We start from the raw sequence: 144,179 nt of genomic DNA, 5'->3' as shown, positions 1-144,179 counted from the left end.
AGGAAAGAAGCTTTCCTCCTTTTTCCTCTCGGTCCTCAGTCTGTCCTGGCCATCTGGCTGCATGCTGCATGTCTTTTAGCCTCAGACAGAGGGCGAGACAAAGGAGCTATTCTTCAGCGCAGATCGCAAGCCTATACAAAAGCAGTTAGATAAGCATCTCTGCCTCCCTCCTCCTTAAGGCCGGGGCAGTAATTTAGCACACGTGCCCCCTGCAGAGCTGGCATTGTCTGCTGCTTCTCTGCTCACCCTGCTGTGGGGATTCTTGGTTTCTTGCACATACACGCATTATTTGTCCCAGCTGCAAGGTGCCTCCTTTCCAGTCATCATTCACTCCCGTGCTTGGCAAGCTGCTTCTCTTTCTCCCAACTGCAGCTTTTGCCACTCGTGTTCAGGAGGAAATGGAGCCCACAGCAGGAAGGTGCTACTCCACCAAGGCAGGAGCTCTGGCTGTCTCCCCTACTTCCTGGTGAGACCTCACTGTCCTTGACCCTACTGGATATTCCCTTGCCATACAAGCAACCTGTTTTTCTGAACGAAATCCTGTTGCCTTGCCCAAGCATCCAACAAGTTCATGATGCACTTTATTTTGCTTATTTCTGAGCTCTCCATGAGCTTCTCATTAAGATATAGCTATATTGCTTTTCCCAACGATCTTAATCTTTTACTGCAGGAAAAGAGTATAGGTCACACTTGCATTACCTTTGATGATACTTCTCGTTCTGTTATGTTTTTCTACAACCACAGTTACAGGGATTGCTACATCAGAGAGACTCTTGGCAGATAATCTGTGACTATGCCTGGAAATTCCCAGGTAGAAGTACAAGTAAGTCTGTGATGCAAGGTTGATGGAAAAGCAGCTAATGCTTTTAGAATTTGCTTTATGTGTGCTGGGCCTGCCAGGCCTACTGCTCCCTGATGAGCTTTAAAGCCCATACACAGCAGATTTGCCATATCTCAGGTCAGAGCTGTTGGGCCAACCCAGCTACATGGTGTCATGACAAAAATAATTGGATAAAAAACCTCCCAGCAGGAGCTGAGGGAACGTGCTGTGAGCAGGACAGGGCGTTTCTTCCAGACCTGATGGGAAACCAACAAACCTGGAAAGGAAGGACCTGCTCAAGTGTTTGTACTGGTGTCTCTTGAACAACCTTGGTGAAGGAGGTTTGTTCCAGGGAGCAGGGTCCATGAGAGATTTTTTAACAGCTGTGAACCTGCTTATTGTGTGCATTGGGCCACTCCTTCTTTTTGCTATTGTTTCACTTTTCCGGCTCTGTTCCTTTCAACTTCTCCATCTGATCAGGCTCCACAGAAATTAATACTACTGTAAACAACCACTTAAGACTGTTCCATATGCTTTAGAAATAATATCAGTGTTTTCCAGTTTAGAACAATTGTGTTGGATGAAACATGCACTGATTGTGCTCTTGGTCTTCAGCAGAACTTTGTGACCTTCTAGAAGATTCATGGTTTGTGTCAGTTACTCTGTCCCAGTCAGTCTTTGCATACAGTAAAGCAGAGGATTTCTTTTACAGGATTTCCGTTCTGGTGCTGATGCTTGCTTTCTGGGCAAATTACATTTACTGCAACATGTATCAATGAAAATAGTTTAACACACCAAGAGCGAGCATAAAATAGAACTTACATGCCCACACAGGTACGTTGTGCATTGTGACTAGTCAGCATGTGCTAGATACAGCTACATCCAATCTACTTAAGTATTATTATGGATCAGTCATCCAGCTCCAGCAGGAAGTTGCTAATTTGTTTTCTATTGAAATATCTACTATCCTACTCCACGAGTTCATTAATTTGGGAATAAGGCTGCATAAAATTCTGCCCTCCATCAGTGCTTTCCTTTTCCTGTTTGAAATCCCACCTCTCACTAAGAGATCTCCTATCTAATTTGTATTTTCCCTGAGTTATAGTTATACCTGCCCCAAAGAACCAGCTGCAAACAATCTGCAGTTCATTGCATGATAATCCTGCAGGAAAGCCCTGGTTAGCTTGCTGCATCCTTCAGCTGCTGTCCTTGCTCTTCACAGTTCAAACTGCATTTTTGTAGTGTGATGATTTTCTTTGCTTTCCACTGTCTGCAGTCAAACATCCACATATCTGTCTGTACACGGAGCTAACAATATCTTCATAAGAAATGCAGTGAAATTGCTATTTCTGACAGTTTATAGATTTGCAAAGGCTGCCTTGTCCTGTGCTGGCCCACAACATCAGAGGCAGATACTGGTGATATCGGAATAGAAGCTGAACCTTCCCCACCAATATTCCATAACATTTTGTTGCTGTGTGGCAGCAGAGGGGCACTCTGGCGAAATGACACCTGACATGGAAGAGCAGATGAAGCAAAGGTGTGTAAATGAATGCCTCCATGCAGAAAAGACTGCACCCATTGATGTCACCCCTGGGACTTGGGTGTCTGCTCCCTGCTCCTGCCAGTGGACATGCCGTGCCACAGGTACTGACAATGCTAAAGCCCAGCTTGAAATTAGGCTGGCTACTGCTGTAAAGGAGAACAGGAAACCCTTTTGCAAATATATTAACAGCAGGAGAAAAACTAAGGAAAATTTCCCTCCTTTACTCAACGAGGCAGGCAATATAACCACAGATGATAAGGAAAAGGCTGAGGTTCTCAATGCCTTCTTCACATCTGTCTTTAATAGACAGGGCAGTTATCCAAATGGTACTTGCCCTGACCTGGAAGTCTGGGACGGGGTGCATAATGCACCCCCTGTGATTCAAGCAGAGACGGTCAGAGATCTTCTCCTCCATCTGAACTCCCACAAGTCTATGGGGCCAGATGGGATCCACCCAAGGGTGCTGAGGGAGCTAGCAGAGGTGATTGCCGAGCCACTTTCTGCCATCTATCAGCATTCCTGGTTATCTGGAGAGGTCCCACAAGATTGGAGGCTTGCTGATGTGACTCCCATCTTCAAGAAAGGCCGTAAGGAAGACCCGGGGAACTACAGGCCTGTCAGCCTGACCTCGGTATCAGGGAAAGTTATGGAACAGATGTTATTGAGGGAGATCACACGACACGTGCATGGCAATAAAGGGATCAGACCCAGCCAGCACGGGTTCACCAGGGGCAGGTCGTGCTTGTCCAACCTCATCTCCTTCTATGACTGGGTGACCAGACAGGTAGATGAGGGAAAGGCTGTTGATGTAGTCTACCTGGACTTCAGCAAGGCCTTTGACACGGTCTCCCACAGTATTCTCCTAAGGAAACTGGCAGCCCGTGGTGTGGACAGGTTCACTCTTCTCTGGGTGGAGAACTGGCTGGAGGGCCGTGCCCAGAGGGTAGTGGTTAATGGAGTTAAGTCCAGCTGGCGTCCTGTAACGAGTGGTGTCCCCCAAGGGTCAGTTTTGGGGCCCATCTTGTTTAATATCTTTATTGATGACCTAGATGAGGGAATTGAGTGTACCCTCAGTAAGTTTGCAGATGACACAAAGCTGGGAGGATGTGTCAAACTGCCTGAGGGTAGGGAGGCCCTTCAGAGGGATTTGGATAGGCTGAACAGCTGGGCTGAGCAAAATGGGATGAGGTTCAATAAGACCAAGTGCCGGGTCCTGCACTTTGGCCACAATAACCCCATGCAATGCTATAGGCTTGGGGCAGAATGGCTTGAAGAATGTAGAGAGGAAAAGGACCTGGGGGTGTTGGTTGATGCTCGGCTCAACATGAGCCGGCAGTGTGCCCAGGTGGCCAAGAAGGCCAACAGCATCCTGGCCTGTATTAGAAATAGTGTAGCCAGCAGGAGCAGGGAGGTGATCATCCCCCTGTACTCAGCTCTGGTACGGCCGCACCTCGAGTACTGTGTTCAGTTTTGGGCCCCTTACTACAAGAAGGACATTGAGGCCCTGGAGCGTGTTCAGAGAAGGGCAACAAAACTGGTGAGGGGCCTGGAGCACAAGTCTTATGAGGAGCGGCTGAGGGAGCTGGGATTGTTTAGTCTGGAGAAGAGGAGGCTCAGAGGAGACCTTATTGCACTCTACCACTTCCTGAAGGGGGGTTGTGGTGAGGAGGGGGTAGGCCTCTTCTCCCTGATAAGTAATGACAGGACGAGAGGGAATGGCCACAAGTTGCGCCAGGGAAGATTTAGATTAGACCTCAGGAAGCATTTCTTTTCTGAAAGAGTGGTCAGGCACTGGAATGGCCTGCCTAGGGAGGTGGTTGAGGCACCATCCCTAGCGCTGTTCAAGAAGCGTTTAGATGAGGTGCTAAAGGACTTAATTTAGTAGTTGGGTAGAGATAGTGATAGGAGGATGGTTGGACTAGATGATCTTATAGGTCCTTTCCAACCTTATGAACTTATGAACTTATGAACTTATGAGCTCCACACAGGGAACCAGCATGTGCCAGCCTCCTTCGCTCCGTCTGTGATCCAAATCATTACTCTGTTCTGTCTTCTCCCATAAAAATCAGTAGGAAATCTCATTTCCAGGAGAATGCCCCAAACGTTTGTTAAAGGGCACGAGCTCTTTATGGACTATAAACCACCTGTGTGCTCCTGAGTTTAAAACCTTTTACAGCTTCTGTGATTTACACTGAGCACTTTTCGTCTTTCTGTACTTCATTATCTGCGGTCTTTCTGCAGTCAGTCTGTTCCTATGTGGAAGGCTATTATCAGTAACTTCTCATGAAACATCACTGTAAAATTAATATATTTGAAATTCAGATTCTACTAAAGAGAGTTGTATAAAGTCCATTAACAAGCACATTAAAATATTTTCCTTCTTAAATTTGGCTACCAGCTTAGGACACAGACTCCAAACTCCATTAGTACTGCTGACTCCTCTTTATATTAAACTAAAAGCTGAGATAACATGCTCATAGCAAGTGAATGATGCAAGATGATGGTGTGCCAATAGTGCTGTGCTGGAGATACGAAGTTGGATCTCAACCGCTGGCAAATTTATGCATGCTTTCCAGAGGAGAGCTGCAAGGCAGCGTGCTACCACCCTCCTTGTCCCAGTGTGTATGTCATTAGCACTGGAAAGAATGGGAGCACCACAGAGTTATTTATACAGGAAGCATTGTTTGGTTTAAGGCACAATTTCTGATGTGAAAAACAGGCTCCAATGGCTTAAAAACTTACTTTCAACTAAAATAAACATGTAAGATCTCGTATGCCAAACAAAGAAGTAGTGGACTTCATAAAGACTTCAAAGTCTTTATGATGTCATTTGTTGCAACAACTCCACGATGAGGCTGTTAAACGAGGAAACTCTTTAGTAAATATTTTGCTGCCCTCCACTGGACCAGTAACAGAAAATCTCCTGCTAATGCATGTGCCGCTGAGAAGTGAGATCCTTTTACTAGAAACGTGGTTGAGGCACTGTGTTTTACCTGAAGTTAACATTAGATTGTTTTGGTTTCAAATGTCAAAGCTTTGCCTAGTAGAACAGCAACATAGCCACTTCTTGGGATGGTGCAAACCTGAAGGCTATCCAGGTTTGGTCTCTGGAGGGCTTTTACATCTTGTATCACAAACAGAAGAGCAATACTGAAGTGGGTTTTGCTTTACACACAGACGTCAGAAAATAGGTAGGTTTTTCTCCTTTTTCCTTTTGAAACATTTCAATTTGCTTTCTCTCAGTGTGTATAACTTTTGTGTTTTGTACCGAGAAAGTCATGTTGACTTTGCCATTTATCCATTAGCAACTTCATACCAAATTTATTCCTCAGTAGAAGGCTAATACCAGCATTTTGACTAGAAACATTTTTTATTAAAGTACTACCAAGTTTGAGTAATGTTTGAGGGGACTGTCTTGAATAACCTCTTGCTGTTGACAATGCAGCATTGTGGGAAGCCACTCTTAGGGTTGAAGGGGAAAAATTCAATGAGAAGTGAAGAAAGAACAGCTGTTGAAGGGGTGCATGATGCAAAGAAGAAAAAGAAGTAGCAGCTAAGGTGCAGACTAGCAAACAGAATTTCTGAGGACCAGGCTGTTAAGAAACTCAGAAGAGATATTCACTGCATACTTATTTCTGTAGTTTCTCCAGATCTTAATGGCCTTGAAGTTGATTCACAAATGTGCAGAGGACTTATTTGGAAACCTTAGTGCTTTAAAGCTGTTGGACTTCCAACCTTATCTGTGTAGAACACCAATACAGAATCACAGAATTGTAGAAGTTGGAAGGGACCTCTAGAGATCATCTAGTCCAACCCCCTAGCCAGAAACACAAGGGGCAGTTGTTGGGTTTGGCTCTGAGTATTTGCACTGACTTTGTTCTGAAGTTTTGGTGTGAAAACTGGATGTGGAAGCAAGATTGAGTAACATCGACTTTAAGCCAAAGAAGGGAGGGATGGTTCTTATCAGACAACAAAAACTGACCACGTGCCAGTCAAAGCTGAAAGAACCTGAAACTTGGTAATAGTTATTCATGTGCGGATGGGCCGTGCATTTTTCAATTGTTCATGTATTTTGCATTTGTTATCTTGGTATCACAACTACCGAACAAGTTTCAGCTGAAGTCTTAGTTTGAGGGCTACTCAATAGCTCCTGTGCTGGATTTTATTTATCCCAGCTGACAGTTGGACCAAGGCATGCTGATAGTCTCCTGATTAAATTTTTACTTCATTACTTCTCCAAAAGTTTGCTAAATTTTCACAAGGACTTCTCCCTGAGTTAACAAGTAATCTATTAAAAATGCATTGTACTCACTCATGTAATCAACGTTTCATTAAATCTAAAGTGAATTTAGATTTGCAGACTTAAGCTAAACTCTTTACTGATAATTTTAGGAGGAATTGAACTATATCTCTTCATTAAAGGGGTTCAGGAGATAAAATAACAGTCTCCGTGCTACAGGAAAAAAAAGATAATTGCAATGATTTAAGTCTAGAGATTACTGAAAATTACATTGTAAGTTTTATAACTACTGAGTTTGCAACATGAATCAAGCACTCAATTAAAGCTTGTAAATCAGAAGTATCAGTGAGGTTATTATTAAGTGTAATAATTCTGTTTTCTTTCATGCTTTGATGTGTATGTTATAAAATAGAAGTTCATTAATGCTAAATTTGGGTAAGGTAAGAAGGAGATTTCCTTTCTGGATGAGAGAATGGGGAGCTTCTAATGAATCACAGGGGCATGTTTTTTGCTCATGGGAATAGTGGGCAGTTGCTCCACAGAGCGCAGGCTTGGATGTCACATGCGGAAGTACCTGGTCAACCAGAAAGTGGTATGGATTAGAAGGAAATTTTCAACATTTTAAGTCTTGTTGAAAGCTGATAGTAATTACTATCACATGAATTCCCTGAAAATGATGACAGTACTGAGTGAGGAAATACAGTCGGGTACTGCTGGCAGTTACCTGTTCTATAGTTAAGTTACACAGTCAGATACAATACAACCCAGGGAACACTGAAAAATCTTGTGGGGTGTCTGGGACACCAAGAAGTGTACAAATGGCCTATTTGGGAGTTCTTTCTGTTGTTGATCTCACATTCCTATGTTCTAATGTCCAGGATAGCCTAAGGAGAACATCACTTGTCACAAGAATACTAGGCTTTTTTTTTTTTTTTTACCTAAAGCTATAAAATACTAAATGTGCAGACTTTCTTTTAATGTAATTGTGTGTATAATTTAATGAAGATGACTTTTTAGTAGCTATGAAGGGATGCAATAAGCGCCTCATTGTATTAAATATATAGACATATAGAAGTAAGTGAATATTCCAAGAGAACATCGAAAGCAAAGTTTTGAAAGATGGAATTTGAGACTCAGTACTTTGATCCTTGTTTAAGGAAGTGATATATATGGCTGCACTGATGTTACTTGTTTGAATATTGGTATTTATAGCACTATGCTCCAAATGCATATTATTATTGCTGTTGCAACATCCTAATAACATATTAATACTATTGTCCTTGTTTTGATAAGTGTTTGTGTATGTCAGTACACATAGATCCCTTAACTCTGCATTGTTTTGGTTTTTTTTTTATTTAATATCTGTGGCCAGGCTGATGGGGAAGATGATAATGTAAGTTGGCTGCTACAAAACCCAGCATTTGTGGGTGTGATGCTAAACAGGTTACAGCTGTGCTCAAGAGCAGTTTGCACCATCCAGCTTGGAAGCACTCCAACATACCTCAGTATTAGGAGAAGGATCTCATTCTGTCTTCAGAATTTGGAGTGGGCTGGAAAAAGTAATTTATCAGTCTCCTCTTCAAGAGGTATGTCCATACATAAATGTTATGCACATATATACAAGTGGTAGCCCTTTGTGGTGAGGATCAGAAAAACAACACTGCAAGTCTGTTGATGGACAGATGCAGATTGTCACTAACAGAGTTCAGAACTGGAAAGAATAAGAATAATTGATCAGGGATTGTAGGGGAATTTATTGAATTAGGGAATTTGAGTTTGTTTCGCTCATTGAACCTCATGTTCTTGACAGAGGTCTGATCCCTACTCCCCTACTGACCTATAGGAAGCAAAAGTTTATTTTGAAGGTAGCAGGCCCAGGTGGGCAGGTTTAACAAACTGAGATTTGTTTTGCTCTGGGTAATTTTGAGACTTGTATTTTGAAAATGAGGTGAAAAGCAAAAATCTGACAATAGTAGCTTTCAGGCTGGATGTTACAGTGAGAACGGTAAGGACAAAATCTATTTAATGCCTTTCTAAGTAAACTTATGATTGATATTTGCATAATTAAATTCGGAATACTACAAAGAGAAAACCATCAAGAAATAAAAATAAATAAATGGCTGCATTAATCATCTAGTAATGGTCTCCAGAAAAGGAGAAATCTGAATTTTTAGAACAGATTTTCACAGTAAACTCTAAATGGCCCATTCAGTATTTAACTTCTCAGCATAAGAATCGTGCTACTTTTATGTCTGGAATGTTCTAAAAGTACAAGTTACTTGAAATTCTGTTATTTTTCTAACATAGATAAACAGTTTAGCAACATTAAAAATCCAGCTATGGAAGATGTTATTTGATGCTTTCTTATTGTGAATGATTCTTCGACACAATTTCCAATAGAATTACTGAGTATATTTCTAGGACAATAATTTACATAGTCAAGGGATATTTACATTCTCAGCACTTATGTATTTTATACTCAGTGTAGAAGCAGAGCATTTTTACGTCAAAATTCAGAGAACATTAAATTAGAGCACCTACAAGGATCTCAGCTTTTTTTTTTTTAATGTTCACACATGTGTTTCTTTTGGTGTAAAAATCACTACAAGTCTAATTCTTTAGAGACTGTTATTAATGGACTATCATTATCAGAAAACAGAATTAACTATTAAAGGTTTATTTTATTGACCTATATTACTGAAGTTCATGCAACACAATTTCAGGTAGTTCCAGTCCTCTTAGTGGTACTCTTCAATACTTAATTGTGGCTGTATTTAACCAACAGTACATTAACACATGAATGTGCTTTCTCTGAACCCTTTCCTCCTCATAGCTATTAAATTCCAATTTGGCATTGATCGAAAAGACTTTTTTTTTTTTTGGTTATACAGTTATGTTACAATGAGAAAAATCTTCATAATTTATCCATGATGTTTTAAAATGGAAATACTATGACAGATTGTATTAATAACATTAAAGGGCAGTGTTCTAATGTTATTATCTCTTTGGAGGGAAATGATCTTGTGTTTCATGGAGTTAAAGCTCATCTCTATTTCTATTATAATAGGTCTTTCTGTTTTTTAAGGTACAAACATATTTCTTTGTATTACATTTCTGCAACTACAGAAATATGAATTCAGTTTAATATTTAGCTTCAACTGCTTTTTGTCTTGTATTCTTAAATATTAACTCTCCTCTAGTTGGTAGAATGTATTGGATATCAGGACAGAAACGCATATACCAAGAAATGAGCTGTCTTATACAGATTCAGTGCTGTCACAGTTGTAGTCTGAAAGCTGACAGTGGTGAGGTACTTAGGCTAAGCTTACAAAACTGGATCCTACTTGTAAAGTAACCAAGTGGATGCAATTGTGTTTCTCATAGCTGCATAGGAAATACATTTCCTGACAGAAACATTCACTTTCTACTTCTAATTACCAATTAAATAAACAATTGTGAAGAGTGGATATTTTTTTCCCTGGGGAAAGAAGTCATTGTTTAATCTGAGGAAGGAAATGTATAATTCCTTCCACCTTCTTTTTCATTTTGAAAGTGTGTTTACTGTAGAATGCCTCATGTAGCCAAAACAAGGAAATTAACACAAATCACATTGAGCTTTTTCAAAGGAGAAATCAAGCGCGATTTAGATGCAGCTTCATAGTTTGTGGGGAGCTGTGATTGTCTTCTCCATTCCAAACCAACAGAAACTCCCAGGTTTAGCAGGTGACCAGGAAACATGTCGATAATTGTGCCTTTGTTTTACTTCCTCTGGTGCAGCTGACAGCACTTCAGGCATCACCTGCACCGAAGCTATGAATGCCCTTGGTATCCAGGCTTGATCTGTAAGAAGGGCAGCATCTTCCCTCCTTTGAATTGCCAAACTCTTTGGTTTTAAGATATGAGCTTGGAAATAAGCACATCAAATACGTTTTCTGTTGGCAGTATTTCAAGATAGCAGCTACCTCTGAAGACCAATTCAGCCGCTGAGGTCAAACAAATGGGCTGAAGTTTGTAATAAGGGCTAATTTTTGTGGATCCATATCAAACAAATGAAAGTAATAGTAATGTTTCCAAATTGCAATGTTTGAGCTTCTTCAGGAAATCAGATAGTCTGAAGGAAATGAGATAAACATAGCTGAAAAACTAAACTCACGATCATTAGTCTATCCCACAAGTCCTACTCTACAGCACAGGAGATCTGGGTAAGTCATAAATTAAGATTGTCTTTTTTGTTTTGATTTTTAAGAGTATGAAACACTACCAAATAAATCCCTGTTAAAAGAAGAATTAAATAGTATTGGTATTAATCAAAGTCTTGGTAGACTGTTGTATAGTGCTAAGATCTTTTCACAGCTTGACTCGCTGAGTTGTTAATTACAGTCAATTACACATATAAGCACCCTAAGATCACTTCCTTTGGTTGTACTGGAAGGCAACCCACTTCAAAGGGTCCAGGAGATGTACAACTTGCACCCGTGGTGTTTTCAGCAGAAGTTTGCCTGAGATAAAAATGCAGATAGGGACCTTTTACTCTTTGAATTCCCCAGACACATGGCTAAATAATATCAGGAAGCCTCATGAAGTCAAATCCCTTAAATACTAATCTTAAAATGTATTCCTCAGCATCTCTTGATGTGGGTCTCTCTGCTGCATTACAGTGCCATTAAAATAGCTATGTGGAAATCATTAGGAATGTGATTTACTGAATGGATCATTTCTGTGTTTGCTGGCAGCAGGCTCTAACAGGCCTTGCATGTATTTTCTTACGATGTGGCTTATCCAAGTGGCTTTTCATCAGAGTACTTCATCACTGCGACTTTTGTGGTTGTGAATGACAGTCCACAAATTTATGGCAAGTTAGTGATTCTTGACAGCAAAAACCACATCATCCTTCGTGTCCTGACATACAGGCAGCTTCTATGTTTCTTCTATATCACTCCAGATAAAACTGTCATGCTCAGTTCAATGTGAGCAATGATTTTGATGGTTCTTGGCACGAGACAGCTTGAAAGAAACTAATGCAGAGTTATCGCTTGTTTGCCAGGATGTCAGTCCTATCTCAATAAATAATGAGACCAATGCTTGGCATACGTTTTGCCACTGAACCCAACCAGTTTGCTTCCTCCTGGTGTCCAATGTTAGGTAACGCTAACTGGTCTGACTGGCGGGATACTTTTTTTGAGTGTTTACCCTGCTTTTCTGTAAGCTAGCTTTTTTTACAATTGCAGATTTTCCTGTCACCCCTGGTGTTTATCTCTTAAAGCATGCACTCTTTTTCATTATGGTCAGTGTCTTGTTTTTCGTCTGTGTCAAAAGCAGTCTTTAACATTTATGCTTTTTTCGTTTGCTCTCCAGACAGATTCTTTTTTTCCTTTTTTTTGTTCTTACAGAAATAATATTTAAAAATATATTAAATGCATTTGCATTTTATTAAAAAAATTATTCCTACATACATATTTTTTGCTGATGGCATCAAACAGTATTATTTAATCAACATCTCCCTCTAGTGGTAACCACTGGGCTCAAACTGGAGCGGTTGCTGCTTGAATGCTGTACAGTAACAGGTCACAGAGCTCTGTGCAGTGCTGGCAGCCTTTCTTACTGCTCCTACATGTGGTACTGTGGCTATTAACCAAGCCCAGCATTTGTGAAGCAGTTTGCCATATTAATTATAACATATTTTTCCATCCCAAGAAGGATGAAATTAAGAGGGAGAGAAACCTGTTAGATGAAAATCGGGTGGTGGATTTCTAACACACAGTGTTGTCCCTGACAAAGCAGTGAATAGTGTGTGTTTGACTTAAAAAATCTCAGCTGCATAAGAAAATTGATTTATACCTGAAAAAAATGACATAAGCAGAGACATAATTGCCTTACGTTCAGTACTTTATTGGAGGATTTTGAAACTTCTCCACAGGAGCTGAAATATGGCACGAATGGGATCAGAACAGGGTTAGCAGCTGCTTTGTGAGTTTGCTTGATTCCTGTATTTGTTTATAAATTAGTCCCATGCTGTGCCTGATTAGAAGTAATTATTTTATGAGTCTCTCCAGATACTCCAAGAGCAGCTTGAAACATACTGTACTGCACCACACAAAAAGCCTGCTTGGGATTATCCTGTGTGCTTCCCTGCACTGCATGCCTGTGCTCTTCCCGGCACTGTGATTACTTTCCCTAATAATTACTTGATATTAGCCTTCCGGTTCTCCTTAATTATCTGCCGTGTCTGTGAACATGCAGTTTCCTTATCTGAACAGCTGAAATGAGATTACACAGAGCAAGAACGAGATCCAGGCTCCACTCACACAGCATCTGAGGGGTCGTCATATGGAAACGAGAAAGTTTTGTGCCAGTGAGGAAACCATTGTTGAATGTGTGTGCTGTTTGTGGGAAGGGTTTGGAGGAGATCACTATGGCCTTGAGGTCACCTGCCAGGGTCTGTGGGGGGCCCAGTTGATGGTAAGGAGGTCCCCCCTGGTGTTTGCAAAAAGCCAACTCTGCCATATGACTTTCCAGCCTTTCTGACACACTCTGAGGAAAACGAAAAAGAAACTTTACTGTTCCTCACATAGCAAAACCAAAATCAAAACCAGTCTGCTGTCAGCTCCTGGACCCGCTGGCTGCCTGTGTTGGTGCAGTGGGTTTTGCTCCCCTCCCCAGCCATGCCTCCTCCCACCGGCCTGGCCTTCCTCCTGGAGAACTTCCCAGACGCTGGGGAGCAAGGACCTGCCAGCTCGCTGCCACTGCCCCCTCTCCTGCCTCCAGACTTGTTGAAAGTCATTTGCCAGCAAAGGTCTGCCTTTGGATTTCCCTTTAATGACTCAGAAAACAAATAATTTGTCTGTGATCACCCAGGAGGAAGTTCTGGGCTCAGTGTCACTGGAAACCCATTGTGTGAGTGTGCTGGTGGGACTATAGGGTGGAGATGCAGTGAGGCCACCTGTGGAAAATACAGCTTTCTGTCCATGAGGAGCTTTTCATGGAAGTGCTGCTGATTCCCCTCCAAAAACCATTTTCCTCATAATAAAGCTAGCAAGGGCAGAAAGAACAGTCTGAAAGAGTTAGAAGTATTACAGCCATATGCTTTAATTCTGATACTATGCTAAGATATTATCACTCATGCTGTCTAGCTCTCTGTTACCATGCTAGCTCTGAGGTGTGTGCTGTGGGCAGAAGAGCAGTAACCCTTTGGCTTCAGGTCCTCCTGCCATCTGTGCTGGGCTTGAGGAACGGTGCTGTTAAGAGTGGAGCTCCCTTTAAGAGTGAAAATCTGTCAGTCAGCACAATTTTTGGACTGCCTGCACACTGTGATCCCATGTCAAACTGCAAACAGCTTCCCACGCCTCTCCCTCTGGCTGTGGAAAGCACCTGGGCTCTAGGAACTTGGCCCTGGTTTGGACTTGCTTGGCTCCTCTTGGGGAGGAAGCAAGGGCCGTGGTCCATTGAGGACAACTCTCATGGGATTTGAGATTTTTACTATTCATTAAAAAAATCAATATATGCTTATATTTTCTGGAAAAAAAACAACACAAAGCAATAAACAACAAACAAATCCCAAACTAAAAACTTTCCCAGTATCACTGTGAGCAAGCTGTCATCCCAGCAGGCAAATCAAGAAGTACATGAAGGAAGCAGAAAGGTTTTAATCATTGCTGTCACAGCAAGCTCTGCCTTGTTACCTGTTTTATTCTGTGCTGTACCGCTGCATTTTGCACATGTGTGATGGGAAGATTTCTCATGCTTATCTATCAGACTTATCAGATTCTGCAGCCTGAGTCCTATTAGCTTTTATATATGCTATTGCAGAGTTCAAAGCACAGCCACTGCCCTTCTTTCTGTTTGCACAGCCCCAAACATCCTCCAGGACCACAATGATCAGCAGAGCAAACCTGGAAGGTGTTCTGCCTCCAATGCAATTAGAAGGTGTCTGGAAAGCACTGCATTCGAGGGCAGCCATTGAAAAACATTCAGCAGTAATAATTTCACTTAAAGTGAAGCAGTACAATTAGGTGATTCAGAAGAGTGAGGAAATGCTAGAGTCCTGGCACAACTGTACAATTCTAATATATTTTTATTTTCAACTTAAAAAATGATTTCCTTCATAAAGACAATATATTTTCTTCAGAGAAAATTTGGTGTTAAAGGTGAGGAAGGTTTGAGAGGGCTGCCTGATGAATGGAGTGGATTTTGTGTATTTTAAAGATCTGAGACATGGGAAAATCATACAAGCTAAGTGTTCTTTTTAAAGTTAGCATTAAAATGTAAAAAGAGAAAATGAGTGCCTTGAGTAGCAGCGATGTCACTGTTTCATCTAAATCTTTATGAGGACATTTTATGTGTAACTGGTAAATACAAGAGCATGAGGGAGGAGAATGAACTTCTACTAATAAGATAAAGCTACATCCTTAGACACTTTCCATGCACTTCCACACAACTATATATAAACACACCTTAGTAAAAGGAAATTGGTGCTTATGACTTCTTTATGGCTTGAAGTCAATTGTCTGGAAAACAATATAAAATCAGTAAAATAAAACATGGCAATTTAGCTGACAGGCTGATTAATGTTGCAGCATTTTCTGCATTATGAATATGTCTCTCTTTCAAAGGGATTCAGCTCTTTGACTGTCATAAGTTCACCCAGCAGTATCTTTGTTTGTCTCCTGTAGTTTAAGTGCATTATTAGAGTACAGAGTTGAAATGTGTGTAACATAATGTCATCATCTTCAGTTACAACAGAGCCGTAATATTATTATCAATGAAAGCAGCTGTTAATAGAAATTACTTTTTCCCTATTAAAGAGTATCTGGAATACTTGGAAACAGAGGACAACCTGAAGCAAATGGAGTGAAGCTGGATTTTACACCTGGTCTCCTATGTACATCTTTAGCATCACTTTTGCTGTCATCTTTCCACATCCAATTGGCCAATTCCAACAATGGGTGAAAAGTACTACACATATCAGAGTTAACAAGTTCTTACAAGCTTTGTGAAATGTGATGGCTAAATACAGAGAAACACTGGAGTTTGCAATCCCTGTTTTGAGAAAGACAATGAGAATTCAGCGTCTGTTCTGTTGTTTGGGCAGCAGACATTTAGTATGTCAGATCAGGGCTGGACCAGCTGTGCTTGGGCTGCCTTTTCCCGTGAGCCAAACTATGGAAATGTTGATAGAAGACAAGGAAAGAAGATTTGGGCCAGATAGTTCCTGATGGTGGGGATAAGTTAGGATCAGAGGTCACAAGGCACAATGAACCACTCCTCCATTATTTTGCAGCTTGTTTGTAGTTGAACTGTTAGAAAGTAAAATGCAACTCTCTTGGCCAATGCAGAGATCACTTTGTGATTTTAAAACTGAGAATGAATTTCAGCACGGTATTACTATGGTTGGAAAAGCTGCAGTACACAAGCGGTGATACCAATGAAACAGACAGCTCTCCTCTTGTTAATACTGAGTCAGTATTATGGAATTTGCAGAGTTATACCCACTGGCTGATGCCCTTTTCCCGATGACTTTCAGAGAACTCTTTCTTGTTAGCTGGTTTATTTAAATTTATTAACTTTATTATCTTCTGTTTCTCTGTCCCAAGTGGAGCTTGAATTACTTTATTCTGACCATTTTTTTTTTCTCTTCCTTTAGGTATTGAAGTATTTTTCATTCCTTCCCCAAAGCTGCAGTACTGCACTGGTGGTTCATTCCAACCATGGCTGTATTTTTTGCACATGTTATGAATCTACGAACATTGGACAGACAGCATAGAAGGTGATGTAGGAAGATACATGAATTGCACTGAGCTCTTTACAGTGCTGTGCTACATTACTGGTGCAGATTTCTAAGTAGGTTAACACATCTGTGTCTAATATTGATAGCCGTTATTCAATCTGTTAGAGAGATCAAGGTGAATTTGTGTTTATGGGAGTTTGGGGATTCCAAGCTATAAAGGTATTAAAACTTTATACCAAAATGTATAATGTTCACTACAGAGCCATAAGGTATAGTAAAAGTTGATGGCATCCTTCCGGCAGTACTCTGAGTATTTTAATGTGTATTATAGGTATCATTAAATCCATATGCAAAGAATAACTCCCAATTTGAGCAAATAATATCCAGGTTCATCCAGACATGTCTTTTTTTTTCAACACCACTTTTAGAGAAGTCAGAATTAAAAGACTTTTGAAAAACATTCTGGGATTTTTGGGCACCTGCAGTCCAGTCAAAGCACCTACAAAGTCACAGCATCTCCCCTAGAGTGAGCTCTGATTACTTGATCACTGTGCACGTACCAGATGTGAAAGACATCAGAACTGGAGTGCATGAGCAGACCAGGCACAGACTTGAGTCTGTTTGCTAGCAGATTTATGCTGCCCACAAGTACAGGCAGCATACATTATGTGCATCTCATTTCTTTGTGCATACATATATATACACATGTATATTTATGTACACATACATATATACATATGCAAGTGTGTTTTTGTCAGGAAAATTCAAGACAGAAATAGGGCAGCTCAAAATCCAGTTTACTATCAACTCATCTGTTTGCTAATATATGATCATTGTTCACAGCAGTGAAATGAGCTATCACAATCAGAGCACTGAGGGAATGCAGAGTGTAGATGTAGCTCTGGAGCAGCACAGAGCTATCTGAAGATCATTCATGTTAATTCTGAAATTAAGAGTGATAGGTGAACTGGCTGCACTCAGGCTGGCTGATGGATCTGTGGGCAAAAGCATACGTTGGCTCAGAGGCAGCACTGCACAACACAGATCTTCTCGTGTGAATTGGAGCTGTTACATCTACACAGGACAGCAGCACTGTGCCAAGTAGATTTACAAGCTTTGATCTATGCTTTTCAAGAGCTTTTGACCCAAAATACATAGTGCGGTTTTCCATTGCAAAGGACCATGATAGATGGAGTAGGGAGTTAAAGACCAGGGTCTGAGCTTTTGTCTTCTCTGAGTATCAATATGCAGTATGTGCGAGTTGTTGATGATTGTTTTTTGCCTCTGTTGCAGTCTCACATGCTGAGTATCTAATTGCAGTTATATTTACTGTAGTTGGTCAAAGCGTGATGTACTTAATTCTGTTTATATCTCTAGGGAATCCATGTTTTCAATGCCTGCCTGACACAAAGTCAGCTTCCTCCAAGAGGCAGAGGGGCTGGGAAAGGCGGAGAGGAAGGCAGGAGGGCAACACAGCCCAACATTGTTAATCAGATGATTACAGGATATTTAGGTGTCATTTTGTAGGATTTTCTATTAATCAAAGTGTTTCTTTAACTATTTCTACTTTATTTTCCTAATGTTTCTAATTGTCTTTAACTACAGGGACTACTTTCCCAGCAACTAACGCAATACAAATGTGTAAGAGAATGTAATCAGAACAAATCTCAACTTCTGCACACCCAATGAGGAAGAAACATGCAAATATAAGCCTCCCCTATGGAAAAATGCCCACAGGTTTTCCAGGTCATCAGGGTATTCCTTGATACCCTGGGCAAGAGGTAACTGTAGTGGGAAAGAAAACTAGGCCCATTTTTGCCAATCCAAGTGTACCTTTGATATAATGCTATACTTGATTTTTTTTCCTCACTGAACTAAATCCAAAGTTTGTTTTCATATGACTTCAATAGGAACTAGGGGAATTTATTTTCCTGGAGAGAAAAGAAATGCAGAATAATTATGTAAGAAATTAGAAGGCTGCAAAACAAAATAAAATAACCAAACCAAGAACTTGAGAACATTATTTTAGTAAGTTTAGCTTAGAGAAAGATGCAGTTATGGCAAAAGATTAGACAGATCCATTTTAATACTATTACAAGATCTACAATAATGTAATAAACGTCTTCTGAAAAAACTATCTCAAAATGATATGAAACAGTTTTAAAAATTCTAACTCTATCACTGTTTTCAACAATTCTGAAGGCAAACTGTGACTCATAACCACAGTATTCATCTCCCACTGCTCTAAAAGGTCTTTAGGGACCATAATTTGCCTTTTCCTTACTTGAGGGACCTGTGAGAGATCACAGTTTCATGTATAGTTGATTGGTATTTTCAAGTTCCTACAGCAAAGAATACTAGAGTAAGTTCCAAAGCAATTCTTTTATTGGAGTTATGTTTGTTACTGTGCTGCAGCCAAAACCTTATTGCATCATCTACAAGAAGACAAAGGGTTTTAAAAGTCATCAGCAAAAGCGTCTGTGCTGTTTCTTCTTGCTTTCACAGTTCTTTGTACATCTTTGTTACTCTGCTGCTGTCCACTGTCTGCCATGTCATGAACTGCAGACAAAAAAAAAACATTTATTTTCCAAACCAGGAGTTAAATACCACAGCTGTGATTAGGTATTTTTAGTGATGCTTTCCAAAGAGAGATAAGATACTTTTCTAAATGTAGAACAAAAAGGTAAGAGATTGCATGCCGGATTTGGAGAATGTGCAAAAATAAGCTTGTTTTGCATCACAAATTTTAGATTACCACTTCATAAACATACACTGCCTCATATAAAAATTGACACGTTAATAATCGTACTCCATTAAGAGTAATTTACTAAGACTTGAAGTACTCATCTACCTTGAACTCTTTTTTCCCCCTTGCTTGCACTCCCACCAACACACTTCAGTATTTGCAGACCACAGTGCCAAAATGAAAGTACACAGTGCTATCTCAGGTTTCTTGCCATACGGTAAAACATCTGGGGTTTTGTTACTGTTTGTTGGATTTTATTGGTTTTTTTTCCCTTGTAAACGAAAGTTGAATGGGTTTGTTTTGTGCTATTTCCTTGCTCTAAACAGTCTTTGCCTTCTTAATCCCTTCATTATTCCTTAGCTGTTTTTAGCATTCCTCTCTACCTTCTGCTGCTGTGCATTTTCTGCTTCTTCCTCCATAGGGAGAACTCTCTCTATGTATTTCCACTCCTTCCTAGCTTCTCTTTTGGTCACAAGTAGAGCAATCAATCCCTCCCAACTTCCCTACTGTCTTCACATATTCTCTGCTCAAAAATAACACTGTTACATATAATTTCATCACAGGCAAGGTGAGAGTGGGCACAAATCACTGTTGCCTGTGGGACTGTGGGAGCTGCCCTCATCCACAACTCAATAAGTCATGATGGGGTTTTTATAAACCAACTCTCAGCTGATAGGATCTAAGCACTGTTCCTTTTACAGTAGGCATCTGTTCATGGGCTTTGGTCCTTGCTCTCAAATGATCATTAACCGTAGTAAATATTCTTGTCTCTTCCAGGTATATGGAACCACACTAGAAGTTTCCTTGTAAAGTTCTGTAGGTCTGTGAGGTGAGGAATGTGGACCAGAATGGTTCAAAGTTGATTATAGAGATCCTGGAAAACAGAGATTATTTTGCTTGCTTGCTTGTAGTATTTATTTTCATGGGACTATATAGGAGACTGGTGCCAAGTGCTGCTTATGTTGCTTGCCATGCTCCACACATGGCCCAGAGAAACTCCAGGAGACAGCTCTGCAACAGGCATATGCTAGCTCGTATAGTAATATAATCTCTTGAGGCTCTGGTTGTATTTGTTTGCTGGAACATATATTTCCTATAAAAATGTATTTTCTCTCTAATGTAGCAGCCAAACAAATAGCTTGTGCAATGGATTGGAGCATTTTAGATGAGGATATACGAACCATTAATTCTACAGGTTATATAGTGCAGTTTTTGTACTCTTGTACCCTCAAAGAAAGCAGTTTAGTGTATGCAGCTCTGTTCAGTTTTCAGTTCTCCAAAGCAGCTGTCAGCCCCCAGCTCCTCCTGCAAATCCTGGGAATAGTCATGTTCACAGGACCCAATCCCCAGCAGCCTCTCCTGTGAGTACATAATCAGGAGAGAAACAAAGTACATACTGGGATAGGAAGGAGATATTTGGGGGAAGATTAATAACCTAAAATGTAGGACTAGAAAGCAGATGATCTGCTAACATTCCTGATCATTATTTACCAGATATCATACAGCAAATTACAAATCTAGCTAAGTTGTTACCAGTTCTTGTTCTCCATTTTTATTTTATAAAATGATTTTTTTTTGTTACATTCCTAGAGATCTTCACAGGAAAAAGAATATAAAAATGTGTAATCGTTGATTCCTAGAGATCTTCTGTAATCTTTTTTCTCTAAGTTACAGCTCTAAAGAAAGTACATATATTCATATACACTTTAACACTTATACTTCTCAAAAAGCACCACTGTCTTCACTTTGTATTCATTGGTAGAGTTCCTTCGTACTGGAATTATCTTTTCTTTCACCCTCTCCCTTTTTTTTTTTTTTTTTGCTGATTTCTGCTGATAAAATATCAAAGCAGCTCTTCCTGCTGGTCTTTGAAAACATGTGCAGACTGACTGTGGTCATGCTATGGGACAAAAGAGCAAACAAAAGAAAAGGTAATTCCATCATTGCAAGGTTCAGTGGATTTTCTTCTCTCCACAGAATGTCCTGAAGCAGAACAAAACACACTTTCAGATTGCTAATGATACGCAGATAAATCAGATTGCTAACAACACATGGATAGATTTGGAAAAACAGGACCATGGGGTACACAGGCAACAGGAATCTCATATACCTTGGAGTCTACTCGATAAAACAGAATAATAGGGTATTCTCTTCTATGGGAAGGGTCCTACAAAAACCACTGAGTCTATCTCCTGGCTCCACACGGGTATATCTGAGAGCACTGTACAAATAAGGCCCCACTGCCTTGGGCAGCCCGTTCCATGCAGGTGCATGGTCTGGTGCAGACCCTGTCCCTGACCCCCAGCTGCCCCTCCCCTGACACAACTCCATGCCGTTCCCTCGGGCCCTGTCTCTGTCACAGAGAGCAGAGCTCAGCACTGCTCCTTCACTCCCTGTGAGAGCTGCAGCCGCCACGTGGCCTCCCTTCAGCTCCTCCACTCTGGGCTGAGCACACCAAGGGTCCTCAGTCACTACTCACACATCGTGCCCTTAAGAGCCTTCACCATCTTTTCAGCCCTCCTTTGGATGCTCTCTAACAGTTCTATGTCTTTCTTACGTTGTGGCAGCCAAACGTGCACACAGTGCTGGAGGTGAGGCTACACAGAGCAGAGTAGACAACCCCTCCCCTTGCCCAGTGATAGTTCTGGGCTTGGGGCTCCCCAAGGTGCATTGGCCCTTTGGGCTGCCAGGGCACGCTGCTGGCTCATGTCCAACTTGCCATCAGCCAGAGCCACAGAGCCCTTTCCGTGGGGCTGCTTTCCAGCCTCTTTTTGCAATTTTGTCTGCCAGATGTTGCTGTGAAATGAGACATTTAATTTTTTGGATCTATCTCCCATCCTGAGTTAAGGTTTTCCCAGGTGAACCATAAACTTGCAGTTACTGGACAAAGGGAAATGGGGTTTTAATCCCTCTAGCTGCTAGCATACATCCCTCTGTTCTGGTCTTACTAATATCCCACTCCTCTGAGAGGGTCTAGGGAGGGAGGAAGCTGGGTGTAACAACCATGCCCAAACCTCCCTGAGGTCTGCAATGCAAATCAGAGACACGTTTCTACAAGTGATATGATATTGAGTTATGAGGACAGGAGCAAACAGGCAGGAAGAATCATCTGGTTCAGGGAGTTATGGGTGGGGTCACACTGCAGGTGTTTTAAGGCTGCTTTAACAAGACAGGCTTTTTTATTTATTTTTATTTTTATTTTTATTTCAACAGATTAACTGATGAACACCTAGAGAAACTGAAGTTGCAATACTTTGGATACTGGTGTAATAAATAAGAATAATTTGTCTTTTATCATGCTGGAAGTGTAAGAGAAAGCTTCAGTAAGAATTGCCATCTGTTCTGTTTCTCTGCTGTGAGGAAGTCTTAGTGTGAGTTCAGAGACAGTAGGTTTACAACTCTTAATATTTATTTCCAGAGTAAGTATGTGACTGCTGGCAGTGGTTTTTGGTGTTGAGCTTCTTGTTGGAAATTTCCCTGTAAGGCATTCTATAGGTGAAATTTGTCCTTGCCTCTTAATCAGTTTTTCAGTCAGGTTTCTTAGAAGATGAGTGCTAAAATATCCATGAGAGGTTGTGCGTTCTTTGTGGTTCAGCTTTTGTAGGAACATGAATGCATTATATGCAGCACAATAAGAGCTTTATCAATGTTTTCTCCTATAAAAGCTGTAATCTATTAATATTTCAAGGAAAGCAGAATGGCAGGGGCAGGTATTCATACTTTAGTTTAACAGTAGTCTTAACATCTCCAGTTTCTCTAAATGAGTGAGAAAAAGTTCATCTCATAGTTTGGTCCCTATCCCTGTGTAAAGGGTTGATATTTGAGAGACTTGTAATGAACTCTCTTATGTCTTACTCCTGCAAACACTATATTGTGTGCACAACTGTTACAACTAGTCACTGACGAAGAATTCTGGAGTTAGGTGATTATGTCTGAGCCTGATCTTGTTCAGAGTCTTCTGTGAAGCTTTCCCTTCTTTTTTTTTTTTTGGTGGAAGATAACACAAAGGCAAGGATTCTTTTATTGTTTTCATTTATGTGAGTTTCAGTCTGTTTTAAAGGAGCCTTTTAGATGGGAGATGAATTTAATTTCTATTTTACACTAAAATTTCTTTCAAACAAGTATTTTCCATCTTGGAATATCAAATTTTCCAATGTTAGAAGTTCAGCTCAAGCCTGCTTATATTTCTTATAACACAGTTTTGCTGCAGTTGACTGCTAAGAGCACAGAATAGATGATAGTCCCTTAGGAACAGCTTTTCAATCTTCTGCTGACTTCAATAGGTGGGTCTTGGTGATCTTAATTTGTGATATTTGAGCTGCTGCTAGAAAAAGAATCACTTAGCTACTGAAGGGCTGTCTTCATGATGCTGTTGGAGTATTTTCTGTTTCATAAAAGTTACTGAGTTTGATTTGACAATACATTGTATGGCAAAGGAATGTTTTCGTGTATCCTTCATAGAAACTGAGGAATAGAGACTGTGGTGAGGAAAATAAATAAGACACACACACAAAAGAAACAAAAACTCTAAAATAATCTGGTACTTAAATGTCAGAGTACTTAGCTTTATATAATCCATTCCCCCTGTTCTGCTGACCAGCATTCAATCTGCTGCCCACTCTAGAAAGTTCATGTTAAGAGGATGCTCACTGAAGTCTTGGCATTAGATACCTGCCAAGAATCACACAAAGAAACTAATTTTCTAGGACATCTTTTGAAATAAACCCTAAAAGAGATTTTTCATATGAATGATCCACTGGGTGGCAGAAGTACATCAGGAAAAAAAAATCTTAATCAAATATAAAAATATAGAAACATATGGACCTATAATTCTAGGCTTCTAGCCATCATTTAATCTATTTGGTAACATGCATACATGAATCTTCCACCTGAGCTGGATGCGTTTGAAAATAACGTATCTCAAGAGACAATAAATTACTATTTTTTGCAATTTTCTTCTTTCCATATGTAAGCAGAGGTAAGCTGCATACTTACATTCATGTCACTTTTGTCTTTTTATTCTCAACAATTCCAGGAGAACGTTTTCAGAGGAGAAAAAGACCTGGGCTGCTTGCTATCTCATCCCACACCTCTTGGAGAAAGAATGCTGCTGCTAAAGTTGGAGACTTTTCTGTAACCTCTGCCCCGGGTGCTCTTTCCCCATTTTGCTGTAGCTAAAAAATGCGGTCAGTACTGAGGATATGCAGATATTTTTCTAAGGTTTGTGTTCCCACATGATCCATGTCCCTAGGCTGGTTGCTCTTGTCAGAAACTAACCTTTCTTCTTGCCTGGGTCTGTAACTTGGAGTGGTTTTACTAGCTTAATGGCAGAGTTGGAATGGGTGCATAGTAAAGAGACTTAAAGGGGAGGTGATAATTTTCATGATTAAATCCCCACAGTATGGTTAGCCCCCATAACTTTATTCCTTATATTTTATTTAAGCATATTGAAAACAGGAAAAAGGGACAGAGTCCACAAGCATTGGCATTTGGTCCACTGGCTTTGAAGGCAACTGAGACCCATGAGGTAAGTTTTCTTCATCACATTTTTCCTGCTAGACATACTTCCCAAACACAGTCCATATGATTCCCTGTGTATTTCTGTGAGAAGTAGATCAGCCTAATAAAAGATTGTGATCCAGTACATTTCCCATATGTTGGCACACTTCCTGTAAATAAAAATTCCTTTTTGGAAAATTATTTGGAATAAATATTCTGTCTACTGTAAATCCCAGAACTCTTGATCCAAGAGATTGAGAGTTTAAAACATAAAATTTAGGTTCATTTCTTGTTTTTTTTTTACAAGAAAGCAATATGTAGGTCACTCCAAAAATAATGTCTCCTATTTATTTCCATGGAAACTACAACACATACGAACAGCACAATGACACTACTTGATAGAGCAAATTCCCAGTTCAAAAACACTAGTTTTCAACAATATCACCACCATTAGCTGATTTGTACAGATGAGCTGATCGAGGCACTTTTCCTTTTGTGGTGTGACAGCTGTATACGGCTGTTTGGAAAATAGCTTGTCTTTCATGTCGCTGTCACCACTGCTGAAAAACACCACACACTGCCTCATTGTTCTCACATCCACTCTTTGGTCTCCTTAAACATTCAGCATGCATCGATGTATGTCAATGGGTGCAATTTTTCCCTCATGGAGGAATTCAGTTCCACACCTTTGCTTCATTCATGCTTTCACATCAGATGCCATCATGTGTGACTGCCCCTCTGCTGCCATCTGTCACAGGGCAACAAAATGTCACAATATTGGTAAAAAGGTACTGCCAGACCACCAACATTCACTTCTGATGTCATGGGCTAATATAATAAATTGGGAGACATTACTTTTGTTGGAGCAGATCTTGTATAACTTGTGTTGCCAAAATTAGTCCTTTTCATCTGCCTGTTCTGCTGTCTGAATAGCTCTGCTTCTGCCCTCTGCCCCATCTCTACTCTTTCAGTGGCTTCTTCCACTGCCTGGGCAGGAGTAAGATGCAGTAACCAGTCTGGTTGCTCCCCACATTTTTTTGACATATTAAACTCAGTGCCTGAGAACTTCTTATTACTTTGTTTATTATTCTGTGTCTGGGAGGTTTGTGGCCCTTTGACAGAAGAACCACCTTGGAGGTGGGATGAGTATGTGTTAGAATGGGTTTATGCTCATCATCTGAAGGGTTACATCTAAATACCTGTGGTGTGCTTGATCTGAAATGCTTTTAATTTACACTTTTAAGGATGTAAAGATAGTTCCAAAAAGTGTATTTCTAGAATTCTTTCTTTAGAGAACAACGAATGCCAAATCATAATAACTACAATGAGGTCATCTATATCAGGCCCAAGCTATTCCTCAGCGCATTTTGAAATTTCTGCAGTGAACTGGAAGAAAGAAATAAGCTGTTAAATTGTGCTCTGGCATGACTCTTATTCCCTTTTTAAAGCTAATCATTATTCCACTTGGAATGCCCCTGATAGATATACATATCATTCTGAGAACGTGTTTTTTTTCTGAACCACATTTCTATATATGTATTTTTAATCAAAACAGCTTGTAGCTATATTTTATGTAAACTTTGAGTCAAAATCTAAAGGTATGATACTGTTAAATTTGCATGGAGGAATATGCAACATGATTGATCTGTATTTGTAGAACAGTAGAAGTTGGTAAATAAAGTTAAGCTCTCTAAAACTCTTTACAAAGCTCTCTATGAAACAGTGGAAGGGTTTTGATATCTGCAAGCAGTGATTTTCATTTATTTGTTTAACTGAACAGTAATAGTCCTAGTACTAAGAGATGAGAACAGTATGGATTAAAAATGCTTTCCAATAATGTATATATTGTCGTGTGATATGCCGAATAAGAGAGGTTTAAAGGCACACTCCCTAGGGACTTGCACATTAATCAGATCTCAAAGTACTGTGAGGAGCAGATCTCCCAGTTTGCCTGAGTTCTGTGCTGGTGGCACAGGGGGACCACAGCACTGGCCAGCCCTATTTAAAATACCATCCCACAGGCTGTGTTTCTCAGTGTGTATTTTTGCTTCAGTCTTCATCCAAACCACCATCTCTACTGGATCTGGAATTTGTATTTTTTTTAACAGGGAAAATCTAAGCAGGTAAATGATAATACTTGAACAATAATCGAGTTCAGGACAGAAAGCAAATTTCCAAATCTGAGATTGAGGAAGAAGAAATGAATAAATACAAAACGCTGTATGTGTTCACATGGAATTTGGATTCCTCAGCTGCAGAAAAGACACTACAATGGCATGTGTTTGTCAGCTGTGTTTCCTCACCTTGCCTCTTTGAGGGCACACAAAGAATCCAGAAAACAAAGGTTTTCTAGGGGAAGTGAAGAGCACAGACTTATGAGATTGATGTTAGTTTCATTTTACTGAATATGTGATTTCTTTAGAATTTGCTCTGAATACGCATTTCATATTTCCTTGAGCTCTGCACTGGTCAGAATTTTGGTCAGAATTTTTGAACTCTGGTATACTGCACAATGTCTTTTGGGTTTTATTATTCTTTCCCCCTTTTTATGAAGCTATCAACATTTTAATTGTCTGATTTTTCTCTCAAAAGAAAACAAAGCTCGGTATCTTTGTTCATGCCTTATTGGATTACTTAGTTGCTGGTATTGTTGTTCCTTTGCTTGTTGAAAAAAACAACAAATGACAGAAAGTTTAATCTGGACCATGATTAATTTATACAAAAAGTGTGCACTGTACTTGTGGGAGGTGTTCATTATACACTGTACTTGCAGTACAACTTGTGGCCTTCGTGACTCTGTATGAAGCTGACATGGATGTTGGAAATGCAGTGGTTTACAAAACTGCTTCTGTCCACTTAAGCATATATATTTTCCAATGAAATAGTCCAGATTTCCAATAGAAAATGTCGAGTGGAAGGACGTGCTGGAACTGAAGAAAAAAGCTGGAGTGGGGAAAATGTTAACTCACAGAGCAATTGACTAATTCTGGTTGGTCCCTGTCCCGTTCCCCACTGACCTTTCAGAAAATGAACTCTGGAATGACTCATTCTGCAGTCCCACCTCACCACCTCGTCTTTCCTCCCCTCCTTTGGGGCTGCTGAGAGGTTGTAATGGAAGTTATCTTCATTTGGCTCATCTGCAGCAGCATTTTATGTTTTATATATTCTGTAGTATTTCATGTTTAATTCTTCTTGTTTCCTTTTCCTATTTCTCTTTTCCATCTTCCTTCTCTTTCTCCTTTTTTTCTTCCTAGCTCATATGCAAAACCATCCCTTCACTCTTCATGACTTTAAGTAAAATTCAGTATATTGCAATGTAAAATTATACCTGTAGGAAAAGAAGCTTATTCTCACTTCCTCTCCAAAGTTCATCTTAGCAATTTTTTTCAACTGAATTTTGACTTCTCAGTCATTATTGCTTTTTATTATTTGATTCCAGTTTACCACGATGCATGCACTACCAAGAGAAACCAGCTCAGTGCCACACAAAACAATTTGTCATCTTTTTCCTCTGTGCTGAAGGGCTGTACCCCACAATAAGGAGAATGGTAATATATGTAGAACTTCAAATAAATTATTATTGTCATTTCACTTGCTAAATTTCCAGAAATCAAGTCCCCAGAGACACTGGATCAGCTTTTATGCCCGAGTCACAATTTTATTGCAGCAGTTTATTGCCTAACATTGAGTAATAACAGGATGGACTTGATTATACTTAGAGCAGTAGCACTTAAAATTACAGAATTGGAAAGAAAATCTGTGCCTGTTCTCTGGGCTACCCAGGGCCCAGAAGACTTGAAAAGGAGTCAGAAAATCATTGAGACATCACAGCACACCACTGGGGAGCCAGAGAAGTCTTGCAGCCTCTGAGTCAGCATGTCATTTCAGGAGTGTGGGTTTCCTCAAATGCAATTCAATTTTATTATTATTTTTTTCCCTGATTTTTTTCCTACCTCTTCCTCATGTTTTACTTGTTTTCCTGGCTGTGTGTTCATATTTTATCTCTTGAAAGACAACTGGGGGAATGAGCCATTAACTTTGTGGGATTTTGTGTGTGTTAGGAAGACTACAAGGGAAAAATTTCTGGAGCCTGAAACCATGGAATTGTTTCAAGCATCTGTGTTGAAAGTACCCACTGAATCTTAGACTCCCCTTGAATATTTTTGATTAACTTAGATACAACAGCCTGAGACAAAAAATCATCCTTATCTAATTTCTGGAATGATGTTATCATCAGCTGTTTCATGACCAGTAAATAAAGTCAGTAAATGGTTGACAAATTGTTAGGAATAGAAGCCTTCAGTATAAATGTAACTTACAGTGGCTACTTCCTGGAGCTGGCAAAGGAACCATAGTAAAATCTGGATGCTAAATATGCAGTGTTAGAATAATTAAATAAAAAGAAAAAGCTTGTCTTAACTATAAAATATTCTACAAGGAAGCATAGCTGAGCATGAAAAATTCTCACTGCTGTCATCTATTATACTGGAAGTAGCATAATTTAAATTATTTTGTATATATATGTGTGGCTATAAATAGATTTTTTTTTTTTTTAGAAAATATATAATGTCTTGAACAATCTGATGAGTAGTACAATATAATGGGAGAGCTTTTCATAAACATCTGTTATACTTTTGTAAATATAATACTTCTGTATAGAAGTCCAGAATGTAAACTAAGAATTTACCTGTCAATTTAATGCTCCTTAACATTATAACATTCTATACCCTTTCAATTAAAACTTGTAAATTAAAAAAATAAAATAAAAAAGGCAAAGTCAGGAAACGTAAGAAGAGGGACCTCCTGGGTGGGAAAAGAAATAAAAAAAGAAAGTGGAAGATGGCCCTATGTTTAAAGCAAGTAGTTGATGGGGAAATATATCTGTGGCCTTAAGGCAGGCAATGGTGATTCTGCCACAGATTTTCAACAGTGCCAGATTTCAGTCATGTGAGTTCTTGCTGTAGATTGATTCTGTTTACAGAATTATCTAGAAATACTCCAGAGATACTGTGTTTTACAATATCTGACTTGGTATTCAAACTGGCTTCTGTAGCTTTAAGTGACACATAAGTTATGATAAGACATAAATATAACTCAACATAAAAAGTATACTGTTCTTAAAGTGATAACAAGGACTATTTGTGAAGCCATGCAATAAATGGGGCTACTTTATTGCTCTTTACATTGGGAAATTAAGAAAGAAAAAAATCTGGTCCTTAAATCCAAAGTGGATGAAATAAGAGGCATAACATGCAGTATAAAAAATTAATGCCAGTTAAGAAGAAAAGCTTTTAATGATACTGGCAAACAGCATGGGTATGAAGCTGCCAAGGCAAAGTGGGAATTCTTTATTGTTGGGCATCTGTAAGAATAAATTTGGCAATCACCTTGTGGAAATTACTTATGGTGGGGAGTATGATTTCCTGATGTTCCTGATAGCACCCTTTTTTTTCCCTGTTTTTGTTTCATTAGCTTACATACCCTTAGCTTGCCTCAAGCTATCCTTTTACGAAATAATAGTAATTAATGTCTTTTCACCGACTTTCCGTAATTATTTTAATAACTGGCAAACTTTTCAAACGTTTTTTCCCCCTCTATCCCATAGGAATCTATGTAAGTTGCTCCAAAAGTAATGCCACCTATTTACGAGGTCTGCTCTGAAAGTAATTTCTCCTATTTTATGATATTTTCTACCTCTACTGCCATACCACCATAATCTGCCTCTGATGTTGTGGGCCAACACAACAAAATAGGAGGCATTATTTTCAGAGCAGCCCTTGTACACAGGCTGTCAGCTGACATGAGCAGCCATGTTCACCTGGTAAGTTCAGTATTTGATTATAGGTTTTGTTTGTAGCTGGACTGAGATTGCTGTGATCTAGCTTGAAATTCTTGAATGTTTCTATTTGTTTTGCAGATGTTTCCCTAAGAAACCATCTAAAGGAAACAGTATAACTGCTCAGGTACCCTTCTCTTGTGCTGCTGAAAAGCCACTTTGCAAAGTAGCTTTATAAAGTCCTTAGAAGTCATCTCAAGTTCAGAGATGTCAGAGATCTCAAGTTCAGAGAGACTTTATTCTCGCTAGGGTTGCAGGTGAACATATAAATACATACTATTTGCACTGCAGCATTGTGGTGTTATTTGAATGCATATTTAGGCAAGTTTTGAATTTACAGACATCCTAACATTCACTGCAAGAATCTGAGGTCCACATCAGTTCTGTATCCAGTAAGTAACCACAACAAAAATGGAGAATCTCCATAGTAAGTGAAGAAATGAACTTTCCTGGCTTTCTTTAATTTTAATATATTTTTTTTTGCTTTGATAATTTCTGTTCCGTGCACACTGAACTCAGTCTTTTTTTATTATTGTTATTCTCTTCTTCTTTGAATACAGATTTAACAGAAAATGTTATCACAGGTTTATGGCAAGTAGTTGGAATTGCTTTGGCACAGCATAATTCAGAAGTCCCTCTCTCCTTCAGAATTAAACTCTTGACTGTTTCTCAGTCCAAAAGAGTAGCTTGTATTTTCTGCTCTGTAGAAATTTCATGTGAACCTCCTATAGACTTCTCTGCACCCTCCTCACATAGGAACTTTCCATTATTTTACTCTCCCATATTACTGGACACAAGACTCCAGTCCACCATTACTGACTTTTGTACCAGGAAAACCGTATGATCCTTTGTAAATAAGCATTATTTCTTACAGATTTAAATCCTGGCTCTGTAAAAAGTTTTGGAGTACTTTTCAATTCTCCCAGATGTTCCACCCATGTTTTATGGGAACAGATGAAGTCATTTAAGGATGTGAGGATGTTTTTTGATCCTTAGAACTTGAGTTACACTTTTTACAAACATCTGAAATGTCCCCAGTGTATTTAAGATTCTAAAAGGCAGACAGTATCACTGAAGCAATCCATAGGTTAACCTAACAGCTGTTTTAACCCCCCACCTCTGAATGGTATCCAATTTGAAGAATATCTGTATTGGGCAAATGAAAACTATGAATATATTTTGCCCCTTATCTATTGTTCAGAGTGTCTCTTGTGTAATAATGTGAGTGATCTCTCTCTATCTCTTTGTAAATTATGATTTTTATAGACTGAAATCTTTGTGCCCTTCCATGCCCATACCAGCTGTTCAATACAACTGCAAATATGGAAGATTGTGATGAATGCTGCTACAAACCATCCTCCATCAGGAAATTTAATTTCCTTGTAACTACTATGTGATATGCTAGAAAATCCAATGGAGATTTATTCACTTCTATGCACTACTATTACTTGTCATAGCCACTCAGCTCTTCCTTATGATTGGAGAAGACAAGGTACAAAGAAATTGTACATTTCTGTTGGGTCTCTTCCTAGACTTTTTTTACTCCTGGGTATCTTCACTGCTTTGGAGTTCTGTTCTAGAGGTTCTCAACCACTAGCTCTGTTGTATACTTTTCCTGTGAATGTATGTTTTTTAGCTGTGCTTTCTTAGAATGGCTTGGAATGGAAGGGACCTCAAAGATTATCTAGTTCTAACTCCCCTGCTGTGGGCAGGGTTGCCATCCACTACACCAGGCTGCCCAGGGCCCATCCAACCTGGTCTTTTAACACCTGCAGAGATGGTGTACCAACAGCTTCTCTGTGCAACCTGTTCCAGTGCCTCACCACCCTCTGAGTAAAGAATTTCTTCCTAACATGTAGCCTAAATCTTCCCACTTTTAGCTTTAAACCATTCTGCCTTGTTCTACCACTATCCAACCATGGAAAAAGTCAAATTCCCCTGTTTATAAGCCCCCCATTAAATACTGGAAGGTCACATCAAAGTCTCCCTGGAGCCTTCTCTTCTTCAGTCTTAACAAGCCCAGCTTCCTCAGCCTTTTGTCAGAGAGGTGCTCTAGCCCTGTGATCATCTCTGTGGACTCCTCAGGACCTGTTCCAGCAACTCCATGTCCTTCTTATGCTGGGAGCCCCAGACCTGGGCATAGCAATCCAGATGATAGAACCTCACTTCATTCTCTCATATCAACTGTACCACTCAGCTTTGTCATTTACAAACTTGCAGAGGATACACTTGACTGCACTACAACACTGATAAAGATGTTGAAGAGCACTGGTCACAAGATGGAGCCCAGGGGGATACAGCTTGCCTCTGAACTCCAATATAGATTTGAAGAGTGGACTATATGGTGGCTAAAAAGCTGAGTGGGTGGCCTCAGCCAAAGTTACAGTCAGTGGCTCTATCTCCACATGAAAAACATGCCATCCAAAGGGACCTGGACAAAGGACAGTGAATCTAATGAGATTCAACAGGACTAAATGTAAGGTGCTGCACCTGAGTCAGGGTAATCCCAGAGACGTGCACAGGGTGGGGGAAGAACTTATTAAAAGCAGACCTGCAGAGAAGCTCCTGGGGGTTCTGGTGGATGAAAAGCTTGACACAAGCCAGGAGTGAGCACATACAGCCCAGAAGGCCAACTGTATCCTGGGCTACATCAAAAGAGGGATGGCCAGCAGGGAGAAGGAGGTGATTATCCCCCTCTACTCAGCTCTTGTGAGGCTACATGACAAATCAGAGTGACAGAACATTATAAGTATCTCAACTATATAAAAATCTTTCATACACAGGACCAGTTTCTGATATATTTTTTATTATTTTTTGATAAGTTGAAGTATTTAAAATTTCTGTAAATTCTGCCAAGGCCTTAAGGGCAAAGATTTCTTTTTTTCTAAGTTCAAAAGTTTATGTGCATTTTAAATACTCATATTTTGTGTTAATGACTACAGTTACTAAAAATCAAACTTTTTTTTTTTTTAAAAAAAAGATCTATTTAGTCCCTAAGGGTTATTCACCTTGCATAATTTCATCTCAGATTTGTAGAAGTGTTGAAGGATAAAGGCTTAATGTAAACGTTCTTTCCCATGCCTTGGACAAGTCTCCTTCTCCAGTGTTTTTGCAGAGAGCCACGGCTCCTAAAGCAGAAACCAAATGTAAGTATTTGTATCTACTGCTCACATTGTCTGCATTATCATCATTAAACTGTGCAGGGCTATCACTTTAACTATGGAAATATAATTTTCCAAACATCAAGCTTTTTAAAGCAATGGTTTAAATGACGGGGATTGTGGAAACTTCTGTTTTGAAAATCCTGGCATCCAACTACTATTTTCCAGTTGTTTATTCTCATGCTTTAGCTCTAGTTTCTTTTTTTTTCCCAGCCCTAGTCCTTCTTCTCATCATGATAATGCAGACTTCATTTCAGAATCTTGATTGTGCCAGTATGGTAAACCGAAGTATATTTATTGGAGAGATAATGCAAAATTGCAGGCTGGTATGCAATCCAGTCATCAAACTTCTGTCCCTTGTAAAATAATCTGATCTTGCAGAGATGATTTAAAGACTGTGGTGTGGTTGTGGACAGCAGAATGTAATGAATGTCTTGCATTGCTGCTTTTCTATAGCATAAACTCTAAGTGGTGTGATTTCTACAGCTCCTGTATTTAGCAGGATTTCATTTACTACTTAAAATTCTATGTGTCTTGAATGCAGTGGACATCATTAGCGTGCAAGTGTGATCCTGTGAAGCCTGAACTCTTATTAAATATTGCAATTCATAAACAAGCATATGTGTATGAGAAATCTAAGTATTCCCTATTCATTCAGTATCTGCTGAAGTCAGCAGAAGTACTGGTCCACTGAAAACAGTCTATAATATGTAAGTGTAAATTCAGCTGGCCCAGCATCGACACTTATCTCCGAGCCTACTGGTTCCTGGCTGGCCTCCTACTATTTATTGGCTGGTTGTGAGGCTGTCCAAAAGTAAAGAAATCATCGACACACAGAGTTTAGTCTGGAAAAAGCTGAAAACTAGAAATTGAGTTCAAAACTAGTAGAAAATATCCTACAGCTTGAAATTTCAGTACAAGTGATACCAGACCAGTCTGTGATATAATGAAATGTTGCTCTTTTACATGTGCTTACCAGTAACAAATGCAGAAGTTGATGTAAATCTCTCAAATTACGTGACTTGAGCACAGCATTACTTTGGAAATAGTCTTAAATAGGTACATTTCTTTTTGACTAATGCATAGGACAGTGGATGAATTTTAAAGGATGCTACTTATTTCATGAAACCAGCCTTTCATGCCCCACCACATCACTCATCCAGTTTGTCCCACACCAAAGGGCATGGGAGAGGGCCCTGCATTGCTGACCTGAGAAAAGGAAAAGGAAATTTTGTGGCTGGTGAAATGGGTCTTGGGAGAACTGACCTTCGTGAGATTTCTACATGGATGAGTCATGCTACCCCCATTACTCACATCCTCAGGACTTTTCCCTGCAATCACTAACATGCGCACCGATACACCGTGTCATTTCTTTGAGCACAGCTACTGGTGAGCAAGTAGTTACAGAAGTACACAATAAAGAACTGTACATTATGGTACATTTCATCTCTTCCAGAGACTTTGGTTAGAAAAGCAAAACTCTGTTTCTCTTGCAATATCCTATCCTTTAAAACTTCAATACGACTTTGTTAAAAATAGCAAAATTCAAGTTTTGCCTCAGTTAAGGAAGAATAAGGGTTATAGAATGAGGTTCCTTTTTTCTGGAGGAGAAATGTAAACATGGAAAAATATGTTTTGAAATGTAGTAATCTTAATTTCAGTCACTAAAAGATGAATCTTAGATATAATTAAGTAACATGGGTCTAGGTCGATCTAATTCTTGATAATTTCCACATTTTTCTGTTGACACAGACTTGGCTACAGTACCGTATTTGTAGAATAACCAGAAACTGAATCTGAAACCACAGAATCCTGACACAAAGAAAGACATGGAGAACTTTCACAGTGTGGGAGAAGGATGATACAATTTCTGATTGCCTGAAGCAAGACGGGAATGTAGCAGAGACCTCAAAATGACTAATTTGTACACAATTCATGCTTAGGTTTCAGCCTGGATTTTATTTCATTGCAATTTCATGTGGCCCCATTGGGCACCACATCTTTTCAGAGCTTTACATTAGAATGTGTTTTTTTTTTTCCTCTCTTCAAACTCAGCATCTAGGCAAAAAATATCAAATATTATTGATGAATTATCAGCCAAAAATCACCATTTTCATCATTTAATGCTAGGAGACTCTTAATGGTTGAAGAAACAGCACAGTGGCAAAACTGTCATCTACTGGGAGCTATGTTGACATCCACTTTCATGTAAAATTTTCCTTCCTATACCATTTCATTGATTTAAGAGAAAATGTCAGTGAGGACTGGGTTATCATCAATGTATTTCAGACCTATGATAGCTAATTGTTATTGAGACTGCTGCTTCCCTTCAGGCTTCATTGTAAGTTCTGTTAAAGGCAAAATTTATGCATTACAACACTGCTAAATAGATTCCCAGGAAACAGGTTTGTTTAACAGCATATCATAACCATTTGCAGATGATTTATGTTTAAGGACTCATGCCTTGAGGGCAAGGTGGAAAACGTTCCTCATGTTACTAGAAATGTTCTCTTCACATGAGCAATGGCCCAGAGATGCTACATATTGAAGAATATTGATTCAATTAGATTTAAGCCCCCTTAGAACTGGTATTTGCTATTATGTTCTCTATCCATGGTATAGTTGTTAGTTTTCTTTTCTTTTTCAACATTTTTTTTTTAAATCTAAAATAGATATTGCTTTCACCATGATGGTTCACATACAGAAACCCTTTATCATCTGTCTTCCAAGGGCTCTTATTTAAAATAAGAAAAAATATATACACAAAATCCATATGTGTTTCATTATGTGGGTATACATATATAAATACATACATATATATGAATAAGTTCTGAGACAGCAATCAAACCACATCATCACAAATGGAGACAAATGAGGGCTGCTCTGAAAGTACTTTCTCCCATTTTATTACATTAGCCCACAACTTCAGAAGTGGATGTTGGTGGTATGGCAGAAGAGGCTGAGCCTTTTTCCAGTATTCCGTTACATTTTGTTGGCGTGCGACAGCTGGCAGCAAAGCAGCGGTCTGTATGATGCAGTGGTGTGGAACTGCATTCCTCCATGTAAAGAAGTGGCACCCATTGACATTCATTGATGAACACTGAACATTTATGGAGACCAAATAGTGGATGTGAGCACAGTGAGGTGGCGGGTGGTGTGTTTCAGCGTGGGCAACAGCTACAGTAATTCGCCTCCACTGGTGCCAATTTCTACAAGTGTGGCATGCAGGCTTAGTCCATTGCTAAAAATCCACATCTAATGGTGGTGACTGTTGAAAAATAGCGCTTAGTAGCTGAGAATTTGCTCCCTCAAACAGTTATTGTGCTCTTTGTCGCAGTTTCCACAGAAATAAATAAGAGGCGTTGCTTTTGTAGTGATACATACATTGCTTTATTATTGAGCCAATCAATTTTCTGAATATGTGGTCAGTGGGAATGTGAAGCATCAAAGAAATGCCTTCCACATGTGCCTAAATAGTGTTTTTCTGGGATAAGGTTTAGAACAAAAAACATGTTTAGTTCCTTTGTTGTGTTTGGATAGACAAACATCAGCAGTGTTGATATATATATATATACATATAGGTGTACATACACATTTCTTTTCTGTTTGTCCTTAACAGGAAGGTGATAGCTCTATCAAATGTGAAGATGTTTGCCTGAACCTGTCTTTATGTATCAGAGATCTAACATGGACATACAGCAGGAGAAGGGGAAATGGTTTTAAGTTGAGGGAGGGGAGATTTAGGTTGGATGTCAGGGGGTGTTCAAGGCCAGACTGGATGGGGCCCTGGGCAACCCGGTGTAGTATGAAATGAGGAGGTTGGTGGCCCTGCCTGTGGCAGGAGGTTGGAGATGCATGAGACCCCTTCCAACCCGGGCCACTCTGTGATTCTGTGACACTCAGTGCCTCATTAATTCATAAAAAATCTGCTGCTGTTCAGCACTCCTCAGAAAAAGCTTCTTGTTGGAGAACACCTGAGGTTTCATTTGAACATAGATCTGTCTCCTGGCTCAACTGTATGAACATATATGTACACGGGTGCAGGCCTGAAACACCTGTGGGGATGAGCATGAAATGGAACACAGGAGGTTGTGTCTAAACAGCAGGAAGCACTTCTGTGGTGACATAGGACAGGATGCTATGGATGGAGTCTTCTCCTTGGAGACCTTCAGAAGCCGCCTGGATGTGGTCCTGGGCACCCAGCTTTGAGCTACTGAGGTGTGGTTAGATGAGATGGCCCCTGCCAAGCTCAGCCATTCTCGTGACTCTGAGTGGTCCAAACAGCAAGCTGCATGATGAGTAACACGCACCAACGCTTTGGAAAGAACAGAAAGTTTCTCATCAGGGCTCTGTTACGGGTGGTGGTACCGCAGGCAGCGTGCTGATCCCTCGGGGTCAGCGAGACAGCTTCCCCGCAGAAAACCTGAAACCACGCGAGCACCACGAGCGCTGAGTTGCACGGCCACGCAGCCAGCTCCTCAGCCCACGTATCCGCAACGCACGGTGCCACCGCCGTGTTACCTCCCGGTGCCCACCCCCCCCTCACGCCCCGCGAGCCCCACGCACCACCCCGAGCCGCGCGGCACCAGCTGCGGGGGGCGGGCGGGAGGCGGCGCTGCGGGCGGGGCGGGCGGGCCGGCCGCGCGGAGCCCGCGTTGCCGCCGAGCTGGCGTGGGGCAGAGCCGCGCCGCAGCGAGCGGACCCGCCGCAGGTGGGGGAGCGCGGCCGGCCGAGGGCGCGCGGGGCTGCGGGTCAGCGGGTCAGCGGGTCAGCGGGGCGGGTCCTTGCGGGCGGGACGGACGCGTTGCACCCCGCGCTCGGAGCCGCGCCGGAGTCTGGGGGCGGCGGGGACGGGACGGGAGCGGGGCTGCACCGTCGGGGTGGCAGGTGCAGCCTTCGGGGCGGCCCCGGGATGGGGACGTGAGTCCGAGGTGATGACATTTGTGCCTTCTTTTTAACAGGGAGATGTGAAAGCAGTGTGTCACAGATGTGTTGGGTTTCCTTGTTGCTATTATTATTATTTTTTTCCTTTTGCAATACAGTTGCAAAGCAGCGGGTAGATCGTGCTGTCTTGAAGTTCTAGCTCGTTTTGTTGGCACGAGATGAAGTCGTTTATGTTATATCCTTCTGCGTGATATAGAAATCCGCATTATTCAGGCGTACGAGTGAAATGAATTGCTGACTTTATGTATCTGTGCTTAAACTAGGTTGTGGCATGGGAGTTCAGACGTTACAGCAGAGTAGAAGAGGTTGCTATCACTGCAATTATCCTTGTTTCTGTACCTGGAAGGAAAAGCCTGCTTGGGAGGCCTCTTCCAACGGCTCCTGTTCATTGCTTAGTGCTGAGATACTCAGTGTGCTGGGAGGATTTGGTCTCTGTCTCCAGGATTTCACAGGCTGGGAAACCAGTCCTCCGGTTGATTTGGAAGGTCTTCCAGCTCTCAGGCACCTGAGGAAGCATTGCAGGTTTATTAAACTTACATAATTAAAGTAAGGTTTGGAATTTTCCCTCTAACCTTACCGACTGCGGTGTTGCTCAGTGTACTTTTAATATCTATGCAAGCATATAGTGCTAACTAAAAAATGAGTGCAGAACGTTTATTTGAAGTGCCATGAAAATTGTGTTTTCATTAACAAATGTAGTCTTCAACTGTGAAGAGCCTGTTGGGATAAGGCATGTTATGTGTATGTGCAAAACGTGAAGGCAAAGTGGACTGGCGAAGTGGAGGTTCTCCTCAGTCAGTTCTGCTGAGCAGAACTGCGTATTTGTTCGTATTTAAAAGAATAAGAATCAAGACTAACGTTATCCTGGAATGATGGAGTGTCCCAGGCATGTAATGTCAACTTGTGGTAGTTAAGACTTCGGTACATGTGTCAGTATCTTCACTGCTTACAGTACTGTATGTGATTTTGGACACCATAGTTCCAGGAGGCAGTTAGTCAGAAGAGTAATAAAGGTGATCTAAAATCTAGAAGATATAACCTATGAGAAAGAAGTGAAAGAACTGCATTTTTATGGTGTAGAGAAACAAAGACTGATGAAAGACATGATAACAATCTTCAGATGTGTAATTGGTTGTTGCAGAGTGGAGAGAAACGGGCTGTTCTTCACATCCAGTGGAGGTGCAACAAGAACCAGCTTGCTAAACTGTAGCAGCTGAGTTTAGGTTACATGGCAGGGGAAGTCCTCTCTAACTGTACAAGTAATTGAGCATTGGATTGTTCAGGTAGAGCGTGGAATTTCTTTCACTGGCGCTTTTTAAGATCACATCTAACCTGTCTTAACAACGTATTTACCAGAAATGCTGAAAGCAAGGGTGACCATGGCAAGGGCTGTATGTTAGGAAAGATTTCTTAGGAGTGGTGAGGCGCTGTGGCAGAGTCACTCTCTGGAGGTTTTCAAGAAGAGTGTAAATGTGGCACTGAAGGACATGGTCTAGGGCAGTCACAGTCATGGTTTAATGGTTGGACTAGAGGATCTTAGTGGTATTTCTAACCGTAATGACTCTGATACTATGAAACATCTCATCTCCTCAGGTTCCTACCAGGCATCTGGGTGGCAGAGGCTGCCAGGAGGTCAGCTTGTGAACTGGCACTGTTGGTGGCAATTATACAGTTATAAGCAGCTTTGTAAGCTAAACACTGCTCAATAATCCACTTACTATACATCGCCCATATGCCTAATTGTTATAGTAGATTTTATGATCCTTTTTCCTTCTGCTCAAACCACATTTACAGCTGTGGTCTAAAAACAGTGGTGGATGATTGCTAAAGAACATCTTGGTCTGGCACCATCTTAATAAGCAGATTAGCTTATTGGTGAATGTTAGAAATTTCAACTCAATTCCAGAGCACAGTTCTATATCACATTGCTCCCTTCAGGTCCCTGGTAACACAAATATGTTTCTGGCGAGTCTATAAAGTAAAAATTGTACTTCAGTTTAATTTGCCTCATTCTAGGCTATGATCATAATCTTGAAAATTACTTGCACTATAATTCAGTTATCACATGTAGCTGGAGAGTGTAGTTTGTCCTACTGGATACAGCAAGTTTTTTTCCCAGTTTGGTTACCAGCTCAACTGCAACAGAAATAGATAGCTGAAATGGACCTTCTCTTGGTGTTTTTCTTCCCTTACCTCCAATATATTACTTTGTTTTTTTTCCATTTTGCTCAAGTTTTACTCTTTCGTGGTTAATCTTTGTGTTATTACCAGTTTACATTTTAGTTACTGTTAAAGTTCTACTAGGTTCTTTGCTTCCAGTGTTGGCCTATGAAATGAAAAAGGAAAACCATTTTTTTTAATATCTCCATTTTGTAAAAGAAGAGGCATACATAAATCCTAACATAATCCTAATTCAAGAGGGAATGGCCACAAGTTGTGCTGGGAAGATTTAGATTAGACCTGAGGAAACATTTTTTCTCTGCAAGAGTGGTCAGGCACTGGAATGGCCTGCCTAGGGAAGTGGTTGAGGCACCGTCCCTAGCGCTGTTCAAGAAGCGTTTAGATGAGGTGCTAAGGGATTTGATTTAGTAGTTGGGTAGGGATAGTGATAGGATGGTTGGACTAGATGGTCTTGTAGGTCCTTTCCAACCTAATGTATCTATGAATCTATAACTTTTCTTTCAAGGTTTTTCATTGCTTTGTGTCCTGTTGTTTTGCCCTCAGTGCTGTAGGGAGGCATTGAATAGATCAGATCTAATCTTTGTAGTGTCTTTTTAATACGATAGGCCTTTTTTTTAATGCTCTTAGTCATCTGTATTATCAAGATGTCTTTGTTTCTGCTTTTTCGTCTTCTTTGGGCTGGCATAACTGAAGCTGAATCTGGCAATCCCATTGAAGACCCACTGTTTACCGTTTCTTGTTTTGCTGCTCTGTTTGCTTTCCATCATATCTACACATCTACACTGAGGGAGCAGCCTTTGGTGCTGGGTAGCATTAGTTTAGAATACTCTAGGAGGTCAAAATACAGCTTACAAAATGCACTGCCTTGCTTTTAGCTTTACTGATTTCAGTTTGTTGTCAGTGTGCTGTCTGATTTGCTTTGTATTATCTCAAAGCACACATCAGGGCCAGGAGCAGAGGGGGCACCTTGGGGGTGTCAGAGCAGGGCCTGGCATTAGGGACCATCCCACTGCCCCTCCAAGAGTAGGGCAACTGGGGCCAGACCCAGCTCTACCCATTTGACACCTACTTGGGGGCCAAATCATGGGCCTGCAGCTGGGTCCAGCAGGACAGCATGATGAGGAGCTGGAGACCAGCCCTGGTTTGGCCCTACTTGGGGCAGGGGCTGTGAACCCCATGACTGGCATAGGGCCCTGGGTATTAAGCTTGTGAGCGCCCTGAGGGCCATGAAAAAATTTCAGAGCTTCACTGATCTGATTTTTGTGTTGAAAATATGCGATATCTACCCATTAGCACAATATCCAAAGGTAGGGACTTTAGGGAGCTGACAGACTGGGAGGTAATGTTACATTCCATCCTAGTGTGACAGCTGCAAGGAAAATGCTTGAGCACTTATCTCTGCCCATTAAACAAAACCCCTAGAAAAAAATTATGCAATATTAAGCTGTGGTTCAGCAAAGCCCTGGCATATGATGTTCCCTGTGTATCCACTTCCAAGGAGGACTCAGTGCACCTCCTTGAGCAATTGTAGTGCACCTCCTTGAGCACTGTAGCCTTTGAGTGGCCAACTCTGCCACTCACAGAATCACAGAATTGTAGGGGCTGGAAAGGACCTCTAGAGATCATTGAGTCCAACCCCCCTGCTAAAGCAGCTCCCTAGCCCAGGTTGCACAGGTAGGCATCCAGGTGGGTTGCTCACCAGTGCTATTTAGGGATAAGCAGAAAATTAAGGAGATTGATATGTTGTGACCATATGTACCGCTTTGTTAAATAAAAATAAATAAAGAAATAAGGAAATTGAGGCTTGACATTTCTTCCCTGCCCATGAGTGGGAAAATACGCTGAGCCTTACTCCATGTTACTTCATTTAGAAGTGGACTGGCCATGGAAAAAAGCAGTATATGGTAGCAGAAAACTTAACCAGTGCTGGCATAGACAATATGACTTAAACGTCCTTTTTCCTCTCTAGTTTCCATGGTACTGGAGTACTGTGAAATTTATAAAAGAAACTTAATTCTATGTTGCCTGTAATCTGCTCAGACATTGTCTTACAGCAGGGCTGATTGATTTAGCTTATCAGGGGAGATGTCAGTCGCATTAGTTGTGATTCACTGCAGATAGAAACCTGGGAGTTGAGCAGTGTTGATGCGCTGAATAATATTATGAATGAAAATAGGAGTACAAAGTAAATACATGTCAGCCTTTTGGAATTCTATGTGATTTATATTGTTTCCATGTTGGATTGAGTAATTGGTCTTTTTATCAGTGTGCTTTATGCTTTAATAAAATAGAATTTAAGCTGTGAGAAGTTAATATCTGCTCTAAGTAAAACACACAGGCATGGAAATGAGATGCATTCTTTCTAGCAAAGAACATGCACAAATTGCAGGGAAGTTTGTTTGCACTTGGTGTGATGAAAAATTAAACTACCTTTCATGCCAGTGAGAGTTTTCCATTTCTTCTTGAGTTCTCTGTCAGTTCAAAGTAAGCCTTTAAAGAGCGCTGCATTAGTGCATAGGTAATCTAAATTTCCTCCTTGTATATTAGTACTTTAAAGCCTGTTCATAATTCAGACTTCTGTATTTCAAGATTTTCTCCCTCCCATGATCAGTTTCAGTGTAGCTTGGTCTGAAGCTTTGGTTTGAGGCATGAGGCACTGTACTAATAACAAAGAGAAGCTGGAGGTTTGTCAGTGATGTCAATGGACATAATGGGGCAAAATGAATGGGTTCTGGAAATTGTAGGGGGAGGTGAAGTAGAAGCTGGGAGAAACTGCCACTCTTTGGGGCAGGAGGGGTTGAAAAGCAGCTGAGGGGCCACGTGGCTTTGGAGGTGGGACTGGGAGCAGGAATCTTCTGGGAATAGACATGGGAGCAGGTGTGAGGAGGGCTTGGAGGACTTTTAGAAGGGTTTTGGGAAGGTTTCGGCGTTTCCTCACATTTTTCATCCAGACATGCCTTTTTCATTGTTTTCTACTGAACCGCCTCTTGTTCTGGGTGCTTCTCGTTGCTTTTGTAAACATGCATGGAATAGGTAAAAAGTGCCAATTGTAGTGGACTATTCACTAATACATATGCAGATTTGTTCAGTACCATGAAAGACTGAACAAAAAAGTGAGTGTTGTGCTTTTGTATGCTTTAATTAAGGAGTCATTATGGTTCTGATTGTGTCTATCTGAACATGGATCACTGATGGCTGGAACACTTGTAGGTTACTGCATATTTGCTGCTGTAACAAAACTCAGAGGAGTTTAGAAAAGATTTTATCTCTGGAGCACACTAGAAATGCATATTTACCCAAGCTCTCTTTTAGAGGGAGAAATTGAGTTGCTGGTATAAAGAGCGTTCCAATTACTGTGGCTGGAGTGCACATAAACAGTGAAATTTGTTACCTTGGAACATTTTTGTACATTTTAAAAAACATTTAAAATAACCCAAGCTCAACCTTTTCAGTGTTCAGTCCAATTTATCAAATTTACAATACTGAGTTGCATTATTCAAGCTGTTTTTATTTTTTCCCCCTTTCTCTCGTGTAAATCTTTGGACCCATGGTAATGATAAAGTGTGTTTTAACTTGCCTGAGCTCATTTATATCCTACATCAACAGAAAATTGAAAAAAAAAACACAACAAAACAACCAAGCTCCAATTTGAGAGTAAGCCAATAATTTTTTAAAGCCAGCTTGTATTTTCCACATTATTTTATAAAAGTCTGTACTTTCTTCATTAAGTGGAGTTAATGATTTCCAAAAGTTTTATTTTTAGTCAAAGCAGTTGCAGCATTTTTATTTTGTGTTTGCTGAGCCCACTTAAGATAATTTAAAGACACGTAAGAGAAGAGTGCTGCAGTTTCTGTAGTAGCAGGAGTACCTATAAGTTCAGCCTTTGTCAAAGACTTGCCAACTCTGTTACCAAGAATCCCTTGTGCTTATTTATTTTCATCCCACTAACTGAGATTTTCATTGCTTTATGAGTATTAGTTCCCTCATTCCACAACAGCCCATGATATCTTATGTGGTGAGGCTGAGATAATGCTACATAATTGTAAAAACAGTAGGATCTGTTAAAATATGAGACTATTGAGCTTGGTGTAAAATCTTGTGGTATAACCTGTTTCACTAAAGTGCACAGAACTATGTGAACTTTTGCCAAGCTATCTGGGGAACCACAAGGAGAGTGGACTGTGTGATGCCATCACGAGCCTTCTGGACTATGAGAGTAATGTGTACATTTGAGGGAAGATGTATAAAGTGGTACTTTAATTCTTTTTCTGATGCCAAACACTTATCATGTTCATACTGTTGGTGCAATTAGAGAAGTACATATTGCCTTTGGTGTCCCTGAGTGTAGTATTTCCTCTTTTCTTAGTCTTTTAACCACCTGGGTGGCTCTCTTGGAGCTCTGGCACAGTTAGACTCCATTAGGCAGCAATCTCCACATGTTAAAATGAATGTCTCATCCTTTAATTGCAACTTTCTTTGACCAGTTCAGCATGTTCCTACCTCACACACTTGGGACCTGACCCTGGTTTTCTTTCATTTCCTCTCTCCTCACTGCAAGTAAAGAAGACAGAATCAGATTCCCAGTAAAAAATTAAAATAAAATAATAAAAAAAATAAACACTGTCAGTGTAACTACAGTGTCATTGTAGAGGAGACGAGGAAGGCACATCTGTGCAATAATTTAAAGAGTGAGTGATTTCTGCAAAATATGACTTGAAGTTGGAAGAAATGAGTGTGGACCACTGCTGCATTGTTAGGGTCATGGATTCATTCCTTTCTCAGCTGCGAAGTGTTTCAAAACAAAAAAAGCTCTCTGTGGGAAGTTGATCTCTGAGATTAGAATTCATGTGCAAGTAAAAAACCCAGTGGAAAGTTATAATACTTCATTTCCATTTAATTGGGGCATTGGTTGTTTATGGGAGATGTGAGTCTCCAGTTCTTAAAATCTTAGCCTTGATAGCATGTGATTACAAGATAAAATAGATCACTCTTGATAGAATATAAATGGAACTGAAGTGAATGACAGTATCTTTGGAAAACAGAACTCCTTACCAAGTGGAACAGTTTCTGCAAAGTTATCAAATTTTGTTTAAAGGCTTCCATTTGGAGAGAAAAGACCAGGGCAGGCAAAAGTGAGGGGAAGTTTTGAGATGCACCATATGAGGTTTATCTTATGAGGTAGAACTATGTGGAAAAGCACAGTCGAGAAAATTGGAGCTATATGAAGAATGGAGTCCCTCATTTCATAGCAAGATAAAACAGGAAACTTAAGGTGGAAATAAAAAAAATAAAATGGTGTTATATGTCAAAGGAGTTATGTATCTTACTGAAAGGAAGTAAAAACTTTCACCTTCTAAAAAGGAGTCTATTTTATACTTCAGAAACTGTCACATACTGAGAAAGCAACGATTAAGTGGCAGCTCTAAACAAACCAACAAAATACACAAAATGACATTTTATAGAGCTCTGGCTGGAAGTTGACAGAAAAAGAAGAATGAGGGATTAATGGCAGTTGGAGACTTGGAGGAGATTCTTCTTATCCCTGAGAAGTAAAATTGAGAATCCTCCAGGTAGAATTGCATCAATCATGGAGAAACTGCTGATAATAAAAAGTATTGAAATGCTGGCAGATTATTAAACTGAAAGATACGCTTCTGAAATATAGTGGAAGATAAAATGATAATGGAATGTTTTGCTTTTTTTCTTCTGTGAAAAAGAATGAAGGGGTGGGGAAGGAGAGGAAGATTTGCGGAATAGGAATAACATTTTTTTTTAAGGTCCTAGACAATAGAGTTTTATGTTTGTTACTCCCTGATGAATTTGCAATGAAGAGAAAGGAATGTAATTGTATGCCCCTGTGATTAAGTCCATTTGCTGTGCAAAGAGGCCCACATGGTCATGATGTGCTTCTGACTCAGCTGAAATGAACACTGACAGCTTTTGCCAAAAAGTAGAGGGAAGCTAGGATGCAGAGGATTTCATTAAGGAGCTCAAAAGAGAGGACAGCTGTACCTAATTTTCAGAAGCACATAGTTGTCTCTGAGGAAGCCAAGCGGTACCAAGAAGAAGGCTTAATTTTGATTTCCTAAAGAGCAAAGGAATTCCATTTATTTGATCTCCTCTGTTATTTTCAGATCTGGATTTAAATAAGGTATCTGCTCTCAAAAGTGATACTTCTATCCAAAGGGAATTTTATTTTTGCATATGCCTAGGTAATTTATGCTAAGTAATTTCTGATGTTAATAAGTAGTTTGTCCTTTTATGCTATCTGGTAGTAGCAAGAAAAAGGCTCCAACAAGGCTGCTGTGGGAGCTGTCCATTCCTAAGCCTTTTCCTTATGGAAGTTTGGTTGCTTTGCAGAGACATGAATCTCTCTTTCTCCCCAAGACTTGACCTCATGTACTTCTGAGTTTGTCTCTTGTTCTGTTTGATAGGATTTTTAGATAGAACTGTAGTAATATGTCTTCTATTTTTCCAGGAGTTAGGTAGTCCAGGAGGTAGGTTATCTTTGAAAAGTTGCCTCAAAGGCATCTGCATACAAAGAAATCTTACTCAAAAATCAGAATTTCAGAAATGCAGTTTTATGGTTATTTTGCCCATGTAACACCAGGCTGTGTAGTGCAGCTGACACACTGGAAGGAAGGGGTGCTGTCTAGAGGGACCGTGACAGTTCATGGCTGTGGACCTGTGAGAAGCTCAGGCAGTTGAACAAGGCCAAGTGGATTACAGCAATCCTAATGATGTATGATAAATTTAGCTTCTTTGTTTTGAAGTACAGAATTTATTGCAGAACGTTTGCATTCTGCATTACTGTTACGTTCTGGTTTACTTAAAATAGGCTGCCCTCGGGTACAGAAATAAATCTTGATTGTATGATTTCCTTAAGACCTAAGGACTTAGATGTGTAACTACAGCCGAGGTTTACCATTTAAGTGCTAGAGGGATTCTTGTTTCTACTTAACCACAGAGGTAACCAAATTCATTATGCTGAAGTTTATGGCAGTAAAAATTCCTGCACACCTACATGTCTGATGGAGGCATGCCTAGACTGTGCAGCATGGTAGGTACTTAACAATTGCCCAATTCCTAGAAAGATTTACATGACAGAAATTCCTCTGTCTCACCTATGAACATTGATCTAGCAGGAATTCTTAGGACATGTTGTTTGTTTTGTTCATTCTTTATACTATGTGGTTAGAGCATTAGCCAAGATGAAGAAGACCTGGATTTAGTTTCCTTCTTCACTCTGAAACATTTTGAACCATTTACCTCGTTACTGGTAAATGCTTAAATGGTGAGCTTCTGATTAGAGGTGGCATGGAAGAGGAGAATGGTGAGGGTTGGTGTAATTATGGGTGGTGTTCTGTGTTTCAAGACTTTTTTTTTTTTTGCCAGCAGTGCATAGAGCCATAGGTTCAGTGTTTTCAGTTTCCAAAGTGGTCCTTGGGTGCATAACTGACACGCACCAACACCTAAGAAGTGAGAGGCCTCTTAAAGCAAGGCATGTCACTTAGTAAGAATTTGCTGTTTACACTTGACCAAAATAAACTGTACCTATGTATGGTAGAGATAATGCTTCTTAGTAGACAAAGATGAAAGCTAAGTTAAGTGTGATTTATTCCATTAAAGATAATAGCAAATGTGAGGTGGGGGGTTGCTGTGTTGGGAACAAACTTGCAAAAGCGAAAACACGTGAATACATTGCTCATGCTGCTTCACATAGTAGTGATAGTAGAACACTCAGTAGCTTCCTTCGTATTTTCCTGTCCAAGATAGCTCTTTACACAAGTGTAGAAATGTCTCTCTGGTACGCAGTCGGTGAAGCTCTGTGGCATGGCTGGACAGCAAAGGCTGTGCTTGATTTTGCACTGCCTTTCACAACCAGGAGGTTGTGTTCTGCAGAGTGTTTCAACACCTATTAATAGTGCCCTCCTAATATTGTGAGAGTATTAGAGCAGTGTAATGTAGAAATAAAGTTTTAATATATTTTTAAACTGTCATTTTAATTCATGTTAACTCCACTAAAACTTTGTCCATGAATTGAATTGCATATACCATGGAGTATGTTTAAAAATTCTTTACCTGGGTCTGTTTTGATCTCTGTTGGTGTATGTTGGTTAACATAAATTATTTATTGGTTAACATAATTATTTATTGCTATCTCTTGGATAAGTTGGGTATAAAACATTCTCTTTTTGCTTCTTTATTGTATTCTGTATTTGTTTAATGCTTGCTGATGACGCTGAATTACGGTAGTTGTAACAGTTTATGAATTCAACAATTTAAAAGCTAGTAGATATTTTCTAATACCGATATAGAAATAATTATAAATCTTGCGCACCTTAGAGAGTAAAAACAGGACAAGTAATGTTTTTGTTAGTGTTGGACAACATCAAAACAGGCATTGAACTCTGAATCTTGAAGTTTTGTTTTGTACCATGAAAGGCACTAGCACCACCTCCTCTTGTAACTACTTGCTAGTAATGCATTTAAAGCATGACTTTCCATTTACTGTAAGAAATACAAATTGGAGCCTGCATCTAATGGATGAATTTATCTCCACAGGTCTTCTTTATATGAAGTCACTGAGGCTGCATGCTCAGTAGTCTTGTCCAGCCGTATAATGCTTAGTTTCAAGTGCCAGGATCAACCCTGGTAACTTTGCTTTGTAACACTGTAAGTGATGAAAGTGATGAGTTTGTGTTCTTGGAGAGCAGCGAGAACACAAAATATTAGAATTCTCCTTTGTATATACATTCAGCATTATGTGTTTTTTGTTTTTGCTTTTTTAGATGCAGTAGTCTGACATTTAACAAAAAGTAAGAAGTCCTTCCAAACTTGAAAAAAAAAAACACCTTAGGAATATGTCTGAAAATGTATCTGGCATCTTTAGAAATGTCAAATTTCTGGCATGCTGAATAACATTGTATTTCTTTCCCTTTTTTTTTTTTTTTTTGGAAACCCATATATTAGAATTCATAAAATAAAACACCTGCTTTCTTAACTTGTGAGCTTTCTCTGAAGTAATGATAGTACAAGAGAACATGATCTGTAATTTGTTCATACCTACCCAAAAGCATTGTTGTACTGTGTAAGCAACTTACCACAGGTCCTACCAAATGGGCCATGTTCTTTTTCTTTTGGAACCTACTTCGGTGGCATGGTCTCTGCAGAAAATATACTACATGTATTTTCTATGTTTTGAGATGTGCGACTGATTAGTAAATTAAAAAAAAATAATTTGCAGCGGAATGTTTTTTAAAATATATTGAGCTCTAGAGTGCTGGTGGTAGGTGGATGGTTGCACTGGATGATGTTGGAGGTCTATTCTAACCTTGGTGATTCAGTGAAGAGTGAGGCATGCTATTCTTTCCTCTTTCTTTCTTAGGGGAGATAGTTGGACATCAGTGCACATGACTGTGTGTATAAAAGTGTAGCATTAAAAGAAGCACAGCCAGCAGGTTGAGGGAAGTGATTCACCCTCTCTTCTCCATCCTTAAGAGGTCCTGCATTCAGGACTGGGACCTCGAGCATAAACAAAGAATATGGAGTGTTAGAGTGGGTCCAGGGGAGTGCCATAAAGGTAATCAAAGGGCTGAAGCATTTCTCTCTTCAATGAAGACAGGCTGAGAGAATTGGGGTTGTTCAGCCTGGAAAAGATAATATCCAGGGGAGTATTATACCAGCATTCCAGTACTTAAAAGGGGCCTACAAGAAAGCTGTAGAGAGACCCCTTATCAAGGTTTGTAGTAACAAGACAAACTGGAAGAAGGTAGATTAGATTAAGATATATCTGTAAAGGAAGAAATTCTTCACTCTGACTGTGGTAAGGCACTGGATGGGGCTTTGGGCAGCTTGATGTTGTGGGAGGTGTCCCTGCCCATTGCAGGGGTCGGAACTTAGGTGATCTTTGAAAGTCCTTCCTAACCAAAACCATTTGTTGATTCTGTATTTGTACTTTGAAGCACCATCTTGTTTAGCCAGGTTTAGTGTGTGATCAGCAGTATGGTATGAACGCGGCATTGTTTGAAGGTGGATGGCAGGGATCAAGACTAATTTCTGAGTCTTGAAAACACAATCAGAGTACTATGCTGTTCTTGTAGTACTTACTTTGCTTATTTGTCTTGTTAGAACAAATAAGTTCATTCTTTGTAATATGAAATAAAGGGGTGAACGTTAATCTGAAAAGCCAAGAGATGTTATTCTAGGATTATTTGTTAAATTCCTTTTTCCTTGCTACACTCTGTTCGACTCTGTGTTACTTAGAAGTGCTGTTGAGAGTTCTGGGCAGAAATAAGAGTTTACTCCCACGGTTCTGGTTAGAAAGAGCTATTACTTCCTTTATATTCTCCTTCTTATTAGCCCTACCAAAGCTTTATCTGAAGGGCACAGGAACTCCTGAGGTGTTTCTAGAGAGTGATTTGAAAAAATGTTCTCTACGCTGCTCTAACCTCTGAGGACAATTTAATCTGCCTATTAAATTAATTCATGGTGATTGATTCAGAAACGTGATGGTTCTGTCTGAAGTACAATTTCATCATTAACAAATTCTAAGCTGCTTAATGCCGAAGAGAAATAGCAGGCAGAACTGTTACTTATGTTCTTTTGAACAGAAAAGGTGCAAGTGGAATGGTATGAAAGAGGCAGAATAGGAAAGTCTTCAGCTGGTTACAATATGGGCTATAATATTGTGCAATGTATAATCTTTCAGAGTAGTCTGAGGAGGCATGTTTAACATAATCAGTTATTGCTTAAAAGAGGAAAAAAGTCTGTTGCTGAAACCTCTGCAGGTGACAAATGCTAATAACTGTTCGGGATCACTGCTGAACGTAGTAGCAGATCTCATCCCTGGGTCCTAGATGACTGTGCAAACCATATGTTGAAGATTGCTTCATAGTTGTAGAGTGGGAGGAAAGAATTTGCCTTCTTCCCACGTGCTGTAACCTGGAAAGATTGAACAGGATGCTGCCTTCCACCCCCACTCCATCCTTGTGGTGCCAGCTTGTAGGGAGTTGTCTGTGGCAGCTGAGGAAGATGTACTCCTGTCATCAATTAATCCTGATTTGTGGATGTCTGAAGATTAAACAAGTGGCCAGTAGCATAGATTATCTGGACTGAGAGAAAAGGGGAAGCAACGATATTAAAAGTGAAAGATTATAGCAGTATTACAGAGAGCAGAGGCTTTTTTATAGGGAGAGGTAGTACTTGTGGTTCTCCTGGCTTAGTAGTGAGGATTCGTTCTCTTGTGTCGACAAGGGATGGATTGTAAAACAAGGATGCAATGACTAAGCAGTTGTGATGCAAATATGGAATTATGTATACAAGTAGAAAGTACTACATGAATAAAATCCAGCATAAAGATATGTAAGGAACATTTTTTATGTGTAAATACAAACACTGACCCTTCAACATCCAAAGAGAAGAGATGGAGATACTCATGAAAGGGGGGGGGGGGGGGGAAGTCATACCATTACTTGTTAAAAAACTGTAAACAGTAAAAAAAACAGTTTGGAAGTTGGGAGGTACAGGGTAGGTGTTACAGTATAGAATGTTCTCTAACTAGCTAAACTTTGTTTCCTGGTTACTCATCTCTCTCTTTCACCTCCTTATGGCAATAGAAGTAAAGTATGAGGGGTGGCATGCTGTTCCTGTTCTGTCCTTCTGGGGCATAAGGATGGCAGGGCCATCTGGACCTGCTTTACTCACCCTGTTTCTTCTCCTCCTGTTTGCTTTTCATCATACTGTCCTCTTACCTTCACAGGCCTTGTCTTAAAAACAAATAGGAAGGCAGATGACCTGGAGAGGAGCAGTGTGCTTGATGAATGGGAGGGTTTCTGCATCTAAACAGCAAGTACCCTGGCAGTGACACTCACGAGTAAGAAGGAGGGGTTCTGGAAAGTGATCCAGAGACACAGAAACGTGGAGGTTGGAAGGGGCCTCCTGAGATTCTGTAATCTCGCCGCGCTCAAAGCAGACCCACTTAGTGTAGTCTGGTATGGGTCTTGTACAGACCAAGTTTGGATAACCCCAAGGATGGAGATTTTGGTGCCTCTTCTAGTCCCTTACACATTTTCTATTTTACAGCATGTACCCATTTCCACTTGACTTTCCAGTATGGCTGCAGGGCAAGACTCTGTCCATCTCTTCTATGCCTTTCTTATCAGACTGCAGTAAGATACCTCCTCAGCTTTACCTACATTTAGACTGGGGATTGAGGAGAGAAGAGACTTCACTTTTATTGCAGCCTCCCATTTGCAGGTTGCCTAGTGATGTGGTTGATGCCCTGCCCCTGAAGACTTTCAAGGGAAGGCTGGATGAGGCCCTGGGCAATCTGATGTAGCTGTGGTATCCCTGTTCATTGCAGGGGAGTTGGACTAGGTGGCCTTCAGAGGACCCCTCCAACTCTAAGGATTCTATCATTTAGCTTCCCACAACCTCAGAACAGTATTTCCAGGACTGCATGCAGCTTCCCCATCTTGTATCCCTGTCTTGCAAGTCTAATAGAGTTCTCTCAGACAGCTTGGCTTCCGACTAGTTCCCTCTTCATGACTTGAAGCCATGCTGCATTCCACCCTCTGCTTCCATCCCATACTGCCTCAATTTCTTCAGCAAAGGGCATTCTTAAGTAGAAACAGGTTGAGTAGCAGACAATTAAGGGATACCCATGAGCAGCAATGCTTTTGAGATCATCCTGAATAGTCATTCTTTGTCAGAGATTTATTCTTTATAACTTCAGATATTACTTTTTTTCTGTCACTATTCACTAGATAATTGCCTCAATATGTGCTGTTGCTACAGTGCTGAGGCAAAATAAGCCAGTATGTTTGGATGCTTGAAGTGCATGTCTTTTGAATAGAAACAGGGATTGATTTGGGAATTTTACAATAGCAAGTATGTTTGGGTTCTGTGCCCTGTTCTATGTCAATGCCTCATAAATATGATGGCAAAACAAGTTCAAAGGAAAGTCACAAAAATGAGAAGGGATTTGAAAAACAAGTATTGCAGCGTGAAACTTAAGAAGGCGAACTGTATGAAGGGCAGGACCAGGTGGTGGCTGGGATTGCTTGTATGTGTACGTAGAATGAAGCAGGGGAGACCTTTTAACTTTGTTAAGAAAGTCAAAAACAGAACTAGCGCCTGAGAATTCAAGCAAATTCAGCTTTGAAATAAGGTGCAGTTTCTTTTAAGCATCAGAAATATGGTGCAATGTCTTAAAAGCGAGGGTGGTTCAACAGTAGAAAAGATAAAGGGGAATGGAGGAAGGAGAATCATTGTATGGGGATTACTGAGTCACAGCCTGAACCACTGATTGAGCACCTGAAGGAAAGATCCAGTCAGCCCTAGGAGCACAGGTGAAGGCGATTCACCTCTTAGACCTCATGTAAGGGCTGACTGTCACTGAAAAAGGATTTCTCGTTGGAGATCTCTCCTTTGGAGTTCTTTCCCTGTGAGCCTAGATCCTTGGAGATGGGTGAGCATTCATTTTTCCTTCCTTTTGTAATACCTCCTTGTTTGTTTTGGTTATTATGCTTTTTATTGTAAATGCTTTTTGTGTAAATATTCTCTGGCTTTATGCTTACAGGGATCAAACTTGGTGATAAAACTATCCTGAGTGATCCTTTCTCTTCCCAGTGTCATACAATAACTTTGCCAAAGATGAACTTTCACTTAACTGTATGGTTATTAAAACAGCATTTCTCTTCTAGATGGGTGTTCTTTCATGCACAACTCAGAACAGCTTCTTGTTCAGACACCCATTGGTGATAAACTAGTTTATTTGCTTTGTCAGAAACTAATTTACAGCAGCTAGGGTGAAGTTTGCATGAAACAAAGCTGAAAGCACTGGGGGATACAGAAGAATTTCCTGGGAAGGAGTTTATCTAGGGACACTGGTTAAATAGAGCTGGTTGGCAGAGGCCATCTCCCAATATATGCCTTTGCTAAACCTTACTGTGCATTGCCTGTTTGCTATTTATTCAACCGTGTGGGTTCTTTGTCCTCACTTGCCTGATGGACTGAAGGAAAGACTTATGTTAGGGACAGGGGAGGATTTTTCATACTTTATAAATGTAGTCTAATTAATTTTTGTCACGTAAGAGGCTGTAAAAATCATCACATTTTAGAGAAAGTGAGCTTGAATATTTACTGGACTGTCCTTAGTCTTTTTGCAGCTGAAAGCAGCTGAGCAGATAAGTCTTGCATGGTTTTAATCTTTGCCTCGGGTCATTGCATATCTAGACCTTCAAGAGTTCATTAAAGTACAAATTTTGGATATAGTTGAAAGAATAAATATTTACGTAGTAAAGATATTTTGCTCTTTGAGTATGAACATGCTAAATTTGTTCCCTCAAAACTATTCTAAATGCTAAGAGTCTGATTTAGCTCCAGTGAAGAGAACTGGGGCTATTTTAAGTTTTTGATAGTTGAAGACCTCTAGGATTGCTACTATTTCCATTCCTTCAGCAATCACAGCCTACTTCTTAATACAAAAATGGCTGGAGGCAGACAGAGCTCATAGGTGTTTTTTCTTTACATATCAAAAATTTTAAATCACCTGTTGCTTGTTTCCTGCTACTTTTTTTTTATTTCAATCAAAATGTTGCAGTTGTGAAATTGCAAATTGTGTGTCTTAATTAAGCCAGCTCTATCTTCCCTTTTTAAAAAGTAGAGAACAAAAATAAATGTATGGATAAGAGGAGGAAGTGAGGAGCTATGAGTGGAAGCTTCTCTCTGACGTAAGAGGACCCAGCTGAATTTGGTAGCAATGACAGTGTTTCTTAATTCTCTGCCAGCATTCTTTATGCAGACTTTGAGAATGTGGCAGTAATGGATGTAAGTTTCTGTGAATCCCTTGCCAACTAGGTTGTAATCCTAATGTAGTCCTTACATTGCTTTAGAAGTTTGCTTTGATTGGTTCAGTTTTTGTTAATGTTATGTCAACATCTAAACTATTTATAATAACCAGTTGCTGCCGTCTGTGCCCAAATGGCTGTGTTCTTTCCTTTATCAACACTTACCATTGGCCCGATTAAGCTCTGCATTCCTGTGTGTAGACAGAATGGCCTCCTAGGCTATTACTTCAGGACTAAAATTGTCAATTGGATTAAATTGTCCTTTTTTTTTTCTAAGCACATACATATGCACTCTTAAAGTTAGACCTTTTGGCTCTTCGACAGGATTAAGTTTGACTGTTTCTTACACTGAATCTTATTTTCAGAGCATAGTTGAGTTTCAACTGTACAATTTGAGTGTCATGTTTTATCCCATTGATTGGCTATTTTGTTTTCCTTGGATCCGCTGAAGGAAGGAAAATTCTGTGGAATCTCAAGCTGGTTGATAAAGAGAGAATAACAGCATGGGCTTTCACAGTCAGGATGAAATCATGGTTTCCAGGGAGACCTCAGATTTATTACTTGCAGCCAAGATGCTGAGCTGCCAGTGGTGGTTGATTACATAAGTTGCCTATCCTATATTGTTTTGCAGTTGTTTGTGTATCAGTTCAGCAGCTCAAAAGCTGTGGTAAGGCTTTTTTTTTTTTTAATTTAACCCATAAGAACGAATTTCTGTAACCTGCCACAGCATCATCTTGAAGTGGGAGTAAGTCCAGTAAAGTGGAAAATGACAAAAAAAAAAAAATAAAAAAAATTAAAAATACATTTCTGCAATTTCAGATGTTGGAACATGGATGCAAACTTTCTGTGCTGTAGATTGGAGGAGACTGTGGGTTTGCTGTGCTTTATTGAATCACGTGAAAAATAGCCCAGTTCACTTAAGAGGTTTTTTTTTTTACTAAAATGTATCAATCACATTTGTCTTTGACACGTAACTTCTCATGAAATAGGACGGTCAACCTGTTATCTTATGATGTACAAGGTGTTTTTTTAAAACCCAGCTTGTTGAGAATTACAATTTTTTTGTCTCCAAAGAGCCTGCTATTATAAAATTTTTGAAATCTGCCCAAATATTATTCATTTCTTTAATCTTCACCACTTTTTTATTTAATCATCATAATGCTTTATGCTGCAGGATGTATTAAAGCAATACATATGGACGGTAAACTTACAATGTTGTTTTAACTAATATGAATTTATTTTGTATACTGAATACTACTAATAGCGAAAATTACAATTGTTTTGCACAGTCTTTTCATTTGAAGTACTTGCTCATCGTTTGTTTTTTTTTTCTTATCTGTTTCTGAAATGTCTTCTAGATTGAGGATTTAAAAGTTTTACCAGTAGTCCAAGAAATGTTCTTTTGATGTTGTCATCTATTTTTAATGAGTTGTAGCTGAGCTGTGGGGGAATGAAGTATCAAACATAAACATGAAGTAGTTGTTAGTGCCTTTATTGAGCTTTGAATGAGAAATATAAAATAACATTTGAGCAGCCTGGTGTAATGGGAGGTGTCACTGCTTATAGCAGGTGGTTAGAACTAGATGATAAAGGTCCCTTCCAACCCAAACCATTCTGTGACTCAGTGACAGATCATGCTTGTGCATGTGGGAATGCAGGTTAGATGTGAGGTTAGTGTACTGTGGCGTGGAGGAGAAATTTGATATTTCCCCAGGAAATTATATTTACTGAAATAAGTGAAATAAATGTTACTGTGTGGAGCTCGAATGTTTATTTGTGAGCCTTTTGCAGCCTCAGGAGTTCTGCTTTACCTGTGGAAACACTGTGGGTGTCTGTGGTGGGTATATGTCTGTTTCACTAACCTTCCTGAAACTGCTGAATTTGCTCTGAGCCCTTCAGTCTTTGTTCACTTCCTGCAGGTGCTTGGACACTCACCTTTAGCTAACTGCATCCCTCTGCCATCATCATTGCACAGCTCCTGCTGCTTCTGTGGACCTGTACTCAGCTGCAGCAGGCTTTTCTTTGCATCTCTCCCCACTTCTTTCATGTGCTTCTGCAGCTCCATCTCTGTTCTTTAATCTGTTTATCAGGTAGGCTTTTCTGTGGAGGGGGAATAAAGCAGTCCCTTTCTACCCTTGTCACTGTTTTAAAAAGAAAGATGGCTAATCGTGTCAAAATGAGTTGGAGGGCCTGGATGAAATCTTCACGAGTCTTTTTTCAAGGGAGTCCATGAAATGCTTTATGCTTGCTTTGGGGATTAGAAAATGAAATGTCCCTGTGTATTCTAGCTGTGTATTCCTATGTAGCAGCTATAATATAAATAAGTATAGATGCTGTTTACCTGTAAGAGATCTGTTATATGACTACTTCTCACTCTTGTTGCACGGGTGCTAACTATAATGACAAATAAAGAAAACTCATAGTATATGCAACTTAAACTCATAATTCTTATTTTCAATCCCACTTAGTGAACTATTTTGTAAGTGTGTATTTAATGCTGTAGAACAGTCCTAGCATGAAAGTAATTATACTGACAATTGTGCCAAAATAGTTCATTGCTACATAAAAATAGAAAGAAATGGCATGGGAGTACTAATGCACTCCTTAATGTAGGAGATTTTATCTATTTATGTATAGCACTACACTTATGTATGCATTTATGTACAAACTGAGACTAAACTGTGTTTATAACCTCACCCTTCCAAGGCAGTGCTGTTACTCTTTTAAATGAGTGAAGATGTAATTCTTGTTAAAAGCAAGAGACTTGGAGTAACCTTAAACTTTTTGAATGTTTAGAGCAGGTCATATCAAGAATAAGAATAAAAGGTTAATATAAGTTGCCTCAACATTTTATTTGTGAGACTCATTAATTTTGAAAACAGATTAAATATAAAAAGGTGAAACAACATTGCATTTCTTTTCCACATTACTTAATGCATATAAATTGGAATTTTCAATTGGTTGTTTTTATCTTACTGTACATTTTCTACATTACTGTGTAAGTTTTGGAAATATGAAATTCTCCAGTATGTCCTTTTAATCATTGTTATTGTAACGTCTTAATATTTCTTTCTTTGTATGCCAAACTGAATGATCCCTAGCTGAATTCAGAGATTTTTATACAGTGATGTAATATGAGAGAAGTGTTAATTTATACTTGGAAGATGAGATAATATATGTAACCCTTAGTCTGATTATTTTCTTGGAATGCTGGAAAAGGTTAAAATCATACCCTTACCAGCTCCTTTTGTATGTAGAAACTAGCAATGGGAAGAAGTGAAGAAAGAAACAACCTCTGTAACACTTAAGTGCCATTGATAAGCAAGATCTCTTAAAATATCAGAGAAACCAGGCTTTTCAGAGAAATGAAGTCTCATTCCATTCTTCAGTTTGAATAGTGATAAAACTGCCCTGAAGAGCAAATAGTTTTGGTTCTGGAAGATTCCAAATTGCTCTAAATGGAATGCTTCTTCTGCACATATTCTTAGGAAGAGTAAAATACACATATCTGGGCATTAGAAAGCTGTGTATGGAAAGAGTGCATCAGCAGGCTGCTTTGTGAAATACGAGAGGTGCTGATTTTAGTTTGCTTAAATGCAGAGTGGAAATGCTATAATGCTATGCTGTTTGACCTGCTAAGGTAGCTGCGTTTCCTACTGAAAACTTGGACATGAAATTCTTCTGCTGTGTATGCATACAGAGGTGTTGTGGTTTAACCCAGCAAGCAGCTGAACACCACACAGCCTTTTGATAACGCCCCCCACCCGTAGTGGGATGGGGAGGAGAACTGAAAATATGGCAGGACTCGTAGGCTGAGATAAATACTATTTACTAAAAGGAAGAGAGAAATAACAGAATTATATGCAGGTGTGTGTATATATATATGTGTGTGTGTGTGTGTGTGTGTATGTGTATACAGAAGCTGTTGTTCACCACATGCTAACTGATGCCAAGCCAGTCTCTGAGCAACCCCAGCCAACTCCCTGCAGTTCTATAGTTTTGTATTTTTTTAGTATGATGTCATATTATGGTATGGCGTATCCCTTTGGTCAGCTTAGGTCAGCTACCTGGTTCTGACCCTTCCCAGCTTCTTGTACCTCCCCAGCTTCATTGCTGGCAGGACGGTATGAGTCACTGAAAAGCTGAAACAGCAATGGCTCTGTACAGCACTGCTCATCAACGATGAAAAAATCATATGGGAAAGCATTGGATTCATAAAAAATCGAGTAGTGGCTATTGGTTTCATTAATGGCTGTCCACTGGGTGGGAAACCTGGGATACGTTTCCTTCCCAGCTGGAGGTGCATAGTGTTTGCCCTGTTAGTGCAAATGCTGCTGCTACATCATACAATTGCAGTGCCCATTAAGTGCACCAACAAAGATATTGCACTGACTTGTCTAATTAGCTCAAGCTGCCTAAAATGGCACAGCATGTGGCTACATTGATATGTTGCAAGTTCCAAACTTAAATGAATTTTCTTCCTGTAGATGACAGAAAATTAAAAAAATGTGTAATTTATCTGTCTCTGTAGTTTACCATGCTCTCGTGGGATGTGGAATGTGAAGCCAAGCTTTGTTGCTGTGGTTTTGCCTTTTGCTTACTCTGAGATGAGTAGAAGATTGCCCAGCTTTCAATGCAAATTACAGTCACAAAGATACCTGAAAGATATCTGATGCGCTCTACAATCCTTTACATCAGGGGCACAAAACAGAGGCCTTTACATTTAGGATTACCTTGTGCAAGAGAGGTATGCCCCAGAGGGCTGTTGTTGCTTACTTGAAACATCACTTGCTAATTAGAGTAGTTGCAAGTAACCAGCATGAAGCCAATACACAGAAAAATTAAAAGACATAAGATAAAACATGCATAGTGAAGACTAGAAGATTGACAATACTGAGTCATAAAGATCCACTGAACTGAGTATCATATCTCATTTAATGTGTGATAGATCTTTGTGGCCTGATAGGCCACGTCTGTTAGGCCTTTGCAGCTTTAAATTAAACAGTTTTGTAGAGCTGGGAGGTAGCCAAAGGTTTACTTTTACCACCCAGTGCATCACTATTGCTTAGCCTCTGGGTGTGGTGCACTGTCCCATTTACAGTGGAAAAATGAAGTAGCCATGAGGAAAACCTTCACAAATATGGTAATGTGTGTGATAATTCTCTTGTATTGCTCTTCCAATCAAACCTTTACTTCAGTGGGATGCAATATGTGTGCATTGATGTAGTAGCCTTGTATGAGTTTCTCTTCTGTGAGTTCCCACATGCTAAAACTGCTTTGTTTTGGCGTAATTAAGAGGTAGGAAAGAAAAAAAAAGATAATTTCCTGGTTACTTGTGGTACAATCTACTCATGAACAGGTAATTTGTTAAAAAAAAAAAAAATAAATAAATAAAAAAATGAGAGGCTTAAAATTTAATTAATTTATTTATTTTGTTTTGAAGTGATTTCACATTGTTTGCTGTAATACCTTGAGGTATGTGCCTGGCTACTGTTTGACCCGCGGCAGATGCAGAGAAAAAAAGGAGCAAACAAGACTCCTGTGTCCTGCTGCCTGTTCAGGGCAGGGACAGATTTACCTCCCCTCATTGCTTCCCCATACAGCCTGAGCCAGCTTCTGAGCTCCAGTGGCAGAAAGTTGGCGTGAAGACCCCAACTTCTCAGCTCTCAAAGGCAGAGCAGAAAGTAGTGAACACTAATATGGAATACCGTAGAGACAACTTTCTATCTTTCTTTAGCAAAAAGAAAGACAGATCACAATCATCTGTGATTAATTTTGTAGGTTTTTTATTTTTTTTGTAATGTCAGTGGAGAGGTCCTAGACTGGTATTAATGATGGCCTCTTCGTGGTAGTAGAAAGAAGGCACTTTGGCAAGTGCTATCTGTAAGTAGTCTCAAGCGTGCTTCTGTTGCATGGGCTGTAATTACTGTGCTGAGAAGACACAGAAGTTTGGTCTCTAGAACTATTGGTTTGGCATCACTTTTGGCTATTAAAAATGCAGTGCTATATTAATTTCTTTAACGTTCATTGAACGCTGAATAATTCCTGGTATCTTAATTGTGTGGTTGCTTAAGTCTTAGGTTTATCCTTTCAGTTTTGGTTTCTATTAGAAGTCCAAAACAGACATACTAAGTACTTAATTTGGCTTTATACTTTAGGTTCAGTATCTTATATTTTTCAGGGTTTGTTGTAAATGAAATACAGAAGGGCTCTCGAAGAGATGGAAAAAACTTTCCACAGAGGGAATACAGTTTAATTCTGCAAATCAGACAAGCTCGTTTCGAAAATTATTCTGCTGATCCTTTTTAAGAAATATCTCAAAAGTGAGCATAGTTTTCACCACAAGAAATCTTGCTCTTATGTAATAGTTCAATGACTTTAATGTCTTTCAAGGATAGTTACATTAATGGCTGCTGTGAAATCTTCACAGGGAAGTGAGATATATATTATGCATGCCCTACAGGAGCAAGGAGTTTGCATATGCCCTAGTTTGAGAGGCCACAGCTGCATGGTGAGCAGAAGTTCCTGCTGTTCGGATAGATGGGGTGGAGGCCAGGAAAGCTTGTTAGCATTTTTCTTTCTTGCTCTCCATTTTTTTTTTTTTTCTTCTGGGTCTTTTGTTTTGCAGAGTTTTAGCGCAGCTTGATGAGAGCTGACCAGTGGGGACTATGAGGGCCATGCCATTAATTTTTGCCTGACTGAGACTTTTTGGGTCTGAGGTCCATTGCAGACCAGCTTTATGTCAGAGCCTGCAGATTCTTTTGCGAATTGTTCCTTATGCACAGGTTTTAAAACATAAAGTTTTGCATTTGTTTTTTGCTATAATGACATTGTATCTTCTTTGTTTCTTCCCTTTCTAGTTTAACCTCAAGACTTTGAAAATATAATACACATGGCACAGCTTGTAAGACTTTTTCAGATGCTATTAATTCTGGTACTTCATGATTACATCTCAGCTGAAGATGGGGAAACAAGAGCAAGTAAGATTAATTTTTGTATTTCAGATAAGGGACAACATATATGTACATATATATATATTATATATCAAAAAGCCCTAGAGGGCAGAGTCCAGTGCTTCCAGTTAATCCAGAACAAACTGTGAGGCTCCATGTGCTGTGGGATCAAATTAATCTCTCCTGATTTTAGCCATCTGCTTGGTGCCTTGTGCATCAGTTATCTCCTCTCCTTTCATAATTGATAGAAGTTGTCTTTCTACTTCAGAGAGTTATTCCTTCCATTTGAGGATGTGCATGTACTGTAGATAGGGCTGAACAATTGAAACATTTGTCAGTCCATTTCCTGCTGTTGGCAATTTGATCCGTGAGGTCAATGTATGGATGGCTACAGCTGGGAGTGCTGAATCCATTCCTATGTCATCATGCAGTTATGATGAAGTTTCTAAGTAGAGTGTATCATGTTTGCTAAACAATTATATGAACCTACTATGGATTTTGAGCTGCTTAACTGAATATTTTTCTTCTAATGAAATAAAAATGTACTATTAGCAGCATTCCCTTCTGACTCAGGGCTTTATAACAAGATTTAAAAGTGCCAAGTAATGGTTTCAGAAGTCCATTAAAATGTATTTGTAGGAGTGGGTATTACTGTTGAATTCTGGAGTTCCTCTTCAGTGTGTTTTGGTTTGCTAATGAAAATGAGTTTTTCTGTTTGTTATCTGTGCAAAGAGATGTGGAATAAAAAAAATAAATTCCACTCCACTGATTGCATGACTTGCAGTTGGCAGCTAAGGAACTGAATTTCAAAATATTTCATAGTCATTTCTGGTGATAACGTACGAAACAGAAAATGGTATAGTTTTCAGAGACTAAATTGGATCTGTGTGGCTTACAGAAACAATCTTTCATCTAACAAACTCGGCTGATTTTTTTGTTCAATGATATGTATTTATTTTGATACAGATTCAAATAAAAACAGTTAATTGATATGAAAGGATAATTTCCTGTGGAAGAGGAAAGTGGATGAGTTCACTAAAATGTTTCATTTTTTTGTTCTTTTTAGGTTGCAGAACTGCTCCGGCTGATTTAGTCTTTATCTTAGATGGCTCTTACAGTGTTGGCCCAGAAAACTTTGAAATAATTAAAAGATGGCTTGTCAATATTACAAGAAATTTTGACATAGGGCCAAAATTTATTCAAGTTGGAGTTGTCCAGTACAGTGATTACCCTGTACTTGAAATCCCTCTAGGAACTCACGAATCCACTGAAAATCTTATCAGGGAAATGGAATCCATACACTACTTGGGAGGAAATACAAGAACAGGAAGAGCTATTCAGTTTGCGTATGATCATCTTTTTGCAAAATCTTCAAGATTTTTAACAAAAATAGCAGTTGTTCTCACTGATGGAAAATCCCAAGATGAAGTCAAAGATGTAGCAGCAGAAGCAAGGAAAAATAAAATCACTTTGTTTGCAATTGGTGTTGGCTCAGAAATTGAAGAGGATGAACTTAAAGCTATTGCGAACAAGCCTTCATCAACTTATGTGTTTTATGTTGAAGATTATATTGCAATATCAAGAATTAAAGAAGTTATAAAGCAAAAGCTCTGTGAAGGTAAGCAATCATAAAATGTTTTAGAAGGTGGGCAGAATGGAGTTCTGTACCCACGCTGATTTCTTTCACAAGCAGAATTCATGATGCATTTACTCTAGGCTCTTGATAACCTTTCCTATGATTTTTCTTTTTGATCATGCTTGCAGAAATCTCTCCTGAAATGTTATTTATCTGACAAACACTGTGAATTTAATTTCAGTGTGTAGAATTTTGCCCTAAGTGCCTAATTTTTTGCATTGATAATGTTCAAAAACACTGAATTATTTGAGCAATTATCAGAATGCTGAGGATATAGGGCTTACTTCATCCCTTTTCCTTGGTGCAGCTGATACTTGTCCATGTTTCAGCATTTCTTCTTGATAGTTGAAAGGATGGCCTATTATTCCAAACAAGAGTTCTTCTACAAGCATGTGTTGGGGGAAAAAAAAAAAAAAGAAAAAAAAGAGGAGAGACTGTTGGCAAAGGTGCCTGGAATTGTAACAAGCTGATCTTTGTAAAAAGGATTTTGTAGGGGGATTAGCCAAGACCAACAGTATAAAATGACTTTTTAGTTTTAGAATGCTGCAGCAGTGCTATTGCATGGAGTTTTCTCATAACTTTATAAAAATAAATGTATTTCCTGTATGTGAAAAAGCAAGCAAGTTTTATCTAAAAGCCTGTCACTCAGGACAGTTAATTTGCTTTGGTGCAATGTAGTATGTGTTTTATTACCAAGAATTGGTGGAAGTCGTATTTCAGTTGTTCCATATTTCTGCACTTAATAAGAGCAAAAAATAGCTTTCATTTGTTCTCGCATGGAGTATTGACTTCATTGGAAAAAAAAAAGTGTTATTTATGTTGAGATTAATAGTGTTTATTTCTTGATAAAGTTATGAAAATCATAATTCCATCTGTCTGATGTAGTAAAGTCAAGTCAGTCCAAAAGTTAAATCAACTAAGTGCAGCTGAATTCTTTAATAAAAATTCATGCGGGGCAGTTTTCCTAAAATAAGCACAATATTTTCTTTAAATAACCACTATATTTTGTCAAGATGAATGTTCTGCTTTCAGGATTATATCTAGTGATGTTGTTTAGCAGTGGATTTTTTAGTGTTAGGTGGATGCTTGGATGTGATGATCTGAGAGGTCTTTTCTAATCTAAATAATTCTACGATGCTTAGTTAGCTAGGGTCCTTAAAATTCAAATGCAGTATTTGACTCAACTCTTGCAGTACTAAATTGTACTTAGACTGCTGACTACATGTGCAAAACAGTGGCATTCAGAGATACCTCTTGTGAAGAGTGGTCGGACCAGTTGGCAGCTTTGTTTCTACCTGCAATGTTTTTAACGGACAAACTCAAAGACTAGCAAGCTGGGAAAATTTTATACATGAATTATATGATTATTTTATATTGTGAAGTTGGATCTTGATTCTGAGAGAGGAAGTCCTATAAGGGCAATGCAGCAGTGATCTGGCTGAGAAAATTCCATGTGGTTGATCATAAAGTTTTGCAATTTTACTCTGTAGTGTTTCTAAGCTTGTTATTTAATGAACATAAGAGCACAGGGTGCAGTATTTCCATTTTGCAAAGAGGAAGGTTGAGGTTTGCTGGGTTGTGTGGCAAGTAGTGCTGATATGAAGTGCCTTGTGGGAGGAGGGCTGTCATGTCTTTTGGAAACTCTAGTTTGTTTCAGAGTATGCCAGGGTGAAAACAGCTGCTGATCTTGTTTTTCAGAAAGGACAGGAGTTTCTGAAAGGCAGATATGGCTAAAAGCATCCCCAAATATTTAAGATTTCTTATTACGGATATTGAGTGTTTCTGTATTAATAATATTCTCCAGTAAAAATTCAGAAGAGATTGTCTGTCACGAATGGATGTAAAAATAATAGTCAATGCAAACCTAAGAGGCAAATAATGGGATTTAACATCTAAAAGCTTTTTCATGCTTCAGGAATGAAAATTAAAGTATCAGGAATCTATATAAAATCATTGGAAGGGAACAAGATATAATTATAGGCTGGTGAGTTGCTGTGACTGGGACTGTGAACTGGAAAAATCCAGTGGAAGACAGCTAACTTATCTCTTAACTTCTGGATCCTTGGTAATGGCCCAGTTAGTTGTCAGAGTAGTCCTGCCAGAAGATGGTCCAGAAAACCTAATGGTCAGCCTTACTGTGAATGGTTTTATGTAGTTCTGCAACATCCCACTGTAAATAAACAGGAGTTTCTTAATGTTTAGTTTCGCACATGCTTAATTTATATTTGTTTGTTTCAGAATGATGACCCTCTCACATAAAATAATCTAATTTCTGCATCGTTTGATTTTACAGTAAATTTCTAATACTGTGACTGAGAAGAGATTTATACATTCGTTATCTATCAGTGCACATGGTTGTCTGTAATCTGTATTAATGACAATATGACCATTATCCAGCTTTAGAGAATGACACATGTAGCAATATCATGGAATTTTTTTCTAAGTACAGTGAAGAAGCCTGAAGAATAAAATGTTATTTTGTTGACTTAAATCCTACATCTGTTCTTTGAGGCAAATAAGAAGGAAAGCGATGTTGTGTTTTTCTATCTTTTTCATTGTAGCATTCAGAAGGTAAACACTATAGTTTCCTTTATTTAAGCAGGGACTTATCACAGTCCTTTTTTATTCAACCAGGCAGATAACTAGTAATATATATATTTTTGGAGGGACTCTGTTGGCATTTTGCTATGGAGATTAAAAGAAATCCAAGGGGTATGCATGCAGTTTCTTGCTGCTTCTCCAGGCAGTTGTGACACATCCTGTTGGGGTCGATTGTCCTTTCCCATCATAGATAGTTTGTGCAGACACTCTAGCTCAAGATTTTACTGATGGTTATATATCCCATTTTCTCCACCAGAATGGATAGCTTCTGATTTCCCTTGCAAAGGCTAAAAAGAGAAACTGTGATGTTGCTTGTATTATAAAGAAATGCCATTCTAAACCTTTGAATTGACAATTCCCTGGCACTGAAACCTGAGTTTTTCAGCCCCTCCACCATGATGGAGGTGAGAGAACTCTCCACCTCTTCTTTGGAACTTATTCCAAACTTTTTTTTTTTTTCTATGAAGAGATGTTTCAGAAGAAACGGAAAATGAGTGATGAGAACATATAGTTTAGCATAATTTTAATGAAGCATTTGCGATCTTTTAATTAATTTTATGCCATAATTCAATATTAGCTTTAGAATTAAATTTCGCTTTTCTGTCTTGCACATTTTTTTAAACGTTTTAGTTTTGCTGCCTAGTATTGGTTTTATGTAAGAAAAAATTAAACAGATAACAGTAAACTTAGTTTCCATGGAAAGAATACCACACAGTATTTGTGCATCATCAAGCAGATACCAGTGTAATAAAATAGGTTAGAACCACTTTTGAATGAGAGAAGATGGAAAAAAAAATAGTTGTAAATAATTCTAACTTTATCGATTTTCAGTCTAATTTTATAATTAGGAAAGAGACTGAATTAATCTGAATTGCTAATGCAGCAGAGAAATTAAAATCAATTTTGACACCAAACTGAGTGGTGCAGTTTATAGACCAGAAGGGAGGGATGCCATCCCAAGGGAACTGGGCAAGCCTGAAAAGTGGACCCGTGAGAATCTAATGAGTTCAGCAGGGCCAAATGCAAGGTGCTGTGCTAGGGAAATCACAGGTATGTGTGCAGAGTAGGGGAAGAAGTCATTGAGAGCAGCCCTACAGAGAAGCACTTGGGGATTCTGGTAGACAAGAAGCTCAACATGGGCCAGCAGTGTGTGCTTGCAACCCAGAAGTCTGATTGTATCCTGAGCAATTGGTGGTCAGAAGGAAGAGAATCGTCCCTCTCTGCTTTGTCCCTGTGAGGTCTCATCTGGAGTGTACTGCCTTGAGGCCTGGGGATGCAGAGCTGTTGGAATGGGTCTAGACAAGGAGACAAGGAGGATGGTCAGAGGACTGGAGCACATCTACGAAGAGAGGCCCAGAGAGCTGGACTTCTTCAGCCTGGAGAAGAGAAGGCTCTGGGGAGTCCTAATTGTGGCCTTTCTCTACTTGAAGGATGCTCATAAACAGGAGAGGAATAGACTTCTTACATGGTCTGATAGCGATAGGACAAGGGGAATATTTTAGTCTAAAAGAGGAAAATATTCTTTCATCAATGAGTGATGAGACACTGGAACTGGCTGCTCAGAGAGTTTGTGGATGCCCTGAAGGTATTCAAGGCCAGGCTTGATGGGGCTTTGGGCAACTTGCTCGAGTGGAAGGTGTCCCTGTCCACATAAGGACTTGGAACTGAATGATCTTTAAGGTCTCTTCCAACCTGACCTGTTCTATGATTCCATGATACAATTTATTGTAGCATTTTGAGACCATTAATTTTAAAATATGTCCAATATTTTTATTAGACAAATATTCTAGTGCCGTATAACTACAATTAGTCACAAATAAAAATAACAGTGTGTAGTTGCAGTAAAAAGTGACATCTCTGTATACTCACTTCATGTCTCAGAGGATTCTGCATATTGGCTCTCTCTTGTATTTCAGCAGCAGTTTTAAGTTTCTTTTTTATTTGTTGGAAGACAGCTACAAAGGTGAAGTAGATGAGAGGTTACCTTTTGATTGTTTTAAATTGTATTTTTAACTATGTATGCATTTCTTACTTTGTAGAATCTGTTTGCCCAACAAGAATTCCAGTAGCAGCTCGAGATGAAAAAGGATTTGACATTCTTGTAGGACTAGGTGTGAAGAAAAAGGTTAAAAAGAGAATTCAAATACCAACTACTAATGCTAAAGCTTATGAAGTAACCTCCCGTGTTGACCTGTCAGAGTTGACAAGGTATTTACATTTATAAATAAGGTTCTAAATGTAGTAATATTTTTATGTTTGTTTCTTTAAAGTGAGAGAAACTTACGATTTATATAAGTGCTCATGTACTGTCCTTCCTATTTTCCACTGCCTTATTTAGGAATGTGTTTCCAGAAGGTCTGCCTCCATCCTATGTGTTTGTTTCCACTCAAAGATTTAAAGTAAAAAAGACATGGGATTTGTGGAGAGTTCTAAGCCTGGATAAGAGACCACAGATAGCAGTCACAATTAATGGAGAAGAGAAGACATTATCATTCACCACAACAAGTTTAATAAATGGCACTCAGGTTATTACTTTTGCTGCTCCTCGTGTAAAGGTAAGAAATAGGTCAGCATCGTGCTGGAATACTCATTTAAACCTGTATTTTTCCTTTGTTCTTTATGAGTTTTTTTTAAATGCCTGTTTCTTATTATTGGCTGCTAAGACATTTAAAAATGGATAGTGTGTACTTCACTCATATTTCCTGAGCACCTCTGCTTTGCAGGTGCTTTTTACTCAGCAGTTTCTAGCAGGTAAATTGTGAAGATCACAGAGAATTATTTGCACACAACTCTTGTCTTAACATATGCTGGAGAGTGTTTTCTGCCTTTGATATAGAGGCTAGGAGGTGAGAATTAGTGTAGTCCATTTTTAGTGAGTGTTTGTTTGTTAAGCATCTTAAATTCCTTGTAAACACATCATGAAATGAGTTACTTACAGAAAAGCACTTTACAAAATTAAGTTCAGGCTGAATTTGTTTAGTTCTCTATTGAATGAAATTCCTGTCAGCTGCTGGTTTTTTCTCACTAAAGGGATTCCCCTCTTTGTGGAAACATTTTCTATTGTTTCTTACTGTATTCTGTAGGTTTCCTCTCAGTCTTCTTTTCATTAATTTCCAGTGGAGTATTCACATCTGTGAGAAAGATGAACTAAGTTGCAGAAAGGAGATTAAATGTCTCCACTCTTGTGTTCATACCGGTGTAGGAATACACCTGGAGAATAGCCTGGAGATTACTGTTCCTGGATCAGGGAATATTTTTTTAATTCAAGAAAGAGGGACACTTTGGCAAAAAAAAAAAAAAAAAAGTAAAGATTTACCATTGCATCTCTGAGTTGCCAAGTGGATTCTGATTTTCTGGGAAGTTGGGGCCTGCATTTGAATTCTTACTCTAAATGAGGCTAAAGGAATTTGCAGTATAAATCCTCAGAGAAAGGAGGTCTGATGTCTAAGAGGAGGTCTTAGCTACAAGGCTTTTGTTGGGGAATAGTTTATTCTTCTGTTATTAAATGAAGAATTTTGCTTTTTCTTTCCAATTTTTCTCTGCCTCAATTTACCTGAGGTTGCTGGAAATCTCATTTATAAGCAAATCTGGTGCATTATTTGTAAGGTTTTGGGTATCTTGGGGATAAAAAACACTTTCTGCAGTCCTAGGTATTTTTGTTTTTTAATGACGATGGTGCCTTCTATTTTACCATGTTGGACCAGAAAGTCAATGCCAGATGTTTGTAGTATGGTAGTAGTGGCTGAACCTTCCCAACAACATTCCATTCCATTTTGTTGCTGTGCAACAGTTGGCAGTCTGACAAAAGGGCATCTGCCAGGATAGTGTCTGTGAAGCAAAACTGTATTGTTGAATTCCTCTGTGAGGATAAAATGGCACCTACTGATGTTCATCAATGCTTGTTGAACACTGATAGAGTCCAAACAGTGGATGTGAGCACAGTGAGGTGGTGGGTGATGTGTTTCAGCAGTGGTGGCAACAAAAGTGGGTCACCTCCACTGATTCAGATTTTTACAAGCGAACTATGCAGGCTCTTGTTCATTGCTGGCAAAAATGCATAGCTGATGCTGGTGGCTTTGTTAAAAAAGTGTGTTTTACAGCGGAGAATATGCTTCAAAAAGTAGTCTTACTGTGCTCCTTGCATTTGTTGTAGTTTCTGTGGAAATAAATAGGAGGCATTAGGTTTGGAGTTATCAGTGTACTAAGTGAAGTGAAATTAATTTATTTTCATGCCTGCAAAAGTTAGTAAAGATACATAGTGATGTATGTTTAAATTACTGTTATTTTTTTGAGCTTACTGAGGGATGAATTTTGTAAATTCAGTTACATGGTAGGTGAACATCTAGTCTAGGCTAGGCAAAAAAAATAGTTCTTGATATTAAGGCAAAGAAACAAGATGGCGTTTCTTCTTAGGTAGAAGTGATAAATACTTCTGTAAAGCTCTCACTTATTTTGTTATCTATGTAAATTTGTTTAAATCTTAAGCTGAGGTTCTGTGATATGATGAATTTAATGGTTCTTTTTTTTTTTTTTTTTTTGGACTATTGTGATTCTTTCTGCCAATATCACGTCTTTAAAATTTCTCTGTAAAAGATTGAGTAGAAAGTTTTTCAAGTGCTGATTTATTTATACTGCTATTTAAGATCTGAAGTACTCGAGCCATTATACTTCTACTGAAAAAGATGCATTTCAGGCTTCATATTTGCAACAAATACAAGTCTCAATGTGTTCCGAATCAGACTGAAAATATCTGTTTGGTTTTAAAATAATTCTGAAGCACAGACTATTTATTAGCAAATATAATTTTCTCAGCTATAGTATTGCTTGACTAATAACTTTCTTTGCTCATGCAACTGTAAATGTTTGTATGGCAAATCCTGGAAAAATCTCAACCATTAGCTGGTAGCCGAAGTGTTCAAAATGAGCTTTATTGTCACTTAGAAGTAATTTTGTTTTAAACATTTCCTTTTTCTTCACTTTTTTAGACATTGTTTGATGAAGGCTGGCATCAAATTCGTCTCTTAGTTACAGAAGACTTTGTAACTTTGTATATAGATGACCAAGAAATTGAAACAAAGCCATTACATCCTGTTTTAGGTATTTACATCAGTGGACTAACCCAAATAGGAAAGTATTTTGGAAAGGAGGAAACTGTACAGGTATGCTTACATTAAAAACAGTAATTTAAATACTAGGTTAATGCACTTGTACTGTAAGTTGGTGTTGTGTTGGTGCTTTATATTTTCCTGCACTTGTTCTTCTAGTCTAGGTTGAAATTTAATATATAAAATTCTAGTAGTTAAGGGAATGTGAATTGCCAGAAGAACCCAGCACAACTGGTCTGTCCTATATGGTGTACTCGGTTGGTGACACAGGTTTCAGGGATGTTGGTTTTTGGTGAGGCACTAATTTGATGCAGTACTTTGCTCAAATTTGGTGGGCAGTATATCAGAGTATATCCTCTGTGCTTGACACTTGCATGTGATTTTCATCCATCATTGTGTGAGCTACGTCAACACAAGTGAGAAAGAAAAAATTTTTTCTCATTGCTAGCTGCATGTAGAAAGTATGAAGGCTGTCAATGCTGGCTATGTTGCACTGCAAATATTGGGTGCACAAGGGAGCACTACTTGACTGCTGTGCTGGAAAAAAAACACTGAAACCATTGTATTGTGTTTCTCTACTGTGAGGAATGCTACATTCCTCTTGCCTTCAGGTGCATGCAAACACCAACAAGTTGGTAACATCAGGCTATATGGGTAAGAGCAGTGGTGAGGACTGTCATGTCTGTTCCAAATGATGACAAAAATAGATTCTTTCCTTGCATTTGTAACTCTGTGAGCAAAGGGATAAAAGCATTAATAAGTTGGCAGAATTTTTCTGCTCATTTTGCAAGCCATAATTATCTTTTTTCATGCTCCAGTGTTCAATTTCATGACCCTTACTGTCCCTATTAAAAAATGTTAATGTGTTCTGCATCATCATCGTTAACTCTATTCAGATGCTGTTAATCAGTTACTCTCAGTTTTGTGCATTTGCAGCCAGGGTTCAGTGCTATTATTACCGTATTCTAAAACTGTACATGGAAACTTGGATGACATTCTGTGTGTGTGACTCAGCATTTTTGTTAGAAGTATAGTTTGTATAGTAATCTAATTTATGAATAACAGTGAATGCTTCCCACAGATTTCTGGTACGTACTTATTTCAAGGGACACTGAGATTTTGGAATTATAATCAATAGTCTCACATGTTTTCCCTGTCAGTGCAAGATTCTCCCATTCTTATAGTTTTGTATGTTCTAGGATTTTAGGATTGTTGTACCTTTTTTTTTTTTTTTTTGTCTCTGCAGAATTGGATTTCATAGATTTCCCAGTAATACAGTTTCTCAGCTGAAGAATGTTATTTGCAAAACCTATAATCTAAAATAAAAATGAAAACATTTTAGGGATGTAGAGGTGTATCAGATCATCTCTTCATAGTGAACTAGAAAAGAAAATCTGCCTCACATTACAATTTTGTATTAAAAAAAAATATATATATATATCTAAAAAAGGTATTTTTCTCCAGTTTCTCAGGCTGTGACATATTCTGCAAGGCATTATCAGTCAAACTTTGGTAGAATATATCTATTTAAACTATGATTAGAAATGTTTTAATGAACTTGCCTTCTTCAATGAAGAGATATTTTGTAATCCTTTAAAAAGGCAATCAATTGGAGTTGGATACAAAGTATGATAGAAGATTATTCAGAAACTTTTATGTGAATTTTCTTTGGCTGTTATGATTCAGATGCTTTCTAGTGATGTTTTGCAGGTGTTCTCCATCTAATTAGAGTCTTATTGGTTTATGTCCCTTTCAATATTATGATAATAAACTTGAGTATATGCTAACATGTCGTAGATTCTAGTTAATGCATTTTAAATTTGAACACACATATTGCTATGTATGATATTAACAGACCTGATATTCTCTTCAGTCTTACCCCTACTTGTCAAACTTAGGATCTGTTAAGTGTGATTGGGGTTTTTTTCTCCTTGTGGCCATGATAGCTTCATGCTAGCAAAGCTGGCTTCATTGCTTTTGTTTCCCTACAGTGACAGAGCAGAATGACACACATTTTTGTTTACCTGTTGCCAGTGTTTCTGTTGGCTACCTCTTATAATTTTACATTATACATCTAAACTCTAAATTACTCCAGGTGTCAGGAATGCTTTCTGATGCTCCACCACAATACAGTAATCTGTAATCTAGAAGAGGCAGGTCAGACATATCTAACCAGGACTGTGGTGAAAAGGAAAGTGTTGTTTTTACTTAGAATCATAGAATCACCAAAGTTGGAAAAGACCTCCAAGATCATCCAGTCTAATACTTGAGCTGTTGTAACTGTTTCCAAATGGTATTAGCAGCTGGTGTGTGTGTTTGGATATATTACCAAGGATTGAAGGTGCTTATTTCTAGTATTTTAGAAAACAAAATCTTTTTTTGATTATTATTCTTTAAATAATTCTGTTACAGAATGTTGGATTGGTTGCATGTATGAGTCATTGTAAGAAACCTCACTTAAAGTAGTCCTACATCTTTCATTGATTTTTAACTCTAGTAGATACATAGAGCTATCACTTTCAGTAGCTTTTAATATTATGTCCATTTTTTAAACCTGTGGATGATATAAAGTAAGAAGAGTCTTGTTTAAACATATAATGTCAGATCTTTTTCTAAAACTGTCTTTTATGTCTTAAATTACAGTTTGATATACAAAAACTGCGGATCTACTGTGACCCAGAGCAAAATAATCGAGAAACAGTCTGTGAGATCCCAGGATTTGTGAGTACAATAAATGAACTTTTCTGAACTACTTGGCTTTTTTACACATCGTTTGAAGCCTCCTTCTCTGCAGTATCAATTGACTCAGAATTTGTCCACTTTCAGCCTTAGTTTTGCACAAACATATTGTAGAAGCCCTCTTTCATTTTAGACATTTGACAGTTTGTAACAGCAGTATAGAAGAATCTCATAATTTTCAGTTACAAACTCAAGATTTTGAACATTACAAGTTAATAAAACCTTGATTGTGGCAGTGTAAAACACTTTAAGCGTAACTTTTTATCTTATCTAATAATAATATCTTTTTGCTAATTGCTCTTTGAAAATTCTGTATGTAGTCAACAAACCTATACTACTTAATCACCTTTTCATATCCGAAATATACATGCTGAAGTCTGATTTTAAAATCCCAATGGCTGACATGAAGCCAAGGTTTTATGAATTATTTTATTGGCAAGACATAAGTAAAATACAGTTCAGTATTACAGAATTCTTATATGCAATTAGGAAGCCTGTGGTATTCCTTTGATTCTTTCTTTTCTCTCTTTCTTAATGATTTGAAGACATGTAAAACACATGCAAACAAATTAGAAGTGTTTGTGGCACACAGCTGTGGCTAGCTTTTCGAAAGCATGTAAATTCCATCCCAGAATATTTGCAAGAGATTGGCTTATTATCTATAGCTTTTGTGTCAGGAACTAGTGAACTCAGGAGCCCAAAAACTACTTTTGTAGTTTAACTTTTAAAGTTAGCTTTAAATATGAAGCAAACTTAATTATTTCATTATCTACCTGCACTGCCTATCTTCTTGCTCTTTGCATAAGTATAAGTAGGATATAAAAATAAATGAGGAAAAAAAAGATAATACTTAAAAAAAAATCACTGAAAAATCTATCATATTTTGCATTCTCTTCTTCTTGGCAATATGTCTGAGCATAACGCTCACATTTTGGCAGTTTCATGTACTGTTATAAATTAAATTTGGGCTTCACCCATGAAATTCTGGATTCCTTCAAGAAATAAAAATTTTGGATGGTCTCCAAAGAGGTAATGAAAGTTGGAGACATATGTGGTTTGTGGTTGTATTCTGTCATAGTGTGGTTGTGTCAGAGCTCCTGAACTAAGCTGGGGCTGTATGTAATATTTACAGCCTGAATTCATCTGCTCTCCCCGAGGCACATGGCTTTAGAATAATTTCAGACTCCCACTATGATCCTTGGGGAAAATCAATCTTCTCTAGAGTTTGCCTGAGAGGAAGATTGAATTCAGGGGAACCTGTTTCCACTAACTGTGTATATAGACTGTGATAACTGTGTGCGTCCTGTATGGGTTACAGGTAATGGTGGCTACTAAATTGTTAAAACAGACAATTTCATGCTTGTGGTGCTAAAATGTGGGGATTTTTCTATGATACTACAGATACTATACAGTCACACAGGAAATCATGTTGGTGGAAGCCAGCTTTGGCTCTGTGCTGCTGTGCATTTTCCCAGATGCTGAAATCAGATTTTAGAAATTTTAGGAGATTTTAGGATATTATTGGTCATGAATGAATAAGTAGAGTATTCTTTTGATAAGAAGTTACTCCTGGCAAAAGATTTGAACCAAGTCTAAACATTCAGTAAATAATTGTTTACATCGTCCAGTTTTAATTTTAGTTTTGTCGTGCCTTTTAAAAATTGCTACTGGTAGCTCTTGTTTAAAGACCCATAAATGATACTAAGCATCATGTCTGTTGACGGCAGCTGCACACAAACTTGAGAAAGTCTGGAATGTTGGGTGATAGATGCTTGGTATTTTCCGCTTCAAATTTATGACTGGTTTTGATGATGTTTACAAATGAATGGATTTTTTTTTTAATGCAAGTATTGTTTTATCCTTAAATTTTGTTTCTTCTTGTTTCAGAATGGAGAGGTAGGCACAATCCTAACCTACTCAAAGTCACTTTAAGGTAGTATATGGCTTTTTATAACTTATAGGGAGTACACTCTCCGTTTTAAAGGACAGAAATTTACTGTGCTCAAAAATGCTTTATTTCAATTAATTGAGCAATGCTCAGTGGACAAATTGAAAATCAGTTTTCTGACGTTTATTAGTATAAGCAGCCTGATTTTTTTTTCCCCAGCTCAATTGAATTACTCTTATTTGCAGGGCTGGATACTGTTGCAAAGTGAATGGGGGTATGCAGTCAGGCTCCTGGATCATGTAAATGGAGCTCCCAGCAGGGCAGTTGGTTTGAAGGCTTAATATGATAGTTCCATTAGCAATGCTGGTAACTCTACTTCTTGGTGCCATTGTGAAGGCAATGTGGAACAGTATTTTGAACAATCATTTGACCCTAAGAAATAATTCCACTCAGATCATGTTTGAAGTCTCTTTTCTTACAGAAAATCTGGATAAGAAATTAGGATTAGATTAGTGCATCTGGATTAGAAAGTGCATTAGGTAATAAATGTGAAGTCTACTCTTTCATATCTTGGATTCTTAATTTTTTTCCTTTCCATGTCTGTGAGAAGTGAGAAATTACTAAATGAAAGAGAATTCACTGAACCTTGCTGCAACATATACATTTCCTACAGATCTACCTACATTTTTAGGTGCCTAGCCTAAATGAATTTGATGTAGCAGCTCTCCCCTTTTCTGCCTTAGATTTCATGCGGTCTCAAAGGAGGGAAATAGGTACATCAAAAGATCTATTGAGATGTAGTGTTTACCACTGTTTGCACAGGGAGTGTAGTTTGGAGGAATTCACCTAACCATGATGATGAGCACCCTTGGGGTTCCAGGTAGGAATCTGTAGTAGCAGCCATACCCTGCCTTTCCTGAAGTGGCTTAATGGCTGGGACAAGAATCCACAATGTGAGAGATCGGGGTTTTACATCCTTTTCTGGCTTGTTACACAGTAGCATGACAGTTGCAGTCACTATGCTATATGTGTTACACGTATTATTTGTTAGATTCTTTTTGCAAACTTTGTTTAAATAGGAGTATTTGATAAGTGATCACAATTCAAATTATGAATATCAGTTAGTTTAGGAAAACAGTTTTGTGTGTTGCCAGATATCAAGCTGTTCAGAAACTTTCTAAAAGATCTGTGGAAAAGCAAATTACAGGTATCATTGAGTATTAGTATTTTTTTTATTTTCTTCCTTGTAAAGTAAGGGATTCGTGGATGCAGAGTTGTAGGAGGGCAGTGTTCAGGTGAGCAAGAATTCCACCTGAACAAAAGAGTGAAAAACAGGACCTATGTAACCTAAGGAAAGTCAGTCTCACATAATACTATGTTTATTTAGTGGTTTTGGCATGTGTTTTGATGGTTGGTTTTACTCTTGGTAGTGCATGAATGGTCCAAGTGATGTAGGCTCAACACCTGCCCCCTGTATATGCCCTCCAGGGAAACAAGGACCTCCAGGCCCCAAAGTAAGTTTCCATTCTTTCTTCTTGAGTGTACACTGTTTTCTTTTTCCCTCCTAGTCTCATCCTGACCACTCATAGTCAGGATAAAGGTGTGAACTAGTCCTGGGTCTTAGACACCTAAAGTGTCAGCCTCACATCACATGTGTTTTGCTGCCCTGTCTTCCCCAAATACAGTGGTAAGCAGTGCTGTGCCCAGTTACTGTCTTTCCACATGTGGGATGACAAGATTATCCCAAACAGCCTATCTGTCATCAGGCAAATGATTTAAAGGAAATACTTTCAAGTGGTAACAGTCTGCTGCAGCTACCTCATGTTAGAGGACAGTTTGCTATAGTGATAATGGTTTCTAATCAGGGAATTGGGATCTGCATGTTGGAGACAATTGTTATTTCATGTAATAGAATGTTTGTAGTGTTTTTTTTTCTCTATTTCTCCTTCAACATATTAGAGTAAAAACAACAAAAAACATTACAGGATGTGGCTTTCAAAAATTTTTAAGTATGAAAGAGTATGAAATATCAAAGGTAACCTATTATATTTTTGATTAAGTATCTGTTTCATGTACCATCTTCCAATTGCGTTGCTGTGTACTATTTGAGATAATAATATAGATAACAAGATGGTGCCCAAACCAAAAGACTGCAGGAAGAATGAAAAGGAAGCCAATTTAAGATCTATAGATTATCTCAGTTACAGTATTTCTTAACTCTTGAATTCTGGGCTTTGAAGCTTATAGATTTAATCTTAATTTGTGTGTTTGTGATATTAATGGAATATAATTAAATTGATTTATTTATAAATTTTCAAATACAAATAAATGATAACTTTTTCAGGACAAAGGCATAATATTTCATAGTTTTGGTAGTGTACTTGAGAGCAAATTTATTTTCTCTTGTATCTCAAACCTGGACTCCTTAATTTGGTCAATAATAATTCCAGAGAATGTACTGTCATAACTGTTACACTCAGTGGCGTTTTTAAGAGATGTTATTCTATATCCTTTCACATTTAGCTCAGCATGACTTTTCTGTGGCTTATATATGAAAATATGCTTTTTTTCACACAGAAAGCTTGTTTCCTATTTCTCTCCTGATGTCCTCCATTTTTATAATAATTCTGTAATTGTAGCTGACCTGAAGGTCTGTTGATGTATCAGACTGAAGAAAATTATACTTGTTCAGTGCTTGTGCAAGAGTTAAATGTTTTCTTGACTGAGGCTTTAATGTTTTTTTGAAGTCAAGATCAAGTCTGTTAGTAAAATAAACAGAGAACTTAAGTACATTAAGATATATTAAGTAGGAAGATGTGTTCTTGCTCTCTGACAATAAACACGATGCCTGAGAAATTGAGTTTTCTTTTCCCTTACTGTGGTCTAACAGAGGTTATAAAAATAATTGCAAAGGCCTTATAAGAAGAAATCTAAAAAAATAAATTTATTTTCAGACAGCGGTGTCTGAAGAGTTTATTTATCAGGTTTTAATCTTAGCTCTTGCCTTTCCAATGCTTTATTTTAAAACCTAGACTCAGCCAAATCTTTGCTAAACAGGTAAGAATTTTCTTCAGAGCAGAACTGCTTGAATAACAAGGTTTTAATAGAGATTTGATTACATTTATTTGATGAAAACTGTTCTAGGTTTTTTTGTTTTGTTTTGTTTTTTTTTTGCTGATGATGTTGCAAATCTTGAGGGCATATGAGATGATAGTTCCAACCTGAACTGTAACAGTGAGCATGGGCTTCCTTCTCCACATACTGAGTCTGAAGTTAGGGATAATTTTAGCAGGGAGGGGTTACAGAATCAATTCCCTTTTGCTTTAGGAATCACTCCTCAATTGCAGATACCTGGGATTGCAGCCACAGTTTTATGGGGTGGATGTTTAAGGGTTAAACTTACTCTGTGCTAATTTTAAAATGCTCTTTTGTGTCTTGTGTGTATTAACCTACTGGTTCTCTGTAGGGAGATCCTGGGCAGCCTGGGAATCATGGTTATCCTGGTCAGCCTGGTCCAGATGGTAAGCCTGTGAGTACTAAAAACTCAGTCATATATTGCAAATGCAAAACTAGAGGAGAAAAGACATTTTACCGCTAACATCAGATCCTGAAATTTAGATGATTTTTATCTCTATTCTTTGAAACTGGGAAAGGCATTAAGCTCTAACAATTCTATGAGTGTAACAATATGTAAGAATTCTATGAATGTTAATCACAATATCTTTGTCTCATGCTAAAATATAGGTGTAATAACATGAGGAAGGCATTGTTATAAAGCAGAGAACAGTGTCTGTGTTCCTGTGTGTCTTTGCATCAGTTTGCAGAAGTTAATACCTTCTGACTGTCAAACTTTACTGCATAGATATTTAGGGGAGCTAAAATATAAGTATGGATTTAGGTACACAATGTAAAAATACATTGCATAGTTCTAAGCACTGTGTGTTAAAGCATGCATCAGAAAAATACCTGCCTTTTGACCTTCTTTTCACATTTTTAAGCTGATGTTCCTGTAGTATGGAAGAAAGTAGATGAATAACACATGCCTCTAAAATAAAAGTACCAGATATAACAGTGGTTACTGTAGTCTTCATGATTAACTGCTTTATTGCAATAACACTGTATTAAAAGCAAATAAATATATAGTAATAGTCTAAGATTTTATTACAAAATTAATCAGATCTTTGAATTTAATTGGAAGCCTCCAAGACATTGCCATCCAATCTGCTTTGCTGAGCAAGATTCTGCCAACAGCCCACAGACCTGCGTTCAGAAAGCATTGGTGTGTATGTGCCAATTGTGTACTGAGAGAAGGCAGGCTAAATGCTGGGAGATGAGGCCACACATGTTTCATTTTGCAGAATGTGGCCTCTGATGGTGCTTGTTATTCATTAGAATTAGAATTTGCTTCTCCTGAAAAGAGGAAAATTCTCTGCTTGTTACTTGGAGACAAAAAGCAGGAAAAGAAAAGTTTGCGCACGTGCTACAAATTAAATCACGGTAGGTTTTAATTCTTAGTTATAGGTCTAAATTTTTTGTTTGGGTCCTTAGGTTGTAATGTTAACTTGAAATCTCCTGGGAGAAGTAGAATAGAAAAGATACACGTTGTGAATTTGTATCCGCAGAGATACAGCTTGGAGGGATCCCAAATGCTATCAAGAATTAAGAAAGATCCCCCAGAGATTACAAAAATTAGGATTTTATTTTTGTTGTTAGGGAAGATAAAATAGTTTATGAAATAAACTATTGGCTTATGGACGGAGTAATTAATAGCCTGTGGTTTTGGTTGAGATTTAGAAAGAACATTAAGTTACTTTGGGCCATTTTTGTCCATGCTGGACAAAGGAAACTTCAGAGAGAGCAACAAAGGGCTACATTGGGCTTTTCAGCTTAGCATTCTGTTAATAGTAATGGTTCTGTCCTGTGTATAGATTGATGAGCATATTGTAACTACGCACAATTGTAACTTGAATTTGCAATTGCTTATCAATTTTAGTAACTGTTGCAAGTTTTGTCTAAATAGACACTACAGGGAGGTTGTGGATGCCCCATCCCCAGAGGCATTCAAGGCAAGGCTGGATGTGGCTCTGGGCAGTGTGGTCTAGTGGTTGGCGACCCTGCCTACAGCAGGGGTTTGAAACTAGGTGATCTTTGAGGTCCTTTTAAACCCAGTACATTCTATGGTACCTGCCAACTTTGTTAGCTTAATAAAACCACTAAGGTTTTAAAGTCATACATTTCAATTCTATGTCAACTAAAGGTGAAAACACTGAGATTGGTACTTACTTGGAAGTGTATGTATTTTAAGGTCAATAGATATAATTAGTTAAAAGAGAGAGCTCTGTGCTACACATTATAAAAAACAATCATATTTCTCTTTCTTTGTTGCTTAGTTACATGCTGGCATTTTCTTAGAGGTAGCGGATAGTAGGTTTAAATGTGGTGAGTCGTGTTAGAAGTAGAGTTAGTTGGAAAGGGAAAAAAAGCCACTGGATACAAAAAGTGCAATTATTTCTAAAAATTGAGAATTATTCTGTTTTAAAATATAGACATGGTATGTTGAGACATGCCAATGGTAGACTTAGTGGTCCAGCAGACCAGTGAGAACGCAAATATTTTAATAGTTCTGCAACTGAAGATCCTCATTTGTCCTGTTACATAATTCATGCATTTTCCCTGAGCTTTTGTTGTAATTGTCAGATTTTGATAATTATTGTCTTCATAGTTAAAGTAAAAGCTTAACGAAGATAAACTATAATCTTCAAAGTCTTTTCTTCAAATTAATTTTTCTTCCCCTGGCAGTCATGAAAATATAGGCTTTAAATAAGAATAGGTGGAAACAGAGCTTGGGAGTTATGATCAAACCAATATAAAATAGCTTTCTGTTCGGTTGATTATTGATGATGCTTGAGCTTCTGAGGAGCATTCCTTTTCTTCTGTAAAAATGCAGTTATACAAATTGTCAGCCCAGAATTGCCTGGAAGAGTGTACATCACTGCTTGACCATGCAGAATGCTAGAGTTAGGACTGCAGTGTGGATAAGCAGTGCTGTCATTATTCCAGCTAACTGATGTTTTGGAAAATGAAATAGTGTAAGCTTTAGTGAAGTCATAGTAGAGTGAATATTTGTAGAGAACTGTCAGTTTTCATCCTTTCCTTTTAAAAAGAGGATTGACTTTATTTCTAGAGTGTCCAGTCAGATGCAGTGGCATTGTTTTAGAAATAACTTATGATTTTTTCTCACTTTTATTGTTTTCACTTAAGTGCCATTTATCATCCCATAAGCACTGAGATTTGTAACTGTGTGAATCACGGAGGAGAAATAAATCGATGCTGAAGTCTCTCTGTAATGCTGTAATCTGGCAGTTAGTTTTTTTTTCCTATGAGTGAGTCAGAGTGTGCATAGATGGGCATTCTCTGAACTTAGTAAAGATTAACAAAAGTATCTCAGACAGTTAGAATAGTATCAAAAAGCCCTGCCAATTGAGTATTTTTACCAATTTGGTGTATTGAAGTTCATATTTTAAGTGAAATGCTTCCAGTAAAATCCTGTTAACTTCCTAGTTCGTTTTTTTTTTTTTTGAAAAATCAGCTGTAGCTTTTTGCACTTGTTCTTTGTAAAGACATAATTGCAAGCCTATTAGATCATCTGCAGCTCTGGCCAGTACATTATTGTTCCTTACAGTACATTCTTGAATGTTTTCCAGGCTAGCTTTTAGCTGTGAAGGACAGAAGACCCTTTAGATACACTGTGTAGGAAAACAGATCCTTCCCTTTGTCTTCTGTTTTATTTATTTATTTGCTTAGAGTACTAGCACTTCATCCTTGCTGTCAGTGATTTTCCTTGTTTGAGATAACTTTGCTCATATGAATCATTTTAGCTGTATCCCCTTGGGGAACTCTGGAAAGTAAGCTCTTAATTCAGACAGCGCAATAGGCTTACAGGTAGTTGTGTAGTCAGTGTTGTTTAATCAAATAGCTTTTGCATGGAAAGTTTTTCCTGGAAAGTCAATCTTTTTTGTTCCCAAATACATTTTTATGTTCTTCTCTAAAGTTATTCCAGTTTGCATATCTGGTATTCATTTTCTTGGAACAGTATAACTGGTCAACAAAATGCTTCTTCCTGTGAGAAAGATTTTAGGCATGCATTTATATATAACTGATATGTGACTGATTTTAAAGCTAAGCATTGGGAAAATTTAGTTTATTTTTCATGGGTTGCCTAGATGGTTGTAACACTTAAAGTTAGTCTTAGTCTGGAAAAAAAAAATCTAAATTATTCTCATGAATATCTTCAGTATTACCAGAAAACAATTGTTCATATAGAATTACCTAGTAAATTTTTTTGCTGTAATATTTAGAAAAAGTGAATATAAATATGACTCAATTTCAATCATTCTTCAATTAAATAAATAATAATTTGGGCTATAAGCTCTTTTTGTTTTTTTTTCTTTAATCAATGTCTCTGTTTATTTTTCTGACTCTGATAAATACAGAAAAAATCAGTCAAAGTAACTGGAGAAAAGCACAGAAATGAGAAGTATAATATGTAATCATGGAATCATAGAATCACTTAGGTTAGAAAAGACCTCAAAGATCATCGATTCCAACCACAACCTAACCATACTACCCTAACTAACAACCCTCCACTAAATCATGTCCCTGAGCACCGCATCCAAACAGTTTTTAAACACATCCGGGGACGGTGACTCAACCACCTCCCTGGGGAGCCTATTCCAGTGCTTAAGAACCCTTTCTGAAAAGTGTTTCCTGATATCCAACCTAAACTTACAACTTAAAGCCGTTTCCCCTCATCCTGTCACCAGTGAGAAGAGACCAACCCCGCTCTTGGTGTAAGCACGTTTCAGATATTGGAAGAGACCAATAGGGTCTCCCTTCAACCTCTTTTTCCTCAGACTAAACAGCCCCAGTTCCTTTAGTCGCCCCTCATAGGGCTGATTCCCCAAGCCCTTCACAAGCCTTGTTGCCCTTCTTCAGATCTACTCCAGAACCTCAGTGTCCTTTCTGTACTGAGGTGCCCAAAACTGAAAACAGTACTTGAGGTGAGGCCTCACCAGTGCCAAGTACAGAGGCAGGATTATTTCCCTAGTCCTGCTCACCACACCATTCCTGATACAAGCCAGGATGCTATTGGCCTTCTTGGCCACCTGGGCAATCTGCTGACTCATATTCAGCTGACTGTCAATCAGATACATTTCTTTTCAATTAAAGATGTTATACTCAACCTGAAATCATTAAATTGCCTTGCTGGGAGAAGTTCCGCTGATAAGTAAGCGGAAGAGCCAAAATAGTATTTGATTCTCAACTGGAACTCATTTTTAATGAGAATTAGAAAGAAACAGCTGGAGTAGTTACTGGCCCTGAGAATGCTTAGCAGCCTGGCTGCAGTCATAAAGCTATTTTTTATTCCACAGGCTACTTTATACATGTAGGGGAAGAACTCAAGCAGCAGTCACTTGTGGTTAATAGAGGTAATAGGTTATCAGTCTGCTGAAAGAAATGAAAAAGAAGAGAAAGAAAAAGAACTTATTTGCCACTTTTCAGCTTAGAAACTTAAGGCTGACAAATCTAGACAATTTTCTTGTATTCAATTTAATTTAATTAATAGAAATTTGGAACCAATTACCTTGTCTTTCCAATGTCCATAAGCAATAAGCAGTTTAAAATAATCTACTGAGACTGGCTTTACTGATATGTGCAGATGCAGAGTTCATAAGCTATCAAAATTCTGGCATATTAAGTAATTTCTGGTCATTCCAATATTTCTTTCTAAAAACCTGTAGAACAGCTGTACTAACCGGAGTTGATGATAAACTGAGGGCTGAACCTTTTATGAAGAACTTAATATAATGGCCAGTTATTTTAACAGTACTCTTGGAAGCAAAAGGGATAGTAGTTTCATGTATGCTTAGGATTACCTGTGCCGTTGGGATGGTTTGTCTAGGGATTTAAGTTGTTATAAACTCTGTACCCACCTTCTTCAGGAATCTTTTGTAAGCATAGCTGATAATTTCCCTAGAAATTGCTGCTCTCATTTCCAGAAAAAGGATGCTCCTTAGTAATGCTGAGACCTTGATATTGTTAGAGAAACTATGTAACTCCATTTTGTCTACCACAGTCATGTAATGGATTCACTGAGACCTCCTATTTTGAAATCAGGATGATACCTTGTGCTGACTTTATTGCATACAGCTGTGCATCAAGCAGCTTTGTGCATTAGTGCAGATACAAGTCCATCTGACTGTTTTCAGTAGTGGGTAAGGGAAGATGATAGGGATGAACACCTAAGCGATGAGTAGGAAGTTATACATGCAAGGTGCATCATCTCATTTCCCAACTGAAGTCTAAAGCTTAGGAACTTTCCAAGCCAGGTTTTATGATCTTGTATCTAATAGCCTTGATGAAACTTTCCTTCTCCATGGTTCTTCAGAACAAGCAGATATTTATCACACAACATCGTGCTGAGTTAAAGTATACTGCTGTGGGCTCAGAGCTATGAAAACCTTGGCAGATGAAGGAGTAGCCAATGGAAGGAAGTGTAATCAAAGGAGAAAGAACTAAACAGTTCAAAGCAAAATGAAGAAGGCAATAAATAAGACAGTGAACAAGGCAGTAAAAACTCTCATCTGTACTTTTACCGTAATAATGTTCTGACTGACCTTTAAATTTTGAAGTGATTCCTGATTATGTTGGAAGGTAAAAGCTGCATTTAGTTATCTTTGGGATTTAGTGCTTGGTCTACCATTCATTTTCATGTTTTGATATGTGTAGGCAGAGGAGCTTCGCTGTTGCTGGTAGAAGCAGATAGACACGAGTGCTTTAAAGGGCTGTGCTGTATAACAGAAGTAGGAGTGAAGATCTGGCACTTGTTTTGATCTCCAAATTGACAGTGGAGCTCTAATGTTGCAAGAGCTCCTAGAGAAAAGTGTGAGGCTCCAAACACATGACCAATTAGGTATTCAAAACATCCAGAGGGGCAGGAAAAGAGAAGCAGTAGGCAGATAAATACAGGCAGAGAGGAGTGCTAGAGTAGGTTGTTTAAGGATGGGGAAAAAAGCTCATTGAGAAAAATAGGAGGAAGGACCTAAGGAAAAAAAGCTAAGATGATAAACAACAATTTAGAGAAAGGCTAAAACGCTTCATTAAAATACATTGAGTACTTGCTAACGTTTCTTACAGGATTTTACAGCCTTACAGGATTTTAGTTGCTATAGAGATGTTGCCAATGAGAGAGTGGTCATACTATGAGAATGAATTTGAAGGGAGGCATGGATACTTGTTTGAATGGTTATAAAAACTTACCTCCTTTGACACATAATGTATTTCATAAATAGGATTTAAAAGCTTTTCTTTTGATGCTTTAGATGCTTGTTTTAAATGTACTAAAGATTTTCTACAGCAACTTCCATGTAGGGTCTGCAAACCTCTCTGTCAGGATGTTTTCCCAACACCAAGTCACAGTTTTCTTACGAAGTTGAATTCCATTATGATTAGTTACACCACCCTAAATACTTCTGTTTACTTAGTGTTTACAGTCTTTAAATATCTTTAGACCATTACTTGATCCTTGGTTGATCCTTGGTTGTTTCCCTAGCCAAACAGAACTTGTTTACTTCTTTTCAAAGTAGCCCTGCTGTAATCACTTTATCATTTATGTTGTTTAGTGACTTCCAAAGGTTTCAATAAGGAATTGTACAGTGTAATTGCTAGATTTTTTCTTTTTTTTTCTTTTTTCTGATATGATACACCCATGAATGCTGTCTGAACTTTAGCCCTTTAGGCATGCAAAAGTTTTGAAGATTTACTTCTGACATTTATTCTGCTATTGTACCTACAGTGTCTTTTGAATTGATAATTGTCATACACTTCTTTTGCTCAATTTTTTATTCCTGTACAGATAAACTAACTTGAATTTCCCAACAAAGTTCTTATTTCACTGATGATGTTGGTATCGTTAATTTGCTGTGTCCTTTGTATGAATTCTTTGGCATAAGAAATCTGTTCTGCTTTTCACTTTAGATTTGTAAATTATTGTCTTGCCATCTGAATTCTATAACTAAGTTCTATCTGTGGTTTTGTTATTATCCACCCATCTGGTACCAAAGAATTGTGGTATCTTGAAGATTATAATTTCACATCTACAGGTTTTCAAGCATTTGCAATTTATGAGCACTGCTACCATCCACAACAAATTGAGGAGATTTTGTATACTGAGTTGCACTGATGAAAAATAATAAGTGAGAATGTAAACAAAGTGCTGTGGAACAGTACTGTTTGAGAACACTGACAAAATGTTATAGGTGGGATTCAGCTCAAGGCACCTACATCTAGTGTTTTTAGAGTTTAATGCGTGCAAAAACACTAGATGTCTAAACTCCCTTTTTATTTAACAGATTTATAACTACTATACCCCAGGAGATATGATATTCTCATGCCATAGAGCATGAGGCTGTCTGGCCTGCAGCTGCTACTTCAAAAGGGTGCACATCTTGCAAATACTGTGTGTCTTTTAGCACTGTGCAGGTGACTAGGTGGTATCAAAAGGCAGTTAACTGCCTATGTTTAAGCTGTTACTCATCAAAACTGGTTATCAAGTTCAGGGTTAGCTATGATACTTTTCCTACTGTTTTTGTGTCTTTTGTGGAATTGATGAGAGAGAACCAAGAAAAAAATTAATTATTTTTGGTGGCAAATTTTTCACTTTCATCCTCTCAGGAAAGAGAATCTTCAGTCTTGAGCTAGCTTGAACTAGTCAAGTGAAAAGTGTACTTTCAGTTTTCTTTGTTACATAAAATATGAGCTATGATACAGCTGCTCTTGGAGTGTATATATGTATGTCACGTACATACTTCTATTGAGGTCTCTGTGAAGTTGAGAAATGAGGACTTTTTCTGGCTTTAATGAGAAAGAAAAAAAAAAAAAGGTAGGCCTTAGCCTGTAGTTTGATAATCCATGATGTATTTACCACTTAGAATGCATGTTTTTAAACTGGAGTTTTATGAGTAATAAGCAAGTATGCAATTAGGTTAATGTAAGCAAACAGAAGGAGACTATGCAAACTGACAGTGATAAAATAATACATTACTACTTTTTGATAACTGGAAAAAGAAGTATTTTGAAAGCTGGTTGTCAGAATTTATAGAAGCTTGCCCAGAGAATTGCTAGGTTATACGAACTACACATTGATTTTCTATTTTGTATCTTATGGTGAATTTCCCTTTAATCTTATCTGTTACATTCCATGGAGCAAACACAATGAACACATGCTTTATTTCTTCTGAAACAGCACAACAAGGTGTAGCACTGAGTTAAATGTGCAGTTCTATAAGCTGAAAACTCTTGCCATCCTCCATTCTTCTCTCAAATTTTGAAATTCAGTTCAGCCAGGAAATTATCCTCTGTTATTTCTTCTTCTACTCAGTTAGAAGGAGAAGAAAGGGAAATTGCATTTCTGAGGACTAAATGTGAAATACGGTTTTATTTATATAGGACTGTGTCCTACAGGAAGTCACACAAACTTTTTGCTTTCTTTGGAGTAGAAATAAAAGGACAAACTTTTTAAGGCATTTTTGGCTTGGTGAATTGTTTCAGCTACCCAGGAGCCTTATAAGCAGTATTGAAATGTTACACTATTTACAGCTAAAGCTGATTTTGCTAGAACTGCCTTGAGCATTAAAAGAGAATTGCTTGATAAAGAAGCCATGTAGGACAGAGACTTAGAATTCTGTTTACTTCTATACTAAACATTACCATCTGGCTCTTTGGGCATCTGCTCAAACATCTTTTGTGAAGAGGGCACAGAAAGTACTCTCTTATATCTAACCCAGTAAATAATTTTAGCTCTTTTTATTACTCTCAGGCAGCTCTAATTCATTTGAAGAAGAAATCAGACATAAAAATTGCCTTCCTTATGTTTAAAAGGTTCTGCTAGCTCATCTTGCACTAGTGTGGAAACCCCCCATTAACTTTTGTGCTAAGATTTTAAGACTGAAAACTCATGTAAAAATGGGATTATTAACTCAGATCAAACCAAGATCAGATTCTGAACAGTTGAAATTGAGTAGTCCATTTTTCTGGGGGTTTATTAAATGAAATAATGTTTCCACTTCTTTTTACTACCTGTTAAAAGGCTATGTAACCTCAGAATTTTATAGTACAATTTCCTTTGTTGTTATATATTCTCAAAAACCTTCCTTCTGGCTCATTTTGTTCATTGGAAAGACATGCTTTTAATGGAATTAAGTAGAATTCCCTATTCTTCAGTAGCTTGTTTATGTTTCAGAGTTCTTCTGAAGCACTGGTTAATTTTACATAGAAAACTTGCTATCTTTGCAGTATTTACTGAATCCAATCTACTGTGACATCTGAGGTGTACATTTGGGATTCCGTCTAGATCCTCTTGTTCTTCACATGCTGATTTCTAGTAAAGCATTCCTGAAATTCTCTTTCTTCTCATTCATGAAATATTAAGTATTTATTTTCTTTGTACTAGTCATTCAAATTCCATTTTCTTTTTCCTGCATGTATAGCCTGTCATGTACTTCTAAGTTCATAGCTAAGTGGTTACTGTTGAGAATGGAATTTTTATTATTATAGGAGCTTTTATTATTATTTGGAGGTTGAACGAGATGAACTTTAAAGTTCTCTTCCAACCCAAACCTTTCTATGACTCTCTGATTATTTAGAGATATTATAAAACAAGCTGCAAAATGTATTAGAACATGCCTTGTTCATTAAAGCTTTTTTTCTGTAACTAGAAATGGGCCTTTAAAACTCCTGGCGTTCCTCAACTACTTTTGTGGAACAAGAAAAAAAAAAAAAGGCAAAAAATGATGTCTACATATTTAGGTCAATTTGTTCTTTTTTTCTCTACAGAATTGTGAGTAAAACAATATGTTTGTTACATTCTCAAGTACGAATTCTAAGATAACTGATTTTCCTTATTGTCTGAAAAGATTCACTTAGCTAAAGTTTGGAGGCTGCAAACTTTAGATGCAGAAATGAAAATTTATGATAACTGGAATCTAAATCTCAAAAGTAAGATTCTAATCACAATTACTGAAATTTTCATGACCTAACATGAAGAGTTGGTATAGCAGTTCTTTAGTAATTAGAGGGATTTGTTTTGTTGTGTTTTGTTTTTCTCTTAAAGTGGTATTTGATAATTTTTGAATATATCTTATGAAAAATCACAAGTCTTGGTTCCTTTCCTTTTTTTTTTTTTTTTTTTTTAGGGTTATCAAGGATCAGCAGGAACTCCAGGTATCCCAGGAACTCCAGGGGCTCAAGTAAGATCCTATTTCATTTTCCACTCAGCCCTGGTGTGGCATCACCTCAAGCACTTTGTGCAGGTTTGAATGCCCCAATATAAGGACGTAAAAATATGAGACAGTGCCCAGTGGAGGGCTATGAAGATAGTGGAGGGTCTGGATAATATGAGGAGTTATGAGGAGAAGTTGAGGGAATTGAGGTTGGAGAAGAAGAGGCTGAGGTGAGACCTCATTGCTCTCTACTACTACTTGTAAGCAAGTTCATATGAGGAGGGCATTAGTCTATTTTCTCAGCTGATGAGTGACAGGACAAGGAAGTAGTTGCAAGTTTATTGTTCCCAGGGGTTGGTCTTGTTTCTCAAGGGTTGGTTCTGGGTCTGGTCTTGTTCAATATCATCATCAATGACCTTGATGAGGTGATAGCATCCACCCTCAAGTTTTCTGATGATACAAAGCTGGGAGGAATGCTGACATACCAGAAGGCTGCTCTGACAATCGGTGAGACCTCGGCAAGCTGTAGAATTGGGCAGAAAGGAACCTGTTGAGGTTTACCAAGAGCAAGTGTAAAGCCTTGCACCAAGGTAGGAATAACCGCATACACCAGTATGGGTTGGGGTTGGCCTGCTGGGGAGAAGCTCTGTGGAGGGGGACCTGGATGTCCTGGTAAATGACAGGTTGCCCATGAGCCAGCAGTGTGCCCTGGTGGCCAAGAAGGCAAGTGGGATCCTGGGGTGCATTAAAAAGAGTGTGGCCAGCAGGCTGAGGGAGGTTATTCTTCCCCTCTACTCTGCCCTGGTGAGGTGTGTCCAGTTCTGAGCTCCCCAGTACAAAAAAGACAGGGATCTCCTTGAAAAGAGTCCAGTGAAGGGCCTGGAGTACCTCTCTTATAAGGAAAGGCTGAGAGACCTGAGTCTCTTTGGCCTTGAGAAAGGAAGACTCAGAGGGATCTGATCCACGTCTGTAACTATCTAAGGAGTGGGAGGTGAAGGGGCAAGCCCAGACTCTTTTCAGTGATTTATGAGACAGGACAAGGAGAAATGGACACAAATTGAGGCATAGGACATTCCACACCAATAAGAAAGGAAACTTGTTCACAGTGCAGTGACAGAGCACTGGCACAGGTTGCACAGAGGTGGTGGAGTCTCCTCTGGAGACGTTCAAGACCCACCTGGACACCTACCTGTGCAACCTGGGCTAGGGAGCTGCTTTGGCAGGGGATTGGACTCCATGATCTCTGGAGGTTTCTTCCAACCCCTACGATTCTGAGATTTATCTTGAATATGAGGAAGAATTTTTTATGGAGAGGGTTGTCAAATGTTGACAGGGTTACCCAGGGAAGTGGTGGGGTCTCCATCCCTGGAAGTATTTAAGAGACCTTTGGATGTGGCACTAAGGGATATGGTTTATTGTTAAAACAAGGTAGGTCAGGTTTATGGATGGCACTGGTCATCTTGAATTTCTTTTCCTTCATATGAATCACAGAATTTAGTTGTTTCTATGTTTCTATGATTCTAAATGCTACCTGCTCTTTCCCAGTATTCACTGTTTCTCATTGAGGTGTGAATTGCAGGGTTGGGTGGGGGGGAAGGAAGCTGCAGGGATAGTGTGAATTTGGGGACACTCCTTGAATGAATTGCTTTGCTGCTTACATAGCCTTGTGGTTTGTAGGTAGGCTGTAAATTAGTTCACTAATGTAATCAGTGCTAGTCAGGGCTTCACTGGAGCTTGGATATTTTCATTCTGGTCTAGAAGCCAAACAGTAGTGCTTTCTATTTTAACTTGAACTGATAACAGTGATTTTGAGCCATGTCATTGTAATTGATCTAGGTGTCTCTAGCTTGATCTGGGTGGTCGGACCAGCTGACCTCTGGAGGTCCCTTCTGACCTCAGCTATTCTGTGATTAGTTACTTATCACATATCTAAACAAAGATTTCAGATTAAGTCCAAATTGATTGGAAAGACTTCTTTTTCTTCTTCCTAGCTTTTAATTTAGGAGCATTTGCTAGGACAGTTACTGCAAACGGATGTTGTATTTTACATGTAGCATGATCCAGTCTTGCTAAATAGTTGAGAACTTAATTAGTTGTATTAAGCATCTGAGAGCATGCCAGGACCAAGAGCCTCACCACAACACAAAATATGTGAAGACTGGTCTGATGGATATTTTAAGGGAAGGGGACATCTGTATGATCTGTGTGACAATCCTTTTTGCCCGTGGTGCTTCTCAGTTAAAACAAATAATAGTTTTGGTTTTCCCAAGTCATGGATTATGACAGCATGCTACATTCTCACATTAGATACATTTCATGCTTATTTCTGCTTTAGTATCCAGTTACTGAAATGCTATGATCAGTCAATTCACAGATATTTCCCTAGGTCACATTGCATTGCATATTTGGTTCTCATTCTGTAGCAAGCACCGTGTCTTCAGCTGTTATTCTTTTTTCTTCTCTTAGGGACCACGTGGCTTACCAGGTATCAAGGGAGAACCAGGAAAGGATGGGTCTAAGGTAAAAGCAAGGAAACAATCAAAAAATCACAAAAGAAAATAAAGAAATAAAAATATTCTGTTTTTATCAATTGTCATTTTGGTTGTACAATTAATAACATCAATATTTTCACAAGAATCCTCTGTGGAATTCTGAAACTGGTTAGCTTTTTTTTAGTAAAGTTTATATAGACATTAGTACTGCCAGTAACACCTTTATTACTGTGAATGATTTACATTTAGAAAACATATGTATATTTAAGTTATTGGAAGTTTGATATAGATGTCTCAGAATGGTTTGTTTCCATCTCTTTTCACCTTTTTTCTCTGTAAGTGAGCATCCAGATCAGCTGGGTAAGAGTTTTTGGATAACACTTTTTATCAGAAACAGTGGACTGATGAAAACTAAAGATTTTTCTGGAAGAATTCTAGTTAAAGTCTATTCAGTTCCTTGGAGCTGTTGACAGATGTATAAGCTTATAGCTAAGTCCCTTCTGATAATCAGCATAAACTTGAGTCTGGATCTCCTATATGCACAACAAATAAACCCATCTTTGGCTGTTGGCAAGTCTGTTTGGTATGTGAATATTTGTGTCCACCCTTCTGTCATGATTTTCCCTATAAAAGTACATTTAGAAAAGTTTGAAGTTTGTTGAGATACAAGCTTATTTTCTTTTTTGTGTATTAAAACTTCAGTGCCTTTTTTTAAAATGACAGTTCATTTTCAAAACAGATTTTACTATAAAGTTTCCTTCTTCTGAAGCTCCCAATCCTAAAAGCAGGTCCATGCATTCATTACTGTTTGGCAAAAGCCTCTAATGTATTATTAGAAATGAAAAATGTGCTATGTGTTTTGTTGCTTTAGTGGTCTTACGTTAACCTAATTGATCAGTCCGTATCGGGCCATGTGCTGAATGTAAGGTACTGATGACAAAAAATGCTATTCTCCTGGCAGTGTAAGGTTGTGACAGATAGAATATTTCCTAATGCTCAGTCCAGCCCTGTTTAAATTATGCCAAGAAACAGGGCTTCCACCACTGTTTTAGAAAACTTCTTCCACAATAAAGTAGATCTTGCCATTAGAAATTTTTTCCTGATGATTAAGCCCAAATGTTCATCTCTTAATTTCATCCTCTAACTTATGAAGTTTCTACAGCAACTAATTTAAAACTGTTTCCATTGCCAAGTGTTTTAGTTTATCTAATAATTGAATCACCATTTCTGAGCAAAAATTAGGGTTCCATTCTTTTACAGCAAGAAGCAATGGATGTACAAAAGGTTTATTTTATAAGCATTGCTATATTTTTTTTCAACTGCTTTCCATTTCTGTTGTGTGCTTTCCATACTTATTTGTTGAGAGATACTTAGATTGTATTAACCCACAAGCTTTCATTCCCATGATTGTGTTCCTATCTTCTGGCATGTGTGACAGACCACTGCAAATCTCCTTAGGCACGGATGATTCTGATAAATACCACTGAGGCGTATTATCTCTTGTATTTTTTCTTAGAAGTTAAAAAATACATATATATAAAATAACTTCCTTGGGTATAATTTATTATTCCTCTCTCATGGCTGAAGTATATTAAATAAATTGAAATACATCACTCTATTTTATGTTAGAAATGAATAGAAAGGTACCACTGTGATTGTCCAAAAACTATCACTATGGTGATTTGCTGCATTCTGAATGAAGTAAGGCCAGTACACTGTGACAAGTAACTTACCTTCTTTTTATTGCTTCATGTCAGCAGGTGCCTAGTTGTAATTAAACTCTTGTTGTAATTCCTTATGGAAACTTACAGACTGATTGTCTGATAAATATCCTCAGTGCCAGTAGCAGAAGTTCTGAAATTCCTGACATTTGACAGCTGTGAGGACAATAGGAAGAACTGTTGTTTTGCCTTGATTTTTGCCTGGTGTTTTCAATTACCAGCTGCTTTTGCAGAAGTATATTGTTTCTTTAATTGAAATGAGAACTCCATTGTCAAAATGCCAAATTTTTATCAATTTAATTTGGTTTCATTTTGTTTATTTTTTAAAGAAAATTTACTTAGAAGTGGTTACTTCTTATTTTCTGTATTAAATTCTTTCTAAAGATTAATAAACGCTCATCAGTAAGCATATTAATATTATGTTGTTGGTATGATATAACATCTTTACACTATTTCTTGATCAGTTAAATTATGGATGTTATTAAATATTAATTTCAAAGGATTTCAAATATGTTTGCTCTTCTAGGGTGACCGTGGACTACCTGGTTTTCCTGGATTACATGGGATGCCAGCACCAAAGGTTAAAAATAAAACCTTTTTACAGTATTCTTATATCTCAACCTACTCTATAGCTTATTAAAAAATAAGTCCTTTTGTGCAATACTGTTGCAGTTGATGAAAAACATTAAATAAACAGATCTGATGTTGAAATTGAAGGGTAATAAATATCATAGGCCTTTTCATTGCTTATCAAAAACTACTTGTGTTTTTTTTTTTACTTCTGTTCTGTGAGATTTTGTGTGAGTTACTTAGAACTTAGATTTTAAAGTACTTAGAATCTTCTACATCCAAATAATGTATTGGGAACTTTAAGATAATCATAGAATTTTCTTGAAGTCATTGAATTTGAGTGACAGTATTTTGAAGGATAGCTCTGGTCTAACCAGAACAAATTTTTCGTATGTATGTTTTCCACAATATCATCAAACATATCTTTTATGTTAGTATGCAACTGGATTGACTTCTTAGCTTTTCCAAATTTTGTTTTAGATAAGGTTTTCACAAAAGTACAGCACTTCATAGAGAGCAGAATTTTCACTGAAGTACCTACCTATAGAAAGTAACCAGAAACTCTTAAGTGCCTTCTGCTCTGCTTCCATTGAAATGAAAAGCAATAAGCTTATGAGTTGTGGAGTGTCTCACCAGTGGTCAGTCTAGGTTTCTTCCTTAGGGAAGTTTGGAAAATTTAAGATTTGCATTTACTGTTTTGATAATTTTCTTTCTTTCTTTTCTATCAGGTGGAACACTTTGCCTGCTTCCTTTTACATTTGCTTTCGATATTATTTTGTGTATATCTATATTTGTGTATATAACTACTTCTGTTTTTAAAGTCAACTTACTCATACGTGTTTTGTCTAGGGAGAAAGGGGCCCTAAAGGAGACCAAGGAGTGCCAGGGATATATGGAAAAAAGGCCAGTAAAATTATAAAATAATATTACTGATATATGTAGTGGGGTTGTTTGTCACATTTTATCCCCACTTCTGTGCAGCATTTTTCCCAGTCTTGAAGACATATATTGATATAGCTCATTCTAATATGACACAAAATGCATGTAGATATATTTTTACATTTGTGTACTTAGTGCCTTTAATAGGATATATATGTATTAATCATAGAATCATAGAATGACCTTGATTGAAGAGGATCTCAAAGATGATTGAGTTTCAACCCCCCTGCCATGGGCAGGGTCACCAACCACTAGAGCAGGCTGCACAGAGCCACATCCAGCCTTGCCTTGAATGCCACCAGGGATGGGGCATCCACAACCTCTCTGGGCAACCTGTTCCTGTCCATCACCACCCTCTGTGTGAAAAACTTCCTCCTATCTTCTAACCTAAATCTCCTGTCCTAGTTTAAAAATACTGCAAAACAGTCTGGACTTTTTAAAGCATATTTACACTTCTAAAAATGAATCATGATTATTGGTAATTATCTACGTTAAGAAAGAAACAGATCTTCCAGAATTGTTCAGAGTAAGAAATAATATACGTGCACGTGCTGTTCAAATAGGTTGAATTTGAAGTGTACACATTTAGTATTACTTATTTTTATTTGTTGCTTCTTTTAGGGATCAAAGGGAGAGAAAGGTGATACAGGATTTCCAGGAATGCCTGGGCGATCCGTAAGTTCTACTCAGACAAACTGCCCTTTTTTTTTGTTATTTTTTTTGTTTTTTTGTTTTTGTTTTTGCTAATTTACCTACTGATGAGTGTTAACTGTTGCCACAGGGAGACCCTGGCAGAAGTGGAAAAGATGGATTGCCAGGAAGTCCTGGTTTCAAGGTATTTGCAAATATATATTCAGATATTGACCAATTTTAAATAGCTTTCCTGTTTGTCTAAATATATTTAGAATGACTAGAAATTAATTATAACAGTACCAGGAAATGTCAAAGTTTACTGCAGTGACAAGGCATACTTTATTGATTTCAGTCAGTTTGCAACAGGGGCAGTAGTTTTTTTTATGAGTGCAGTAGTGATCAACAGAGTTTTGTTCATCTTTGGGACTTTTTCATCCTCTGCCACGCATAGAGGTGGCGCAACTGCCCTGTGTAGTTCGTATCATCCAGAACTGTCTTCATGATTAAAAATTTTTCACCCTTATTTGTATAAGAAGTGGCTGTACATACCTGTATTTTATTCAGCTGCTGACTTTACTACTAAGACCACCCATAAATTTTCAGTACTACTTCCTGCTTTTGGGTACCCCAGGTGACCCGTAAGTGCCATTTTAGGAGGACACGGGTCTTCTCTAGGTGATATCTGCCAGTCTGATGTGGAAACTCTTAACTGCTCTGCAGCACGTCAAATAGCACCAGGGAGCTGAATCAAGCCCATAACTACCATGGCAACTTAGATCTTAGAAAAAATCATGTACGTGTCCTAATTGGTAGTTAAAGGAGTAAGTCAGTTCAAATTTTTCACTTGTTTACAACAATAGAGAACTGCTAGTCTGAAAATTGTCCAGCACATCTAAAATAACAGCCTTTTAGAAGTACTATTAAATTTTAATTCACTGATACGTAAACCCTATGTTCATTTCATGTTTGTCTTCCACCTCATTTATACTTCCCTACAAATGTTCATTATTAATGCGTATTTACAACAGCACACTCTGGCACTTGCAGCTATGTCAGGCAAAGACAATTTTGCAGATGTTCTTAAAACAGATAGTTAAGTTTATGCCTGTGGACATAGGTATCTGTGTTCCCAATAAAGCCAGAGAAGGCTTATTCAGTTATGCCAGTGGAATCTGGAGAGCAGTTCAGCTCAAAGAAGTAAAACTTGTAGACTTACTTAAGGCTTAATGGCCTACATAAAGCATCTTGTGCAATTGGAGATGTGAGTATCCAAAGCATCGTAAGAGAGCTGATAAATGTAAGCTCTTTGGAAAGTTGTTGTGTTTCTAAAGTGGGAGTAGAAGCCCAGGTTTCCTATAGAAGACAAACTTGAGTATCTCAAAAATGTCCAGATGGGGGCAATGAAATTGAGCCCTTAGTGACGGATAGCTGAATCAAGTCTGAATCTTGAAAATTTTGGATCTGTTGGCTGTGATATGAGCTTACATGTCTTTATTTCAAATAGATTCTCCCTTATTTTCCCTACATATGTACAGATATCTGTGCTAATTTGGTGGAGAAGTTCCTTTTCTGGAATTTCATGAAATAGAACAAATAATTAGATGGTTGTTTAACATGAGATGTGTTGCAGTTAAAATTTTAACACTCCTTAGAGTGAAGTATTATATTCATAAATTAGGAATTTGGAGTTCATCTGTTTTTATGCTTCTAAACAAAATATAGATGATTCAATATATTAATGTGAAAATGTGTACATTTAAACTAGAAGGCATTTTCTTGACTATTTACTTAATTCAATTGCCTTAGTACAAAAATAGTACTCATTATTTTTATTCATTGTAGAATGTAATACTTAAGCTGTATTCATTCAGATATTTTGTTAGTTTGACTTCTGCATCTCCTTGCTATAAAACATTGCTTCATTCTGAGTCTATAATCAATTTGGGATTAGCAAAAGGCTGTTTTTGAAGGAAAGCTGGAGATTTCCTTTATTCTTATCATATTCATTCTGGGAAAGAAAAATGGAAAGCTAATAATAATTAAAAAAGCATGCCTTGAAACCCAGGTGCTACCCAATGTGACTTCAATACCAGTTTTTGTAATTTGAAGACAATTACTATATTGTTTAAATATTTAATTGGTTTACGTTTTTTAAGGTACTTTTGCAATAATTTTTCAAATTTTTGGAATATTAAGGGGAGCGTACTTATTTTAAATGAGAACATGAAGATTTGGTCGCATCCAGTACCACTTTAGTTCTGAAGTGCTTTGAAATAGTTTTAGGACAGTCAGTTGCACTAACAATTAGACAACAATTTATTGGAGGTATGACCTTGAACAAATAGTTCCTGTTCCAAGTCAACCCTTCTCCAATTTCAAAAGGTGATCCTCTCTTATGTCTTTTTGCAAGCTCTTTGACAGCTGTCTGCTGGACATAGAATGAGGGAATTCTGTACTAAAGTTCTCACAGCTTTTGAAACTGTTTTAAGATGTTTGTTTGAACATGTGTATTTGCTTTACATTTTACTTATTACATAAGAATACTTATTTACCAATCGAAATAATAATCATTATGTAAAATAAGATCTTTTTTGAGTATGGTATTTACAATTTTTTATCATTTTAAAGGGAGAAGTTGGACAGCCTGGATCTCCAGGTCTGGAGGGACATCGGGGAGAGCCTGTAAGTGGTACACTGCTGGCATGTTCTTATTTTTTCTTTATTTTTCTCGTAATGGATATAGCACTTCATATTTCACCCATTTTGATTTGAATTGGTTGCTATGTTCTTTTTTGTTAAAGCACATTTATTTCCTATTGTTCATTTTTTAATTTGGATTTAATAAAAGAAATAAACTTTTAAAGTCAAAGATGCCTTAAAAGATTCTTAATTATATTGCTGATATACACCAATTTTTATAGATAATATAAAACTGTCTCATTACTGACATTTCCTATTGACAGGATGGTTTGGCTAGTTATTTATTGGTGATTACTTGCAGAAAGATTGGTTGTTTTTAACTCCAATTTTTGCAACTGGGAATATGTTACTTTATATACTTGTTAATTGTTCTTTTCAGTTTACTTTTCTGCTTTCTGTTTTCCATCTTTGTTCACTGACTTCCTTGTATCTTGTTACGTGGGCCATGTCATCTAAATGAGTCTAATAAAGTCTACTAGCTTTCCTGGGACATGTTGCTGCATTGCTGTTCTTATTTCCCTATATATTGTTCCTCTGCTGGTGTTTGAGCACTTGATTTTTCCTCCTGTTTTTATGTGGTGGACCATGCCCTCCTGGTTTCCTTGTTTGACTCTTCAGTGCTACCAGTCTTTGTTCAAAGCAAGGATCTAAGTTATCTGAAGAGAGCTGAAGGCTTTCAGAGCTGATAGTGAGCCCGCTGTCTTCAAACTGTCAATAATCGTTCTGTTGGCGAAGAAGTAAATGGAGCTCAACTCGTGAATCATTGCCTTTCTGGTGTATTGTAAGATAATAAAGTGATGTTTTAAAAGATTGTGAATTTATACAGTATTGAATGTAGCACCTGGAAAGGCAAATTTGTAATGTAGTCTGGTCGAGCCAGGTTGTATTATATGTTTCAGTTTTTGTTAGTGGAGGTTCTTTTGAAGAGCAGATCTACGTGCTGATCAGGAAATTGCCTCGAGGTAGCCAGTAAGAAATGTAAGACACCTAGTTATGTCTGTTTCTCTACCTCTGATGGTGGTGTAGTGCCAGATCATATGTAGAGATGTGGTGCCTCCATCTATTGTGATCTTGGAAGAAGAGCAAGAGATATCTTCACACAGCCGCTGTATGGCAAAAGTGTATGCTTGGACTGTGGGAAATGAAAACTATCCCAGTCAGCCACAGCGACTGGGATATGTGCAATCCTTTATTCGAGTAGGAAGTAGTGGGCCTTCATCCAATGGAAAGTGAGCAGGAATGCAGGGGCTGTAGGGAATGCCTTGTGCAATTTACTGCTTCTGTTATTCCTTCAACATGTATTTGATGCATAGTGTGTAAGCATCTCCTCTTTGCTCTTTTGTCATCGTGATTTCTCCAGTTCAGTATAGTTTACTCTAGCGGGGTACCCTAATAGTTAGGGCATTGATGTGGGAGAAAGGCACCCAGCTCTGTTGAGAACTCCCTGAGATATTGAAATAAGCAGCCTAAACTCAAGACAGACCTTGTATGTTTCTGTTTAAATTATGACTATGTGGACCAGCTGCAGCTGTAGCCCTGGAGCAGCTCAGTAGTTTGCATGGATACCCCACCCACACAAACAATCTTCATTTCTTCCATTCAGCCACATTAGTGTTAAACATGGCCTAATTTGTTAAGTTAGACTTTTTTAAAATATAATAATCTTTTGATCCCTTCTGCTTTAACAAATAAAAAGAGCATGGTGGAAAAGTGAATGTGTCTTGAAACAATATCTAAGAAGCAACTGCCTGGGACAGAAACACTGCTGAGCTGAGCTCCTGTGGCTTCCAGCATCTGAGAGGTGTGGTTGCTTTCTGGACAATATGCCATACTGTCTCCTATATTATTGCTCTTATTAATCCTCAAATATACGAGCAGGAAAAAATAGGTTGTAAAAAATAATGCCAAGTGAAATGGTTCTTTTCCCCTGGTAGTACTAGGGGAACTGAAGGTAATAAGTACTCCTGATCCTACATACTCTGTGTAAGAAAAAATGTTTGATATTATAGACAGAATTCTTTGCAAAGCATTCAACAAAACTGATAATCAAGCTCAGCTTACCAATGACAAACAGGCCATGCTCCAAGTGCAGTCATGCTGTCACTTGAGTGGCTCTTTAATGGGTAGTCACGCATCTTCCTGACAATAGGGTGTTTTGAAAAGTACAGTTTTTTGAGGGGCAAGCTATCTAAAGGGTAGATAAATCAATTCATATTTGAACTTCATTTCAGCCTAGTTCTCCTTTCTGAGGTAGGTAGGGCTTTGTCAGAGATTCTTTTCAGAGAATGCAAAGTGAGATTTGTTGTTTACATTTCTGCAGATGGGAATTCTGTAGTGAGTGCTAGTGGATGAAACTGCCAGGACGTTTATAGCACTCACTTCTAGGCCTGGCATATGCTGTCTTGCCACAACTAACGTTTGACCAATTGCAGCTGCTGATGTTTACTTTCCAGAGAGATTTTTTCAGAAATACAGCTGCAAATACTTAAAATGATAGGATTTACCCTTAATATTGAGGCCACATCATTAGACCTCAGAATGTGGTCTTCTGTTTGTGACAGCGACGTCAGTACAACATAGCTTTCAGCTTCTGACAAGACTCCTGCTCTTATACCTACTCTTAGTTTGTATGTTCATTTCCTTTTACCGCACAAATAATATCAGATCTAGATCAGTGCACTCTCTAAAAATGGCTCTCTGAAGTTCACAAAACCTGTTTTCTGTGCTAGGGTACCAGAAATCTTTTTGAAGCATGCAAAGAATCAAAGAAATTAGAGACTACAGACGTTGCTCTATTTTTCGTTCATAAAGCATAAATTTTTGAAGTATGACACAACAAAATGATGGTAGCCTGGATATATGGGAAGTAGACCTAAGGTTAGTGTAATTCTGGTGCATTTATAGCCGTGCTGAAATTTATAGAAATAGGTTCCAAGGAGAGAAAGTTCCTGACTTGCTTATGTAGTACTATGCATAATATAGTCTTGGTGCTTCTTTTGTAGTACTGCTACCTGTCCTTCACTATATAGTTTTCCACCATTTCCTTCTTACCATTTTCCTTCTTTTCTGCAACACCTCCTTGAGGCAGGATGCTTTGTCATGTGGTCTTTATTGTGTTCTCTTACCTCTTGCCATTCTTGGCATAGTAAACTATGAAAAAACAAACACAATCCCATTAGTAATTGCTTTAAATGTGTATTGATAATATTGTTCAGAGATAGTGTTCTCAGGAGAAAAACCTGACAGCTGATGATAAAAACAGGAAATACTGTTTAAATAAATATTAGTTGCAGCTGGTTCTAATGAACTTTCTTCTTTTTCAGTTCAGCTGTGCATTTATTGTATCACTGTCATTTCATGAACTGACTTGTAAATGGTGAATATTTGAACACATACAAAATTCTGCAATTTATATTTTATCATACATCATATCATACTGGCGGCAGCCAGTTTTCTTTCCCTTAAATTGCACCCTTTTATGCTTCTAGCCTTTTGTATGTTCAGATGAGCATCAGTGAGGAGGGAGATGTTAATACCACAGTCATTACATTTGAGTGAAAAGTGAAAAAAAGGGTGGTGTGTAGGATATAAGTTTTTTGAGATTAACTAGTGTAGTTCGGTAAAATGTGCAGATTTCAATGCATCTAAATCCACTTTTCTGTATAAGATGGAAAAGGAAATAATTTTAACATGATAAACAGTATGAGAGGGAAATAGAATGGGAGTGCAAATAGTGGAAAACTCAGTAATTGCTTAATACTATTAATGGAAGAAAACTTAAAATTCACAATGAAAACCTTTGCGATAGGGGAGCGTAGGAACTGTGATGATCTCATTAGGAAAAATATGCTATTCACTTTGCCCTTAGAAAATTTAAGCTATTTTATTAATTTTAGTGATTATATTTGTGAACATTATTTACAGAGATGTTTCTAGTAGCAGCCACGTTTGAGGATGCAGAATCATGTGTTAATGGTTTGACAGTCTATTGTTCCAATTCAGAAATAGATGGAGCAGCACAGTGTTAGTATTTTACTAAAACAAATGATGACTGTTGACTAAGAAAGTGAAATATTTGCACCACACATATGCACACACATATTTTTTTTTGCAGTGACCATAATGATATAGTTAGCTTGAAACATTTTATATTTTTTGTTTTCTACCTGTTTTAGTTAACCAAGAAGATGCCACATATTTAGATCTTATTTTCTGTCATCTGCATTGGGAAAGTTATTTTTTAAATACTTATATCCTGCAGTTGCAAGCAAACCCCAAATCTCTGTAGGATAAATATGCAGTAGGGCCTGTGACAAATATTTTTTTTAATCTCAAAATCATTTCTTAGTTAATGTTTTGAATGTGCCTATTCTGCTTATTGTTATACTTCTCTTTTCATTCTCTCACTGGAAGATTGCAGCATAGAAATCCTATTAGCTTTTCAGTGCTCAAAGAATTTTTTTCATTCAAGTTTTACTTCGCTTTGAAGTATGCACTGTTATGAGAGTAATCTATTTAAAACCAATTATTCCCTGTCAATCGTTAAGACAAAAATAATTGGAACGCACAGGAGACTCAGCTATATGTTTGATGTAAGTCCATCAAAATTCTTAGCTTCAAATCTAATACTTATACTTCTCCACTAGTAGATACCTCAGTAGTGGCTGCTGAGCACTTGTGGCCTACTTTCCAAAGGCACTAGCCAATCAGAATCCAATCATAATGAAAGTAAGGACTTGTGTTTTCTTTACAGATTATGTCCTGTGGCTCTCAAAAAATGTGATTTCTTTCTTAAAAATTGGACTTGTACCTTTACTGATAAAGTGAAATGGCCATTTAGATGGAGTGAGGTTTTTTTTGACACAAGCAGCTGATGCAGTAAGACTTTGGTAGGTAAAATCACAAGTAAATTTCGTTAGTCAAATTAGATTTTTAACAGGTTGGATTGTTTATTAAATTCTTCTACTAAGCAAAGCTTTTTAGAGGCAGGAGTACTTTTCTGATTGCACTTTTATTCTTCCCCTCTTCCTTCAACTCTCTCTCTCTCTCTCTCTCTCTCTCTCTCTCTCAAAAAAAAGAAAAAGCACATCACTAATTTTTCCTTGAGAGGCTTTATAGAATTGTGAGAGTAGTCAGGGCAGAATCTTGCTGATGACTTCTGATTGCTGGAGCTACTGTTATGGATGTTAATATTCTTCCTACTTGAGAAACAGGAAGATGGCAGCTTTGGTAACACCATTTCAATTACCTTTAATGATGTAGCGCTTGCAGTAAGCTCTACCACGTTTTAATTTTTTTTTTAAGAGTGCATGTTTCCTCAAAGTACAAAAAAATGCACATTTTCTGAGTGCAGGTTTTCCTGACAATTTTCTCTTCTAAGTAAATTCACTTAAAAGGTGCATATATTTTTAAGAAACTTTATTTGGGACATTGCTTATCTTCATCATTTGGTCTGACAAGTTACACTAATTATAAATATGTTCTATCTTGCATTTTCAGCAAAATTAATTGCTGTTAAGAAGATGAATGTGTGAATGGTGCTGTAAAGAAACAGGCCATTAAAAGACTTCTGGGACTTCAGGCAGGTTAATGTCAATGGCTCTATTATTCCCAGGTGACAAAGGTGTTATAAAACATGACAACTAGTTGCTGATCCAAAGCGTAATGAAGTCACTGGAAGGATTTTCACTGAGTTCAATCTGGACAGCGGCCACAATAAATACTGTAATAGACTTGGATCCAGTGACCAACTGAAGCTTGGAAAATAATGCCTGAATTTTGAAGTTGTAAAATTGAACAGTTCTCTTCCATCTAATTCTCACTTTCTATCTTGTTCTTTGTGATTTCTAATTTTTACATTTTGGCATCATGCACCATGCAGTTAGATGAATTATATTCATTTTCTGTAATTATATGGTATATTTTTATTTATGTCTGCAAAGACTTAGGTCTTATTTGGAATTTTTCAGTTAGCGTCAGTCCAAATCAGATAACTTACGCTGGAAAATCACACTGAGAAAAGCCCAGTGGTGTAGAAATATTTCTGACCAATATGGTGTACCAATTTACAATCTCCCTACTGACACGTTTAACTGTATTACAATAAATCAAATCTTGCCATTTGTTAAAATCTCTCTTAACTTTTTGTTAACTTTCTATATACACTAAGAAAGAAATCTGTTATAAAAGCATGATTCTGTAAGAATTGTCATGCAGCAAACAGCTTATGTGCACTTTTGTTAAAATTGCAGCCTCTTTGAGGCACAAAATTATTGGTAGTACTTATTTATTTGTATTCAGTGATTCCCATAAGCTAGCCTTGTTTATAGACAAAACCACAAACTTGTGCATCTGAAGAGTCTAATTTTTTCTGTATATTAAAATAATTGTGTTTATTGGAAATTTTTTGATAGACTTTGAATTTGAGGTTACTTGTAAAATTTACTTCCCAGATGAAGTGTTTTGACTGTTTTATGCTTATATTGAAGAGTAAAAGTCCATAGAATAACAGGTGTGACACGTTGTGCCTCTTCCTGCTAAGGCAATGACTGTATTCACCTTATGCTGCATCCTCATCGGTTGTGCTGTCAGCTTATGTAGGACAGAGTCTAGAGATGTTCTATGAAACCAAAAGTTAATCGGCTTGACATATAGATGTATACAGAACAGATATCTCCTCTTGTGGCAAAATTACTTAAAACTCAGTGTAAATATTTTCCCACTTAAATGCTTGGGAATTTAGGAGACTGGTGTCCTTCACATCAGTGACTGCAATAGACACAGGCTTAGAAGCATTAGCACTTTTTTTTTTTCCTGAATATCAGAAAGATGATTGTCTTGAGTGTTGCAGTATGCCTTCCTCTAGACACAGTTTACCGCTATTCAGATATTGCATCATTTCTCATTTGCTGTATTGAAAAGCTTTGTTTTTAATATGTTATGATCAGTAATTCCTTTCAGACAGATAATTTTTTAATGGTATATATTTCTACTTAAGCATTTTTCTAAAAAGATGACATGTCAGAGATCAAGTAGCACTTGGGACTGCTGAACCACATGGAATATATGATGCTGTTCTTAGGTCAAGCTACAGAACAAACTGTCTTGAGGATTTTGACACCTTTTACTCATACTGGACCAATATGGAATAACTTATTACATGACCAGCAAAAACAAAGTTTTCTGATCCAAAAAGACAGAGCATGAAGCAATGTACTACAGAAATATCAGACCATTTAAGAAAGAATTTTTGGCTCACATTGCAAAAGTTCTGTTTCAGTAATTAAATCTAGCCATAGTGATTAGAGATTGAATCAAAGTAAGATTTTCCTTAGTTGTGCTCTGAAAGGGCTTCATCCCATTCTCTGCATCAACTTTTGTTAGCTGTTTTAAATACAGGTAAGAACTGCCAAACAGGCTCAAAATAAAGGAATTATTTCAGAACATTTTTTTTTCTGACAGTGAATAGGAATATGTAGAAAATCTATTTTCTTTCTCCTTTCATTTAATGCCAGATTCTGATGGTCTTTAGGGACTTCCTTAGTCAAAAGTGCATGCTGGCCCTTCCTACTTAACAGCCTGCAATGAACTACTAGTAACTTTACGGTCCTTTTTGGAACACAGTTTTATTGTTTTCTTTTTCTATGTGATGTGATATGACGAATTTCACAGTATGGGCATTGTGGATTAAAAGAAAAAGCATGGTTTATAATTAAATCCACTCCCTGCTAATTTAAATAATTAAATGGCCCCTTACTACAGAAAAGAGCAGTGGCCAAAAATTGTACTCTTCCACATCAGTGTGGTCTGAGTGAGCAGAATTGCTGGTTTTGATGTGTTGGAGCATTGGTGTAAGGAGCAGAGCACTAGGCAGTGCCATTTGTGGATGCTCTGCCATCCTCAGCCTGACTGATGTGTGGGGTACTCAGTTTGCAATGAGTCATAAGTTTTTTTTTCTGGAAATTGTTAGTGGAGAAATTGTAGAATATTTTAAAGGCACATAACTGCTTGCATATTAGTGCGTTTACGTGTAGGTATGAATTACATCTTGGTTTGTCAGTTGATACAAGTCACAAGAGTTTTTTAGCCAGAGTGTACATGCTTGGTTTGCAGTGCCTGACAGGACAAGCAGAGGGAGGTCTTCGTGGTTTCACCTGTAGAGCTAGGGACTTGGGTTTTGTCTGCCCAGCTTTGGATCCACCAAGATGTGCTGAGTCTGTTATTCATATTATTTTGAAGTGTGTTTGCAAGAAACTGACATCAGTTCTACTGTGTGACAGCGTATGCACAGTTATCATATTCTGTTAGTGTTTCCAGCTTTCAAAATACAGTTTTCCAAGTTCTGTGTTGTTGGCAATGCAACAGGGGTCACTGTGTTCCACACGTAACATATGTCTGCTTTATTTTTTATAAGCAATTCTCCAAAGAAGAAAAAAAAATGCTTGCAAACTCTGTTCTTATAACTGTGAAGATCTTTCTTAATGCTTTCTCCTTTCTTGCATTTAATTTAAAGCTGCAGTTTTAGTCCTGTGGATGCTCATTATGCCTGTGGGGACTATGCTTTGTATTCAGCCCATTTTCCTTTGTTGTCAGTTCCAGGTAACCAGTAGTAACCGAGGCAACTTCTTTGCATTTCTTTTATATATATTTTTTTCTATTTTCCACAGCAGAAGAGTTTTATCCATGATCCTAATTGATTTTATGTCTTTCATTCTTTCAGGATTATCAGGGATTTGGTCTAATCTTTTCAAAAGTATCTGGACTGTTGCACTTTTATCCAGATTTTGACTTGACTTGTACTTTCTTACATGCCTCCAGTAAATCTCTCATGTGTCATCAAGTGTGTTTGTTCAAATAATGATCAGTAACGTAGAAACAGTTCAGTTTTTTCAGGTGCTCACAGAGATCATGGAGGTATCCTGGTAGGTGGATACCTTCGTGAATCTTGTGCTATTGCTATAACTTATGCAGCATACTTTAATGCCTTCCTAGAAACAGAACTTCAAATTTTTTGGAGTGGAAGGAATAATTTAACTGAAATATAATCCAGAGAAATCATATGATCAAGAAAAAACATCTTTATGTCAGTAACCACGATTTTTACATTTTAAACACCATGCTCCAACCAATCCTCATTAACATACTGTTGAAGAAAGATAACGTTTGAAATTAGCACCATTCTTGCAATCTTTATAAAAATTCTGTATGCTTTGTGTGACTGAAATGACAAGTAAACCTTTCTCAGTGCCATGCTTGGAGCATTTAGTGAGGCTTGTGTGACCCTACTTGGATTATGAGTAATTATTAGGGATGCAGCCTGAGTTTTTATTGTTGAAGTGGGCAACAGACTAGCATGTGGCCATCTTTTAACACGAGTTTCTGAATGTTATTTTTGGATCCATTTTTGAAAATGAATATAATTTAAATAAGGTGGAGTCACAACAAAGTAACTTTACTAGCCATCCTTATACAAAGGTAAGAAATAAAAGCAGATACCATATTATACCATAAAATAAACCATGTTTTTAAACAATATTCAACAACAGTAGTAAATAAGGTGGTAGATAGATATATTTTTTCTCTCATAAAGAATGATTACAGAAATAGAGTGTATGATTGCCTGATATTTTAGTACTTTTTTTTGTCTTGTCTTTCAGAAGGTCTCACAGTTCATACAGGCAATACATTTTTTTTATCCAATCTTTTACAATCATAATCATTTTTAACAGAGAAAAATAGTTTTATTTCAGTTATTTTAGACTTGACATTGAGAAAAGAGTGGATACTTTGAAAAACTGTCCCATAAAGATTTCTTCTTGACATTATTTATCAACTGTATGCACAGTACAAAGTAAGTCCAGGGGTACTGCATTCAATGTGAAGCCTGTTTAAAACAGTATGGTAAAAGATTAAAGTTTTGTATATAATCACTGAGTAAATAAGGTAACATACTAGTGTCTTTCCACAGTCTTGGGGAACTGACCACAAGACTGTTTGCTTATAACAGGGAACCTTTTGGACATGCCCTATAATTTTATGTCTTCCACATGGTAGTTTTAGGATAGTGAGTAATGTTACCTGTAATCTAGAAGCTCTCACTTCACGTACCAAACCTGTCAACCGTAGAATGAAGTTCTAACAGGCACTGTAGAAAGTAAAGAATAGAATAAGCTAATACATTATTTTGCTTATTTTAGAAATACAACATTTCTTTTTTTCTTCTTGGAAAGTTTTTATGCGTAGTTTCTTTTGCTTTTCACAAACACAGCTAGAGATGAGGAATATTAAAACAAAACAAAACAAACAAACCAAAAAAAAAAAAAAAACAAATAACCAGAAAAGGGGGAAAATGTTTTGAGAAATATAGCGTATGTCTGAATTAAAAATGCTTACACCCAGTTGTTTTGTATGTAAAGTCCCGAACAGCTTACTTTAATAAATTTTTAGTTGGATTGCATGGAAAAAAAAAAAAACAAACCAACAAAAAAACAGCTGTTTAATATCATCCAAAGCCAAAAATAGACCGTCATGACTGAGGAAACCTACAGGAAAATTTTTTCCAGGGATTGTGAAACAACCTTCCTTTTACAGTTAGATCCATTGTATCTGCCAGATACTGTCAAAGAATAGAAAAAAATATATATTGCTAGAAGTGGGATAACAGAGAATTCATAAGGATTTGCTTAAGTATCACCATTGAAGCTCATCATCGTAATGGAAACAGTTATTCCTTTTGGGTATTCTGAATTCATAGCTATGAAGTCTGCTGCTGCTCAGAAGGACTGCATCAAGGGATTTAGCTGCATATCCATGCAAGCTTCATTCTGCTATGAAGCTGAGACTCATGGCTAAGCACTGGTATTTCGCTCATGTGAAGGACACTCAGAGCTACTTTTTTGCTTGGATATTCCTAGTTTACAGTTATGTGACTTTTGAATCATAGTCATAATTGCTTCTTAGGGAAGACTGTTAGGAGGTTTTGCTAATGGAGCCTATGTAGACCTGTCATACCAGACAAATACGAAAAAACTAACCCCAAAACAAAATAAACAAACAAACAAAAAAAAAAACAAACAGAAAGCTGTACTTCTTTTTCCTCCAGAGAACAAGACATCAGGGTGTGAGATTTGATCGCCTAAGATATGTGAGGCAACATCTGGTATCTATAACGTAGTACTTACACAGTGCACTGACATCTTTTCCAAGGAACTGTTGAGCTTAAATGTACCACAGCACCTTAAATGACACCAATTTCAGACAATTTCAGATATGTCTGTGGAATTTATAAAGGGGTGAAGGAAGACTTCCCATTTGAGGTAAATTTTCGGAGGAAAGGTGAGACATTTGAAAGAAATGAAGATTATTAAGGAAATGAGATTAATGATATTGAAAGAGTTAAGGCAGGGCTATGGCTTAGAGTAACTTAGGTTTTGAATATGGAAAGCAGTGAATAAACCTTGGATTAAATGTGATGTAAAAGCAGGCCAAGAAATTAACTGATTCCAAGGGTTAAGATGGTGCAACTTGTGTAAGGACAGAAATGCTTGTGTAAAGCATTTCTGACTATTCTGGTTAGAAATATAATGCTATGCTTCTTGGTATTATAACTGTATTTATGATAGGCATAAGCCATTTAAAATGCATTTTCTGGAAAGAAGGACAAAAGATCTTTAATTATAACTTATTTTATAAATTTTATATGATCAAAATATTGCTTGATAGCTTTGCTAAATCCATCCTTTAAGTCAGTTTTTTCCCCAACTCAGTGAATCATGAATTATTCCTTAGCATTGATTCTGTTGCTCCTTGTGGGTGGCAATTTTCCCACTTGTGGTAGTTCCAAACATTGTATTTCCCTTAATGGCAGGAAAATTGCATGATTAATCTGTTTCATATTACATTTTGATTAAACACAGGCGTTTGTGACAATTTTAGTTACAACACGCACTTAAAAATGGGATTTTAATCTTATAAATGAAATTAGTTGCTTTACCTCGAGCTCTGAAGTGAGAATGTATTTTGTGATAGGTAGAGTAAGATTTCTTTGATAGCTTTGTTTGTGTTATGTCACTGTATTGAACCTAACTTTCTGTTCAAGTTGCCTTATTACTCTTGGACAGAAAAAAGTTTAGATTCTAAGGATTTGAACTGCATATAAAATCTTTGTTTAGGAACAGGGTTGCTCATGTATTTCCAACACTTGGTTTGGCTCTTGACCTAGAAGTTAGGGAAGAAACTGAGGCTATCGAGGCTGCTTTCTAACTTTGTCCTCTGGGAAAGTACAAGTAATTCTAGTTGGCATGCACTGGGGATATCCATGTAAAAGGAAGTAGTAGATTCAGAAAAGACAATGAGGAGACAAAATTTAATTTGTAAAGAATCCTGGAACTGAATCTACAGAAATCACTCTTTGCAATTGCTGAACCACGGAAACTATACAGCAAAGTAACTCTCGTGAGAGAAACTCATTCTTTATGAACAAATTAGCCACTTCATTCTCCTTCTTCTATGCCAATTGACTTGTGGTGAGTAACTGTGAAAGTCTCCACCCCGCGTACTCTGGGAGTCATTCTGATTAAGATAAATGAAATCGTAAGGGAATTCTGGATGTCTGGACTGTCTTCCACTGAAATAGGAGCAGAAGTTCCCAGCACTTCAGTATTACAGAATCTATCAGGAAAAAAAAAAAGTCTAACAGTGGCTTAGTTTTACAATTCTTGTTCTTTTGAGTTCTATCTTTCTTTGCCACTGCTATGAAGTTAAATGTCTTGTATCAGTGATATTTTTTAGCCAAGAACTGGGATGTTGTGTTTCTTCTCTTTGGCAATCTTATTTAAGGGTAGTTCATTCGCTGTGTTGAATAAGTATGTGGGAAGAACTTCTCTCAGCCCTGCACAGAAATTAGAAATGTAACCAGGGAAAGCTTTGGTGCATCTTTTCAATAAAAGAAGATTCCTGTCTAGTAAAGGATTTTTTTCAGCATTGTGTGAAGTTCTGATATGGATAGTTAAACTTTACATTTTACGGCCACAGAATGTAACTATTGCATAAACATACCAATAAACCATGTGAAGCTTGGAAGTTCCTAAATATGGTTATAAATGTATCCAATTTCCTGTCTATATTTTTGCAAATAGAATGGTTTTGAACAAAGTTTTAGCAATAAGGCTTCATATGGGCATAGATGGCTTAGGTTTTCCAGTTATTTTTGTTATATTCTTTGATCTCTTCTTGTAATTGCATATACATTGCAATTTTGATGACTTGCAGAATGCCAAGGATGCCATAATTAACTTATATGCTGTTGACCACTGAACTGTTTCTGCTTTTTAGTATCATTATTAACAAGAAGCTGGGCGTAAGCTACAAAACAGTTAAGCTATTTTTTTCCAAGACAGCGTTTTACAACTGTTCTTGATATGGAAACTAACAAGTTAATCCTGATTGTTGGAGTCTGTATGCTAAATTCTTGCTGCAGATTAGTGATGGTACAAGTAAGAACAGTATCTGTCTGATAAATTTGAAGAGATCTAACTAAGAGGAAAAACAAATTAACTGGATGTAGATGAGAATTCCTGTACATATGGAGCTTTGTTTTAAAGTTAAGCAACATTCATTTTAAGGATCGCTGTAAGAAACCAGTATGAGTTGTACTGTGGAGCTGAAATAAATGCTGAAGTCAAGGAAATTTTAGAGATAGTCAGGAGTTTATCAAAGTGGAAGCCAGTGTGCATCACATATGATAATAGCTCTCTCTTGTTTTATGTTACAATCACTGTATTTTAAATAGGAAAAAAGGATTACCTGAGGTACTGTTGGCCAAGACTATTTCTGGAAGAAGACATGCTTGATCTCCTGTGGGAATCTTATGTATAATGAATAGTGGTTTCTTTCCTCTTGTCAGGATTTTCAGTATAGCTCTGCAGCCCTTCTTGGGCAAGCAGTAGTACGTGAGCCTGTCCAGGGCAGATGCAGAGTTCCAGCAGGAAAGCACCACAGAGGGGCAGAACATAACTGTCTATTTTCAGATGAAGCTCTTTTCTCATACCTGTTTATTAAATTTTCTATTTCCAGCCCTTATTTTGAACTCTAATCATATAGCAAATGTTAAATTCATGAGAGCATGTAGTCATACATATATATATGCATATATTTATAAAATATTCTGTGTATTTAAAAGGGTTTTTTTCCCTTCTTCAGGGAATTCCTGGAATCCCTGGAAATCAAGGAGCAAAAGGACAGAAGGTATTAATATCTCACAACACAGTTAAAACTCGTGTGCATATATACTATACATGAGGATATACTATAAGTGAGGATTCAGGCCATACTAAGAGGACAGTTTTCATAGTGGAGATTTAGGACAACAAATCATGTTGCAAATGAATGGAGATGCGCTCCAAAGTGCTTATGGTTTGTTTGTCATCTCTTATTACATTTTATTTATAGTCTTCCAGAAGGAATGCAAAATTTAATACTAAGAAAGATAATACTTCGAAAAATAATCTTACTCAAATATATCTGTAGAATTAAAGGATGTTTAAGAAATCTTTTATCCATATATAAATTAATTTAACAACTATTCTCTTTCTCTCAAAAATTCAGGGTGAAATTGGACCACCAGGTGTACCAGGAGCAAAAGGGTCAACAGGGGAAACTGTAAGTTTGTAAAATTGTGTCATAATGAAGGAACTACAAATAATTCTCACGTTTACTACCTGTGGTAAGGAAATAAGCAATAAAGCAGCAACCCAGTATATTCACATTTACAAATCCAGTCAGACCAAGTCTAATCTCTGAATCCTCTGCCACTTTTAAAATTAATGATTTCCAGTCTGCATGTTTGATAAACAAATCCACTGAAACATTAGTGTGAATTTAGTCCTTGAGTTACTTAACTTTAAGTCTGATTGTATTAATGTCAATTTATTGTGAAGTTAAAGAATGGTTAAATATTGTCATGGTGTGCAACGAATTTCTGAATCTGAATTACAGCATGCTTTTGTAATGGTGTTCATTTTTGACAAGAACAGTGAGAACAGCTGAGGTCACAGAATTTCCAAAATTCTTAAGGAGAGATTTTTAATTTGGAATGTAGGAAATTGAATAGAACTCATTCTTTTTGAACTGTCCAGCTTAACACATCTTAGTTACTGCCTAAGTAGGGTGATTTCTGTGTTCTTTATAATCCCTTAGAAATTGTAGAATTTGGTTACAGATAACCATCTGTAACCAGGTAACTGGCAATAGGGCAAGAGATGATGGCCTCAAGTTGTGCCAGGGGAGGTTCAGATTGGATGTTAGGAAAATCATCTTTGAAAGAGTGGTAAGGCACTGGAACAAATTTTGAAAAATTTGACTTTGGTTTTCAGATATATAGATGATATATATGGGTATATGTATGCCTATAAATGTGTTGATGACTTGATGTGATTTTTTGACCTTGAAGTTCCTTAGTAAGATAGATTATCAATTAAAACCAATGCAATTCTGAAGGAAGAAAAAGATTGAAGCCAACTTTATGCTTTAATAATTCTACTTATGGCTACTCTGCCACCCATTACCTTCCATAATTTCTGCACAGTATGCACCTGCCCTACATCCATCCATCAGTAATTTTTTTTCCGACTCCTTTATTGGCACGACCAGTACATTATAGCTGCCAAAAGGGTTTTCTTTGTATACCATGAGTACACTGGTTAATTTTATTTTATGATCTTAAAGGACTTTTTCAACTACCTAAAGATCTTCATTGAAAAAAAATTCCCTGAGAACCAGATATTATAGTTGTTCAGATCACACTGAAAGAAGTACCGAACTAGGAAGTTCAGATATCTCTGCTTCTATGTAACAAATGTGCATTTGGTCTCTCACCTGTTCCTCTAATAATTTTTATTACCCATCACTGAAAAACATTCCTCATTTCTTTCTGAGCAGAGCTGAACAATGTGCTGGAGGAGAGGCTGTAAGAGCAGCTATAATAAAGCCTTGTGGGATTCCACAGTGTACATATTTATCCAAGTAACTCACCTACTATGTTTTCTTCACATTTTCTTTACATTAAAAACATCTGGTTCTGTGATACACTTGAAAATAATATATTCATGTTTCCTGACAACTCAATTTAATGTATCTTTTGTCACCTGATAAAAATAAATAGGAAATTGATGCATGGAATATTTGAATATGTTATATGACATTAGGGAATTTCAGCCAGAAAAGATAGTGGGATTTTCCTTGTATTAGTCACACTGACTACGTTTGTTCCAGACAAAACAGATGGAAAGCTTGTGGATGTGCTATTAATACCTTGGGAAAATTCTTCAATAACAAATTCTTCTTCAATAATAGCTATTCCTATTACATTACCAGCACCAGTAATTTATTCATTTGTATGCCACATAAATAGTGTAACACTTGATTTATGTCTTTGAATCATTTATTTTTATTCAGAACATACTCTTCTCTTATAATTTCACATGCCTTAGTTTTCAGATTATGTTCTCATGCTTTTCCTATATTGCACCAGAAAGTTTCCTTCTTGCAGAACACTGATTTCATATAATTGTCTTCTTGTATTTGTTAATGACATACATGAAATATGGCCTGGAAATTAGAGGGCGAGGCAGGAAATCACGACAACTGTGTTTTATCTCTCTCTTTCCTGCAGATGCATGCCTGACCTTTAGTTATATTAAAGATTTCTGCTTTTTTTTTTCTGCCTTATCTAGTTTGACTGCAAAAGATTGAGGTAGATATATATATGCAGAACCAATTAAGTAAATAATTAAAAAGCTAAAGCTATACTGTACTCATAATAAAAATTTCCAATTTGTATAAGATAAAACAAATGTGGGACATCTGCAATGATCGTTTAACTACCTGTAATCCAAGGATGAGTCTGGGCATAAGCCAGAAATATGGAGCTGGTATTGGATAGGTTCTCAACAACATGTTGCCTGAAATGAAATGCAGGGCCACACTGAGCTGGTGATGTGAGAGGAGCCAGAAATCATGTAGTCCATTCTCATACCTTCCCACTATCAGTCCCCAAACTTACGCTTGCTTCTTTTTATTTTTGTTTTGCTGATTAACATGCTGGAGATGAGCACAGAACAGGAGCCTTAGGAGGAAAGAATAGTAATGTCACAAGGGTTTGCAGAAAAGGAAGGTAGACTTCAAAGACTGCAAAAAAGATGGCTTGGAGCTATATTTCTGAAGTGAGTCAATAGATAATATGAAATTTTATTTTAAAAAGCAAATTTCACTGTATTCAGCATTACAGTGAAATAAAAATATTAGCTTATTTTGCAATTTAAATGTAAATAGAAAAAATGAAGAAGCAGGACTAATCCACTGATAAACTAAGACAATTTTAATGTAATCAAAGTTTAGTTTCAAGACCAAATGAGTATTTTCTTGCATCTTCTGTAACAACGCTGATTTTGAAAACATCCTGTAAGCAAATGGTTAATGGGAATATGCACTCTCTTTTGGGCTATGAAGGGAAGGAGGCTACAGAAGCTTCACTCCAGTTAGAGAGGAACTGATGACTTATTTTTCAAAATTTTTAAAGAAATAGCAATGGCTAGTAAGGCTTTATTCAGGAAAAAAATTGGTGTTCTGAAGGAGCTTCATTATGTCAATGACAGATTTTTAATTAACAATGGATGTTCAAACTTCAGGAAGGTGTTGGAGATTATGCAATGCATAATGTTTTTATAGTAGAGAAATGGAAGTTAAATAAAAGAATTTTCAAGTATAATTAACTGAATGGAGGAAATCTGAGTCACAAAGTTAGCAGTGAAATTTTTCATGTTTTAGTCTTGTGTTAAAGATCCATTTTTTTTTCTGTATTCATGGCCCTGTATCTGAGGCCCAAAGAGTGAATTGGTATGCTTAATATGTTTATTTCATGCCCAGAAATTTATTACAGCACAGCAAGACAGAAACCCTTGTTAATCTGTGCTGCCTCAATTTGCAGCATATATGAAATAATGGAAAAGGGATAGTAAAGTAAAAACTTTGCTTACCAAAATTACTTCCTGTTCTAAATATTTTGAAATGGTGAAATGGTACCATAGATGTATATTGACACTAGAATAAATTGCAGTTCCTTCTTGGAAAGCAAGATTTACTGATAAGTTCTAAAGTATAAGTTAGAGTAGCTTTAGAGAAATGAAAAGAAAGACAGCCTTTTAATGATTTAACAGCCTTTAGTTCTTTGTTTATGTGTGGAATAAAGACAACTAAATATGCCTTTATCATGTGTTTCTGTGAGAGGAGTCTAAAGAATTGGTTTTGTCAGTGCTCTGGTTGTGTATGTGTGCTGAAGAAGCAGAATTTGTTGGGTTCTTGAAGGAAACGTTCAGTCCCACTGCTTGCAAAAGAAGCAAATATGTGGCCCCAAGTTGTCTGATCTGATAAATCTCCCCAAGGTTTGGAAGAATCAAGGTGCAGTGACCCTGGGAAATCACAGTCAGAGACAAAGAAAAGAATTCTGAAATACCATGAATAGTTTTGGAAACCCTAAATGGAAACTAAGAAATTCTTGCATGACTTTCAGTTAAGCTAAGGATGTAATAAAATTATATTAAAAGTAGATGACAAAGATGAGGTTTTGATTTGCAGGAGATTCTCTCTGAGGAATATTTTATACAGCGCTTTGTTTTTCTCCTGATATATTTTTTTTTTTCATTGCACAATAGCCCTTCCACACACCACAGAAGACCTAAGTAATCCAGAGCTACAGCCTGTATAGGAATATGATGAAAAATGTATTTCCTATCTATTTATTCTGCTGTAAAAATATAATATTAATTATACTCATTACACTGTACTGAAGCCATAATTCCTCCAGCTTATTTTGGAAACGTCTCTACTTTTTTCAAAATTGGATAGGGTTTGATGGGACCAGAAGGCTCATTTGGACTACCTGGAGCTCCTGGGCCTAAGGTGAGTGTTGTTTTAATTCACTTGTGACTTTGATAAATGACTGACTTACAGATAACAGAAGGTTAGGATTTTGCATCTAAGTTTTTGGTATACGAAATACTGGTGAGCGTGATTTTCCACATATTAACTTACATAATAGTTAAGTCTCAAGAGAGCTTAATATAGCTCAGTAAATGGCACCTTTCATCCCATGAGGTTTGGAACTGCTGCAGAAATGATCATGAGACTTTGTTTCAACTTTGCAGTCCTGGAAAATGTTCTGCAATGCTTGGAGCCAGATAATTCTTAGTGTACATCAGAACTCTCTGCCCACGTTACGTTTATTTATATTTTAATTGTGTTAAATAGAGTTAAGTGCTCCTTTTTCCATCTGAGGAGCCAATTTATTTCAGATGTAACTTTATTGATTGCACTATGGCTACAGCAAGGATTAATTTGACCTGTGCTCTCAGAAACTAAAATAGATACTGTAAATCCAGATCTGTTAGCATAGCCTTTTATTTTAATCCAAGATGAGTCTTATTTAGTATGCACTGAAAGGTATATCCTGATTATGGAATGCATTTCCTAAATTTAGTATTTACATTGAACTCTATTTCCACACATTATTTTATACCCAGATGTACATACGTGTTTCTTTAAAGAAGTATACTGAAGGTATACATGTTTTTAAGTGGTTGGTGTTTGCTATGGTGAAGAAGATTGAATACCTGTGGAATGACAAAAAGCTAACTAGTTTTATTTCTGTTCGTGAAATGTCCTTTTGTTTTGTGTATTTACCTCTTATTCAGAATGTAAGCTGTATTTCCAAAGGAGATCTTTATTCTTGCAGAAGAGCATCATAAAGTAATCAGTAATTTTTAGACTCGAATGGCAGAATTTGTGCTGAATATATGCTTAATTCCATAGGCTACAATAAAAAAAAAATAATAATTTAAAAAAGTATATTTTGGCTTATACAGGTTTAAGGATTTCCAGTTTTGTTAAATAAGGTGGTGGAAATTTGAAGTTTATATACAAAAACATGGGATGACTGGGAAAGGGAAGTAAGGCAGACGGGTAAGGGACAGGTGAGCATAGGCAAGTGGGTCACATTTTGTCATAAGTATCTCATTTTCCATTTTGCAAGTTTCCTTTACAGAGGCAGAGCAGTAACCTTTCTGACACTCACTGTACTTATTCTTAAAAGCTGATTACCTAGCAGTGTCTGTTTTTATTTGGTAGCAATGTCATATTACATGAACCGTGTTATATAGTACCATATCATACAAAGCCATGGTGATGTATCACTGAAATGCCTGTGTTGTTCTATATAGGGTGATAAAGGTGAACCTGGACTACAGGGGAAACCAGGATCATCAGGAGCCAAGGTAAATATGAATCTGCAACTTAAGTAGAGATTGATATATTTTTCTGTTAAAGTTATAAGGCAATATTGTTTCAAAATAGATCAGCAGTGAACATAAAATCACATCACAATTCATTTGAGGTTATTCTTACTAACTTTATACCGACTTTTTGGAAAGTCAGCAATGTCATTGAATCCTGCTTTTTAGTCGTCTGTGTGTTGAGCAAGATTGTGTGGTTGTTTCCATCACATTCCTGTGTGGCTGGGCTTAAATCAGCGCTTAATAGTGTCACATCTGCCAACCTCTGTGGCAAATGCAGCTCTTTGACTGGTCTCTCAGTTGTAGCGTGCTGTCTAGTGCTGTAACACCTTGGGGCCAGGTATCACACCTGAGAGGATGTATGGTGCTTCATGTGAGCCAGGTCTAAGGGAACTTGCAGCCTTGTTCCCAGTGATGCTCTAAAATGAATGTTCGAATGGAAAAGCATCACGACAAGGAAATTATATTCATAATCCAAAGGAAACTCCATGATCCAGAAACGGGATGGGACAGGATTAGACTTTCTGATAGGGTCAACTCAGTCTCACCAGAAGAGCTGTTATTTAAAGCAGAGAAGATGGTGATCAAAAAAGAGAAACTGTTTAGTCAGAAAGTTAATTTTGGGAAAGCTTCATGGGAAAGAGCAGGGAAGAGTTGGTTATTTTCTTCTTTTTACCTTTTCTCCTGTCTTTGTGCTTCATATGTAAGCAATGACATTGCCTTCTATTCTGTTGTGATAGAACAAAGGAAAATAGTTTCAGATTTAAAGAGGGTAGATTTGGGTTGGATATAATGAAAAAGTCTTTTGCATTGAGGGTCGTGAGGCATTGAAACAGGTTGTCCAGAGAAGTGGTGGATTCCTGATCCCTGGAGACTTTCAAGGTGAGGCTCTGGGCAGCCTGTAGCTGTGGTGTCCCTTTTCATTGCAGGGGGGTTGGACTAGATGATCTCTGGAGATCCCTTCCAACCCCTACAGTTATGTGATTCTATGATTCTGTTACAGTGCATTATTAACTGGAGAGATTATGAAGTTGTGTTCAGTTACACAGACTAATATGTCTTATTGTTACGTAACTTCCAGCCCCTTACTAAAATTCAAATCTGCAAACGTTGCCACCACTTCAGATAGTTTTCTGTCTTTAATATTGAAAAATCAACATCAACTGTATTAAAAGGCAATAAAAACATTAAAAGGAAATAAAAGATAGTTTAAAAATTAGGAGTGTCTTCTGTGGTTTGTCTGATTTCAACCGCCGTTCAGAAATTCTCCAAGCCTCTCAATCATCTTGTTACAGAATATCAGAATATCATAGCCAAAAATATCATGTGACCTTGAAAAGGCATACAGTATAGATTTTTACATACAGAGTATCCCTGCTACTTACAGAGCTATTGTATTATTCAGGGAGAACCAGGAGGACCGGGTGCCCCAGGTGAACCAGGCTATCCAGGCATTCCTGGTACCCAGGGTATAAAGGTAAGAAGTTTGTTTTTTTCCTAGTTTTATGTTAATTACATAATTTTTGGAAGTGATTTTCCAAGAAGTGATCAGTGTCAGGGAAATTATTTTTTTAAAATCCATTGTTTGTATTAGAGACAACAGTCTGTTTTGGAACTTTTGTTTGCTAGAAAATCTGTCACGTGTCACAGGGGGAAGAGAATGATGAAAAGGGACAAACTGTTACCATCAAGTACTGTGACATAGGCATTAATTTTCCATTATGAATTATATTACATAAGGGTATAAGCTGTGTTTCAATATTTACTTAATATTTTATCCTCTTCTAGCAAGAATATATTGACAGATTCTGTAGTAAAAGATCGCCTGGTGATCTCCCCAAAGAACTAGAGCAATTTTATACCTACGTAATTAGGACAGATTCAGCTGTTACCTTCAGCTGTTATAGTCATCTGATGGAACCAGCTTGTCCAGGCACTCCCCATATTTAGCCGAGGGAGTCTGAGCTCCTTCAGGAGTCATTCTCTCACATCTTTGCTTAGGCACGAATGATTCTCGAAGTATCTACTACCATTGACTGTAACTAAAGCCTAGATAATAAGCCTTAGTAAGTGTTGAAAATGTTTATGGCAAAGGTGAGAGGGATTCTACTTCTACTGTCCTTGCTGAAAATTATTTCTTCTATTCAGTCATGAACCTGTGGTTCTAACTCTTGCCTACTGAGTTTTCAGAGATAACCTGCCTTTGGGATTTCACCATCTCTTGGTGTGGCCTTGCATCAATCAAACAATTACAGACATGGCTATACAAACATTCTTCATTGATAGAGGAGTGTTTCATGAACACATAAAGTTTAATATTGAAGTCTGAATGGGCTGCCCAAGGAGGTGATGGATTCACCATCCCTAGATGCTCAAGAAACATTTAGATGTACTGAGGGCCATGGTGTAGTGGAAAATAATGGTGATAGGTGGATGGTTGGACTGGATGATCTTAAAGGTCTTTTCCAACCTTGGCAACTCTATGATTCTGTGATTCAATGAATTTCTGAATAGTAACCTATTTTTAAACTGTAGGTATGGTAGGTTTTTCTGACAGTCACATGAGGAGTAATTTTTATGGAGTCCCAGGTTGAAAAGGTTATAGGCAGTATTGTTCTTCAGTATATTCTGAAATTGAAACCTACATTGCTTTGGTGCTATGTGTTGTAGTTAACATTACATTAAGTCCTTTCCTTGAGATTTTTCTTGTACGTGATGATGTCATTCTGAAAATCTCATATGTGTTTAAAAGTTCCCATTTTCATCTCAGCTAAGAAGGCAAAACATTTTGACTGGAAGCTGGAAAGCCCTAGTATATTTCCAGTTATAAAATACTGACAGAGTTGTCTCATGCTGTAACTCACAGAACTTTCTGGAGTGTGAAATGAATCACTTGAGGAAAAATCAGCTATGTCATCTGTGAAATGGGTTTTATGAACCTATAAATTAGAAATAATAGAAAATCTTTACTTTTCATGCCCTGTGGGTAACTACAAAGAGCTTAACAAAATTGTTTTCTAGATAATGTTTTTTTCAGGATGGCACCTTTCTTCTGTGTAACTCAATCAAGAAACAGAGAAATACCAAGAATTTACACTTCATATATGCTATTAGTCAAATTGATATGAAATAAATAGATTGAAGTGAAATTCTTGACTTCACTGCTACAAATCAATTATTTTGAATTGTAAGTGAAGCTTCTATTTGTATCCATTACATGTATAGTCTAATTTTTGAGATTTCTTTACTATGGACACTTTCAAAGCAATAATATTAGTGCCCTGAAAAATAAACCTTTAGTAGCTTTGCAAGATAATAAGTGCTGCTATCGCTTTCAGTATCTTGTATTTTTGGGAGAACAGAATGGGTTGGCCAAAGAAAAAATTCTTAATCAATTTTTTAATTGTCATATATAACTATAACATTTCTTTCAATGTTATACTGTTTCTTTGGAGCAACATAAGCAGTTGATGTCACGTAATGGAATTGTTTCTTCAAGTCATGGTTTATTATAAATACCAAGCTTTACATGAAGCCTGTCAGATATTTATTCAAGTAGGAAGGTTTTGAAGTTCAAATTTTTGCTGTGTTTTCTATAAGTTAATATAAAATTTAAAATGTTAACATTTAATTTTAAATAATTTAAATTGCATTAATAAAATAAATCAGCTTAAATGATATTTGGACTGATTTAAGATACATAGAATAAACAAGAGGACTTGTAAAAGCTAAGGAAGCTCTGATAGAATGTCAGGTAGAAAGAACTAAGCAGTTAGTAAGAAATAAATCTGGTAACATGCCTGTGTAGTGTTTGAGGACCCTCTTTTGAATGATGAAGACCTTTGTAGAAAGACATTACAGAAACAGAGAGAGTTCAGTATGGAAAGAAAGAGTGGAAGATAAAGAAGTGTAAGTTAGAGGTAGGGTACTATATTTAAAGTTCCATAGAAAATCACATGCAGAGATATTCCACTAGATTTTAGCTTCTGCTCCATAGGTTTCCTGTATGTCCTGTATCATGTATGACAGCATACATGTATGCAATCATATATGGATATCTTAGATCTGCTAGAGTATTAAGTTGCCTAGAATACCTTAAATAGTAATTGTGTGCTTGTGTTTAGACATCTGGAACAGGTCCCTGGCCAGTGCAGTAATGGAGGCTAGAAAATGATCCATCCAAATTTAGGTGCAGATATCTCAACTTGAGTTCCATTATTCAAGACAACATTCAGTAAAATTAATCTGACAGACTTTCAGATAGTGATTTCCAGAGTACATAAGGACGAAGACTTCCTGGATCACGTCCAAAGCCACTGAAGCCCAAGAGCGACTAGAGTTGATCTAGCATCACAGGAATAGTTTAATTAATTTCATTTCCAGCATATGCTCACTTCTAATATCTAAGGGTAATGGATCAAGACAGTAATCCTGATTTTAAGAAGGGAGAATTTGTTAGAATTTGTGGAAGGTCTCTAAATTTTAAACTGCAGAAGATAAATCTTGCAAAATTCATTATTCATTTTATATGAAGATGCAAGTCAGAATATATATTTATTATATTAAATAATATAACTTAACTGGAGTCAAAATTATGACAAAGTCTTGAATTATTCAGGAAAGATATTGCAGTAAATGTGAAGCCCTTCAGCTATAGCTTATTTTAAAACTTGAAACCAAGCCAAATATTTTATTTCTAAGTACAATGCAACAGCTGACATAAATACCTTCATATCTTGTGGGATTTTCAATCAGGAAAATATTTGCCATGGTCAAAATTTCCTCCATGCTACTGTTTAGTGTTTAAATAAACATTTTCTCTAAAGAAAAGCAACTAAATATACACGATTGTTTTTTACCAGGAAACTGGCAAAACAGACACAAAAGTTTCATCCCACTTATTTCCATTATTAAATGCAGTTTTGCACCACCACCTCCACCAGATCAGAGTTTTGTTTTTTGCATTGCTGTTTTCTGCCCAACATTTTGATTCAAGGCAATTTAAATAGTCAAACCAATTTAAGAGATCTCCTGTAACTTCTAAGTTTCCTTTTCAGTCAATGAAGAAAAATAGATGCATTTTAGGATTACATTGTTACTGTATTGTTAATTGGCATGAGTTGTTTTCAAGAGCTGTTTCTTTCCATTCACAATAAGATTGTATTTGTACAGCCTGATGAAGCTAGATACTTGCACCATTTGATTGGCACAGATCACCCCAGTTAATCTTTATTTATTATAAAAATTTCAGTCAGTCAAAAGGAGTAGGTGGAAGTGGAACTTAGACCCTGCAACACTTTTAGTTGCCTCCAAATACAACCTTTTTTTTTTCCTGATTAAATAAAAACGTATATTTTTCTGTGCTGTGTCTGCAGTCAGTGGTTTTTTATTACATTACATAAGTTTGAAATGCAGTAAAGCACATTTACTAGTTAGCATCCAAATGAAATGTAACCCATCGGAAACACTGCTCTGCTTTCCCATCTTTTTTCCTCCTGTACATTCAGTAAACGAACTCCTGCTATATTTACCATTTAATTATATATATATAACTTTCTGTATCAATTTCAGGTTTTTTTTCTGTACATGAGGATAAAGTTTTCTGTGTTCTTTTGTGTTATGGTTTTATGATTTTTGTACGTGATGATACTCATTAACTCAGGTATACCCAGACGGAGCTGGAGCATTAACTCTTTAACTCCCAATACACCACATGATGTTATGATGTGGAATATCAACAATACAAAAAAAATCATAAAACCATAACATTTTGGTATAAATAGAGGCTATTAGATGCTTCCCTTGTATTTACTGCGTTAAATTAAATCAGAGTACAAATCTTTTGAGATGAATCATGTCATGATACAGACTTTTCTTTGAATATTTTTACAGGGGGACAAAGGAAGCCAGGGTGAAAGTGGTATCCAGGTACGTGTTTTTTTTTCCTAATCAAAATCACAAAACTATTAATAAACAATACTGTTAATAACACCCTTTTATAAGCACTACTAACAAAAAAGCTAGAAGTTAATTAGAAAAAAAATATATTAACTCTTACTTGAAAAAGGGTAACAGCACTGAACCATAATTTTTCGTCAAGCCAAAGCTGTTCAGTATGCCCTGTGTTAACTGCCAGCAACGTTTTTGGGCTGAATAGGCTGAAGGTATTTGGTGTGTCTCCAGTTGAGGATACAGGTACATGGATTGTGCTAGTGCCTGGGAGTGCTGGGACCTGATGTAGCACCATCCTGGGAAAGGTTCAGTCCCTGTCTACTCCAGTCACTGCGAGACCACATAGATCCTCATAATCAGTAATGCCACCTGGTCTCTTCCTATTACTATATTATAACCTGTGGGATTTTTCTCCTAAAAGTCATGGAAATACATTCACGATGAAGAGAGGATCTTGTTACTACTCAGATCCTAACTTGGCTCCTGTGTTTTTAGGGTAGACGTTGTAGTCATCTCTGCTTTTTCTTCTCTGAACTCTTGGAAAGTAAGCTGTTAGAGAAGGATTGGGCTCAGATTAAAATGAGATTTTAGGTTTTGACTTTTTGTGTTATTTTTGATAGCTTAATTGTTTCTCATAGATAATACAAATTCAAGTAAATGTGTTTATTTTTTGAAGGGACAAAAAGGAGAAAAAGGAAGACAAGGAAATCCAGGCTTACAGGTACTGTTAAAATGATGATCCTAGTTCAAGAGAGCTATGATTTATATTTATTTCCTAAGATTATCTCCATCAGAATGGGTAGGCAGTTCTTTTTATCAGGTGAATTATATTTACGTATAGAATAATTATGTAGTTACATAAATTACTTCTTCAACAACTTTTGTAGTTTAAATATAACAAATACAACTCAAGTAGAGAAGATTGAGACATGCCCTTCTTGGCTGTGCATAGTGGAACAGCAAGAAGAAATGGACACAAATTGAATACAGAAAATTCCAGCTTGGTATACCAGATAAACATGTTGCTGTGAAGGCTGTCAAACACTGGAGCTGGCTACTTATGGAGGCTGTAACAACAGCTGACTGGATGCGGCCTTGAGCAGCCTACTGTATATAGAATGAGTCTGAAAAGGAGATTGAAACCCTGGAGGTCCCTTCCAGACGACATGCTTCTGTGGTTCAGGGATATATCTTGAGAAACAGACTGGAAGTCTGTATTCCTGCTTTATTTTATGAAAGCCTTCGTTATGGAAAATATGAATGAAATGGTTATAAATAGTAAAAAAACAAAACAAAACAAAACAAAAAAAACAACCAACAGATAAAAGCACAAAGCAGCCTTTGTGAAAAGTCAAGCATCACTTGAGAGTGATGCTTGAGATTTTAAGATATTGTGTGTACTGTGCTGAACTTTCATGTAGTTTATTAACTCTGATAGTATACAGGGAGTCTTTACTGACATCTTCTGTGCACATAAATTACAGATGTTTCCTGTTTCAGCTGCAAATCAATGAGATCCAGTTATTTTTCTTTCTTTTAATTCTGGGCCAATGTATTCTGATTGTGTCATAGTTGGCTGTCCTGTTGTATCACAGAAAATAACTGTTAATATTTATATATACTTGCTAGCTCCATAATGTATGTCATGTCTAAACAGAAAAGTATTTGTAAGAGGTACATATCTAAAACTAGACTTGGAAGGAAGTTGCAGTTGTTTTTTCAGAATCACAACATTGATACAGCTGGCTGTCTAGCCAGAAAGATTTGATTCCAGTTGAACATGGGCAGGAGGTTTAGATTGTATGTTAGCCTGGTTTTATCACTCTCATGGGTATGCAGCTTGACAGGAATCTGGTAGTAAAGCTGAGTAGAAATTTTTTAAGGAGAAATAGCTTAAACTAACAGACCAATGAGTGTTTTTAACCAAATATAATGTCATACTCTGAAATTTTATAAATTAAACTTTCTGGATTGTCCCCTTGCAAATAGCGGACATGATTCTCTAAGTTTATTATTTTAATCACCAGGTGAATCGTAACAATTAGGTTTGCTTTTGTTTTCTTTCTTTTTTTTTTTTTAAACTGGAAAAATAATATGAGACAGATCTAAAATTGTTTGCCATGCTTATCTAGTTTGGGCAGCAACCAAAAAAATCAGTCATTCAAATACTCTGGTAGACAGTACTAGGTCCTCCCAAGGTTTCTAAAGCCCTCGGGGCTTCTCTGAGATACAATACAGATTCCCTTGTTAATAAGAGCCTGTCAGAAAAGGGAAAAAGCCTGTGCTAACCTGCCAGCTTGCTTGGTATTTAACAATCAGTTTGGCAGAAATGATACCAGAACCATTGGCAAACATGCAAAATCTGCTTTAAAAACCAAGCTTTTGTTTCAAGTGGGCTGAGCTTGATTTTTGTCTAATAAGATGATAGATATGAAACAGGTAAAGAATCTTATTTCTTTTTTTTATTAACTTTTATTATATATAACTATATTATATATTTATTACATATATAACTTTTTTATTTTTTTATTAACTTCTTTTTTGCTTTTTTTTTCTTATTAACTCTTAAAGGGAACAGGAGGATTGAGGGGAGAACAAGGAGAGGTATGTATTTTGTAATGATTAATATAGTATAACAGATTTTTTTTTATCTGCATATTGTGGCCTATAAGAAGTATGTTTATGGTCTTGTTTTCATACCTATGTATATAAGCAACAGAAGAGAAATTAATTAAAAATTATCAGAGAGCAGAAGAGAAAGAAGTATTAGTTAAAAGAGACAGCATAATGGATATTTCATGAAATGCAAAATCTAAAAATGTTAAAGCCAAGTATAACTTCTAAGGGGGTACAGATAGTCAGAAAAGGAGCTGGTTGAAGAAGACAAATAACTGTCATTTAAAAATAAGCTGTTATTTCATAAAAGAATACAGAATATTTGATTTAAATGATCCATCTTTTTCATTATCTTCACTTCAGTAGCAGCCAATGCAAAAATATGGAACACAATACGTAACAAAGCTCCTTTCTCTTGTACACTTTCAGTGGTTTTGGCAATCAGCAGATGAAGGGCAATTAAGCTCAAGATCCAAATTGTTATATTTATAGTCAATTACCAAATTATCTAATTCCCTTAGACATTGCTGGTGTGCTGACTTTGCTTTTAGCTTCCGGAAATGTCTGTGGCAAGGACTTCAGCATCTGTGCTGTTTATCTGTTCATTTTAATCTTTGCCACTGAGATTGCTTTATGTGTCTTTCTTTCAAAAGTAATAGCATAGTGAAGACTGTGCAAAGATATATTTTAAAGGATCTGTCATTGAGACTGACTCTGAAAATGCACGGCTGAATTATTTCTCACCACTACTAAGTTTACACTGGAATAATTTCCACACCAGCCTGAAATTTGAGGGAGATGAAGGGAAGCACACTTGGAATTCCCTTAGTCTGTGACAAGCTAAATTTATTGCTCTCTGGAATATTTTCAAGTCTCATCTCTTTTCCTTGTGGGTGATTAATTTAATTCATGATAGGACCTTTTAATTTTTTTGTCTTACACATTATATAAAGTATTGGTATATAAAAGATTAACTTTGTTAGTTACATTTGACAATTTCCAGTGTTCATGGAAATCAGTACCTAATACCCCATTCTGCTTCAACCTTACCTATAGATGCCTTTGTGCAACCCTCTTTCATTAGAGTGGTGCTGCATATCAATAATTGGACATCCACTTTAGAAAAAACTCAAGTGCATTTAAACTTTAGAATCATCCTATATGCTGCTGTGGTTCTATGAAATGCTCAAAAAATACAGTTTGGCTTGTAGGCATTTTATAAATTGTAGCTAAAACTGCCAAGAGATTATTTGTGAACCACTTTAGTGGTTCTTTAAAGAAGTAGTGGTTATTTAAAGAAGTAGCTTCTTTAAATGTTTTAAATCATGGTAAATAATATAGTGTTTTCTAAAAATGTACAGTATTATCCTTACTATGTATTATGATATAATGATGTAACTATGTTTACTTATCAGGCCTATAAAATTGGTTTATTTTCTGCTTTAAAAAATATAGTTATTTGTTACGATTTTACTCCATAATAGAAAAGTTTCTTCAGGCTGTAATTCTCAGCACTTGCTAAGCTCTATTTTTTTTTTTTTTTTACTGTTTTTCTTTGCCAATAGCAGGGGTCAGCAAACAAGGCCACACACGAGATGCAGCTTAACATTACCAGATGACAGTATATTGCAGAAGACATTCCCTCAGCAGTTTCACTTGCTTTTTGGCAAAGCACTGCAGGCAGTTGTGCTGAGGTTCTAGTGTTTGCCTTTTGTTTGGTGTTGTTTTTGTTAACTACTGGATTCTTGTTTGCGATGTTCTTCTACAGTGTATGCCATTTTTCCAATATTTTCCAATAGTTTCTTAAAGCTTTCTAGCCCTTTTAACGTTTAATTCCAAATAAATCAACTTGCAAATCAGATGACATTGTGTAAACATAGGCCATAGCTGTAAAAGTAATTGAAACTTAAACAAATAACTTCTAGCTACATGAACAGCATTATCTTCAGATCTCAGTACGTACAGCTTCTGGTGTAGCCACTGGCAGCTGCTTCACATGTTTAGCCCTGAGCCTTGCTGATCCTGTGGAGGTGTTGTTAAAATTGTTGTTAAATGTTATGCCATTAGCAATGCTGTAATAGAAGTGGATAAATACATGGTGTAACTGAGAATATCAAGTCTCTATGGCTACAGTGTTCCACTTGACAGTAGCAAGAAAGTAAAATTCAGCTACAATCTTGGAAAAAGTCAATTCTGAATTAGTGTACAAGTTCTTTATTGGGATGAGTGTATGGACTGCTGTTCAATTCACGTTTGCCATCTTGCTCGTGAAACTTCTTCTCAGCCATTTCTTATTCATTTTACCAACGTGTGTCACCTTTTGTCTTTTGTGGGTTTTTTTTAAGAGGAAAAACTGCCTGCTTGCCTTCTTGTAGTGACTTTTGTTTATTTATTTATTTATTTTATTTGGTGGGTCTTGTAATGGAAGCAAAAAAATTATAAATAATAATTAAAAAAACCCCAACCTAAAATCACAAGAAGAACTTCTAAGTTTTTTTGAGATGTGCAGATAGCCAGTCACTGGAGTACGTTTTTTATGCTGTAGCTTTACAGAGTAGGGTTGCACTGCCCCACTGCCTTCAAATTTTATGTATAGCAAAACCAAATGTCATAATGGAAGAGCTCAGTTAACCAGAACAGGCTGTGGTCCTTTTGTGATGCCAGGTATGCAGTTCTGAGTGTTTTCTCTTTCAGTGACTTTGTTTTCCTCTTTTCAGTATCAGTAACTGTGTCTCAGTTCTGAGGTGTAAATCATCTAAGTGTAGCAGGATGAAAATGCCGACAGTTAGCTCGCTGCTTATAGAAGATGAGCACTACTCTGTAATAATTCATCTGGAGAACTCTGGGCACTGTTACTAATTCAGATCAAGCCAGGAAGTCTTGCGTGAGCCATATATTTTTCTGATGTAAAGTGTTTTGATAAGTACTACACAGAAGGATACAAAGTAATATAAATAGCATAATTTTAAAATCCACGCAAGTCTATGAAGACTGCATGCCTGTGCTGCTTAAACTTGCATTGTTTGCTCCAATAAATTTTGTCATACATAGTGATTCTATTGCCTTATTTCCATAATTCCATCTGAAATAGTTGGAAAATGAGAAAGAAAAATTTAAAGCTACTGACAACACTGTGTAGAAGCTACAAAACATGGAAGGAGACAACTCATCAGGGAGCAAATAAAGTATACTAACTATAATCTTGGACATGTACCAAACTGCATTCTAATGAAGTTTTGTTGGCTCCAGCATAGGGAAAGAGTTCCACAGGAGCTATTGCAGTAGGCAACCCCATACATAGAAGAACTGTTGCTTTGATGAAGATAGATCCAATATTATTTTTTACCTTTTCCAGTGAAGCAAATGGGCTACATTTGCTATCAATCATACAAAGAATAAATGAAGTAAAAAAAAAAAAAGGCAACCTCCAACAACAGAGACCCTAACTGAAATCAGAATCATTTTTCTGCTCTCTTATAAACAAAAGGCATAGAGGAAAAGTCTTGATTGTTAGAGTAAATTGGAAGCATGCCAAGAACTTCAGTGGTCCAGAATTCCACTTGTAATTTTTCCAGCCTTCTAAGTGAATAAATATTTTCTTCCATATGCTAGTAAGGAATTTGTTTTATATTAATTAGTAAATGGGTTTGTTTAAGATTTCTTTCTGAAGGGAGTCTGAAAGGGATAGATTCTTTAGCAGGGTCTGTTGTGATAGGAAATGGTTTAAAACTAAAAAAGGGAAGATTTGGATTGGGATATAAGGAAAATGGTTTTTACAGTAAGGGTTGTGTGGCCCTGGAACAGGTGGTCCAGAGAGGCAGTGGATGCTGTGTCCTTGGAGACATTCAAGGTCAGACTGGACAGTGCTCTGAGCAACTTGGTCTAGCTGTAGGTGTTCCTGTTCATTGCAGGGGAGTTGGACCAGGTGACCTGTAAGGGTCCCTTGTACGTTGTAAATTTTTGTATTTGAAACAATTAATAAAGAATACAAAAATGTAAGACATTTTAGTAAAATAGATCTAATTGGTATCAAATTCATTTTAAGTGACAGCTTAAAATGAAGATTGTCAGTGAAGCTTTTCTTAGAGTATATTTGTGCTGCTACATACCTTCCATGCAAAGATACAATTTGCTTTTCGTTGTTTTCACTTTCAGAAAGGTGAGAAAGGAGACCCAGGCATTCGAGGCATCAATGGACAGAAGGGAGAATCCGGTATCCAGGGTCTGGTTGGACCTCCTGGTGTCAGAGGTCAGCCTGGAGACAGAGGGCCCCCAGGACCACCTGGATCAGATGGAAAACCTGTATGCATGGGACCTCCCACTGGTCATTTTGGGTGTTTTAAAACTCCCAACAAACGTGGGCTCTCTGTTTTTATACCTCTTCTCTGCTCAATTTAGGCACGAGAATTTTCGGAAGAATTCATTCGACAGGTGTGTTCAGATGTACTGAGAAGTAAGTTTGAAAGCCTCTTTACTTTTCTTTCCTTGTTTAAAGTGCTGAAGAAGTTTCCTTGTAATTATAAAGATGCTTTCTTGAACATAATTCCAGTATTTTGATCTGATTTATCACTCGTTTTCATAGAGTTGTACAAATATACTTCCACACCAGTGGCTCCATAAGATGCTGTGAAAGCACCTTGTTTCCTAAATATACCATACTGCCTAAAGAAAGGAAGCTGTTTTTATTTTAATGGATAGATAGAAATATATATATAATATTTTAAAGCACTCTAAGCACTTTTTTTTGTTTGAATTCTCCCAGCCCAGTTACCTGCTATCCTTCAGAGTGGAAGACTACAAAACTGCAACCACTGTCAGTCCCAAAGCGCTTCTCCTGGTCTTCCAGGACCACCAGGCCCAAGAGGCCCTGAAGGGCCAAGAGGGTTTCCTGGTTTGCCAGGGAATGATGGTGTTCCAGGTCTGACTGGCATCCCAGGGCGCCCTGGGGCTCGTGGGACAAGAGGTACCTTGTGCATATGGTTGTTATGGCTTCATTTTCTGCTTGCAGTTTTGGATGAAACTAGTGCAGAGTGGAGGAGTAAGGGAATAGCTGAGTTTTATCACCAAGTATTAATGCAAATGGTGCAAGGTGCAATGGGCATGGTGCAAAAGTTTCCTTGCTTTTGAAGTATGCATATTAGAAGAAGACAAAATAGCAGAATGCACAAGATAATTAGTGTTCAGTTCCACTGCACTTAAACTTTGAGAGTCATCTTTTTAGAGTCATCTTTGTGTCATTACTTGCCTCATATAGATATTTCTTTAAGTGCATTTAGGTATTTTTTTATTTTTATTTTTAGATCAGGTATGTTTAGACAGGGTTTCAGTATATTTCCATATTTGTTTTCTTCCAAACTTCTTTGCTTTTGCTGTTTCAAAAACTGTATTTACTATCTGCAACCTGTAGGCTGTTCTTTCACATTTGTGACACATTTATAGCCTTCAGACTTCCTTGGTTTTTCACCTTTTTTCTTTTTATCTCATGGAAATCTCTATTAAATTCCTCACACTATGCTTAAAGGTTCTGAATTCTTTTTAATAATGCTGAAGAAGCTAATGCTTTTAGGTATCTCAGCCATACAAGCATTCCATCTGATTTCTGTGGTGGTTTTTCACAAGCTTAAGTGTGTATATCTAGTCTGGAAATGAAGTTCATTTGCTAACTGCTCCCTGCAGCAACTGTTTCCTGATGCATCAAAATAATCAGGAAAGTTATATGAAATACACCTACCTAGTAATGTGCCAAGGCCTGACAGGAAAGTGGATGGTAAATACATGTTTTCTCTTTCATTAAGTGACTTCTTAACTATGACCTTGCAATCAGATGCATTTTGGGTGCAATGATAATCTGTAGTGGTTTCATAATTTCATTTTCAAAAGGAGAATCCACAGTTTTCCTTGGGAGCTGACACTGACTAATCTCTCTAGCTATTCCGTATGAGAAAAAGCAGTATCCATTTCTATGAAGCACAGGAATACATTGGCTTGTACTGGTATGAGAGAGTATATCTTTTGCCCCTCTCAAAGAGTAAATCCTTTTTGGTGGAGACTTAATTTTACTGTACATTGTGAAAGATTTCTTGTCTGTTTTCCACAGGGGCTGTGGTGAACACCTTATACTCTCTTTGTGCATGTTCATAAAAAATTTTGCCAGTGGAAAAGCAATAACAGTTAACACATTTCTTAATCCTTCATCATCTGCTATCTCAACTCGTGGTAGCCATCTGCTTGTCAGGGTACATTGGCTATTAATTTAGTGGGGTTAATAAGTGAGGTTAATAAGAACCTAGCTACTGTGTAGGTTACAGGGAAATGCTTATTTTACATCTCATGGTTTGCTTTTGAACAATTTTATATTTTATTCAATGAGTATAATCAAATGTTGACTTTCTAATTGTTCTTATGAAGATATTCTTAGTGTTCTAAGATATACATGTATTTGCTTGTCCACAGGATTACCGGGGAAAAATGGTGCTAAAGGCAATCAAGGAATTGGGGTTCCTGGAATCCAAGGCCCGCCAGGACCTCCAGGTGAGAGAGAGTTTATGCAGATTCAGTGCATGCCATTAAACATAAAGAAATAGTTTACAAAAAAAATGTTTATATAGTTGAGAAAAATTTGAATAGTCTTTACACATCTTACTTACCATATATCTTTCATAGCTAAAGCCTAGATCTTCCATAGCTTTTAAATTGTCATAGGATAGATTATTTAATATAAGACCAGTCTTGTATAGCTTTGTACCTGAGATTCCCTTTTCTGGATAGACAGGTCATAAAATCAGACATAATCTGAAAACTTAGTCCTGACATAATCATGTGACTTGTATCTGTTATTTAGTGAAGGAAATATTCTTCCTAACAGCATTGCATTGATTCAAAATGCAAAGCTGAGTGTTTGGAAGAGAGATTAGAGCCTGATTCAGAGCTAGAAAAATCAATAAAATTCAGAGGACTCTGATTTGTGCTCAATGGTTCCAGATTATACGATAAAGTATAAAAATCTGCTTTAGCACAATTATATTTCCTTCAGAAATTATATATTTTTTACTTGGTGTTCTACATGCTTTTTTTTTTTCCAAGTCTTTGTAAGACAAAATGTTTGCTATATACACACATAAGTCATTTATGACAAGTTTCTTTTTCAGAAAGTGTAGTTTTCTTAGTACTTCACCAAAGAGCAAGGCTTTTTTAGGTCCCTAATTGCTCTTGTTTTCCACGTGAATAAAAGTACTCTGTAATGTGTGTTTTTTTTGCATGTGTCACTAAGGTCCTGAAGGTCCCCCGGGTATGAGTAAGGAAGGACGCCCTGGAGAGCGTGGGCAGCCTGGTAAAGATGGAGATCGTGGCAGTCCCGGAATGCCAGGACCAGTTGGACCCCCTGGAATCTGTGACCCATCACTGTGTTTTAGTGTCATTGTTGGAAGAGATCCATTTAGAAAGGGACCAAATTATTAATTTGTGATATAATAATTTAGAGGAATAGGTATGGTGCTTGTCTTTAATGGTCTTTCAAGTCTCAGGAAGGTGACCAGCAATAATCCCATAAACAAGAACATAAGTACCTCTGACATTATAGACATTATAAAATAAGTTCCCAAAGGTTATAGAGTCCTTTAAAAAAGGAAATCCAATATTTTTTTCTATAACGTGCATAAATTGAAGTGTTTTTTAAAGAAATCATCAATTTTAATAGGAGTAGAAATAACTATAATATTAGACATTTAGTATTTAAGTGTCCTATCATCCTCCTGCTGCCACTGAAGTCCTTTGCAAAAATGCTGTAGACTCCACTGGCAGCAGGATTGTCCTGAAATGGTATAGGTCAGGTGTAAATTACTGTGACATTTTTCACATGCAGCTGACATATACAGTATTAGATTTTGAAAGAATGTGTCTGGCTTTGACTTCATATGTGCATTAATCTCATTGGCTTGTGTACATTTCATATGTCATAGCTCCAAGTGTTCTGTGGGCAAAAACTCTTATTGGATTTTTATAAATTAAGGGAAATATCTCTACTTGTTATAGAAGTAGTATCACCTGTTTTGCCATGAAGTTCCTTGATTAAAACCAAGGTGAAATGCATGGTTAGAACTCCTACTGATTCAGGGAAGGGCCAAGGTTTTATTGAAGGTGGTACTTTTGGCAAAAAAAAAAAAGGTCAAAAAGTTCCCATGTTGGTGAATCAGCTTTCATGAAAATATTTGGGGGGGGAAAAAAAAGAATGGAATGTTGGTAAACTTGTCTTGCAGCTATAATTTGATATAAAAAAAAATAATTAATTAAAATATTTACACAAGCCCATTGTAACAGTTCTGCATAATTACGGATTAAGTGATGTAGCCATTGCTATTTCTCCCCAAGAACTGCAGTTGCCAAATTGAAAAAGTAGGTTTACAAGGAGAAAGGTCTAACTGCTGGCTAACTAACTGCAATGTTCATTGTGCTGTTTCCTCTTTCATTTTAAGCCATGTTTGTATCATTTTCTTTGTATGCTTTGCTAATGAACTGTATTGCTTGCTTTCACATAAATGGCAAATGCACAGTTCCGTGACAATTTTAAATCCTTTTCTTAAGGCAGAGTCTTGTACTGAGCTTACTCAATGCTTTATAAGTGGCTTTTTCTTAATGTGTTGTTTTTCTGTCATCCCACTATGAGATTGGTGATTTGCTTGACATTCAAGGTAAAATAAAATTTTGTATAGAGCTTGTGGTGGTTTGATGAACAATTGGAAGAGTTGCCTGTGTCCTGTATTGCAGAAAAGAGTGATGTCTGTAATACAGGTAGGGGTGTTCTCACCTTGCAGCTGTGCCTTTTTGTTTAGTGTCCTTCCATTTTTCCTGGATACAGCAGCAGCACCTCTTGCTGCATGGTGCTGCAGCCTTGTGAAATGGTGCAGAAGGTAGCTTAGCCAGAGTACGTGGTGGAGTGCAAACATTAGTGTCTCATCAACCTAGTTTAGAAACCTATAGGATAATTCTTGAGAGATACCAATTTGAGAAAGGAAGCTGTGCACAAAATTTGCTCTCTGGACTAGTGTTTCTTGGCACACAGTGCTGGACTTTGGCCATGTGAACAAGCACTGACTGAATTTGTGGAAGACATAAATGCAGCTCTTCTTCACTTGCATTCAGTCTCATTCTGTTTATTTTTGAGAGCTGGAAGCAAGTCACTAGGTAAGGAAGGAATCAGGGCTCCTGTATGCTTTTAGAACCCTTATGAGCTGTCCATTCTGTATTCAGATTTAAACCCTTGTTTAGGTGACCTTTCTCTCTCTCTGTATATAAGGTGTATAGTGTTGTGACCAGTGAGCCAAATCTTTTGGGAAGTATCCTATCCTGGGGTCTGATGAACATCTGACTACAGTGAATACAAGCAGAAAACCTGAATTTCTAACTTGTAGAAAATCGCTGAATCATAGAATCACCAAGGTTGGAAAAGACCTACAGGATCATCCAGTCCAACCATCCACCTATCAACAATAGTTCTCGCTAAACCATGACTCTCAACACAATGTCTAAATGTTCCTTGAATACTTCCAGGCTCAGTGTCTCCACCACTTCCCTTGGCAGCCCATTCCAGTGCCTGACCACTCTTTCAAAGAAGTATAATTTCCTAATGTCCAACCTGAATCTCCTCTGGTGCAACTTGAGGCCTTTCTCTGTCATCCTATCACTAGTTACATGACAGAAGTGTCCAACCCCCAGCTCACTACAACCTCCCTTCAGGTAGTTATAGAGAGCAATAAGGTCTCCCCTGAGCCTCCTAATACTAGTATTTGTTTCTGTTATAATGTAAAACAACTCTTATGCATTCTTCTACCTCCAGGAAAAGGTGAAACTTTTGGAATACTTTCCTATTTTTCTCCATTTTTCTAGTCAAAACCTTTCTATATCTAAACTCCTTACATCTATCAGGTGGAAGAAAAATTATAACATACTGTGTCTGACCAGTAAAAATGTCTTCATTTGTCCAGTCTCATTTTTATTGGCATACGCTATGATTTCATGAAATCAAATTCACACATATATTGCACTTTGACTTTAAAAATAATAGTGGATTTGTGACTCTCTTTGTCCTACTGGGGGATTGTTTCCAAACTATTCTGACTGAAGATCATTCTGTACTTCCCAGTCTCTATTTATTAATGGCCATTTAATATACCTTTATTCTTATGCTAGTATTGTCTTTGGCTGGAGTGACTCCTTTTCTTCTGGCATCTTTCAGAAAGTTGGTGTTCCTGATAACATTTTTATGCTATTTTAGAGGAGCAAAACCTTCATTCTCAACTTGTATTAAAGGATATCCACAGCATGTTCCTTCTTTTTTTTTTTTTTTTTTGTTTGCAAATGAACCACTGTGGAAATGCATCTGTATTGCTAAGTAAGGAATCTCATTCATACCTCAGTGATACTTATGAATGTAGCTCTGTTCAGATTCCCATTTTGTGAATTCTTAGGTAAGCTGTGCAATTATTGTATAGATCTGTGTTTAAGTTATATTACCAAGATCTATTATCTCCTCTGTTTTTTTTTCTAGTGAATGAGCTCCTCCTGTAGGGTAAGGTAATTCTACCTGGAGGGGACCTCAGCGTAAAGTAGCTGTGCTTTAGTCGTTCATACATGTATGTGCTTGTGCTTTGTAGCACTGCATTTCAGAGCTTTTTTAATGTCCTAATTCCAAGCGAAACCCTCCTGTGTTCTGATCTCCCTTTCTTTTGATCCTGTATTCATTAGCATGGTCCTTTTTTTTGAGAGTAGGAAAACACCACTGTCAGTCCAAAAACAAATCCTTGAAGCAATCCACTATGTTGTATTTCCCTTTGAATCACTCCTATTTACCTTATTTCCTTATTCATTTTTATTGTTCCCCAAATTGGAAGCCTATACCTCCTATGTTTTTGTCTATAGCAATAAAAGGAGGACTTTTACTTTTTCCTCTACTCCTTTTGCTACCAAAGGCAGCTCATTCTGACCTAGCATGAGTATTTCTGTACATAGCAATGTAAGAGTACACTCTCAAGTAGTGCATGTCTTTGTTATATCTTTATATCAAACTCCCATTTAAACAAATAATATAAATTTGAGTAAATGAAATATCAGATTAATGATCCACAAGAGAGACATTCTTATCTACTATATAGGCAGACTATATGAGGTTCTTGTGGGTGTTCATCTGCAGTCAAAAGTTGTTGAATAAAAAACAGCAACAGTGAAACATGTCTAACAACCAGATATTGTCTGGAAACAGTTATGAGAAACTGTTAATTGGCATTTAGCCTCCTTATGATCATCTTTGAAATTGGAGCTTCAGCTAAATTTTAAGCTGAGGGCAAGATGCAAGAAGAGTTTTCAGATTTCATTTAGTAGCATCCTGCTTGCTCTTCAGTCTTGAGCATAAAATACAGTTCCTGGTTGATCTAATTCCTACTGGTGTCAGTATGGGAACTACAGTTCACTACAGTAATTTGGATGTGTCAACACGTTTGTATGTATGTTCATAAAATGGTCTTCACATCTATCCCTTTACTACTGCTGTTATTTGCTATTACTTAGATATTAAGTAACTCCACATAAAGATGCAGAATTACAAAGTATTAGTGTGGGAAATGGATTTCTTAATGAAAGGTTAGTGGTGTGTGGAGCTCAAAAACTTGTAGCTCTGAGAATCATAATCTTCTTAAGGGAATTTGGAGTAAGCACATATGATATGTCTGTATGTACACATAACTTAGCAAAAGACCAGATTCACAGGTGGCTTCTACATGCATATTTACATGGTGAGTGTATATATATATATGTATCTGTGTATGTGTGTAGTGTATGTAAACTTGACGTATGTAGATATGGTTCTCAGTTCCTAATTAAACTGAAAGACATAGTATTCCAATTAAAAAAGATAAAGTCTAGTCTGCTGTGAGAACTGACCTATCACAGTCCTACTGCTGCCTGATAGACAAGATGTCACTGTCAGCTTCAGGGGTAGGCAGTATATTTCAGGGTTGGTTGACCCCTCTTAGAGGAGGAGCTGCACATTAGCTATGCATCTTTCAGAACTGGAAAACCTCATTTCTCAGAAAAATCAAGTTGCAATAAAATGAAATTTGCTACTAGTGCATCTGACTAGCCTGGCAGTGAGCACTGTTAAGGTCTCTCCTTTACAGTTCACACAAATTAAATCAAACCCCTGTGGAATAGACCTGTATTTTCCTGAATGAGGAAGACACAGTTGCTAAGCAATACCATGTCTTAGGAACCCATATTCAGCAGTGGCAGTAAACCACTGTTAGAGCCATTGCCATCTTGGGATGCTGTTGAAATGTTTAAGACTTTAATTAACATAGAAAATACTTGTGGGTTATTTTCTTCTGTTGAGAGGCAAGATTTTCTCATAGAGAGTATCATTTGTGTATCCTTAAGAATCGAAATCCAGTTTTACAATGGAGATATCACAACTGTGTGATTCCTGAGTTTTTCTTTACAAGCATTATTCCCCTCCCAGAAGTCACTATATTTGCATAATGTGCTTTTTGGTAACAGAAATATTCTGGTGATGGTCCGGTGTACTGTATTGTTTTGTGGTGTTCTTTCCTTTCTTGGCAAAAGATGCAAACATGAGAAGCTGTTTTTCCAGAAGCAGTGTCAGGCCACTTGGCTGTCCCTCCAGAAGGTATATTGGCGACTTGGAGGCTCCTTGGTTGTCTGCCATGGGCTTATATAATTATGTAAGCACTCTGTATTCTTTGTTTGACACACTTTCTCTTGTCACTGATAAAAGCACACAGCATTCTTCCACTTAAGGAAAAGGTAGGTGTGAATTCATCAGAAGATTTAGCTGTCTAACAGCTATGGCATCAAACGTCCATGTTGCCTGCAAAAAATATCTTTCTCATGTTGGAACCTTGTAAATTCCAGAGCGTTCCATTTATTGTTTTCAGTTTTTCCTTTTGCAAAGCATTAAAAAAATATATATTCATGGTATCTGTGTTACACATTAAAATCGCATGTTAAGTATCATGCAAGGAAAGGAGATAGTGCTTACAAACAGTGGTTCAAAGAAATTTCTTGAATTAATGAAAAATACAGTGCTATCAGAGATTGAAGAGAGAGGTGAAGGAAAAAATAGAGGCTATCTTGTAATTAGGTCATGAAATTGAAGCTTTTACTGATGCTCTCTTTAGTGTGAGCAAGATCTCTCTTGCCCAAAGAAAAGAACTTGTGTAAACAGTTCAGTAGCCTGGATATCAGGTGAAGGTAAAGGAGAAGGTTATTCACTTTATTCCTCCATTCTCCAGTACTACTGATATTTTGAATGGATGGCGATTCTCTCTGTCCTCTACAGAAAGCTATAAGAAAATTTGCTGTGAAAATCATACCTCCTTGATAGGAAATGAGAGACCTCTCAGAGGTGACAGGGAGAGGTGAATCTGCCAGTGCTGAGCATCAGGAATTTCTGACAGGGAGACTATGATGCACCAAAAGTCTGGATGAGAGTTCAAGAGATCGTAACAACTGTCCCACCCATTATCTAATTTCTGCTCTGGAAACTGGCAAGCACATGCTAGCACTCAACAGTGTTTGTGTTAGGAAAGTTTAAAAAGATTTTTTATCTAAGAAGTAACTCCTTTTATAGTGTTTCTTAGAAAAAGATTCTAAACTCAGAACTGGGGAAGAAGAATCCATGCTTTGTGAGTTACAGTACACAGATCTTGCAGTGAATATCCAAAGCCATCTGAACTGGGGAGCTGGGTCAGTTTGCCTTTGTGAGGAAAAGGCTGGACTGGCAAACATTAAATCCTCCCTGATTTCTTTTACTTCTCTCCCAGTACCAGAGTTTCTGTTACACCCAGAAATACAGCAGCTAGCAGCTGTTTAAAGGGCAATTCCTACTTAGTCAAGCTAAGAGAAACCCAAAAGTTTAGTATTAATTTACAGGCTATAATGTAAGCAGATCACTGTTATTAATCAGATAAAATCTTCCTGCCCTTTACTGTTTATTCAACACACCCTCCATTTACCTTCAGGTGTATATACCTGTAAGCTGGTACATAGGCCACTACTGGACGTATCTGCAAAAGTAAACATCTATTAAATGTTACTGATGGTACTTCTCTAATGGTTGGCATAATAAATAAGCAAGAAAAAACAGATACCTGGACCTGCCACATGAAGGCAACTTTTACAATGGTTGACATAGATGTGGATTAATACTGTATTTCCTCACAAATCCATCATGCCTTAAGGATGCTTTCACATGTGTGGACTAGCAAAGCAAACCATTGAGAAATGGTGGAATGCTACTTTGATAGTAAGTCACTGGTGAATCGTGATGCATTTTACTGCTTGAGAAGTTGACAGCCTAGCCCTGACTACTCTAGCATCACTTTCTTAAAAACTTGGTGAGGAGTGAATAAGTCATTATTTAATGTATACTTGACAATCAGTTGACAAGAAGCAACTCTGAACTGTGTTTGATGAGGGAGCTGCATTATAGCCATGAATGCTCTGGCGGCCCCTAGAGAGAAATCCCAGCTCCTGGTATCTCCAGCTGAGCGTGTGGATGACAAGAACCACATGAGATTTATTCCCAGAAGGTTGAGGGGTGTTGCTGCTGAACATAATGACGCTGAACTAAGTTACCAGCTATAACAGAAACAAGCAGAGAGTGGTAAAACAGCAAATGAAAGTTAGAGCTAAGCACTGTTTTGAGATACTGAGTTTTTGACGACAGAGAGTGTCTGAGACGTGGTTTCACCTGGAGACCTTTCATGTTTATGGGCTTATGACATGTGTGGCTTCAATGATACTCCGTCTGTGGGAGAAACATCTAGCTTTGGCTCTGAGCTGTTTGCAGCTGGATTAAAGAAAAACAAGGCCTTCTCATTTTCTCTCCCTTTTACATGTGCCTATGTAGTACAATGGAATAGGAATATGAATAACAGTGAAAATGCCATCTCTTAGAGACTAGCTTCTAGACAGTACAGAACGCATTAGAGGCAGTGTTGTTAAGAAGGGTGTGAAGAATTCCACTGGAACTAAATAACTAAATTTTGTGCAGTGAATACAGTTACATTGCGAAGTCTAAAAAGTTGTAGATGCAGTTTGCATTTTTGGTTGGAATTTTTTTGCTTTCTAAGATTTAATGTTCAGATGACATATGACATAAGTCCTGCAAAGTGCAATCCATAGACGTATTATGGTTTTTATTGCCTTTCTCTCAGTTTCCTTCTCTCCTCCCTCTAACTCATACTCATAGCCTGTCTGCTTTGGCACTCTTGCTATTAGTCCTTTCACCATGTCTCTACAGTATATTCTTTCAGATTTTTCATCTGATAGATAACTGATTTGTTTTGCTCTCTTTTAAAAACTCTTTCTAGCCCTAAAGTGCTTTTTTAAATCTTGATTTTGTTAACTTATTTTAAAATATTAAAAATAATATTCAGAGTTCTTAATCTATGATA

The 144,179-nt window shown here is 37.5% G+C and overlaps 1 protein-coding gene across 1 annotated transcript; it reads left to right on the top strand.

The window, feature by feature from the left end:
- The first annotated feature begins 38,262 nt into the window (after window positions 1-38,262).
- Window positions 38,263-136,934, top strand: COL21A1 (collagen type XXI alpha 1 chain). Its single transcript, XM_065730835.1, has 30 exons — window positions 38,263-38,283; window positions 62,410-62,529; window positions 63,569-64,120; window positions 68,779-68,947; window positions 69,078-69,294; window positions 71,725-71,898; window positions 74,488-74,565; window positions 76,471-76,479; window positions 77,902-77,985; window positions 79,938-80,000; window positions 90,724-90,777; window positions 93,217-93,270; window positions 95,490-95,543; window positions 96,383-96,436; window positions 97,094-97,147; window positions 97,254-97,307; window positions 99,734-99,787; window positions 114,005-114,049; window positions 114,410-114,463; window positions 118,706-118,759; window positions 120,076-120,129; window positions 121,553-121,624; window positions 126,040-126,075; window positions 126,776-126,820; window positions 128,671-128,703; window positions 132,871-133,017; window positions 133,114-133,168; window positions 133,478-133,678; window positions 135,169-135,246; window positions 135,986-136,934. Exons 2-30 carry the CDS (start codon window positions 62,442-62,444, stop codon window positions 136,171-136,173), a joined length of 2,874 nt encoding a protein of 957 aa, XP_065586907.1. The 5' UTR covers window positions 38,263-38,283; window positions 62,410-62,441; the 3' UTR covers window positions 136,174-136,934.
- Window positions 136,935-144,179: the final 7,245 nt, after the last annotated feature.

The sequence above is a fragment of the Cyrtonyx montezumae genome, unplaced genomic scaffold (assembly GCF_038088225.1).
Source record: "Cyrtonyx montezumae isolate F1298 unplaced genomic scaffold, pur_monq_1.0 scaffold_13, whole genome shotgun sequence".
Classification (NCBI taxonomy): Eukaryota; Metazoa; Chordata; class Aves; order Galliformes; family Odontophoridae; genus Cyrtonyx; species Cyrtonyx montezumae.
This window is presented reverse-complemented; position numbering and strand designations above follow the sequence as displayed.

Coding starts and splice junctions, on each gene's coding strand:
- COL21A1 (XM_065730835.1), top strand. CDS start 62,442: ATGGCACAGCTTGTAAGACTTTTTCAGATGCTATTAATTCTGGTACTT. Junction 64,121..68,778: donor AAAGCAAAAGCTCTGTGAAG/GTAAGCAATCAT, acceptor CTTACTTTGTAG/AATCTGTTTGCCCAACAAGA. Junction 114,050..114,409: donor AAGGAGCAAAAGGACAGAAG/GTATTAATATCT, acceptor TCAAAAATTCAG/GGTGAAATTGGACCACCAGG.